Source organism: Mesoplodon densirostris, chromosome 18 (genome assembly GCF_025265405.1).
Source record: "Mesoplodon densirostris isolate mMesDen1 chromosome 18, mMesDen1 primary haplotype, whole genome shotgun sequence".
Classification (NCBI taxonomy): Eukaryota; Metazoa; Chordata; class Mammalia; order Artiodactyla; family Ziphiidae; genus Mesoplodon; species Mesoplodon densirostris.
In genome coordinates, this window is record NC_082678.1 from 3,642,232 (window position 1) to 3,757,065 (window position 114,834).

General features: G+C 52.7%; 4 protein-coding genes across 5 annotated transcripts; 1 reads left to right on the forward strand and 3 right to left on the reverse strand.

The window, feature by feature from the left end:
• Positions 1-10,781: 10,781 nt before the first annotated feature.
• On the reverse strand, positions 10,782-20,391 carry CDK5RAP3 (CDK5 regulatory subunit associated protein 3). The gene is made up of 15 exons (XM_060081107.1): positions 20,283-20,391; positions 20,013-20,094; positions 18,105-18,236; positions 17,722-17,822; positions 17,310-17,358; positions 16,477-16,655; positions 15,857-15,993; positions 15,547-15,691; positions 15,055-15,165; positions 14,286-14,364; positions 13,627-13,715; positions 12,103-12,308; positions 11,206-11,377; positions 11,093-11,115; positions 10,782-11,016 (listed from the first exon to the last, which is right to left on the reverse strand). Exons 1-15 carry the CDS (start codon positions 20,286-20,288, stop codon positions 10,875-10,877), a joined length of 1,653 nt encoding a protein of 550 aa, XP_059937090.1. The 5' UTR covers positions 20,289-20,391; the 3' UTR covers positions 10,782-10,874.
• Positions 20,392-33,609: 13,218 nt separating this feature from the next.
• Positions 33,610-33,912, forward strand: PRR15L (proline rich 15 like). Its single transcript, XM_060080424.1, has one exon. It carries the CDS (start codon positions 33,610-33,612, stop codon positions 33,910-33,912), a length of 303 nt encoding a protein of 100 aa, XP_059936407.1.
• Positions 33,913-36,837: 2,925 nt separating this feature from the next.
• On the reverse strand, positions 36,838-43,553 carry PNPO (pyridoxamine 5'-phosphate oxidase). Of its 2 annotated transcripts, none has more exons than XM_060082282.1 (7): positions 43,276-43,553; positions 42,267-42,391; positions 40,848-40,947; positions 39,968-40,021; positions 39,620-39,712; positions 39,190-39,260; positions 36,838-38,968 (listed from the first exon to the last, which is right to left on the reverse strand). In XM_060082282.1, the coding sequence occupies exons 1-7, from the start codon at positions 43,411-43,413 to the stop codon at positions 38,800-38,802; spliced, it is 750 nt and encodes a 249-aa protein (XP_059938265.1). In that variant the 5' UTR covers positions 43,414-43,553; the 3' UTR covers positions 36,838-38,799. The 2 variants fall into 2 exon arrangements, with proteins under 2 accessions (XP_059938265.1, XP_059938264.1); XM_060082281.1 differs by having other exon boundaries at positions 39,584-39,712.
• Positions 43,554-50,142: 6,589 nt separating this feature from the next.
• Positions 50,143-77,171, reverse strand: SP2 (Sp2 transcription factor). The gene is made up of 7 exons (XM_060082178.1): positions 77,108-77,171; positions 63,019-63,095; positions 61,265-62,239; positions 54,109-54,421; positions 53,081-53,255; positions 52,674-52,867; positions 50,143-51,394 (listed from the first exon to the last, which is right to left on the reverse strand). Exons 1-7 carry the CDS (start codon positions 77,112-77,114, stop codon positions 51,294-51,296), a joined length of 1,842 nt encoding a protein of 613 aa, XP_059938161.1. The 5' UTR covers positions 77,115-77,171; the 3' UTR covers positions 50,143-51,293.
• Positions 77,172-114,834: the final 37,663 nt, after the last annotated feature.

The window sequence follows — 114,834 nt, forward strand, 5'->3', positions numbered from 1 at the left end:
GGAACTGTTTGCAGTAATGGGAGCTGCAATCAGAATTCAAGGCCCATAATTCACCAGTGATCGGATGGAGGAGAGGTGCCAGGACAGTTATATTAATAACGGTGTCATTAAAAACTAGCAAGTGGGGCTTCCCTGGTGGTGCAGTGGTTGAGAGTCCGCCTGCCGATGCAGGGGACACGGGTTCGTGACCCGGTCCGGGAAGATCCCACATGCCGTGGAGTGGCTGGGCCCGTGAGCCATGGCCGCTGAGCCTGCGCGTCCGGAGCCTGTGCTCCGCCACGGGAGAGGCCACAACAGTGAGAGGCCCGCGTACCGCAAAAAAAAAAAAAAACAACAACAAACAACTAGTAAGTGAAGTTCTCCTAAAGCAGGTGCTGGTCGGGATGGCTGGGTTTGTTTATTTATTTATTTTTCCCTGCAGGAGCAAACAGGGCCACTGAGGGAGAACATTTAATTATCTCTTGAAATGATTCTAGTAATAAGTTGGGCGGGTTAGGAGAGCTGTCAACAGCTCCCACCAGACCTCCTTCGACCTTTCTGAACTCCTATCTTTTACTTGGCCTTGTTTTAGAAGGGGCCAATGACTCCCTTCTGGCTTAGCGGTGTCCCTTGTTTAGAGCTGCTATCCATATAGACAAAATGTGCCTTTTTTCCATCAGCCAAGCAAGTGAGAGTGACCGTATATTATTCCTTGCCAGAAATCAGAATGTGCTGTGTGACATGGAAAAGAGAGGGGACTTCTAGGGACAAAGCCTTTGAATATTTGAAATAAGCATTGTTCTGGAAAATCAGGTCCACAGAGATCCAATAATAATAACATAAATAACCCTCATAACGAACATTTATGAAGCATGGACAACGAGCTAGCTTCCCTCTGGGCACTTTGCATGTGTTAAACCGTTTGATTTTCATAATAACCCTGGGCAGTGGGTACTATTATTATCCCATTCTGTGAGTGAGCAAAGTGAGGTCTTATAACTGGTAGGTGGTGGATCTGGGATTGAGTCCCAGCCATTCTGACTTCCCAGTCTGTGTTTTCACCAGCTACACTGCCTCGAATATTCTTCTTCTCCGGGTATGGGAATTCCTGGCCTGAGCTAAGTAGATCATTCCTGAAGTCGGAGAACTCCTTCCTGACGAATCCAGTCACACCTCTGGTACCCTGAGTACCTCCTCTGAGCCAGGCACTAAGCTAAGAAACATGCTATGTGCATGATCTCACTTAGTATGTTACCCACGAGGTTGGTGGTTCCCACTCTGCCACTAAGTACGTCAAGGCCCAGAGGGGTCTAAAGGCAGACGGTAGCTAGCAAGTACCTCAGTCAAAACCAGGGCTGGCTCTGCACGCCCAGCCGCCCCATACAGGCAGCTTTTCCCACTTCCCATGCCAAGATTTTTATGATTCTGATACTCCGGGATCAGGTTTGACCAAGCCCCATTGCCAGGAGTTTAACTCATTTCTAAAATGCCCAGATTCCCAAGGGTGGGGTCCTAAGCCAGGCGACCCAGCCAGAGACAGGCACAGACGAGAAGGCACAGGGAGTCTTTTAATTTTACATTAAAAGAGAAGGTTCCCTCCCCCATGCTCCTCCCCCTCCCCCTGCCTCAGCTCCCTTCCAATCACGTTAGAGACCCCAGAGGGGGCTTGACCTCTGTCCTCGGGGGAGGTCAGCCGGGGTGACCCTGCCTGTGTGCAGGCTCCCGTGAGAGAGGCCCAGCTGCAGGCCCCGGAGGGCTGGAAGCGCACCCGGAAACGAGCTCGGGGTCACTGGGGGCGGCCCGGCTGAGGGAGGGGCTTCCCTGGCCCTTTGTGAGCTGATGCGCAGGGGGAGATTAGTTCCACAGGCAGCCCCTGTGTCTCCAGAGAAAGGAGCTATTATGGAGCGACTCAAAATACGGGGCACAGCTCACCCCACCTCCCCTTTTATCGCCATGGAGATGAGGGAGGCGGTGGGGGGAGGGGAGGGGGTTAGGCGAGCAAAGAAGGGAGGGAGAAGGCAAGGCAGGTGAAAACGGGAGGAGATGGCGGGAGGTGGGAGTAGAAGGCAGCACGAGGAAGAGGGGAGCTGGCCGGGGGAAGGGCGCTGAGCCTTCCTCTACCCAAGTGGCTGGAGGGATCTCTCTCTCATGGCAGCCTCTCTGCATCCTGCCCACCGGGTCACAGACACTGCCTGGGGGCTACCAGGGCAAAGAAGGGCTTGCCCACTACCCTGCAGCTGGCCCTGTGACCTCTGCGGGTGAGGGGTCCGACCATGTGGGATTACCTTTCAACATGGCCACGTGGAAGGCAGCTGGTGAACAGCTGCTAGGTCATGTCAGCTTCTGGCCATACCAAGTGCCCCCAGTCACTGACTCTCAGAGTCATCTTACCCAGTCTCCCATCCTCTGCAGCATCCCCACCAGGTATTGACCCCGCGTCAGCCTAAGGTCCTCAGGATGGTGACCGTCTCTCCTGTGTATGCTCTGAGGCGCACCTTTGGTTGTCATGAGGGGCTTCCTTATATTAGGTGGAAACCTGCCTTCCTCTTACCTCCACACACAAGCCTGGTTCTGCCCTCTGGGGCTGCACAACCGAATAAGGTAGCATGTAATACATCTTGTAGAAAGAAAGGATAAAAGTCTGACACTCCTTGACATGAACTATTTGGAAAAAGCTGCTGAGAAGGTAATTTTGTTGGGGAAAAAAAAGAGTCCATAATTGACAAAAATATCCAAAGCTAACTGGAAGTACTGGGATGGGATGTGATTCCAGCCATCGAACACAACACTGGGTGGGCAGAAGACAGGACATTTCAAGATGCCAGTGTCCTGGGTGCTGCCCTGATGTCAACGCAGGGCCTTGTGTTTCCGTAAACTAGGCATTTGGTGAATACCTAGCCCAACGGACAGAGATAGAGCCCAGAGTCGGAATTTGCCAGGGGACTGTGGCTGGTCTTTGGCTCTATGCCTTGGTATCCCTGCAGCAACCTGTAGAAATGTCCTCCATTGCAGATAGGATGTTCTTGAAAAGAGGGGCTAGCTCCTAGCAAGAAGCCAGAGGCCATGTGTTCTTATCAGAGATGTAGAAAGGAAAGGAATGCCCTCTTTGAGAGCCAGAAGTTTCCAGGCAGAAAGATTTGTGATTCCATAGTTTGGAGAGACTCAAGGATTCCGGGCCATGGAATTCCCTGGCGGTCCAGTGGCTAGGACCACTTGGCAATCTCAACCACTGCTGAGATTGATCCCTGGTCAGCAAACTAAGATTCCGCCCTCCCCCGCCGCCTCCACAAAAAAGGATTCAGGGCTGACTGGGGTCCTCCAATGGGGCAAAATTACAAGTTCCAGCCTGTACTCTGGGAAGCCTCTGGCCTAAGGCTCTCCTTCCAAGGTTGGTCAGTCATGAGGCTGCATGGGGCAGGGAGGCTAGAAGAGGGACCGAAGGCGAATCCCATCATGGAAGAAGAAGAACTTGGGGCTCTCTCGTTACCTTTTGGTTCCTCCCTGCACTGCCCCGCATCGGGAGGCCTAGGAAGCAGCTGCACAGGCAAACATGTGCAGTTTGGGTGCGCCGGGCAGCAGAGATAAGCTGAGGCTTGTGGTCATGCTAACAAAGGCAACATCCTATGCTCGAGAGCAGTTGTTTCAAAATGCCAGGCTTCAGCAGATGTTGGAGACGGCCCTGATTCTTGCATTTGAGAGAAAAAGGAGAGGAGTCCAGGGCTCCTTGTTTGAGCCTTGGCTGTCAAGACAGGCAGGCATCGCTGCTGCCGTCCCTTCCCATTCAGCACTGGGGCTCCTGCCCAAATGCTCGTGTCCAGATTGTATTTATGACTGTTTTAAGAAGGAGTGACAGAGCCTTTTAATATCCCTGACAGCCCGGGATGTTTTAATAGATGGTGGAGCCGGGATGCGGGAGTTAAGAGAAGAGAGCTGAGTTGCTGAGAGAGCTGTCAGGCCTGGTTTCTATGACAGACCTACTGATCCACTCGACGACGACAAAATAAATACGGGGCCATGTCTCTCCTCGGCCCCGTCAGGCTGACAGACAGTCCGTCACCACTGTATGTCATCTTTCACCTCCTAATCACTCGGGCTTAGGGGACCTGCCTTTAACGGGGAGTCCCTACAGGATTTCCACCCAGTCTGCCTCCTGAGCACGAGGCCTCCCTTTCAACCACCGGTGCTCCAGCTGGCGTTCCCCAATTTTCTCCATTTCAAACAGAACTCTTCTACCTACAGAGTTCGGCCTCACTTGTTGCTTTTTGTTAGAGGTGATTATAGGTCTGATGGGACAGCTAGATAATCTGCAAAATCAGATGGAATGAGTGGTGGGAATGGTTGCACAATGATGTGAATGCACTTAATGCCACTGAATGGTACCTGCACAAAGGGGTTTTTTGGGGGTTTTTTTTTGGCCGCTCCACGTGGCATGTGGGATCCTAGTTCCTGACCAGGGGTCGAACCCGTGCTGCCTGCAGTGGAAGCGCAGAGTCTTAACCACTGGACCGCCAGGGGAGTCCCTGCACAAAGGGTTAAAGTGGTAAGTTTTATGTTCTGAGCTGGGTCAGGTATTTTAACACACACACACACACACACACACACACACACACACTGGGATGGAGTAAGAAACAGAGAGAGATGCCTTGGACCTTTGATCCCTTCTAACATGGGTGTTCGACCGTGTAAACTTATGACCTGTAGAACCTGTAGCGAGACTATTCCCAGGGTCTCTACTCCCATAAAAACAGTCCTCTGCCCTCCTCCCTGGGCCCAAGGTCATTGTTGGAGTTGAATTTCTGGATGTTCCTTAGACACGTTTCCAGCCCCAGGTTTGGGGCTAAAGCCGCATTGGTTACACCATCAGCAGGTCCTGGCAGGTGAGGCCTAAGGGGCTTTCTCACTTTTTTTGTTGTTGTTGTTCAGGGAAAAGAAAGGCAGCACATCCAGGGCCACGACCTTGTTCTTTCTCGAGTGGCTGAAAGAAACCCAAAAGATGGCACGGAGTCCCCCCTTCCCCACGTGTGAAGTGCTGGATCTGCTCCCCGCCACTCGGGGCTCCCCTCTCTCCTACCCCACGACGACGACGATGGTTAAGGGGCAGCCCTCGTGCTCCTCGATCCTGGTCTCCTGGTCTCCGGGCCGCAGCTACAGACAAGCGCCTCCCTCCACCCACACCGGCCCAGGGCTCTGCGTTCGAGTCCTCTGCCAGGAGAGAGTTAAGGGCTTGCGTTTAATTTGCCCGTTAATCACAGTTAAAAGAAGTAATGAGCGTCTCCCCAAAGCCTGGGTGTTTCTCTGCAGATTAAGCAGCAATTTGCATAGCCCCTTTATTCATCCCCCGCCTCCCCCTGTGGGGCGCTTGTCCTTTCAGACACAGCCAAGCGCAGCCTGCGGCAGGGCTTTGACAAATGGCTTTGCTGCGCGAGGTTTGGGCGAGAGGGAGGGGTGGGGGGAGGGCTGGAAGGGAGAGAGCAGCTCCCGACACTTATGGAGAGCTGGGGCGTTAAAGAGTGCAGAACTTTTTATTAGACACGCAGGAGAAGTTTAAATAATCAAACTGGTTTTCTTTGTAGCCTGGGGAACCAGAGGAGGGTGGCAGGCGGGATAAGGAAGAGTTTACTCAGGGCCGACGTGCCCACCACCTGAGAGGAAGGGCATCTGGAGGACACGGAGATCTGCAGTCAGCTGGCACCCTGGGCTTCTTAGCCCTGGAGCAGGCTTGACACCCTCCTCCTGGGCCCTGGGATCTGCTAGGCAGCCTGGGAGCAGCTCCTGGGGCCTGATTACTCGGCGTGCAGAACAGCTTGTTCAGAGCCCAGCATGTGGGCAGCACTCAGTAAGCGGCTGCGGTGGGCTGGGGCGGGGGGGTGACCCCAGCTTCAGCAGCAGACCTGGGTCTGTGAAGCAGTGAGGTCTGCAAGAGGATGGGACGGCAGCTCTCCTCTCTAGAAGAGCCCTCAGCCCAACAGGGAGAGAAGAGAGGCAGGCCCAGGAGAGCCTCAGGTCAGGCACACTCACAAGACAGCTGTGGATCAGAGTTTAGTCTGACCGTTGGTTCATTTTAAAAGTCTGCTTAGGGCTTCCCTGGTGGTGCAGTGGTTGAGAGTCCGCCTGCCGATGCAGGGGACACGGGTTCGTGCCCCGGTCCGGGAAGATCCCACATGCCGCGGGGCGGCTGGGCCCGTGAGCCATGGCCGCTGAGCCTGCGCGTCCGGAGCCTGTGCTCCGCCACGGGAGAGGCCACAACAGTGAGAGGCCCGCGTACCGCAAAAAAACAAACAAAAAAAAGCCTGCTTAAACCCAATTTTCTTCCCAAACTTCTTTATGGGACTTTTCTTTTTTGGCTTAGTTGTGAGCCACGTGAGCATAACATTTTAGAAGGCAAAGTCAACTGAGAGATCGTTAAGTCAACTGAAGTTCGGAGAAGTTAAGTTTGAGACTCCAGAGGGGACACAAAAATGAGCAAGAGCCAGTCCCTGCTCTTACGCAGTTCAGTTTGGGGCGCACTCCATACGAAGGCACCGTCATATAGTTGATAGGTGCTCCCCGAAGGGCATGTACACACAGCTTCAGGGATGCTGCCAAGGAGGGAGGGACTCATTCTGCCTGGGAACTGGCAATGTCCACAGAGATGCGTTTGGGCCTCAACTGAGCCGGGTCAGGAAGGCTAGGAGGGGCCAAGAAGAGGTTTGGGGACACACGTGGGTTTGCTGTTTGGGGTGGATACCCAGGCCGGAAAGTTAGGGGGAGGTCCGAATATCAAGGGCTGGCCTGCTACACTAGGAATTTGGGGAGCTGGGGAGGCATCAGAGTTTCTAAGTAGGGAAATGATTAGGGTGACAAAGCACATGGAAAAGGTGGATTAGAGGTGAGCCAGCAGAGACTGGGAGCCTGTTGATAGACTAGAAACAGCAGATATCAGGGAGGGACGCAGGGTGGGATGGGGATGATAATGGGGTTGGTTGGGGACATGTCAGGATATCTGGGACATACGGAACCAGGACCCGAACACAAGTTTCTAACCTCAGTCTGGGCTATTTGCAGTCCACCACCCCTCACAAGCTGACAGGTGAGTCTTCCTGTACCAGGCACCATCTGGGTGCTGCACTCGTTCACCACAGCTACCCACCCTGAGGTTGGTAGTATTGTTGTCCTCATTTCACTGGTGAAGGAAATGAGGTGCAGAGAGGTCCAGGGACTCACCCAAGATCACACTGGTAGCAAGAGCAGAGCCAGGATTTGACCCAGGCAGTCTAGATCTAGAGAAGATGCTAATCACTACTGCATTGCTTTGCCTGCTGTCTTCCTGTTACTGTTATTAGATTGTGTGTATGTATGTGTGTGTGGGGGGCATGGGGAGGAGAGGAAAATAAACAAGTGGCAATTAAAAGACCAGGGGCTACCCTGGTGGCGCAGTGGTTGAGAGTCCGCCTGCCAATGCAGGGGGCAAGGGTTTGTGCCCTGGTCCGGGAGGATCCCACATGCCGTGGAGCGGCTGGGCCCGTGAGCCATGGCTGCTGAGCCTGCGCGTCCGGAGCCTGTGCTCCACAACGGGAGAGGCCACAACAGTGAGAGGCCCGCGTACCGCAAAAAAAAAAAAAAAAAAAAAAAGATGAAATAGGGGATGGGAATCCCCTAGTGGTCCAATGGTTAGGACTCAGGGCTCTCACTGCCAAGGGCCCGGCTTCAATCCCTGGTCAGGGAACTAAAATCCCACAAGCTGCAACGGCACAGCCAAAAAAATTTTTTTAATTAAAAAAAAAAAAAAAAAAAAAAAAAGATGAAATAGGGGAATTCCCTGGCGGTCCAGTGGTTAGGACTCTGTGCTTTCACTGCCGAGGGCCCGGGCCCTGGTTGGGGAACCAAGATCCCACAAGCTGCGTGGTGCAGCTGAAAAAAGAAAAAAGGTGAAATAGAATTGTAGTAACAGGACAGGCAGGTGTGGATGAAAAGGCAGGAAGAGCCACAGGATCTGTTTCTAGGGGAGAAACTGTGTAAGCAACACCTGTAGAATTAACGAGGGAGACAGAGACACGAGCGAGCAGGATTAGCTCCTGTTCCCCAAGGCCTGGCGTCTGGTTTTTTTTTTTTTTTTTTTGGTTCTCAGCTCCAGGCCAGTTCTCTGGAGCAGATCAGACGAGTGAGATTTTTGGCCTGAAGGATGCAGATCATCCCCTGCCCTGCGCTGGCTTTGGGAAACTAGTTCTAGATGTGTAAGACCCCACATCTCCCTGGCAAGCCCTTAGTGGGCAGCCAGAACCCAGATGAGTAATCATTAGCACTCTACTTGGCCCACATTCATGGTCAGCCATCGTGGGCTGCAGTGCAGATGGATCCTACGCTTTGAGAACCAGACTTTGAAAGGACACAGTAGAGTCTATGCAGGAAGAAAGGCTTCATTTGAGCAGAGAGATGGTGAGTAGGCTTGGGCAGTGGCTGGATTTGGCTGGGTGAGAGGATTTTGGAAAGGTGACTCTTTCCTTATCTGAAGCAGGTAATGACTGGACTTAGCTTAAGTAGTGAGAGCCTTAAATCTGCTCTGGGAAGAGGCGGCACTGAAGTAACCATAAAAGTAGAATGTGTTCTTGGCAATACAATTCTTGGCATCAAACTAAGGATTCCAAGGGTGTAATCTGGGCCCATCTCCTCTTTCTCTCTCCCTGAATGTTTTCTGTTTTATAATTTTTATTTATTAATTTTTGTGGCCATGCCACGTGGCTTGTGGGATCTTAGTTCCCCGACCAGGGATGGAACCCCAGGCCCCCGGTTGTGGAAGCGTGGAGTCCTAACCACTAGAGCACCAAGGAATTCCCTGTTGTTTGTTTTGGCAATTCCAGAAACCTGACTGCTCAGAACTTGGTCTTCAAACTCTACAAGGAAACTCTCACCTCCCCCTTCCAAGAAGGAAACAGAATGAAGAGTCCTTAGCATTGTTTCACAAACCCAAAATAAGAGCTCACATTTGTCCAGCGAGCACTTAACTCTGTGCCAGGCACTGTTCTAACAGCTCTGTGCACATCAACTCATTTAATCCTCACAACTTCTGAGTGAGACGAACAAGCAGGAACCTAAATGCAATCAGAGTGATGCTCAGGGAAATATGGGAGCAGGTCGGAAAGACACAGAGCTGCCCTCCTGAGGGGTCAAACAGCCAGGTGGGATCTTCAGTGCCATAGGGTGGTCGGGGAAGTGGGACCCAGGAAGCAAAGCACAGGGTCAAAGCCAAATGGTGCTAAAGATTCTGGAGAATAAATCCAATGTTATGGAGTCAAAGGCTTTTAAGAAACTCGTTATATGAACCTAGGGGTTGAGTGGGCCTTCGTTTCACCAGATAAGCAGTGAAACGAGCCCAATTCCTCTGAGAGAACAGTCCCCTAGCCCCACTGCTTACCAAGGTGGCCAAAATCTGCTGAGAAAACCTTCTATTAAACCCACTTCCTGTCCTGCAAAGATGGCCAAATTTCAGCACCTCCGATGTCTCCCGTCGGCCCCAGGCAGGGCAGAGAAGGCAAGCGAGGCACTCCTCTGCGCGGGCAGAAGCAAGAGCTCTGGAGGCCTGAAGCCAGCCTGCCACGGTCACATGACCACAAGGCCTCTCCCCAAAGCCGGGTGCCAGCGAGCGAAGAGCCCATGTAAGAGCTGGTGACTGGATGAGGGACATCCAAGTGGGCTGGCGTAGCATGCCTCGGTGAGCTGGTGGCAGCTGCCAGGAGCAGGCCAGAAGGCCAGTGGAGCCAGCCGCCAAACAGGTGGGCCAGAAGGTAGTGGACATTCTCTGAGAGAAAGCGACTGAGAGGTGCAGACAGCGCCCCCCGCCGAGAGCCTTCACAGCAGCTGAGGGCAGGATGCAGCCCGCTCAGGCCCCTCGATGTCCTTCTATTCCAAGGACAGTTTTACCTCGACATTCCACACCAATATTTTTCCATCTTCAATTCCTAGACTTTCAATCCCCCCAAAAGGAGGGAGGTGAACGGGCAAACACTGGGGGGAAGTGATGGACTGACATTAATTGATACGAGCGGCTTCGAGCAGTTCACGCCGCCTTATCTCTCTCTCCTCTGGACAGCGTGTGTCCGCTGGAGTCCGTGGGGTCGGTGATTAATAGGGCCCATCACTCACTGTCCAGGACGGCTGAAAGGCAGCAGGGAGGGGGCGGCCCTCCCCAGAACTGAGATAACAAGCAGCAGGAATAATGAGTGGTGTCACTCCACTTTTCATTTTGATGGAAAGTCATTACGGGAGTCAACGCCAGCGACAAAGAGCCATGAATCAACTGCTCTGCTATGAAATTAAAATCGAATTGCTGGCCACCCCCAACCCCTACCTTCCTGGGAAATGGGGATGGGTAGGTGGCCGGGGAGAAGGCTGCTAGCCTGGGGTGGGCTCTATCCAATCACAGAGCAGCCAGTTATGGGTAGGAAGTGGACAGGCAGCTTGTGAAGGTGACAACTCCTGTCCCCACCTTGTTTATCAGACCCTTCCTCCGCAAACCGCATTTTCCCTCTGCCTAGAGGTAAGCTGTGATTAAAAGGAAAATACAGCTTTGCTGGCTCCAACCAGGCTGCCGCTTGACTGCTCCCCTTGCGCTTCTGGCCTGAGTGGGGCAGTCTGGGCCTGGCTATGGAGTGAAAGGGGCCCAGCTGACTCAGCTACCCCAGAGCCCCTTGCTGCACCATTTGTAGATACTAATCGGGGCCCAGCCCCATCACCGGAGCAAAGAGAAGTCCCCAACCTGGCACTCCACAGGATCAAGAACCCCATGCAGCCTCAACCCCAGGCCCAGAAAACGGCACTATCAGTAGTGAAACAAGAGTCCCTTCCTCTTTTATTAAGTCCAACTAGATAATGAGAAAGAGCAGAAGCTGTGGTTTGAGGCTGATGGGTCACAGGACCAATTAAAACAGCTTCGTGCAGAGAGTACAGTGAGTGCCAAGGCAACCATCTGGGTGATGGTTCCGTCTTGGGGCTTTCCGTCCTCCAGTCAGCCTGGTCTCTTGCTGGGAAGGGCCCCTGGCTGTCCCTCCTCCATCCTGAAGGCTGAGAAGACAGGCAGGAAGAATGGGGAGCGTGTCACAGAGAGGTTCCCATCAGGTTCACGGGGCGCCCATTGTACCTTTTGGAAACGTCAGCTTCAATCTGAAAGACAGTGATACGGAGTGGGCAGGAAGCAGAGACAAAGGGACCTCATTCTGCAGCAACTGGGCGGGCTTGCCTTTCCTGTCTCACCAGCTTCTGCAGCTCCCTGGTCTTCTCCAGCAGCAGGTCCAGCTTGGGCTCCAGAGCCGCCTGCTCCCGAAGGGCTTCCTGCTGCTTCTGCAGCATCAGCTCTTTCTTCAAAGCCAGCAGCTGGGACTGCTTCAGCTTCTGCTGGAGGAGCTCAGTCACTCGGTCCACATACCTGGGCCGGGCACTCAGGTAAGTGTTTGGTGTCGCTGGGCAACCTGGGTGTCCCCATCCGACTGCTGAGGCTCAGGAAACCAAGTCTCTAATTGACCTCTCAGCCTCCACATCCTTCAATCCTTTCTTGCAAGGAATACCACTCCCACTTCCCCATCCTACAGGGGAGGCAGATTCTGTCTGCATACCTCAAACCACCCCACCTTGCCCCAAAGAGAACCGCCATCCCTAGTTGGGATGGTGCAGTTATGGGAGGCAGGGATGAGGTCTAAGGGGTCATGGAGACGAGGAAACAAGGAGTCAGGGCTGGGGCTTCCCTGGTGGTGCAGTGGTTAAGAATCTGCCTGCCAATGCAGGAGACACGAGTTCGAGCCCTGGTCCGGGAAGATCCCACATGCCGTGGAGCAACTAAGCCCATGCGCCACAACTACTGAGCCTGCGCTCTAGAGCCCGCGAGCCACAACTACTGAAGCCCACGTGCCTAGAGCCCGTGCTCTGGAACAAGAGAAGCCACCGCAATGAGAAGCCCCCGCTCGCCGCAACTAGAGAAAGCCCACGTGCGGCAATGAAGACCTAACACAGCCATAAATAGATAAATACATACATACATACATACATACATACATAAAATACATTTATAAAAAAAAAAAAGAGTCAGGGCTGCCCGAGATGGCAGGGCCCTGCAGCACGCCCTTGAACAGCCCAACATCAAGGGGAAAGCCAGACCTTGGTGAGGCCAGGATCATAAACAGGTGTTGCATTCGAAGACTGGTGAGCCGGCCAATCAGATCCTGCAGTGTCGACACCATGGTGACCATCTTTGCTTTGGTCTGGCCCTGCAGGATGGCTGGAGCCAGCTGGAACTGGCTCACGGACAGGATGTCTGCCTCCTCACTCATCTCCACTGCTCTCTGGGACAAGAAGATCTCAAGCTGTGGACAGAAGAGGATTTGGTTCAAACCGAGAAAAGAACTCAGAAGCTAGGCCCTCCGGCTGGTCAAAATGAAGAATAAGGTGAGGGTTAGATGCGGGTTGAGGAGCAGTTATTTCCTCTGAACATTTTTATTGCTAGAAACTCACCAACTATAACGTGGGAGTTCGGGGCAGCCTCCACCATCACCCTTCAGTCCCTCATTGCTGTCTCAGGCCTTACCTGGCCCTGGAGCCCTCTCCTTCCTCCCAGGCTATGGGGCACATAACTACGATGCAGAGATTCAAAGGGTTCTCTCTGCCCAGTGAAGGTATTTTCTCTCCATGGGAAGAATGAGATTCAGGGAATAGGAATCCATGTTTGAGAAGCCCTGGATTACGAAAAGGCTAGGAAGAATCTGAGAACCAGCCGCATATCTTGTCACTTTTATTGGACCATGGAAACTTGAACTAGACTGGGGAGGACAAGGCCTTCCATGAGGCCCTCCCCAGCCAGCAGGCCACCGAGAAGTGGACAGACCCAGAGATTAACAAAGACAAGCCCCCTGCTTCCCAGTCCCAGAAAGAAGATCCAAGAACACTGGCTCCTTACTCTAGGCAGCTGGATACTTTAGCCACAGTGATGATACTAAAACGCAAATGAGAACATGTCGCTCCAAACCTCCAACAGCTTCCCAGTTCCCTCAGAGAAAAGCCAGATTTCCGACTCCCTTCGGCTCTCTGGGCTCTTCCACTTCCCCCAGCTCCCCTGCTCAGCCACAGTGGCCTCCTTGTGCATCACACGTGCAGGACACCTCCCCCCTCAAAACTTCTGCATTGCTCCCCCTGCCTGGAAAGCTCTTCTGCCAGATATCAGCATGGCTCTCTCTGCACCCACTGCTGGTCTTGACTTACTGGTCACCTTGGCAACAAGGCCTTCCCTGACCACCAACATAAAACTGCAGCCCTTCCCAGTAACCCCATCTCCCTCCCCAGCTCCCTTTCTCCATGGCACTTATGTTAACACCTGACATACTACATATTTTACTTGTTTGTCTTGTTTCTTGTCTGCCTTCCCCACTAGGATATAAGATCCATGAGGTCAAAGACTTTGATTTGTTCGCTGCTCAGCACCTCAAGACAGTGCCAGGGGCTTAGGAAGTACATGATAAACACAGTTGAATGAATGGGGGAGCATCCTAATATGTGCGTCCCTGCTCCAGAACAAGGAAAGTGCTCAGCATCCTTAAACAAAAAGGAAGGGTCAGGTAAGGCATCTGGAGCGATGCCCCCTATGCTGGTGCCAGGCCGCCCCCTGCCTCACCCAGAGGACAAAGGTACCTCCATGAGCTCATCGATGAACTGATTCCGGGTCTCAGGGTATTCAAGAAGTGTCAGAGCATCTGGGCCCCTAGCAACACCTTTGGGAGCTGCCGGGAAGAGAGAGAAGTGATAAAGTTGCTGAGGACTGGAGAAGGCTCTCAGTTTGAGAAGTCCTGGTGGGTTAATATGGACACAGACACTGCACTAAGGCCACTTCCTGTTCCAACCCAAGTGGGAAGGGTTACCCTTTCCCATTTGTCTCAGCCCTAATCAGGGACTAGTGCCAACCCAAGTCTGTGAGGAGGACCACAGAGCTGAGTTCCGAACAATGGTAAGTTCCTTCACGCTAGTGGGCATGAAGTCTCATCCTGCACTGCCCTCTAGTGGCTCAGATCCCTACTCTCAGCTTGTGGGGAGGGGGGACCAGGTCAGGCCTCAGAGCCTATCAGCCCTCTCGGAACCTCCCAGAGAACAGCTGACCCACATTCAGTATCCAAAAAGTTGAGTTTCTAGATTTAATTTTAAGAACTTCTCTCTATCTGCCTGAACTCACATCATCATGATTTTGAAAAACCAGGTAAATGTCTGAGAAGCCCAATCTTGGTAGTGTACTTTTTCTTTGCTTCTAGAGACACGGGGGCAGGCTCTGCCAGGGCTGCAGGGAGGGGTGCACTCACCCTGGGTCCCGGCTTCCAGCACGGTGATCTGCAGAGCAGCAGCAGCATCTCCCCAGTCTATCTCATCACCCCCAGCTTCCTGGGTGGAGAGTAAAGAACCCCAGCAGTGTTGGGAGAACTTTTTCCAGCAAAGGGAGCCAGAATAAACCAAAGCCCTCAAAAGTTCAATGACGGGGCTTCTCCGGTGGCGCAGTGGTTAAGAATCCACCTGCCAACCCAGGGGACACGGGTTTGAGCCCTGGTCCAGGAAGATCCCATGTGTCACAGAGCAACTAAGGCCGTGCGCCACAACTACTGAGCCTGCGCTCTAGAGCCCGTGCTCCGCAACAAGAGAAGCCACCACAATGAGAAGCCCGCGCATTGCAACGAAGAGTAGCCCCCGCTCGCCGCCAACTAGAGAAAGCCCACGTGCAGCAACGAAGAACCAACGCAGCCAAAAGTAAATAAAATTTTTAAAAAATCGCTCTAAAAAAAAAAAATTCAATGACAGCACATTGCAGCCCTGATGGAGGGGTCAAAGGTGGCACTATGGGCCCATGCATATAGGCACCAGCTGCCTATATCCCCACACCTGCCCCGAACACCCTAAGAAAGAGGTCAAAACTCTGACACGTCACTCTGGAAACTCTGCCCCACACTGGGCTACACCTGGTCCAAGAACTATGAACTTCATGTGATGTCTTTAAAGACAGAGGCAACACTTTCCTTATCACCAAAGCAGCAAATCACACGAAGTCCTCAGAGAGGTGGACCGAGAGGGCATCCTAACCTTTGAGTCCGATTCCAGGGAGATGCCCCAGTCAATTCCAGCAGCCTGGCCAGAGAGGCCAGAGCCAGCTCCTTCAGATGCCACCTCCACCCCGAAGTCACCCCAGTCAACCTGGAAGGGGGAAGAAAGTGTTAGCCCGCAGAAGATGGGTGAATAAAGGGGCCTGCCTTGCCCCGGGCCTCGGCTGCTTCAGTAGGGAGTGCCCTGTTTAAGCGTAATGGCCTCCAAGTTCCCAAAGGAGAGCCCATCTTCAGAGAGCTCAGGGGACTGAAGGGGTCCCAGTTCAAAGTCGACCGGCTTGCTGGGCCTCTTCAGAGCTCATCTATTCTCTGGTCAAGAAAGCCAGAAAAATAAAGGGGTAGGGCCTTCTGGGCCCTTCCACTTACAGTCTCTCTCACAGGAATACCCCTTTCTTCCCTCTGGACTCTGAATTCAAGTGGGGTGTGCACAGCGTATGAGGGGAGGAAGCGGCTCTTCCTAGGCCTGTCTTACCGCGTCTTCTTCCACCTGCTCAGGGGGCTCCTCGAGGTGTGGCCGCTCCACCACCGAGGGCTCCGTGCCCGTCCTCCACTCGTACACCGTGGAGTTCCCCCGCGTCTGCACAAACCGTAGCATCGGCAGCACCTGCTCTGTGGGGCTGCAACGGAGCAGGCAGCTGACCCTCCTGCTGCCCACTCACGAGGCCAGCACGGGCCCGGCCTCTCAAATGTCACGTGGGGAAAATACAAGTGGAGAAGAGAGCACAGCTGGGGAAGTAGCTCAACTGTCCCCCCCGCGCTGGGGAGAAACAGGCCCTCGGTACCTTTCGCACACAAACCCCACACAGGCCTGGTACAGGTCGATGGCTTCCCCCAGGGACTGGGCCGCCGCCCCAATCTCGGCCAACTGACTCGGCAGGTCCTTCACCAGGGCCAGCAGTTCCCTTTGGACGTTGTCCCCCTAGAGAGGATCCACGAGGTGGGCTCAGAGAGAAGTGGTGGGAAGCAGAACACAACAGACTAAAGAACACGCCTGGGGCTTCCCTGGTGGCGCAGTGGTTGAGAGTCCGCCTGCCGATGCAGGGGACATGGGTTCTTGCCCAGGTCTGGGAGGATCCTACATGCCGTGGAGCGGCCGGGCCCGTGAGCCATGGCCGCTGAGCCTGCGCATCTGGAGCCTGTGCTCCGCAACAGGAGAGGCCACAACAGTGAGAGGCCCGCGTACCGCAAAAAAAAAATATAATAATAAAAAATAATAATAATAAAATAAAGAACATGCCTGAAGATTAGAGACAGGCAAGAAAATGGCCTGAGAAGGGCCCCACCAGGCTGAGAGGGAAGCCCTTCCCAGAAGCAAAGGCGTCGGGCCCAGGAAGACAGACAGAGGCCCCAGGTGTCCGTCCTCCTGCCATGGCAAGAACCCGCTGCCCACTGTCGCGCTCACCGTGATGCCATACTGCTTGCACGAGTGGTAGAACTGCTCCCGCATCTCGGCAGCCCCCGCTTGGCCCTCCTCCTCCTTGCGGCTGTATTCTTGCTGCAGCTGCTGGCACTTGGCGATCTGCTTCTTCAGGGAGGGGATCTCGTAGGTGACGTTCCGAACCAGGAGGCTGGAGAGTTCCACTGAGAAAGGAGGGCCCAGGAAGTTCACCCTGGATCTGCACACCCTAAGGCAGGCGTGCCCCAAGGACACGCACAAACATACCCTAGTCGGGTGGCGAAGAGCCCGGGGGTGGCCTCCCAGCCCTTCCCCTTCCTGGCTGTGGAATCTAAGACAGTCATTTAACCTCTCTAATCCAATCCTCAGCTATCAAACAGGAGCAATAGTAGTTATCGTGAAGATCAAGAGAGAGAATCCACATAAAACACAAGTACAATTCCTTGCATGTAGTAGGTGTTCGGTCAATATTAGCTATTATAACTATTTATACTATTAGAAAACACAACCCGAACTACAGTCGGCCCTTTAGTTACTCCCTCAGGCCCCCGATACAGCTCCCAGGACAACCCGTGTCTCTTGTGCTCAGTGGACAAGTCAGCCACCAGGAGGTGACTGGTGGAAGACCTGCACACACCTGCTTGGCAAATGCCCACGACCTGCCTGGTGGTCGTCCTCCCCCCAACACTCTTCGTGGAATTTATTTTCCCACCTCACAAACATCTACACCCCAGCCTCTTCCCCCACATGAACTGTGCCTCCTAGAAGCCCACTGTCTCAGAACGTGGGGAGTGGGCCTCCCCCATGGACATGGGGACTCCTGGGCTGGGCCACCTTACCTAGGTAGGTGTTGTCCTTCTCATATAGGGCTACAATCTCCTGCCAATCCTAAGAAAAGAAACAGGAAGTGGGCCTGAACAGCACTCAGCAGCCGCTGAGTGCATCCCAGCTCAGTCCCCCAGCCGGGGAGGCTCTCCCAGTCTCTGCATCACATCCAACTCCCCGTCCTCCTCCATAATGCTGGCTGGACCACCCACTTTATTTTAAGAGTGTGGTGCCAACAAGCGATCCCCAGAGCAAATGTAAACCCAGGGGTAGGATCTACTTTTGGCATAAACTGTGGGGACGGAGAGAAAGTGGGGGAGATATTCCAGGTAGGCGTCTCCACGGGATCCTCAGTGAGACCAGACAGGCTCTGCCCGCCTGGACTGGACCCTCCAGCTGCGTGTTACCACCGTCGCCCACACTTACCTTCATTCGCTGTGAAGAGTACTGGCCAAAAATATTTTTTGTGGAGGCTTCAGTGCCTTTGAGAAGCTCCACAATTCTTAGGCAGTGGAAGTAGTGAATGTCTGGAAAGCAAGGAAGAACAAAGACTTTGAGAATTACAGTGTCTTCACCACCCACTGTGGCCACCACGCATGGCTGACTCACGTATATGCTGGTAACTTTAGCAGGCATAGCTCTCCCCTTCATCCTTTTGTGTTGAAAGAAACAAGCATCTATACCCCCAAATAAAAACCTCTCTTTCTTTAGGAGTCAGCTCTATGGCTAAAGAAAAGGGAGCAGCTCAGCTGATATGTACCACCCCAGGAAAGGGGTGGGGTCCAGTAATGTAGCCCCAGAGCACTCACAGGATCCAGAGAGCAGCTGGGCGATCTCTTGGCTCTCTGGCATGTCCTGGATGGCGGCATTGATCTTCTCTCGGATGGTCAACACCAGACTCTGCCATTTCAGGTTGCAGTGCCTTCTGTCCACCAGCCAGTCTACAGGAGAAACACCCAAATCACAGCATTTCCATTCCCATGGCCAAAATTCCATCACTGATTCAAGTGAAATATGCTAAGGCATTGGCTAAAAGTTGTATTCATATTGGTTAAGGTGTGGGGGTCACGGGAAGATGGGAATGAAGACAGGCCCGAAGGGATGCTTGGGGCTAAAAAGACTCCAGCAACCTGACTTCATCCACAGTGTGACTTTTATAAAGCAACTACCTCAACACAGGGATAAAGTAAAACTCTAAATTGGTCCTGACATCAAAGTGCCAATTTGGACCATATTCTCCATGATATTTTTGCTTCCACGGATAATTGTGTCTTTCTTACTGACAGCAGATGCTATTCAACTTCCACTTCCTCAGGGCTGGGATTAACCACGACAATGGAAAATACAAGATGGTTATGCCAAATACCAGATGAATGAACAACTGCAAAGCCCCTACTACCTACAGCGCCCTAAGGACTAGATAAGACGGGTCTCTTCTTACCAGTGAAGTACCATCCTGCACACATGAATACCCATGTGACTGACCTCCTGGATTCTGGGCCCAGATCTGTGTTTTTAGTAGAGGGTATAGGTGGATAAGAGCCATGTACATTTCCTCAGTAGGAGAGAGCTAAGAGCTAGACTTTGTGGTCAGATGGTCCTGGCTTCTAATTACTAACTTTCTTGGGCAAGTCTCTCAACCTCTCTGTGCCTCAGTTTCCCTACATGTAAAATGGGGATGATAAAGATACTGAGTACAAGGGGGAATGAAGGTAAAACACTGAGTGCTGTGTCTGACACATGGCAAGGGCTCAATGAATTGTAGTGATCTTCATTTTCATCATGTCAAGCACATAAAACAGCACCTTGTATAGAATAAACCCTCAATAAATGGTTGTTGCTTCATTGGTCCTTTTCATGACATCAAGAGTGTACGTGTGCTGAAGAGCTGGGACAAATCTTCAACGAAACTAAAGAAGCTCCACTAAGTGGCCACCTTGCCCTTGTTAATAAATCTGTCAGCTGGTCAAACACTGAGGGCCCACACTAGTTATCAGTTATATTCCCTCCACTGTATTCCTCTAAAATCTTCAGAAAGAAAAATTCTGTAGATGTCACAGAAGTAGAAGCAAAGGGATGAGGCAAACAGGATGTCATCTTAATGACAAACCAGCATCAAAACAATTAATCCAGGGCTTCCCTGGTGGCGCAGTGGTTAAGAATCCGCCTGCCAATGCAGGGGACACGGGTTCGTGCCCCGGTCCGGGAAGATCCCACATATACCGCGGAGCGGCTAGGCCCGTGAGCCATGGCCGCTGAGCCTGCGCGTCCGGAGCCTGTGCCCCGCAGCGGGAGAGGCCACAACAGTGAGAGGCCCGCGTACCGGAAAAAAAAAAAAAAAAGGTTTTTTCGGCATAATACGAAAAAGCATAGATACTGGAACCTGACAGACTCAGGTTCTAACTTCAGATCTGCCATTCAGTAGCTGACCATCTTTAAGGTAAGCCCTCACCCTCTCTGTGCCTGAAAGATATGATTGACAACACATGTTATAAATGTTAAAGTAGAAAACACAGGTCAAGTACAGACTCTATGTCTGTTTCCTTCCCGCTCCTCTTAGCGGGGCAATCCGGCCACAGATGGGGGCATAGAACAGGGCGAGTGGTCAACGCCTCAACAGGGGCCTTGGGATGTCGGGACTCCAGCTGTTGGTGACAGGGGGCAAAGGGGCCAAGCCTCCCCCTGACAGCTGGCTGAGCGGGGGTGCCCCCTCCTACCGAGCAGTTTGCTGGTCTGGATGTCGATGGGCACGTGCTGATGGTCCTGGAGGGAAACACGGCGGGGAACGGGTCGTGAGTCCTGGAAGCGAACAAGCCACTCGCGCGCTCATTTCACCGACCCAACCGCCACCCTGCGGGGCCAGCACGACAGGCCGGGGAGGGCCGCGCCCCGGAGGGAGCCCGGGAAGCAGGTCAGGGACGGGCGGGCTGAACTCAGTTCAGGGGTCCCAACCCAGCTCCCCACCTCCCCAGCTACTGTCCCCCAACCTGCATCTTTCCACCACTTCCGCTTCTTGCCGCCGACCCGGGCCCGCCCCGCCTACCACTAATCCAGTGGTAGTGTGGCGGAGCCTCAGTTTAGGTCTCCTCCGGTCACGTCACCGCCTTCCTCAGAGCCAATCGGGGCGCGCGCTCCACCCGGGCTTCAAGCCCCACCCACCCCGGGGCTCCGAGTGGCTGAGCCCGGGAAGGGCGGGAGAAGAGGAGACAGCCAATGGGAGGCGTGAGGCGGGCTCACGGCCGTGGAGGGGCGGGGGCTCCCGGAAAGGGCTGCAGTGGCGACGCGATTGCGGCAGGCGGCGCCCAAGAGTCGATCCCGGCCGCTTCCGGCCAGGCAGAAGTAGAGCCCTCTGCTCAAGGATTAACGCGTCTGCGGACAAGGTCCTAGCGCCCCCCTGAGGAACCTGGAGGTGGTTAGAAATGCCTTCTCTCTCCTTGCCTTGCTTTACCGTCGATCGATCGATCGTAGTTTGAAGGTCTCTTGTGGCACTTGTCACACATTGCCTTCTCAGTTTATGTAATAGACAAGTGTTGAACACCTGCTATGTGTTGTGTGATTAGGGCAGGGATCGGGAGGGATGAGGGTCAAGGGAGGCGTCCCAAAGATAACACCTAAAGTGAGTGTTAAAAGAAGGGCGGCAGAAAGAGGGTGATGTGGGAGGGGTGTTCTGGGTGGAGGAAACTGTACAAAGTTTTGCAGGCCACAAACTGCAAGGGGGTGCAGGGAAAAACAGGCAGGCAGGACTAGCCAAATAATTGGCGGGGTCCAGTGCAAAACTAAAATGCCCTTGTTAAAAAATATGAACTGCAGAGGTCTCCCACGCATGAAGCCGGCCCTGCAGGCAGGCCAGCCTCTGTGCCGTGAAAGGTTTGAGGCACAAGAGACTGTAGAGGCGGAAGGGTAGTATTGTATCATATCATCTCACGAAGGAACTTGGACTTCACCCCTGCAGACAGAGGGGAACTATTGGAGGGTTTTAAGGGTTTGAGCCTTGAGACAGGGAGGGACCTGTACGGATTGACTGCAAAGAAGATGGATTCGTGGGAGATAAGACTGTCAGGAGGTTATCATGCAGGAGTTAGAGCCTGACCTGGGACAGAGGCATGAGGAGGAAGAGAAGGACTGGATTTCAGAGATGTTTTGGAGGAAAATGGACAGGACTTGGCAATTGATTGGCTGTGTGGTTGGGGGACAGCAGGATGACACCTAGGTGGTTGGATGTGCGTGCCTCCACCTAAGACAGCGTTGCAGGATGCTGAGCAGGGGTTGAGGAGGAGAGCATATCAGCTTTGAATTTGTGGGGTTGGTGGCCCTGGGAGACCCCCAGGTGGCAAGTGTGCAGGAGGCACTTGGGTCTGTAGCTCTGGAGTTCAGGGGACTGGGGACGCAGCTTTGGAGAGCCGTAGGCTGACTGATCTGTGGTCCAGGTGGTGGCTGAAGCTGAGAGAGGGCATGAGATTGGGCAAGAAGTGGGAAGCGTGAGGAGAGAGGAGAGAGGGGGTGCCGGGGAATCTCACAGGGCTGGGTGTGCCATTTTGCATCCCTCCCCTTCCAGGTTGTTAGCTCCTCAAGGGGGCTCTGCCTGGGTGTTTCTAAATGACCCCCCACCCCCCTCCCCAACTCTGACCCGTCTCATCACTTGGGGCTTAGTAAATTTTTTATTGAACTGTGTGATGTGATAGGGCAGTGAGAAGGCCTAGATTCCTGCCCAGTGAGATCTTGGACCGTTTCCATAAGCTCTCTGCCAGCCATGGTTTCCTCAACATGGAGATAACACCTATCCTGACCACCTCAGAGTGTTTCTATTTACAAGCCTAAACAAATAAACATACTAGATGTAGGTAAATCTTTATAGCTTACAACATGCTTTCATAGATTTTTCTCATCATTTGCCAACTGTGTGGGTGTATGTGTGTATGAAACGTTAATCATTATTGTTATAGAATGGGTTGAAAGACTTCCATAAAAATGGTTCATAGGGCAGAACTAAGGGCCTCTTCAGGGCTGTCTCGTGGGAACTTGGCTCCCATCTTCGAGTCCTGACTCAGGCTATAGGAATTGCCGGGACTCCCCCATGATTATACAAACACCTACCGGGCTCCAACCATGTGTTCCTGGCTCCCTGGGACATCCCAAGAAGCATGGCCCTGCCCTACCCTCCAGGTGCATCTCTCCTCCTTGAACCAACAGGCAGGGCAGGACAGGAGGAGTCTAGAAGGCGCAGCGCTGGTGGGTTGGTGGAGGCAGAGACCACCAGCACTTCACCTCCCCACACCCCCGCAGCACCCCGGGTGGCTCATGTGGAACAGAAGGATGTTTGAGAACAGCTCTGCCTGGCTGCTGGCCTCAGGGTGGTGGCCCCGGAGAGCGTAGGAGTGTGGATTGTGCACAGTATCTGCACAGCCTGTCCTTTTCTGAGGCCATAGAGAACCTCAGGGCCGATGGGCAGATAAGCACACAAGTGGTCTGGCATCCAGGGCATCGAGGTCTTCGGGACTCCCATCATCTGGAAAGTGGCAGGGAGAGGCTGTGAAAGGCTTCTGGCTGTGAATCTCTCAATTCTCTGCTGATTTAGCAGGTGGGAGAGGGGCAGCACATAGGAAGGTGAGGAAGGATGAGAGCAGGCCTGTGGGGCTTTGGACAGGAATGCACTGAGCCCCAGGGTGGTACGTATGCAGACCGCCTTGTCATGCCTTGTTGTTGTTGTTTGTTTGCTTATGAAGTGATAGTCATGTGCCCTGTGCCAGTGTAGATCTAAATGTTTTACAAGCCTTATCTAATTTGATCCTTCCAAAAAAACCTTATAATGTGGGTACGGTTATTAGGCAGATTTTAAAGGCAAGGGAGCCAAAGCTTAGGGAATTAAGTAACTTGTCCAAGATCATAGAGCTGGAGTTGGTGAGGCTGGGATCCGAACCCAGGCCTGTCTGGCTCCCCAGCCCTCATATGGAATGTGGCTTCTCTGGCAGCCCTGCCTGCTCCATTCAAGCACCACAGCTCGGCCACCACAGGCGCAGGCCTCTTCCTCCCTCTTCTTCGGCCTGAGTCCCACTTTCTCCCCTGTTGTTGTGTCAGACGCTTAGCACCCTCACGCTGGCAGTCCCTGCCCTTTTCCAGAGTTCTTTCTTACCATGCCCCATTCTGGGCAAGAAGGCCCATTACTCATGTGCCTGCAATATCCATAAAAAGAGGGCTTACCCTTGACATTCAGACATTTATCTACCATAGGTTTGTGACTTTATGGTCCATGTCTTACGTGTGTTTGCTCACAGCCACACTGACTGTGCTGTGTGTGTGTGTGTGTGCACGCGTGTGTGTGGTGTATCTGCCTGCTGGGCTGAAAGCTCTGGAAACTCAGCCTCCTCAGCTGGGCCTCTTGCTGCTTCAGTGTAATCTCTCGGGGTTGGTTTTTTCAGTCTGTCTCCGCAACTAGTCAGTGAGCACCGTGTGGGCAGGGAGTACAGGCCTGTTCACCTCTGTAACCCTAGCGCCTGGCATGACACCCCATGTTGAGTGTCAGGTGCTTGATGGATGCTTGTGAAGGAAGGAATGAGAGACGGTGCCGCTGGTGCAGGAAGGTCTTCAGTGATGAGTGGGGACCATGATCACTTGGTCTGGGGGGCGGGCTGTGCATTCCCCAGCTCTATTCCTCACTTCCCCCCTACAGCTCAGGACTTGGAGTCACCTGGAGTTAGAGGGAGGAATGTGAGGCGAAGATGTCAGGGCTGGTTGGCTTCACGAGTTAACACAGGCCAGAAGGCCTATGAGGGCCCAGTCAGCTGGGTCGGGGTCAATAATTGCCCGATAAACCCTGGCCACTGTGCCCTCCTCATCCTTTCACCTTTGTTAGTCATCCGGGGAAAACAACTCACTAGGTGGCTTCATGAATTGGGCCCAAGGTGTCATCTTCTAAGGATGCCACTGCATTTCATTGTTTCATCATCCCCATCATGGCAGGTAGAGGGAATCTGCTCTTCCAAGGGAAGGAAAACCAAGTCCACTGCCACACCACTCATCTATCAGCCTCCTTTCCCATGCAGTTCAGTGGTAGTTACCCTCTATTTGTCAAGCACTGTTTGCCAAGGTGCTGGGGACCTTAACATGAAGACATGGTCCCAGCCCTCAAGGAAAGTGATGGTATGATGTGTGAGGGGCCCACCACATTCTAAGTCCCGTGACAGCACCCCCGGAGCCTAGCCCTGTGTTCATATATAGTAAGAGCTTAAAACATCCATACAAACAAACTAAGAGGGATGCTCAGAGTGCTAAGGCAACAGAAAGGGCGAGTATCCAACTCAACTGGGGGGTAAAGGCATGGGATGGGGATGGAAAACTATCAGAGCAGGGCTCCTGGGAGAAGTAACACTTGAACTGAGTCTGGTAGGATGGGAATGAACTGTGGTAGAAGGCAGAGGACAGAGGAGAGGGGTATAAGTGATGGGTGTCCTTCTAGGAAGGGGGAGTAAATAGCATGGATAAAGCACCGAGGTAAGAGAGAGCATGACTGTTCCAGAACTTTACTGTGGGAACATGGGGTGTTTATGGAGAGAGAAATTAGGTTGAAGAGATTGGCAAGGTGAGAACATGAAGAATACTCAGGTCCATGACAAAGGGTTGAAATTTAATCCTGTAGGTCAGGGTTCCCAACCAATAGGCAGCAGATCCCTGGAAAGCTATAGAATTGTGCAAAGAGTCCAGGAATCCATAAAGGCAGTTGTATTATTTTAGTGCATGCTAGAGGGACAACAATCATATGTGGAGGTGGAGAAGTTTTTCTATGTTGAGAAAGGATGCTTTCAGAGAACAGGATACCCAAATGACCAATACATGTATGAAAAGATGCTCAATCTGGGCTTCCCTGGTGGCGCAATGGTTGGGAGTCCGCCTGCCGATGCAGGGGACGCGGGTTCGTGCCCCAGTCTGGGAAGATCCCACGTGCCGTGGAGCGGCTGGGCCCGTGAGCCATGGCCGCTAAGCCTGCACGTCCGGAGCCTGTGCTCCGCAGCGGGAGAAGCCACAGCAGTGAGAGGCCCGCGTACCACAAAAAAAAAAAAAAAGAGGCAGAGAGAGATTGGACACATGGAAGAGGAGAAGGTGATGTGAGGATGGAGGAGGAGGAGACGGGAGTGATGTGGCCACAAGCCAAGGAATGCCTACCGCCACCAGAAGCAGGAGGAGGAACATCTTGGTCTTGGCCAGTGAAGCTGATTTTGGAATTCTGACCTCCAGAACTTGTGAGAGAATACATTTCTGTTGTTTAAATCCATCAAGTTTGTGGTAATTTGTTACATGAGCCACAGGGAACCAAAACAAAGAGTAACGGGAAAATTGCTGGTGGGGATGCAAGTTGGTGAACCCCCTCAGAGGTTCTCCCTTGGGGTGGCAGTGAGGATCCCGAGTTCCCACACGTAGAGCATTTGGAGCGGCCCCTGGAACACAGTCCCTGTGAACCCTGGATGCTCATATTCTCACTCCCCACTGAGGCCTCCCTGAAGGGGACAACAGTAACCCCTCCAATGGCAACCTCGACACGCACCTCAGACCTGCCCCTGCCCACCTCCCAGCTGCGCCTGGTGCAGCTTCCAGAGGCCAGTCTCTGGCCTGGCCCCACTTATCCCCTCAGCCAAGCTGCCCCACCCCCACCCCAGGATCTTCCTTCTTCTGGCCTTCCAGAGGAGGGGGCGTGCTGAGGAGAATGGCAGCCCCTCTCTTCTCCCTGCTTTGGGAAATCAATATCCCTGGAGCCTAGATCTACTCCCTGGGCAGAGGTCAGTAAGAGAGGAATGAGGTGTTGGGCCAGGTTAGAGATCTATAATCCCGTGGGGCCCGGTGGCTGCATGTCCCAACAGGCACCAAGGTCCTGGAGGCTCCCTTAGGCGTATTTTACTTGCTTTACTCAACAAGGACACATGTCTGAAAACGTGCACATTGCATGTTTGTATTTGGAAGATCGTACGTGAACCTAGTTTTAGGGAGGTGCATTAAAAGGTAGAAAATGCTAGAAAGCAATAAAGCGGCCTTGTGGGAGTGATCTCTTTAAGGGATATTCATAGTTTATAGCCTTATCTCAAACTCCCCTCCCAACCCTGCTCCTCCCAGAAACAAACCTACCAAAGGTCAGGGGTTGGGCCTGACTTCCCAGGCTGGTCCCTCCCAGGAAGGGGACCTGAGGCAGGCCTCTACCCCTGCACCTGGTCCTGCTGGCATTCTTCGAAGGGCAGGCTACGTGGGTATCCACTGGATCCCACCCACTGGGGCGCATCCTCCAGACTGGAGCTGAGAGAACAGAATTCTGCCCTCCTGGGTCCCACACATCAGAAAGCTCTGAATTTTGGAGCGGGGGCAGTGAGCACTTCCAGCACAAGCCCCTTCCTCCTACAGATGGAAATGCTGTCCTGGCCCTTGGTTACAGTCCTCCAGCCTAGGGCTCATCCCATCATCCTTCCAGTATCTTCCCAACACCTGAGTTAAGTTTTTAGCCTCTTCTGGTGTCTTCTGGGACTGGACATCCATTCTGAAATAGACTAGGCTTTCAGAGAAAGTGACAGATCTAGAAACCTTCTTGGGACAACTGTGTGTACCTCTCATGAGAGGCAGGAGAACCTTACAAAGTAATATCCTCAATTCACATAGGCCCCAGGGGAATTGATAACGTATCAGCAAGCCTGATACGTGGTGTAGCTGAAAGCACAAGAAGTGAAATAAATGTGTTTTCTCTCACATTTACCTGCCCCAGGGAGAGTAGGACAAAGGCAAGTGGCTACATTAAGAATTTCTTAAAGGCAATACTTCTGTATCTCATTTGTATTTTCTTAAATTAAGTAATTAATTAATTTATTTTTGTCTGCGTTGGGTTTTCATTGCTGCGCGCGGGCTTCTTCTAGTTGCGGCGAGAGGGGCTACTCTTTGTTGCGGTCCACGGGCTTCTCACTGCGGTGGCTTCTCTTGTTGCGAAACGTGGGCTCTAGGCGCGTAGGCTTCAGTAGTTGTGGCGTGCAGGCTTATTTGCTCCACAGCATGTGGGATCTTCCCAGACCAGGGCTCAAACCCGTGTCCTCTGCATTGGCAGGCGGATTCTTAACCACTGTGCCACCAGGGAAGTCCCTCTTATTTGTATTTTAAAGTTTGCATTAAGTACCTGCTATATATCAGGTCAGTATCAGTGATAGATAACTCTGGGCTCAAAGAGCTAACATTCTATAAGGGAGGCAAATACATGACTAGATCATTACAATACTATATATGTGGACTTCCCTGGTGGCTCAGTGGTTAAGAATCCACCTGCCAATGTAGGGGACATGGGATCGAGCCCTGGTCCGGGAAGATCCCACATGCCGCGGAGCAACTCAGCCCGTGCGCCACAACTACTGAGCCTGCGCTCCAGAACCCGCGAGCCACAACTACTGAGCCCGCATGCTGCAACTACTGAAGCCCGCACGCCTAGAGTCTGTGCTCCACAGCAAGAGAAGCCACCGCAGTGAGGGGTCCTCGCACCTCAATGAAGATTAGCCCCAGCTCGCCATAACTAGTAAAAGCCCGCAAGCAGCATCGAAGACCCAAAGCAGCCCAAAATAAATAAATGAATAAATAAATTAAAAAATAATACTATATATGTATATATGTGTGTGTATACATATTTAATCAATCATGGTATATAGCATGTTAACTAGAAGCATGTGAGTAAGCCCTGTAGGAACAAGAAAATTCCTGGTAGAGCAGGGGGCATAATAATTAATTTAGGCTTGAGGGATGGATAGGAGTTTGTCTTGGTTTACTCAGGGGGTGGAGAGGCCATTCCTAATCGCATCCTGTTAGGCAGCTTCTGCACCCAGGAAGGTAGGCAGACAAAGACCTCATGCGCACATTCAGGGAGGGTTGGGAGAGGAGCCTGCAGAGGCCCCTTCCTAGGAGGGCCAGGCCAAGCCTGTTCCACTATGGGCCGTGGGGAGCCTTTGAAGGACTGTCCGCCTGAGGCCTAGGGGCACAAGGGGACATTTAGGATGGAGGCAAACACGAATTCAAGAGGCCATGAGAAGCTGAACCAAGTAGATGCAGGGTTGGAGATGGTAGGGCAGGTCTGAGAGTTGGTTAATTAGAATTTAGAACGTAACTTGGAGGGAGAGCCAGGGATAGGGGGAATCGTATGCCTTTTCTCTACCCAGTGCCTCGCTCTGAGCCTGGAACAGGACACAGTGCATGGAGGAAGGTAGGATTTCAAGGTCTTTGAAGCCTACTTCTAAGCGAGGGAGCAGGGGATGAGGATGCTTGAGGCTGTGGTGGGTCTGGAGAACCTGGCCTGAGGAGGGGCTGGTACTGCTCAACCCCACCTCCAGGGAGATCTTGAGGAAAGCCCTTCAGGTCAGGAGGCAGCCACAGCCCCCGACCTAGCACCCGCCCGAGGCTTGGGGTGGGAGCGGACAGCCTGGGAGCAGAGCCTGGGAACCGGTCTGCCAACCAGTTTAACCAGGGACTAGTTTCGACTCCGGAGTTCAAAGGAGCCGGGTGCACCTCTTCTCTCCCAGCCAATGGGAGCAGCGGCCCTTAACCCTTCCCTGACTGTGCCCGGGGGCAACGTCCAGGCGGCAGTTCATTCCGGGAAAGGGTCTGGTCTCTTTGGGGCATGAAATGGGTGGGGGTGACCTTGGTTATGGTTGGGGGGTGCCACCAGGCACCTGAGAGTGGGGAAACTGAGGAGAGAGGCTCCCGTGTCCTCCCCACCTCAGACTTCTCTCAGGATTGCCTCCTCTTGGCTGGGCGGTCCCTGGAGGACCCTGGCTTCTGGGTGGGTGCGGGGTGGGGGGGCGGTGCGGGGGTTGGATTTCTGGGGTGATGAATATTCATCAGCCAAGCCAGCCTCTGCTTCTGTTTACTTAGCCGGGAAGGGCTGGGTTTCAGGTTCACCTTGACTCCTGGAGCTGCAGAGCCGCTGAGCAGGTACCCGCTCCTGCACCTGTTTCTCTCTCACCTGCCGCACAGCTTCTCCTACTCAGCTCTCCTGGCCTGAGCCTTGCCTGGCGTGGCACCCCAGAGGCACCCCTACCTCCCTCAGCCTCCCTCGGGGCAGCTCCTCCACTCAGCTCCTTCTCTAGGGAAGCTCTCGCCTGCAGCCCGGAGCGGTCGGGATCACAGGTACAGGCAGACGGTGGGCAGGAGGGGAAACCGAGGCACAGACCTCTGTCAGGGGACCCAGTTCTGCCTCCACAGCTGACAAGCCCAGCTGGGAGGGGGAACCAGGCACGCAGGCTCCCATCTCTCGCTAGGTGGGCAGGCAGAGCTCCACTCATCCCACTGGCTTCTTGGAGTCAATCCAGGCCTCCAACAGAGCTCCTTCTGGGAAAGTTTAACTCCAGAGCAGCGCTCTGTTAACTCCTGCTGAGCTGGAGCCTACCACCTCCTACCCCCCAGCCTGGACGATGTTTCTGGCTGGCCGGTAGGAACACCTCCCTGTCCTATCCAGGGTACCCCAGTCTCATGCAGAGTGAAGTACCACAGGGGCCCTGCAGAGAGATGGGGGATGGGGGTTCTGAGTTTTGTCTTGCAACATGGACGCTGACTTGCTCCCTCAATCCCCCTCCATCCTTCCACCTCCACCCTTGTCAATGGTTAACCTGTCCCAGCTCAGAAGGAGCCTAGCCCAGTCTGGGCAAGGCCCTTAGGAGAGCTCACAGAACCCAGCTGGCATGGTGGGGGCTATCCTGGGGTGCCTACCTGCATGCCAGGGTGCTGACCACCATAGGCAGGGGGTGGCAGGCTGTCCCGTGAGGCCCTTTGTGGGTTCCCAAGCTGTGCAAACAGCAGAGGTGTAGCTTACACCTTCAGGGCTGATTTCTATCATCCCATGGATGGCAAGGCCCCAGGGCAAGGGCCCTGCCCTCAGCACGGCCTGGCCTGCTCAGCGTCCTGCACAAGCAGACGTGTCACCAAATGCCCAGTCTGTTCAAAATCCCAGGTACTCTCCCTTCCCCCAGGCCTCCCTAGCCTCCTGTGACCAGGCATGGACATGTGGCTGTAGGCATCTGGCTCTTTGCAACTTTGGATACCTGGGAAGTTTGGCTATTGTGTCACTTTTTTTTTTTTTCTAAAGCAAATCAGATTTTACACTACTTTGGGGTAGCTCACTATTTAAAAGAATCTTATAGCCAGGTTATCTTGTAAAACAAAGAATAGTCCACTAATTTACCTGTTCTGCAAGTTCAGATTTCCATAGGTCAGGCTTGCCTAGAGGGCCAAACACCTGCTTACTGGTGCGCCCATGTCCTCCTGGACAGAAGGGATAGCAAGCCGTGGCAAAGAGCATCTTGGAGAGACCAGAGTTCAAGGCCAGGAGACAAGGGCACCAATGCCTTGGTGCCATGGTAGAGGCTCCAGGGCAGGGTCCGGGGCTATTCCAACCTCCCTCTGTGGTTTTCTGACAAGTTCCTTGTGATCTGTCGCTCCCTTTACGCCAAGGAGAGTTAAGCCCTGTGGAGGCGAAGTTCAAATACCTGTTAAAGTGGGTATATATATATATATATATATATATATATATATATTTTTTTTTTTTTTTTTTCTTTTTGTGGTACGCGGGCCTCTCACTGTTGTGGCCTCTCCCGTGGCGGAGCACAGGCTCCGGACGCGCAGGCTCAGCGGCCATGGCTCACGGGCCCAGCTGCTCCGCGGCATGTGGGATCTTCCCGGACCGGGGCACAAACCCGTGTCCCCTGCATCGGCAGGCGGACTCTCAACCACTGCGCCACCAGGGAAGCCCTAAAGTGGGTATATTTTAACTGGCACAAGCAGAGGCCACTTGCTCTCATGGAGCTAGGCAGTGTGGTGGTTACTGTCGGTTCAGGAGCTGGATCCTCCACTCCCTAAGTTCCTTGGCAGTGGGAGGGTGGTGGGGCTGTGGACTTTGCCCCAGACCAGGTGGTGACTGGGGCACCCACAGGCCAAGCAAGCGCCCTGTCCCTCCTTCCCAGCCCTCCCCACAACTCCTTCCAGAAACCCATTCTGGCACACCAAGTTCTGTGCAAGGCTGTGCTCAGCCCAGGTGGGGCAGGCTGCCAAAGCAAAGCTCTCAGGCTGTCCCCTTGGTGCGCTCACCTCTCCAGGGTGCCCTGAAGGTATTTATCTGACTACTCACCCCTCCTTCACTTTCTATGTGGGAGCTGCACTAGATCTCCCTGGGATTCTTTTGCTACTGGAGCTCAACTCGAGGGACAGAGCTGGCAAAGTGGGATCTGCTTCCTGGACGGAGAGGTGGGAAGCAATCCACTGGGCATCTGCTTTGGGCAAGGGGATGGGTATACGGAGGGCCAGGGGATGACCGCAACAAGGGGGCCATGGAGGCAGGCACTCAATTCATTCCAAGCCTAGGTCAGTATCCTGCTTTCATTTTTTTCTGAATTTGATATGCTCCCCCTCTAAAAGAAATCCAGACTCTTTATGGAAAATCTGGGAATCAAAAAATAGAGAGGAGAAAACATCCCCTATTCCTTCTACATAAAGAAAACCATTATTAATCATTTGTCATCTTTCTTTCTGGTCTTTCTAGAAAATGTAAATGTAGTTAAGACCATCAGGGTTTTTTTGTTTGTTTGGTTTTTGGTTTTTTTGGTCAGGCCGCATGGCTTGTGGGATCTTAGTTCCCCAACCAGGGACTGAACCCAGGCCCTTGGGCCCTCAGCAGTGAAACCATGGAGTCCTAACCACTGGACCGCCAGGCAATTCCCAAGACCATCAGTTTTTAAAAGTAGGTGACACGTTTGCCTGGGCTTAGGCCGGCCGCCCATCTAGCTTTCTGTACTGTGTACTGTGGCTATCGCACCCTCCTCCTCAGGACTTTCACAGCCCACGCCACAGAGTCCTGAGAACCAGACCACCAGTCCCTCCAGGCCCAGAGATGTCTCCATGTCTCATTGCTCTGCCTTTTTCATTGATCTTAATTCCTCCAGTCTATGCTCTCTTCTTCTTGTGGTGTCCAGGCAACTTCATCTGCCAGAACTTCGACTAGCTCAGGCGGCAACTTTGTGGAAATTAGTAAAAGGCTAGGCCACTTCTGGGTCACGACACATTATGTTGTCAGGGAAGAAGCCTGGATTTCAGCCCCCTTGCCCCACTTCTTGTGGGGTATCCTTATGGAGGGTCCAGCCTGTGATAACCAGATCCCACATGTACCTCTTGGCCGCGCCAAACTTCCTTCCAAATATTCAGGTCCCCTTCAAACCCCTGTCCTTGTGGAAGCCGTATTGGGAAGCGGAGCCACCCCTCAACAATTACATTAGCATAAATGTAGTATTCAATAAAATTTATGCTAATTCCATTAGCATAAATTTATTTATTTATTTATTTATTTTGCGGTACGCGGGCCTCTCACTGTTGTGGCCTCTCCCGTTGCGGAGCACAGGCTCCGGACGCGCAGGCTCAGCAGCCATGGCTCACGGGCCCAGCCGCTCTGTGGCATGCGGGATCCTCCCGGACCGGGGCACGAACCCGTGTCCTCTGCATTGGCAGGCGGACCCGCAACCACTGCGCCACCAGGGAAGCCCAGCATAAATTTTATTGAATACTTTGCAAAGCACGTCTACCTCATGGGCAGGGATTAACGTTAGAGCTAAATGTTAGGGCTGAAAGGGATGGGTGAGGACACTGAGGTCCAGAGAAGTAACTTGCCAGAGGTCCCGAGGCTGGAACAGTCGTCGGGACTTCCCGCTCCCAGCCTGACATTTCTCCCCCTTAGAAAAACCCCGGCTGCTCATTTAGTCGTGGTGGTGACCACTGGGAAGTCCAAATTACTCTGAACATCACAAATCCTAGTTCATTTCGTAATGAATTCCAAGTAACATGCACGGGGCGTTTCTGTCCGTCTGATACCAGCTGACCATCTGTCCACTCCCGGCAGCAGGGCCTGGAGGTATAGCAGGAACAGCAATGGGGAGGTGGCCAAGGCCTGGCTGCTGTGTGACCGGGACGAGCCGTTCCCCTTCCTGCAGCCCCAAGGGGCCTGGAGTGTCAAAGCTGCGTGGCAGTGGTGTTTGGTTGTCCCATTGTCCCCTCCGCATGGCTCAGATGGCTTCCGCATGGATGTCTTCTTGGCCACCCCTTCCCCAGACCCCTCCCTCTCCTGATATACCCCAAAAGTATTGCATCACCTACCTGAATCCTGGGTTCATTTGGCCCCAGGCTTCAATTCTTTCAAGCCCAGGCTATGAAAATCGCCCACGTTTGGGAGACTAGCAAGGGCTGCTCCGAGGCCCCCGCCCCTTCTCCCCACTGACCCCTTTCTCTACACCCCCTGCTCCTGCAGAAAGCCCCACCCTCGGGTCTGAGAGCACCATGACCGAAGTTGGTTGGTGGAAGCTGACTTTCCTCCGGAAAAAGAAATCCACTCCCAAGGTGCTGTATGAGATCCCTGACACCTACACCCAAACGGAGAGCGGCGCAGAGCCCCCAGGGCCTGACGGCGGGGGCCCCAACGGCCACTTCAACGCCCGCTTGGAGAAGATTGTGGACAAGAGCACAAAGGGGAAGCACGTCAATGTCTCCAATTCGGGCCGCTTCAAAGAGAAGAAGAAAGTCCGAGCCACGCTGGCGGAGAACCCCAACCTCTTTGATGACAGGGAGGGCAAAGGACAGTGAAGGGGGCCAGGGAGGATGCGAGCACCTCCCCACTGCCTGCCGTCAGCCGGATCTGAGACGGGAGCTCACCACGCTGGCCTCTTTGGCCACAGCTGAAGCCTCGGCGGCAGTTGATGCCTGCTGGCAGGAAACGTCTGGTTTTAGGTTTGTATTTATGTTCTCCAGCTTTCTGAAAGGCCTGAGAGATCCCAGGTCCTCCCGCCTTCCCCCACCACACACAAAGGCACTCCAGTTCAAGGATGAAAAGTCCCACTCAGGAAGGACAGCCCTCCTCGAGGAGGTGGAAGCTCCAGCAGGGAGGTGGGCGTGGAAGTAACGGAACAGGGAGCTGGACAGACCCCACCCCCTCCTGGGGCACAGGGTCAAGGGTGAGTTTGAATTGCTGCTCCCTCTACTTTCTCTACCTGTGATTCTTCTCTGGATCGATTCTGAGAGTGCGTTTTCCAGAAGCCACGTGATGCGGGGTGGCTTCCTGGAGCTGAGGCGGAGATGCTGAACTTGAGCTCACCTCCTAACTCAGGTGGGAAACTTCCTGGAACTTTGCCCCCAGGTGTGCAGGGGGAGGGCAACCCTGGCACTCCCTAGGGGGTGCTGCAGAGGCCAGATTAGGGACCCCATGGGTTCCTGCACATACCCTCAAAGGAAAGCTACACTGCCCCGTGGGTCCAAACTCAGAAAGGGGGTGGGAGGCTCTGACAGGAGCCCTCCTCCCCCTACTAGTATTTAAGATGGATCGGCCTCAGAGATGAGTCCTGCAGCCTTGAATTTTGTTTAAAAAAATCATCGTAGGTTTCTCTCTTTTGTAATAAACAATGCTGCAAAAGCAGAGAACCTATTTATGCTCTTGTCTTGCATTTATTGAGAGGCTGTTTTTCATGCCTTTACTCTTTTTTACTTTGTGTTCAAACGATTCCTTTCAAGCACCAGGAAGGCTCCCCAGGTGTAAATATGTAATACCTGGGTCACTAACGTCACCACCAAGCCATCTTTAGCATCTGGAGATGAAGAGAGTAAAGGAGGGAGCTAGCTACACCTCAGCAAGAGAGGCTGTCAGGGGCTCCGAGAGGATGGAGTAGACCTTTGGTGACCAATCCCCAAATCTCAGTGGTTTGGTTTGGGATCTAGATTCAAATTCTGGTTCCCCCCTTAGTAGCTGTGTGATTTGGGGGAACATAACAAAAAACACCTCCTCTGAGCCTCAGTTTCCTCTTCTGTAAAAGGGGCTGTAATAATACCTATTTCACAGGGTGTGGTCCGTATTAAGTGGCCCGTAAGTAGTCCTATAGTAGGCGCCCGGTGAATATCGGATTCCTTCCCCTTCCTTTATGAAGCAACTCCATCATAGCCCACAGCTACCGTTTAAGGACAAGGAGAGAGCTTACTCCCTATGCTGTTAGGTCCAGACCCAGGAGCTGAGAACTGGGGAAAATGGGCCAAATCTCTGGAGCTCATGGTGGGAACAGAGAGAGACCAAGGTGGCAACTAAACAATGTGATTCTGTGGCTTCCAGGTCAGCTCCTCACAGGCTACTGGGCCACCCCAGGGAGGTACTCAGGAAATTTACCAAAACAAACAGACCTGTACAAGGGTGCCTTTGTTAGGTGGCCTCACCCAGGCCAGAGGGAGCTCTGAGGATGAGTGTGGGAGACCAGGGGCCGGAGGGAGGGAAGGCGGGCTCAGGTGTGCTGCTTTCCCCAAAGCCTCTTCCCTTATCCCTCCCCACCCCATGGAACTTTCTAGGGTCCCATCGATCACTCAGTCCATAAAGCCTCCCATGGAGGAGCTGACTTTCCCAGGGCTGCAGCTCTGCCTAGGGTTAGCAGCTGACACTCACAGCGGGCTTCTAACAGGCCAGGCGCTGTGACAAGTCCTCCACGAGGGTCCTCCTTTAACTCTCTCATCACAGGTGCTGTCATTATCGCTGTTTTCCAGTTTTCCAGGTGCATTAGCTGAGGCTTACAGAGGTCAAGTCACTAGCCCTAGGTCAGGGCTTGCAGTGGCCTAGCTGGGACGGAGGCCAGAGCTGTACACATGACTGCTGCACCACACAGGCCCTTCCACACTTGATTTTTATCTGCTTAGGGAAGGGAAACTGAGGCTCAGAACAAGGAAAGGAGCACAGTCACCCTCTGCAGAAGGGGAGGTGGGGTTATGTCTGGGCCTCGGGATCCTGGAAGGTGAGCACCATCCAATGGGGCTGCCCAGACTCTGGAACCAGGGAGGGAAAGTCAACCAGCTTCAAAGGTGAGTGTCCCCTGTGACCCCAGACCATAGGGACCTGCCACTTCAGCCATCCTAAGGTTCCCTGAGGCAAGGCCGGGGGGTGAGGTTGGGCCCTGGGCCACTGACCTGTGGTTCTATCTCACGCTGGCGACGCATGCACCACCACCCCTCTTAGGTGAGAGAGTCTGCGGGCCCCCCTGCCCCATGCTTACCACCCCACTCCACGGCCCAAGGTGATGTCTGCGGAATCTTCCAAGGGAACTCCACATATATCCCTAAGCTGGGGGATGGATGCATGGGGGTGGGGGGGAGGTACTAAAAGCCAAAGGGAGATCTGGCTGCCCAGGGAGTCAGAGCCAAGGCGGCTGCAAGTTTTCACGAGGCCGGGGCAGGAGGAGGAGGAAGCAAGGATGCAAATATGTGCGGGAGGCGGGAGAGGCTACGGGTTATCGACCACAGTTTCACTGGGACAAGACCCAGGGGTGGAAAGGGGGAAAGGGGGAGGCAGGGAGGGCCGACCAGAACTGGCCTGCGCCGCCCAGGAGGGGCCAACCCCGGGCTTCGGGCTCCCCCTGCTGGACGCCCAACCTCCCAGAGGGGAGAAGCCAGTTGGGAGGAGTTGCTTAATTCCCCAACTCCCCTCAATCCTGGGGGGCGCGGATGAGACCGGGCTAGATTGAACATTAATATCACGCGTGGCTGACGAGCTTTTATTATAGACTTGGCACAGTGACTGTCAGACAGAGGAGAGGAAAGGAACAGCTGAGACCAGGCCCAAAGCAGGGGGGACACAGCCCCCAACAATGCAAACAGGACACAGTAGGGAAGGGCACCCCAGCACCCTCTCCTGCAGGTGGCCACAGGATTACTGTGTGCCTTCCTGCACCCAGGCTTAACGGGGGCCAACACCCAGAGGGCCAACACCCAGAGGGCCACCCTTGGAGGAGGCAGTCAGTAACAGACACGGAAGCACACGCCCATGCAATGGAATGAAGCAGCTTACAGAGTAGCAAGCTCAAGGCCAATGTGTACAAATAGTCAGTTCTCTGATCCTGGCTTAGTCACAGCAAACATTTGCCCAGCCTGGCTCCTCTCCGCAGCCTGTAGGCCACTCATCCAGGTTGTCCCTGGTCACCAGACTTGGGCTCGAGGAAAGCAAATACTACAGCTCAGCACAGGCCTCGGCCAAGGGTGACTGAAGAATCCAATTGTGAGTGTGGGAGGCGGTTGGTTTAGAAGTGGAGGCTAGTGCATTGGGTTGCCTGGGAGTGGGGGTGGTCTTGTTGAAAGCTGAGTGAGATTCAGTGGGTCTGGGCTGGGCTCCCAAGTGATGCTGATGCTGCTGGCCTGTGGACCACACTGCAAGTAGCAAGCATCTACTACTGGGGGGGTCTCAACCTCGGCTGCACAGAATTCCCCGAGGACCTTTTAAACTTCCCCAAGTCCGGGCTGCACTCATACTGGTCAAATCATCTCTGAGGGTGGGACCGGGCACCAGGGTTTTTAAAGCTCCTCGGTAACTCCAGTGAGGATGAAAACCAGTGATCTAGGAGTCATCATCAGTTGGGGGTGGGGGGTGGGGGTAAAAGGATGTGTGAGTGTCAGAAAAGTATAATCTCTATTATTTAATTTTATACCTGGAAAGTAAAATACATATAAATGTATACATGTATTTCACATACATATAGTTTTTATAACCAAATATGGAAAGTAAAGCTTGATGAAAAGCTTCCTGATACATAGGTACCAGCACAAGTCCCTTCTACAAAACTGTCTGACAGTGACGGAACACTCATTACCTAACCTACACCCTCCTAGGCAGCCCCAGTTGTTTGAAATCTCTTCCCATATTGAGATGAAATCTACTTCCGTGCAGCTTCCACCTATGGGTCCTTTGGAGCTACAGAGAATAAATTTAGTCTCTTTTCCACATTGCTGTGCTTCGGATAATGGAAGGCAGCTATCAGTTGGGTAAGTGGTATAAAAATATCCTATTAGTAAATGAGATAGTTAAGGTTCTTTTCGTTGCAAGCAACACAAATAGATAATGGCTAGTTTAAGCAGAAAAAAAAAATTTTTTTTTTAAAGAGATAATGGGTTTTCTGAGGTAGGAGGAGGAATTGCACAACCCAGACACGGGAAAAGGATCCAGGGACTGCCGAGGGGGTTGCAAGAGCAGCACCAGAGGCTGTTGCTTCTAGGCGGCCATTATTGACTTGGCTACAAACACTCCTATGCTCCGAGTCCCTCCGTTTCAAATTTCAAATTGGTGACAAGAAAAACCAATTGGCTAGATTGGCTCAGGTGCTTCTGCTGGGACCAATGGGCTTTGGCCGGTATGCCTGTCACGTGATAACAGACAAGGCTGCTGTGGGCCCACCCCGTCACCAGAAAAGGGAATCACACCAGAGGCTACCCCTAGAGGGAGCTATTCCAATAAATCATAGTTAAGGTCAAGAATAATTATGGGATTATTTTACATTTGTGATTGTCCATGCCACTGTTGGACTCCACTAGACCAGCTGACTACAGAGAACTCTCTGAAGGGCCCTGAATATAAGAGGTGGGAAGGGAAATGCGTTGAGTTTAGAAGGGCCTGGCTCCTGATCCCATACCCTCTCTTAGCACGGATCCCAGCTCTAGTCAGCGCCAGCAGATTGGGAGTCAGGGTGCAAGTCTCTCATAGAGCCAGTCTTCCTCCCCTCGGTGGGTCATGGGCCCCAAGGGGGAGTCTCCTGTCGGTAGGCCCCGTCGAAAAGCGATCCGGTCATGCAGGCGGTTGGTTTGGCCTTGCCAGAACTCCATTACTTGGGGGTACAGGGTGTAGCCACCCCTACAAGGAGAAGCAGAGGCTTCGGTGCTGTGCGTGTTTTTCCAGCCAGGCAACCCCACCACCCTCCGCGCCATCCCAGAGCCCCGTGAAGGGAGTTGCTGGCGTGCATCAAACAAGGGTTTCCAGGAAGGAGTGGATCTGTAATTCCATGGACAGGGCAGCTTTAAGTAAGCACGAGGGTCCCAGTGTCCCTTTCTAGGCGACCACCAGGTATCACTCACCAGTATTTTGGCTTCGGCACCTCTTGTTCCTGGTAGAGTTGCTCCAGTTCCTCATTTTTCTTTCTCAGATACTGTCCAGGGGAAGGAGATGGAGGAAGGGTCAGACCCAGTCAGTGATTCATTTAATCACCACTTACTGAGCATGTGCTCTGTGCCAGGTGCTGAGGACACTGGTGAGCAAGGCCGGCTGGCCTCTGTCCTCTAGGGGCGCAGTCCAACGGGAGGGTCAGACAAATACAGGAGGCCTGTTCCCTGCTCTCCAAATCCATGTCCCCCAGGGAGACCATCCATTTCATTTTGCTGGAGAGAGAGGGCCCTGGCATCCCCTGGGGACAGCCTCTGGGGCTGAGTCAAAGCACTACCACCCAGAGGACTAAGGAGAAGCCCCATTCACCTCCCGATCAGGGATCACGGAACTCTGGTGACTGACCACAGCCCCAATCTGGCTGCTCTTGGGGCGGGAGTGGAAGTAGCACTCGGCCTCCTCCTCGGGCAGCTTCTTCACGGGACCCTCCACTCGCACCTGCACAGGGATGGTCCTGGTTAGACGGCGGCATTCAATGCCACCTGCCCCCCCAACCAGTGCAGGCCCCAGTCCTCTCTGTTCTTCTCTTTATCCACTGCCCCGTCACGCCTGACTCCAGCTAGCCCAGCTAAGTGAGAGCCGTTTGAAAGGCAGGATGCTTGCCCAGCCTGGGGACCCTCACCAGGTTCATTCATAAACTCAGGCCCTTCCCACCCCTGCCCACCCCAGTCTGTCCCAGGAATGCACACTCACCTGACGGTTTAGGGGCTCCCAGTAGAAGACAAGGGAAGCAAAGGGATTAGAGTCCTGGAAATAGAATCCACAGACAGTCATCAGGACAGGAGTGAGGATGCCTCCAGCATGGGGGGAAGGCAGGGAGTCTGCATCGCGCAGGCCCACTGCAGATGCATTCACTGTAACGTCTCATTTTTAAATCCTCAAAGGTAGGCCTACTTTTACCGGTGTGGAGACAGGCTCAGGGAGGTTAAGTAACGTGCCCAGGTTCACACGGTAAATGGGCCAGATGGACTCCCAAGTGAGGCTTGCCATTTCTCTCACCCACAGATTTGCAAATCCTCAGGCATGTACGTGTGGCTGCACTGGACTCAGGGCAGGGTACTCATTTTGGATTCACGAACTGAATGCATACGAAGTGCCAGCTCTGTGCTCAGCACCAGGAGAGGTGCTGGGGGTATAAAAGAGATACCACAGATGCAGCCTGTGACCCCAAGGAGCTTACAGTTTAGCAGAGGACCCAAACGTTCATCACATAATCCCATAAATACATGCATGGCTAGAAACTACAAAAACGGCAGAAAGGAAAGTTGCCAGTTATAATGACTGCAAACAGTGCGAGGGGCCGACTCAGCCTGGGAGTCCAGAAGGCTTTCCTGAGGAGGTAAGGTGGGGGCTGGACCCAAAGGAACGGGAGCTACTCAGGTAAACATGGGGAGGTAGGGGTGCCTAGAGGGCACTCATCCACGGCAGAGAAGGGCAAGTGCCAAGGCCCGCAGGCGGGATGGTGCCTGAGCGCAGCCGGCAAGTGGGCTGGCGCAGCTATGGCATGAGAAGGTGACCGATGAGCCAGGGCTGGACCCTGCAGGCCCCGGGAGGGTTTACCGTGAACCCTCACCAGCTCTTGTCCCTTTCGACTCTCGAAGTTAGTGAAGAAGCGGAAGCCGTCTTTGCCAAAGCCCTTCAGCAGCACCATGCGGGCGGACGGTTTCCCATCTCTGCGGCAAAGAGCAAAGCACCGGGGTCAGAGCCCCTCCCCACAGGATGTCTGAGCACCCCTACACCTGAACCCCCGGATTCTGCACTGTCTGTGCACTCAGGCTGCCCATTCCCACTTGCCCACGGGAATCCGTCCTGGAGGTGCAGTATGACATCACTGCCTACGGTTCTGTAATGGACTGAACTGGGTTCCCCTAAAATTCAGCTTTGAAGCCCTAACCCGCAATGTGACTATATTTGCAGGTAGGACCTTTAGGGACATAAGTAAGGTTAAATGAGGTCATAAGAGTGGGACTCTAACCTAGCAGGCCTGGTGTCCTTATTAAGAAGAGGAAGAGACACCAGAGACCTCGCTCCCTGCACACACAAAGGGAAGGCCACGTGAGGACACAGCAAAAAAGGTGTCCATCTGTAAGCCAGGAAGAGAAGCCTCACTAGAAACCAACTCTGACAGCACCTTGACCTTGGACTTCTAGCCTCTGGAACTGTGAGAAAATAAATCTCTGTTGTTTAAGCCCTCCCAGTCTGTGGTACTTTGTTATGGTGGCCCAAGCAAACTAGCTCTGGGGGATATCTGGGGGCACAGTACAAGAGCCCTGCCTTCAAGGCCTTGTGCTTTAGTGAGTGGGGGACAAGCAGAGTTGAATAAGAGGCTAATATAAGAGATGTCTCAAGGGGTTTATGATTGACTGTCAAATGAATGACACAAACAAGCACTGTGCTGGATTTCAAGAGAGGAAGAGGGCTTTATGGAGAGGTTCCAGGAGATCTGCCTCTCAAAGAGCAGATGGGGGGCTTCCCTGGTGGCGCAAGTGGTTGAGAGTCCGCCTGCTGATGCAGGGGACACGGGTTCGTGCCCAGGTCCGGGAAGATCCCACATGTCCCAGAGCGGCTGGGCCCGTGAGCCATGGCTGCTGAGCCTGCGCGTCCGGAGCCTGTGCTCCACAATGGGAGAGGCCACTACGGTGAGAGGCCCGTGTACCGCAAAAAAAAAAAAAAAAAAAAAAAAGGCAGATGGGAACTGGGGAGGCCAGGAGATGCGGGAGACAAAGGTGTGTGTATTGGGGAGATGGGTACATCAAGGGCAGAGATGAATGAGGCACTACATTTATCACTGAAATGGAATTGAGTAAAGTCTAATCTCTGGTTTACAGGTAAGGACACTGAGGCCCAGAGAGGACAAGGTACTTGCCTGAGGCCACACAGCATGTTAATAACACAACTAGAATCATACAGTGGTCATCCATCAAACTGAGAGCTTCTTAAGTTTCCTACTTCATCTGTACCCACCTTCAGAAGGGCCCACAGCTATGCCTACCTGGTACAGGTAGCAAGACACATGGCATTGGCTTCCCCTATGTCAGGACACTGAACAGCCTCCTCAAACCAGGCAGCAAACTGCTTCATGGGGTTCAGGGAGGTCAGCTGAGTCTCCTCAAACGCCTGGGAAGGGAGAGTTGTATTTCACTTAACAAACACATGTAGTGCCTACTGTGCACACGGCTCTGTTCCAGGCACTTTTCAAATATTAATTCATTGAGTCCTCATAACAACTATCTCATAACAAAAAACACGAAAAGGTGAAGAGGTCCCACACCTACGGATGGACAAATCAGGGTTTCATGTCATGGGCGTCAAACCTATCACCTGCGGAGCCTAAAAAAAAGACAGATTCCTGGGCTCCACCCTGTAAATTCTCATTCAGTAGGTCTGAGGTTTCATGAAAACTTGCATGTTTAACATGCATTTCTGGAAATGATCACAGGCAACCAGATTTGGTAACCAGGCCCTGGGCCCCAATTCCAAAATAATTCTTTTGGTTTCTCTCCTGAGGAGGGAAAAGGCAGTTAAGAGCCAGGAGCTTTTTCCTCCCCTCCTGCGTAAAATAGTCCACCTGCCCCACGTGTTACTTATTTATCAAACATGCATAAACTAATATCACTGTTTAGGCATTTTTCAAATATCCAAGTCCATAATATCCCCGTGAGGTCAGTACTATCACTTCACAGGTGAGGAAACAGGCCCAGGGAGGTGAGTAAACCGCCCAAGGGGTGCGCGGAGCGACCTGCAGGATATCCAGGCAGACCCCCGAGTGCGCGCCCTGAGCCCCTAAGACACGCTGCCTCTGGAGTCCACCTTCATCCTCGTTTCCCCGGAACACCTTCCCCCTTGATTGTCTTTGAATCCCCTTCTCCCACGGAGGTGACCCCGAGCCCCAAGGGGTGGACCAGAAACCCCAGGTTATCCCTCCCATTCCCCTCCGCTCCGGAGATGACTCGGATTCCCTGTGCCCCCGCCCCTGCGGAGGCCCTGCGGGGCGGCGGCACCTCCCGGTCCCCGCGGTAACTCTTGCGCATCGGTCCCAGGTCCATGACAGCACCGCGACTGCACAGGTGGCGGAGGCAGCGGGGCCACTCGGCGGGTCGCCCGAACGTCCCGATGACGCTCCGCAGCCGGAACGTCATGGGGCCGCAGGTCACGTGACCCGGCGTCGCTCCGCGCTGGGTTCCGTTGGGTTCGGAACCAGTTTCTTAGGCCGGGAATCTACGCCGGCATGGAAGAATTTGCCAGTTGCCGAGCCAGGCCCACAGGCCCACAGGTCCCAAGTCCTCCGAGCCAATGGGAGCCAATAGGAAGACAGGGTTGGTGGAGGGAGCCGGGCGCGGAGATGCCATTGGTCAGAGTTTTCCAAGAGCGAGGCCAATTAGAGCAAGAACGGAGGAACCTTGCAGCCAATGGACGGCGCCTCCGGGGGCGGGATCAGAGAGACAAGGAAATGCTGTCACCGCCGTTAACACGCACGTGGAGTTTGTTAAAGGTATAGGACATGAAGCGGCCCTGGCCCGGGACGGGGAATGAGCCGCTGGGGGCTTGAGGGGAGTAGTCAGTATCAAGGGGCCGGCCCCTAGCAGGTGCCTGAAGCCCAGCTTGGTGCAGAAAGTACCCCTCGGAGGAGGCTGGTGCCAGGAAAGGACAAATGGAAAATGGAATTAGGGGCCAGAGTCTGAGGCAAGGTGATGTGGAGACATAGAAAGGGGCGATCTGGTGGGGGGAGAAATTGGCGTTCAAGAGTGGGACAGGTTGCAAATGACTTGTGGATCTCACGGGATAGGTGCTGTATAGTGTGTGAGTATGGGGAGGTACTCTGGGGTCTGGGGAGGAGCAGTGGGGTCAAGACTATGGTAAGAAAGCAGATGGCTGAATGGGAAAGGGGAAGAGGGAAATTTGGGATCAAGCCACCTAGACCAGAACCATCTTCCAGCTCTGAATCCCCTCTCTCCAGCCTCATTGCTATAACCTGGGTCAGAGCATGCTGCTCCCTTTCCTCATGGTTTCCCCTTTTGTGGTTGCAGCAGAGTTCACACTAGCCAGTGTTCTGGTAGATGGAAAGATTGGCCCACCTCTCCCGGGCCACCTCCATCTTTGTTGTTTCTCCTTTTTCACGTTTTGCCCTTTCTAGGTAGCTGGAGTCTAGCTTCCAGGTCAGTGCCAGCCGTAAAGGAGGGCACAGGGGAGCAGGTGGCTATGCAAAAGTCACTTCCAGGCTGTGGACTCAGGGCTGAGAAATAGGACACCTGCCAGCGCCCATTCCAGCTTTGACCTGGCTGGGGCAGCCTTGGGTCGAGGCCTCTGTGTAGTCCTGGTTTCCACCCACATCAGGAAGTGGAGCTGCAGGAGCCACCTAGGCAGGCACCCCAGGACTGTGCCAGGTAAGGGAAACTTCCTGCCCTGCCCAGGTGTCTGCCTTACAGCCAAGCTTCATTAAGCCCAACATTAGATACCTATCATCCTTTATTATGTGCACATAGCTTGAGCCAAATAGAATCTGGAAAAACAAATTTGCTGCAAAGAAATAATACATGTCTCAAGGCTTAACGATGTTGATCTATGGATCCTCCGCTGGTACCAAGTTTTTGTGTTGCCATCATTTTTCTCTGTCAACACAGTCGAGAGAGAGTTGACTGGGCTTTCTTTCTTGTTGAAGTTGTCTTTCCACATATGAACATTGCTCCCCTCCTCCCAAGGCCCTGCACTTGAACCTGGGTAAGCAGTGATTAGTACCCTTCAGCTCAGATGATTTTGTTCATGCAGCTACACTCTTAGCCCTGCTGGGCTGTGCTACCCTGCACCCAAGATGCTGGGGCACCAAGGCTAGGATCATTTGAATGGTTTGCTTAAAAATTAAAAGCCAAGGGCTCGGTATAGTGGGGTAGACATGTGTTAAAGACTTCTTTTGGACCAGGCCCTGAGCTAGGTCTGAAAATATGAAGATGAAGATGCATGGTTCCTGCCCACGAGGAGCTTATAGTCTACAGCGGGAGGCAGATCTGTAAGCTAAGGAGTTACAGGAATTTTAACAGATGTTTCTGCAAGGTAAGGGGGAGCAAAAAGGAGGCAGTGGTCTCCAGAGGTCACACAGTCAGTAAAGGCTTCATAAAGGGAGCAGACATTTGATTTGTCTTAATGAGTAAGGGTTCTCCAGATGGACAACGGAACAGGCATGCCAGGAAGAGGGAACAAGTCGAGTGTGATGCTGCTGTAGCTATAGGTGGTGAGAAAACAGACCAGGCAAGTCGTCGGGGGCTCGGTGCCTGCTGAAGATCAGGTAGGTAGCAAGGGCTAGGCTTTAGACAACGATTCTAAGTTTTTATCCTGTACTGCTGTCAAACCAGGGTGTCTAATTCCTGGTTTTTTGAGGCCAGGTAGAGAGAAAAAGCTCTAGATTCTGACAGCCTCTTCCATCCTTGGCTGTTAGTGAGGAAGTTTGCAACTGGTTGCCTTTTTGTATTTGCTCCTTCATCTTGAAGATAGTAAGTAGGCTTGTATTGTGCTTTTCTGCCTAGTGGGATTTGGTGTCTAGATCACAAAGCAGCCCCGCAGTGCAAACCAGAGGGGGGACATGCCCGCTGGCTGTGTTGCTACTGCTGCAACCCCAGCAAGGGGTTCGTCTGCTTGGGAGAAATGAATTTTTTTTTTTTTTCGGTACGCGGGCCTCTCACTGTTGTGGCCTCTCCCGTTGCAGAGCACAGGCTCCGGACGCGCAGGCTCAGCGGCCACGGCTCACGGGCCCAGCCGCTCCGCGGCATGTGGGATCTTCCCGGACCGGGGCACGAACCCGTGTCCCCTGCATCGGCAGGCGGACTCTCAACCACTGCGCCACCAGGGAAGCCCCTGGTGATTGGATTTTTGTTTTGGGATGTGGTTCTGGTGACTGTGGGTGATAGGCGAAGGAGGGCAAGACGCTGCCGTGTTCTCTCTAAGCGTCAGAGCCTGTTGCCTGAGTTTGGGGGGTGTGGGGTGGAGAAGAGGGACTTGACTCAGCAGGATGGCTTTAGGTGACATGGGCAGTGCCGTTCATTGAAGTGGGGGAATGTTGGAGGAGAGGCTTAGGGGAAAGATGAAGTCGCCATCAGACCTGTGGAGTGTGAGGACTTATGGGACAACCACATTCGGTTGGGTTGGAAGATCAATTCTGGAGCTGGGGGAGAGGTCTGGGCTGATGGGATGGTTTAGGTGTCATGAGCCTCCACGGTGGCACTTGAAGCCATGGGGGAGGATGACAATGTCTGGGAAGGGAAGGGGGCCTGGAAGAGTGGTAAAGATGCTCCTGAAGTATAGCACCCAGCTTTCCAGGGGACCAACAGCAGGCCAGAAGGGGTGTGCTGGGGGCCCAGATCTCAGGAATTCTCCAGCCCAGCTTTGGGTGAACTCAGTGTGGAGCCTCAGGACACACAGACGAGTGGGTGCTTGGTGCCCTGCCAGCAGATGCCTGAGCCCTGAGTATGGTTATCAGGTGACCCAGAGGGGGATGCAGGGAGGCTGACCCTTACCCGACTGTCCTGCTTGCGGTTATGGAGTTAACCCCTCACACAGTCCTGTGCATGTGCTCACGGATTGCTCCCCGAATCTGTCCCATTGTTTTCATATGTGTTCCCCCTGAGAAGCTCTTTCATGGGAGGCACTGCTTAATTTCCCTGGCTCCTTCTCAAAATCCCAGCCAGGAAATGCTCATCTGTAATGTTTATGCATAATCTGCTTTTCTTAAACTTCTCTGAACTTGGTGAGTGGGGCTTGGGGTTTTTTGGCACCTGGTAGGAGCAGGGCCACCAAGAGGGTCTTTGTTGGCTGGAGGGATGTTAAGGTTTCCAGGGTGAGTTGGCTGGGTCATCTCTCTTAGCCCGGGCACTGGCTAATCAGAGAGTGGGCCACAGGCAGGGGGAGGAGGCCTGATGAGTTCTCAGCAGGCCCAAAGGATATGTATGACCTGGCGGTTCCTTAGTTTCATTTGAGAAATCCTGGTCAATGCTCTTGGCCTGACCTGTGGTCGTTTCTTATTTCCTCTCGGCCACAATCCCGATGAGCAGGTATTTGACGCTCCTCTCCAAGCCCTGACTCTCTGCCTCTCCCTCCGTGGTTGCTTTCTTTTCACCCACACCCCTCTTCTTTACTCCATCCTCCCCGAGGACCTCTTCACTAGGAAACCCAACTGCCACCTGTCCTGAGATTATTGCAGTTCCCTTAGTGGCTTCATCCCAGCCCCAGAGACCTTGGTCAGGTGACAGGAGGTCTCTGTCCCAAGGCAGTGTCTGACCCCCAAGTTAGGTTCCCTGGAATCCACCACCATCTAGACCTCAGCCACGAGCCCCTGATGGGTGCAGGGACCTGAGATGCTGCAGGCGACTCCCATCATTAAACTCAAGTGTGGGGCCTCAAAGGTGATTGTCAAGATGGACTGAGTCGTTGGAAGGAAGCCTGAGATCTATTTGCTGGTTTAGTTAAGAAAACAAAGAAGTACTTTGCCCGATGTGCCTTCAGGAGGGGAGGGTCTTCCCCAGCCCCCTTTTATTTCGGGCTCATAATCCTAGTATCTGGATGAGCCGCAGCATTGAGCATCACTGAGCAGACAGGAGGGGGTGGTGAGGGGTGGCCTTCGTGCACTGGACCCTGGGGAGGGAACTCGGGCTGTGTGATCCCCACTCTCAAGCTGCTGGGAGTAGCCTGCCCCCAGATTTTCAACCAGGGCCAATCAGGTGTCCTGGGGAGGCCTCTGGCGAGGGCGAACTTGGGCCACATCAGTGTCAACAGTCCCCACCCCCTGCAACTCTCCAGTAAATAAGGGATGGATTAAAGCAGATGAGGGCTAATTTGCCACCAGGTCCCTCTGTTCTCTCCCCAGGCCAACAGCTGGTGCTAGGCAGAATACACTTTCCAGCTCCCTTTTTTTAAAAAAATTAATTAATTTATTTATTTGTTTTGGCTGTGTTGGGTCTTCGTTGCTGTGCACAGGCTTTCTCCAGTTGCGGTGAGCGGGGGGCTACTCTTCTTGCAGTGCGCAGACTTCTCACTGTCGTGGCTTCTCTTGTTGCAGAGCATGGGCTCTAGGCGCGCACAGGCCTCAGCAGTTGTGGCACGTGGGCTCAGTAGCTGTGGCTCGCAGGCTCTAGAGCACAGGCTCAGTAGTTGTGGCGCACAGGCTCAGCCGCTCCGTGGCATGTGGGATCTTCCCGGGCCAGGGCTCGAACCCGTGTCCCCTGCATTGGCAGGCAGACTATCAACCGCTGTGCCACCAGGGAAGCCCTCCTGCTCCCTTTCTAACTCAGGCATCCCATGGCGGGCAGAGATGATCAGGCCTAACTTTTGAACCCATGTGTCTCACTGGAGAAGGGATATCCCGAGTGCCAGCACACTGTTCTGCCCGCTGAGGGCTGACACCTCATTTCCAAAGGATGCCAAGGAGTCAGGTCAGTTTCCACACTTGAAGCATAAAGCACATGACTTGGAATCAGTTCCCAGGAAAGGACAGTTCTTTGTGCCCAAGAGCAAAGCCGGTGGGGAACACGTGGCAGAAAGAGGTCAGCTGTTAACATTCCCCTTCTCTCGCCAATCCCCATCAAGAACACAGTACGGCAGTTTTCTAGTCACACAATCCGCACGTGAGAGTAGATAAATATACCTCATGTCTTCCTCCTCCTGCCAGTGCAGCAATGAGAAGTGGGGCTGCTGGGCTGGTTAGGAGGCTTCCATGGCAGGGTGGAGACAGTGGTTGGTCTGGTATCACCCAAAGGGCTTAAGTATGCTTGGGACGGGACTCCCTGCCTGTTAATAAAGAAGTGATGGGGGCACAGGACCTGTGATCGATCTGAGATCCATCTCCTTTTTATTTCTTCAGCTGATGTGAGGGTGGACTGGCTCTAAGGACAAGCTGTTTGCTTGCAAAAATGCAGGCGCTGGTGACAAAGGAAACACAGTAAGGAGACGGATAGCTCTAAAGGAGCCTTGCCACTCTTGCACAGAACAGCCACCCTGGCTGTGTCCTTTCGAGGCTGATTAAGAGGCATTGTTGTTACAAGAAAAGCACATACTGTTCTCTATATGCTTGAGAACAACTTGCCTCTTCCTTCAGCTCAGATGCTCTTCAGGCCCCTGCTAGGTTTAAACACAGGTACTGAGCTGGGTCCAATCGCAGTCTGCCTCCCATCCCAACCCCTGATCTCCTAATGAGCCCTATCCCACCCCCAAAAATCCCCACCAAGATTTCAGATCTGCAGCCCTTGCTAAAACCAAACTCGGCCTGCTGCCTTCCCTGTGGTGCTGGGGTGAGGGAGAGTAGAAAAACAGAAACTGTGGCCAGCGTTCTCTCTTGGGTAGAGCTGGGTTCTGGCCTGGCCTTCCACCCTGGGAAGGGACCTTGGGGAACTGTGTTTTCTCCAGACTCTTTAGCCTTCTGGAAGCGACTGAGGCAAGGTCCCTTTGGATTTCTCTCCTAAGCTTCTTACTAACGGGCTCCGAGGCCAAAGCCCTGCTCCAGGGGTCGGAGAGTTGAGTGGAGGAATTCACTTGCTGGTAAGGAAGGCACTGCTGTTCACTTGAGTCTATGGGCAGAGTATGCCTGCTTTGATCTGGGCAAAACTGGCTTAGGGAAGAACACAGCAGGAACACCTGCACCAGGCCCTGCCCTCTGGAGTCCCCCCGCCCAGGTGCTCTGGGGGCTTGTGCCAATGCCAGGAGGTCCTTGTGGCTGAAGCCCTTTTCGGGCTGTGGCCTAGATCTGCCAAGGTCAGGAGGACAGGGTCCTGCCCTGGTCCCAGTGCGGATAGGTCCGAGAGACCAGGGCTCCCTCCTCAGGATTCCCCTCTCGGAGCTCTCCGAGCCGGGAGACAAAGGAAGCTGCACTGCCAAGTTGCAGATTTTGCCTCAGGCAACTAAATTTATTAGCAAGAAAAGATTTCTGTCAGCCCAGCGCTGACCAACAAAGTACATCATTAATAAAGGATGACAAATCTGTCACTTAATTCAGGAAACACACCTCAAGCAGTTACAACTGAAAATAAAGCTGGATTTTTGTTTAATTTAAAAGCCTCAAAAATAACAAGCAATATGTTTTTAAACATGTAGTAGACACAATTGTCTATTATACAATATACACTGTACACAAGTAGGGCTTGGGCTGGTTGGGGTGGGTGAGATGACGGGGAGGGATGAGGTTCAGGATGGGAAGGTGTTTTACCTGAATCCAGATTCGAGTTGAAATGCTGTGTCATTTAGAAAAGAGAATTACTAGAGTGAGAAAAAAAATGCATATGCTCATCATTGCCCCCCAAAAACCCTAAACTAAAAGCAGGCATGGGGGAGGTGAGTAACAAGAACAGGAAGAAGGGAGCAATTAAATAAAACTTCTTTAAAGCACACACAATACACAGTGTTCATCATCGGAAGTAGAGTATAAGGCAACGTTCTCCATAGAAAAAGAGGGGAATCAGGGAGTCCGTGGGTAGCTTTACTTTTTAAATAGAAAGTTGGAATGTGCTGGAGGAGAGCGGGGCTGGGGCAGGGGCATGTGGAGTGGAGGCGGCCTCTGGAGCCTCTCCGGAGGTGGAGCTGGATGCCAGCGGTACCCTGCGTGCAGGGCCCCGGGGCACCCGCGGTGGCTGAGGGGGCCAGGGAGGTGCAGGAGAGGGAGGGGCATGGCACGATGAGACTCCGGCAGTGTTTGGGGGAGGGGGGGCTCACTTTGCTCCTCGATGGAGTGAAATTCATGTTTTTCCTTTGGAAATAAGGGTTCCCACTCGTCCTGGTTTAGAACGTCTCATTGGGCACGGCCACTGTCCACGGTCTGGGCAGGCCGGGAGCTTGTGGTGAGAGGGGAGGGCCGGGGCGGAGCCAAGGGGCTTCAGAAGGAGGTGAGTATGGGGGCAGTAGAGTCCCTTCCTGCGGGGACAGTCGCAGAACCGGAGGGAGGGGCGAGGGCGGGCCCAGGGCAGCCGTGGGCCTTCTTTCCTCCAGGGGCCCAGGCAGGACACGGGCAGGGGTCTGCAATCCGCGAGGCCTCCCGCCTCCGTTGGCCTTACAAGTTCTTCGTGACCAGGTGGGTCTTGTAATGCTTGGTGAGGTGGTCACTCCTCATGAAGCGCTTCTGACACTGGGCGCACTCGAAGCGTTTGTCCCCTGGGAAGAGGAGATGCCCGTCACTCACGGCGCCATGCCCCGGAAAAGGAGGCGCACACGTGAGGGGTGAGGGGCACCTGTGAAGCCGTGTCACCGGCCTGCCTGCTGCTCACACAGTGCTCCCCATGATCCACTGATGGGAACCTCTGTCAGCCCTCCCCCCCTCCCCCCATCACCCTCCAGGCTACTTTGTTTCCATTCCTTGTGCCGTGCCAAACGCTATACTTGTGCGCCTGCACCCAGGACGCTTCCCGTGTAGCCTGTCACCTACTTTCTTCTGACCTTTGTCCCTCTGACTAACCCCGGCTCAAAGTCCTCCCCCTCACAGGGAAACCCCACTCCCCTCTGACCTGCCAGACTGAGCCACACACCCGGGCTGGGTCTGCTGCTGTTCTGAGTATTTACTCTGCAGCCTGCAGAGGGTGGGCGTGACCTGCCCCGCCACGCTGGCCAGGAGCCAGAGCTTTGGGCCTCGTGTCCCCAGGCCCAGGACAGGCGTCTGCTCACTGGGGGCATCTGCCAGAACGGCAGTTCTCAAAGCATGTGCCGTGGACCACTGGAGACACCCAGGACAACCTTGGGTGGCAGATGCATGAACGATTTTCCCCTTTATGGTTCTGTATTTGTTTGCCAGTACGTTAAAACACTTAGCTATGATCCCAAGCCTGTGATGTGAAAAATAATACTGCACTGGACATAAAAGAGTAAAAATAGTGAAAAAAATAGTAAGTAAAAATGGTGAAGTGATTTAAGGAAAATCATTCGGTAAATAACAGTAGGAAAGGCAACGCGGGATAGTGACTAAGAGCGTGCACTTGGGAGCCAGAGGGCCTGGGTTGAACCGGCTCCACTAGTCACTGGCTGTGTGACCCGGCCCCCTCTCCATGCCTCAGTAAAATGGGCACAATCAAAGTACCGTCCCCATAGAGTCGTTATGAGGATTAAATTAGTTAATGGGTAGAATGCGTAGCATACTGCCTGGCACAAGATGGCACTGATCGTTAAGCAAATATGCAGCTTATGGCGGAAGTCATCAAGGCTGTGCCACGCAACCGACCTCACTTTGGGAAACACTGCAATAAAGGAGAGGCTTGCGGGACTTTCCGGCTAGTCCTGCACCCCGAGGAGACAGTCTGTAGCTCTCGCTCAGTGCTGCAGTTCCTTGGCCAGGCCAGGAGTCTCCATGTCGCTGAGGACAATGGAGTGGGGGCGGGGAGAGAGGCAGCGAGCAGAAGTGCGGAGTGGGGGGCGGGGGGCGCTGCAGGGGCGGGGGGCAGACCTGTGTGGGTGCGGGCGTGCCGCTGCAGCTCGTCACTCCGTGTGAACCTCTTCCCACAGAAGAACCAGTTGCAGACAAAGGGCCGCTCGCCCGTGTGCAAGCGCACGTGAGCCCGCAGCAGGGACGTCTTACGGAAAGTCTTGCCGCAGTCAGGAATGTGGCACACGTGCTTCTTCTTGCCCTGCTCTCCAGACCTGGGAATGGGGTTGGGGGTGGGGTGGGGGGATGGGAAGCAGAGAGAGTGGGGAGGTCGAGAGGTGGGGGTGGGACAGGATGGAGAGAGGATGTGGGGTCAGGTCGGAGAGCACGGAGCCGCTACCTGGTCCCCTGTCTGTCTGTGACCCAGGGAGGGCTTGGGGAACAGGACACACGCCACGCTGGCCGCCTGGCCCGTCTCCTCAAATCACCTCTTGTCCCCGTCCTTGCAGTTGGGACACGTGCAGGCCATGCGGCGCCGCTTCTCCCCGGGCTGGGCCTCTCCAGCCAGGGCCTGTTCCATCTGCAGCTGGATCTGGGTGGGGCTCAGTCCACTGATGGTCAGGTTATTCCCAGAAACATTCTGCACTGTCAGCTGCTGCTGCCCTGTGGGGAGGAGAGGAGCAGGGTTCAGGGTGAGGAAGCCCAAAGGGGCAGAAGAGGGAGCCTGACCCCCTTCCTTCCTGCACATAGTAAGGCGGACAGTCACAGCAGCTAATATTTTTGAGAGCCTGCTACGTGCCAGATACCATTTTAGAGATCTTAAATGTATTCACGCACTTAAGTTTCATAACCCCATGAAAGAGGTACTATCATCCCCCTTTTACAGGTGAAGAAACGGAGGCTCAAGATCACACATGCAGAACTTGTAGAATCTGGATGGGAACCCAGTCAACTTCAGAGTCAATGCCCAGAACCACTATACTACACAGGCCACATTCACTTCCAGACGGTGCCCACGTGGGTCTTGGAGTGTTTCTCCAGAGTCTCCTCCAGCCTCAGGCCCTTGTGAGACACCAACTCTGCTCCCAGGAGTCTCCAGGGATGTTTGTTAACAGAGGGAGAGAGAGTTCTATGGGCTTTGGAACCAATCAAGCCCTCTAGGACTTGCATAAAGCCATCAAAGCAGGGGGAGTGCCTGTGGGTGGACTCCTCCCAGGCCACTAAACCAAATGCATAAAGTGCTGGAAATTCACTTAAGGACAAAGGGAGGAGATTCAGAGAGCTCCCACTACCTTGAAAATTGCCCTTCATCCAGCTAAAGAATGCAACGAACCATTTGTGCTAGGTACCTACAGTGTTCCTTTGATTATGTGCAAGGCCGCTTTCATACCGTAAATATCACCAAATGTTACCACTGAACTGAGAAGTGCAGCACAAGCCAGTCCAAAGGCTCCCTCCTTTCCCTCCAACCTTAACTCAAGGCTGCCCATGCCTGGGGCCGGGGGCCTTCCCTCACCGCCAGTATTGGTGATGGTGACGGGCACACCCTGGACCTGGACACCGTTGATGTTGATGGTCTGCATGGCCTGGGCTGCCGCTGCCAGCTGGGCTGCGTTCAGGCTGATGATGCTCCCGGCAGGGGCGATCTTTGGCAGGGGACGCTCTTTCCGGAGAATTGCAGCCGAGTGCTTTTTGCTGGTCCCGCTCAGATGGGCAGCACGGGACGGAGGGCTGCTACAAGTGGTGGTGGAGGTGGTCGCAGCTGTTGCTGGGGGGCCATCCTGGACAAGGACCGTCTGTACCTCACCAGAAGGTGTACGGATGTAGACCTGGGAGGGGCCAGAAAGAAAAAGTCAATGCCCCCTGAGAGTCCTGGCTCCTGCCCCCCCACTTTTTTTTGCATTAAAGAATGTTTATATCATCCATTCCCTGGTATAACACTCTTGTTGTGTCCCCGGCATTGGCAGGTGGACTCCCAACCACTGCACCACCAGGGAAGCCCTCCTGCCCCCTTTCAATGCAGCATCATCTCCCTGCCCAAGGGAGAAGCGGGTGCCTTTTTGTCCACCCAAGTCTTCTCCAACTAGCCCAGGCCTACATTCGCCCACTGTTGATGTTCAACAGAAAGCGCTGATGGCATCCCTGTACTAAGCTGACAGATGCTGTTGATTTGAAACAAAACTTTTAATTTACTTAGCATGGAAAACTATAATTCCAAATCTCCGAATTGAAGACTTAGAAGGCAGCTAAATGATGACCTCACAAAAGATGCGCTGTGAATGCTCATCAAAGAAATGAAAACAGCCTTTAGGAGGCACAGTTAGTGGAGAGACTACTGTCTTTCTCCGATTTATACTAACACAGATGGAACAATAAAGCACAAAGCTCACTGTTGCTGAGACAGTGGGGAAATAGGCACGTGCTCTTACGTCAGGGGGTGTGCAGTGGTCCAGGCTTGCTGGAGGGAAATCCGGGAATATGTGTCCGAAGCCTTTAAACATATGCATATTAGAGCCTGAGAACGAGAAGGAACCGTGTGGTGCTGGCTGGGGATTAGAGGTATTGATGGAAGCTCTTAGGTTTCAATATAAATAGAGAAATATAGATATAAATGTATGTATATATGTGTGTGCATGTCTGTATCTATCTTGGTATTACATATATATGTATAGGTATATTTATATATGCTTCTTAACTGTGTCCACTGAGAAAGGCTGAAAGCAGCAAAACTCCAGGAGCAATGAGCTCACCTAGCACCCAGCTCTTAGCTTCTAAATCCCATGCTCCACTAAAAGAAACCAGGGCTCCTTGGAGAAATAGCTGATTCGAGGACTGTGGTCAGGGGAAGTACAAGAAGACCTTGGAACACCTCTTATACCAGAAAGTAAGGAAATGCTCAAAGAATGGTGGTGACATGTGAAAAGAACACAAGAGCCAGCTTGGAGGGGCTCCCACTGGCTAAACATAGGATAATTTGAACATCAAAATAACGATACTAATGGATTATAACTCAGTGAATAAAACAGGAACCTATGAATCCATATTGACATAAATAAACAAATGGAGAAGAAAATGATAGAATTTAAAAAACTCTTATCACATCCTCCAATAAAAGGAACTAGGATTCCTAGGACAAATGGTTGATCCCAGGACTGGGGCTGGGAAAATACAAGGAATGAAGTACTGACACCTGCTACAGCTTGGATGAACTCAGAAGACGGTGTACTAAGTGAAAGAAGCTAGCTGCAAGAGATCACCTATGGTAAGATTCCATTTACATGAAATGTCCAGAATAGGCAAATCTATAGAGACAGAAAATGGATTAGGGCTTCCCTGGTGGCGCACTGGTTAAGAATCCGCCTGCCAGTGCAGGGGACACGGGTTCGAGCCGTGGTCCAGGAAGATCCCACATGCCGTGGAGCAACTAAGCCCGTGTGCCACCACTGCTGAGCCTGCGCTTTAGAGCCTGTGAGCCACAACTACGGAGTCCATGTGCCTAGAGCCCATGCTCCGCAACAAGAGAAGCCATCACAGTGAGAAGCCTGTGCACCACAACAAAGAGTAGCCCCCGCTCGCTGCAACTAGAGAAAGCCCATGTGCAGCAATGAAGACCCAACGCAGCCAAAAATGAAAAAAAAAAATAAATTTATTTAAAAAAAAAAAAAGAAAAGAAAATGGATTAGTGGTTGCCAGGGCTTGGGGCAAGGGGGAAATGAGAAGTGACCACTAAAGAGGTCTTTCTGAGGTGATGAAAATGTTCTAAAACTAGATAGTGGTGATGACTGCATAACTCCATGAGTATACTAAAACCCACCCACTGCGTTGTACACTTTAAAAGGGTAAATTTCACGGTATGCGCATACCTCAATAAAGCTGAAAAGGGGACTTCTCTGGTGACGCAGTGGTTAAGAATCCCCTGCCAATGCAGGGGACATGGGTTAGACCCCTGGTCCGGGAAGATCCCACAACCCGTGGAGCAACTAAGCCTGTGCACCACAACTACTGAGCCCGTGTGCCACAACTACTGAAGCCCACACACCTAGAGCCCGTGCTCCAAAACAAGAGAAGCCACCGCAATGAGAAGCACGTGCACTGCAACAAAGAGTAGCCTCTGCTCTCATCAACTAGAGAAAGCCCGTGCGCAGCAACGAAGACCCAATGCAGCCAAAAATAAATAAATAAAATTTAAATAAATTTATTTTTTAAAAAAGCTGATAAGAAAAAAAAAAAAAGAGACTGGGAGTATGTCACACAGATGCAAGAGCCAACCAGAAAGAGCTCCAAATGGCCAGAGTTGAAACAATGTGAGCAACAAAATAAATAACGCAGTATTGGATTGTAACCCAAAGTATAAAATATACATGAGTCTCTACTGACATAAATACATGATCGAATAAAAAAATAAATGGTGGGACCTCCCTGGTGGCGCAGTGGTTAAGAATCTGCCTGCCAAGGCAGGGGACACAGGTTCGAGCCCTGGTCCGGGAAGATCCCATGTGCCACGGAGCAACTAAGCCCGTGCGCCACAACTCCTGAGCCTGCCTCTAGAGCCCATGAGCAACAACTACTGAGCCCACGTGCTGCAACTACTAAAGCCCGCATGCCTAGAGCCCGTGCTCTGCAACGGAAGAAGCCACCGCAATGAGAAGCTCGCATACCGCAATGAAGAGCCCCCGCTCGCCGCAACCAGAGAAAGCCTGCGCATAGCAACGAAGACCCAACACAGCCAAAAATAAATAAATAAATTTATATAAATAAATGAATAAATGGAAAAGAGACAAATCTTCCTTATAGAAGAATTCCAAATAATATTATATAGATACTTTCCCTTCCAGTATGTAGAGCTTAATTCTCACCCCCACTCCCACCCCTGACGATGGGAGACTTAGCAACTTACTTCCAAAGAATTGAGAAAGGGAAAAGTAGCAGCTTTGATGAATGAAGAAACCTGGCAGACACCACCTTAACCAAGTGATAACGGTTAACATCAGGGACGTTACATCATCAGAGATGTTGTGTGGACATCATGTACCCCTCATATAATGTGATGAAAAGAGGCGTTTCGCCTCCGTGGTATTCTTTCCAAAAACCTGTAATCCAGCCTGGGGGATATTCTATAGGATACCTGACCAATGTGCCTCTGGTCTGTCAAGATCATGGAAAACAAAGACTAAGAAGCTATCCAACCAGAGGGGCCTGGGGAGACATTCCCACAAGTGCAATGTGGTATTTGGATGGGATCCTGGAGCAGAAAGAGGACATTAATTGATTGTGAAAGTGCAAGTGCAATGTGGTATTTGGAGACATCCAATCAAGTCTGGAGTTTAGTGAACAGTAACATGCCAATGTCAGTTTCTTAGTTTTGACACGTGTACCCTGGTATGTAAGATGTTTAACAAGGTGGTGGTGGGGGACCAGGTGAGAGGTATAAGACACTCTGTACTACCTTTGCAACCTTTCTGTAAATGTAACTTTTTTTTTGGCCGCACAGCAAGGCATGTTGGATCTTAGTTCGCTAACCAGGGATCGAAACCAGGCCCCCTGTGCTGGAAGCGCAGCGTCTTAACCACAGGACCGCCAGGGAAGTCCCATGATAAGAGATTTTTTTTAATTAACTTTTTATTTTAGAATAAGTTACAGGAATTCCCTGGCGGTCCAGTGGTTAAGACTCTGTGCTTCCACTGCAAGGGGCCAGGGTTCGATCCCTGGTCGGGGAACTAAGATCCAACATGCCTTGCAGTCTGGCCAAAAAAAAAAAAAATCTCTATCACAGTAAAAGCTACTAAAATAAGCAGGCGAAAGTCTGATAAGGAATGAGATATTTACACAGAAACTATCTCCTAACAAAATACTAATCCATTACAAAGAGAAAAAAAGTAACTTTAAGGTGCAGAAACCTGCTAAATATCACTTTAATCATCACCAGTACTGAGACAAATCGAAACCATGCACCTCCTTTTGGGATGCAGTAAGAACACAGCATCACTTTTGATATTTCTGCAAAAAAAAGTGTACAACTTGCATCTATCCATGAGGGAACATCACACAAACCTAAATTGAGGAACACTCTACAAAGTAACTGGCCTTTTAAAGTGTCATGGTCATGAACATCAAGTAAAGACTGAGGAACTATTCCAGGTCAAAACAGACTAAGAAGACATGACAATTAAATGGAATGTGTGATACTGGATGAGATCCTTTTGCCACAAAGGAATCATTGCGGCAAGTGATGAGCAACCTGAATGGGGTCTCTGAATTAGACGTCAGTGTGTTTCCTTGCTAATTGCCTATGTCTGAAGGTTGTGCTGTTGTCCTCCTTGCGTGTAAGAATTACACACTTTCTATAAAACATTTGGAAGTAACAGAGGCACGGTGGCAACTTACACTCAAAATGATACAGGGGGAAAAGTCACTTCTTTAAAAAAAAATCCTAGGGCTTCCGTGGTGGCGCAGTGGTTGAGAGTCCGCCTGCCGATGCAGGGGACACGGGTTCGTGCCCCGGTCCGGGAAGATCCCACATGCCGCGGAGCGGCTGGGCCCGTGAGCCATGGCCACTGTGCCTGCGCGTGCGGAGCCTGTGCTCCGCAACGGGAGAGGCCACAACAGTGAGAGGCCCACGTACCACACACACACACACACACAATTCTACTGTGATTTTGATTGGGTTTTTTTTGTTTGTTTGTTTGTTTGTTTTTGCGGTATGTGGGCCTCTCACTGTTGTGGCCTCTCCCATTGCGGAGCACAGGCTCCGGACGCGCAGGCTCAACGGCCATGGCTCACGGGCCCAGCCGCTCCGCGGCATGTGGGATCTTCCCGGACCGGGGCACGAACCCATGTCCCCTGCATCGGCAGGCGGACTCTCAACCACTGCGCCACCAGGGAAGCCCGATTGGGGTTATTTTTGATCCTTGGATTATTTAGGACTGTGGTTCTCAGTTAAAAGCAAACAAACAAACCTCATGTTATCTCTTAATAAATACACATCTCATCCTCAATTTTCTGGTATGTGCCCCTTTTGCAAATCATTGCTATTTTCTGCATATCTGAAGTTACCGTTACTAGAACATTTTCTTTCCCACAATGTAGAGCAGGGGTCAACACACTATCTGTAAAGGGCAGAGAGTAAATATTTTAGGCTATGCAGGTCATGAGGTCTCTGCCTTGTGGTGCAAAAGCCGCACAAATGGGCATGCCTGTGTTCCAATTACACTTGATTTACAAAAACAGATAGATGGGCCAGATTTGACCTCAGGGCTGAGGATTGCCAATTTCTCTGATACAGAGTATAATACATTTTTTAAAACGTGCATATCCTTTGACCCACTTTTAGGAATTTATTTAGTGATAAGATTAGAAACAGCCTAAATCTACAGTTGGGTAACAGACAGCACCTCCGGATACCGGAAAACTATGTCATCATTACAAAGTAATGCAGTAGCTAAACGTTTCTGCCTACGTATGCTTATTTCCTTAGGAAGACCTGGTTTTAAGCCCTGCCAGACATAGGACCTCAGGAAAGGGAGGGGAGGCACTGCGAGAGGAGCCTCAGTTCTTCACCTTTAAGGTAGGTCTGATAAGGGAGCCTCACACGTGTTGTAACAAATTACACGATTCATAGAAAACCCCTTGGCAGTATGCAATATGCCAGAAAGGAGGAGGCACTTGAGGGCGGGCCTCAGATTTCCTGTGCATCCGTTATGTCCACAGCTCAAACTCAAGGGCACTTCTCCACCTGGGAGACTACACGACTCCCTACGGCCGGCACTCACTCTGACGCCTCGGTTCTCTCTACAGACAGCTGGATTATAAATTCCTCCATGGCAGGAGCTGGTTTTTATATTTAAAAAAATCCTTGTACAATTTTAAGTGTAGCCCCTGCCACACACAAGAGCCAGGGTGGGCCAGGGTGGAGTAGGGACAAAAGTGTAGGTCAGAAATCTGAGTTGAATCCTGGCTCTTTTGTCATTTGTCATCTGGGCTCCGTGACAGCTGGATACCGGGTAACTTCTCTGAGTTCCAGGTTCTCCATCTTCCACATGGGCCTAATCTCTGGCATTTATTAGGCTTACACAAAGCATAAAACCTGCCCTGCAAAGCCAAATAAATTTTAGTATTGCAGCACCTTAATGAATGCCAAAAATAAGTTCCTGTTGAAGTCAGCATCCCAGAAGAATCTATCCTAAATGTCCCTGCTATGAAGCTAGGGTGCTTCTTCCTAATTTTTTTTTTTTTTTTGTCATTAACAATGATCAGCATTTTTCTCATTGGTTTTCCTACTTTACATCAAATTCTATGGTTCTGACTAGAATTTTTTCATTCTTGCTATCATTCGGAGTATGTAATTCTAGAATAAAAAAATAAACTTTATTATTAAAAAGTATGTATCTGCCTGCTACTCATCCCCCTGCCAAAAGACTCCCATAAAGAAAGTTTCCAAAATATAGGTACGTAGGCATGTCGCGTCTGATTTCTAAAGATAAGCAGTACGTGGCCCTATGAACTGGCAGAAATGGCCACTTATTACCCACCCCAAACAGTTCTGACTCCCAACACTCAGGTCAGATCGGGAGATGCATCAGCAGCATCTAGGAAAGCAAGCCCATGGGGCTGGAGCATCAGCCGTTTAGAGCTGAGGAGGAGAGGAAGGCGCGTGCAGAGGGTGTGCGTGGTACCTGAGTAGGCGACGGCTCAGCAGCCTGGATCTGAAAGTTCTGGGAGGGCTTCTGGGGAACGGTGGGGAGTGTGGCGGATGCCGCCTGCACCACCCGCAGGGCCTGCTGGGGGATCTGCACTACCTGCTGCTGCTCTGCCTTGGGGGGCACCACCTGGACCTGCTGGACCACAGCGGGCTGGCCCCCACCAGGGCTCTGAACGATGAGCAGGTTGTTTCCTGCCTGGATGATGTTGTCCGCCGTGGTCTCGATCAGCACCGTCTCCACCTGTTCGGTCACGGCCACGGGGGGCTGGGAGGCAGGAAGACTCTTCTTCCTGGCTTTCTTGTTAGTCTTAGACAGCGGGGCCGGGGGGCTCTCCGTGAGGAGCGGAGCGGGGGCCCCGGCGTCGCTGGTGTTCACGAGGTTGCTGACAGGCAGAGTGAGTGTCACGTTGCTCCCGCCACCTGTCAGCTTCACCACACTGGCCGCGCTCTGCACCGGGGTGGTGGTCGTACTCGACTTCTGGACAGGGGCCGGCTTGATGGGGACAGGCTTGTGACTGGACGGTGGGGGGGTGATGATGGCTTGGTTGGTGCCAGGGATGATCTGGATCTGGTTGGTGAGATTGGGCTGTACCGGGATGGTCTGAGAATTGCTCGCCTGAATCTGAGGGACCGCCTGGTACTGGATACTGGTATTCGATCGCGTCCCTTTGTTGATCATGGTTGGGTTCTGGATAGCGAACACCAGCTGCCCACCAGGATAGGACGCGCTCAGCTGTGACCCCTGAATCTGAAGTATGTTTCCTTTGGAGGACAAGATGCCAAAGCTATTCTTGCCGGGACTGAGAGGGAGAGGGGCAGGTTTGATAGGGACGAGTTTCCGTGGTGCGGGCTGCGGGGGAGCAGGAGGCGTCACTGCAGCTTCAACAGCCGGAGGGCCGATTTTGCTGCATGTTGCAGCAAGCAGGGCTAAGGGAGAAGGCTGGGAGTCCTGCAAAACACCACGTGGAGAAAAGGAGTGAGACAGGAGGCCTGCTGCCCAGCCGCCCCGCCCTTTAAGATCCTGTCCTCTTCGCAGGCTCCTCCCCACCGGCGGTCAGGGAGCCAGCATCCCCTCCGGGCAGTGGCCCCTGTGTCCCCTTCCCCGCTGGTTTCTCCACTGAGAAATTAAGGGAGGAAGGGTGAGAAATGTCATTCTCAGGAAGGAGCTCCCCAGAAGCACCCCTTGACAGGGTGAACGAACTCCATGGGCTGACCGCTTACTCCCCACTGGCCTATTAGTGTCTAATGGGGACACGGAATCAACCTCAGCTTAGAGATGCAGCTCCGTTAGCCCACCTTCCTGAGTCATCAAGTGAGGAAGGACTGAGGAAGGGAGGGGGACAGGAGGAACAAACCCTTTGGAAGAGTGTTTTCCAGTGCTTGGGACATGACGTTTTCGATCAAGGAGGGCTGTTCTTTGGAAGCTACAAGGAAAGAGCCTCCAGGGTGCGGGGACACAGTCTCTGCTTTCCTTTTATGGCCAGTAGGGTCTGGAGGAAAGGACTTGAGTTTCATCCTGCTTTTCCCCCTGACTCAACTGTGGCACCTTAGATGAGTGGCCCTAGTTTCTTAGTTCAGAAAAAGTGGAAAACTGAACCCTCCCTGGTCTCATTGCCTCGGGGAGTTACAGTTAGCCAGGGCAGAGCTCAGTTGCGGTCTCATGTCAGCTTCAGTGAGTCCTTCCAGGCTGATGCAGCCCCCCACCCTCAGAGCCCACTGCCCACTCGCCTGGGTGGTGGCGGCGGCAGGCTGCAGGTAGTCACTGGGACTGACAGCGGCAGTGGCAGCCATGCTGGTCTGTGGATCTGTTGGAAGAAAAGAGATGGAGTGATACCCGTGATGCCCGAAAAGAACCCAAGTCCCCTTGCCTCAGATTTTCTTTTTGCCTCTATTTGGGCTGCTTCCCCATGAGAGGTCAATGACCTTTCCCCACACTTCCCCACTCAAGGTTAGCAGCCCTACAACTCTTTCAGTAGATGTCCTTCTCCCGTTCTCAGACTCAGCCACCTGAGGCTGTGAGGATAGCTGGTCCTGCCTCTATCGGACCGTCTCCTCCAACCATCATAAGGTCTAGGATAACGTGAAGATGCCGAGATTCTAATAACACTGGCTTCAGTAACTACGCTGTGCCACCTAATGGAGCCCTCTCTGCCGCATAGTGCTGACTCTCCCCAGCTAGACTGGAACCCCTATACGGTGGGCGGGGGAAGCCCCCAGCTAATCCTGTGGCTCTGACCCAGGCTTCCTGCTCACTCCTGCTGTAGCCAGATGCCAAGCCAGCCTGGGAAAGAAGCATCTCGGGGCCAGGATCCCTGTCAAGGAGGACACACCCACTCCATGCAAAGGTCTTGAGCGCTTTATGCTCAGCCTTCACCACATAAGCACAATGGCCCAGGTATAGATTATATATAGCACACAGGGAATTACTTTAAATGAATTTACAGTTTTACATAGGACAATAGGCATGGCCCCATAGGTATCCCTGAGATTAGGAGAGCTAATAACTGAATATAATGAGAATGAAAATAAATCCTATTTTTCCTTAAATGTGTATATATTTCTACATATGAATATAGCAGGAAAAAGTCTAAAAAAAGGGGGGGGGGCTAAAATGTTAAAAGCCATTATCTCCTGGTGGTAGATTTTTTCTTCACTTAAAGAATTTTTCCCTCTGTTTTTCTGTATTTTCTCATTTTCCCCACAACGAATACACTCTACTAAAGTTGTTTTAAATAAAGGAAAATAAAGAACGTTGAGGAAGTAATGAAAGGAATCTCTACTCTGAACTTAAGTCTGATCTAAGAGAAATACAAGTAAAATGGAAATCAGGAGAATTTGGGGGGAAAGGATCTAAGCCATCTTATAATTTATAAATCACTAAGGAAAAGAACACCAGGCAGAGAGTCAGACTTGTATCTTAGACCTTTGGAAAGTAGGTTTCAGGAGGTACGGAGACAAGAAGGGTATTACTCAGAGACTGGAAGAGGCAGGATGACTCAGGCATGGAGCCCCTGCTGGGCATCTGGCAGGAGGAAGACAGAGGTCAGGAAGAAGGCGGAACCACTCACATTTCAGCTGCCTCTGGCTTCTCTCTTTGGGGGAATGATTCTTAAATGGGAAAGGTAAAGAAAAGGTAAAGCGGGAACTGCAGCCCAGGACAGGTGAGTACAGTAGGTTCAACAAAGCCTTAAATGGCTTCCAGGCCCTAAGGCCCCATGAACTGCACTCCAGAGTAGGGAGACACTTTGCAGGCACACTTGCAAACTGTTTGAGGAGCCAGAGGGGAGCTCTGGGCAAAATCATATATGTGGATCCTGAAATATTACAGACACTGATCCTTAGCAAAATCCTAGAACAAATGACTGAACAACAACTACAATTACTGAGGTAAAGGAAGCAGTGATCACAAAGAATAAACGTGGGGTTGCCAAAAACAAGTCATGCTGAACAAACCTGTTTCTTTTTTGGGGGTTTTGGTTGGCTACATCAAGAGAATGGTATACACTGTGTACTTCATAACAACAAGGCATCTGACTGGAATTTTCATAGTATTCTTAGGAACGAGAAGGAAAAGAGCTGCAGGCAGGAATGATAGTCTGGTTTGGGGGCTAAGCTGAACGTGCCTCCACCTAAGTGCTGAGACCCAGGCCATCCTGAGCAGTTTGCTGCTACGACATCAACCAGGGTCTCAAACTACGGGTGCCTTCCAGGACCAGGATATGCAGGCTTCTCCTCGGAGGTTCGTGCTTTCTCTACCAGAATGTTTTATTCTTGTGTTTTCACTGTGATGATCATCTTTTAAAAATGAACATATACTACAGAGCGCTGGGTGACTGCTGCTTAACCAAGATTTGCACATTTCTGGGCCCGTGTGTGTGTTTACAACTGTACTGGTACCAAGTGGCACCACTCTAACTACATGAGCTAATTAAGACAGTTCAATTCTGCACATGTAATTCATGATACCTCTGTGCGAAGTGAGCAGTGACGGCTCTTCAGAAGCCTGGAAAGACCATGCTGCTGGGCACCAGACACTGCAGGGTAGGCATGCGGAACTCAAGGAGCCCGGATGTCAAGTCTGTGCTGCGCTTACACTGACAGCAGCAATTTGGGTTCAGTCAACTGTTTTCCTCCCAAAATGATGTTGTTGATTTGAGTTTTATTGGCTTTTCTGTAGTTATTTAATTAAATTTTACAGGAACTAGATCTGAGTTGATAAACAGATTTATGTGCATACATAATTAAGGCTGCAGCTTTATAATGAAAACAATCTAAGTTGACTGAAAAACATTTTCCCTTCAGAGCAGTGTTCAAACTATTGAGACCATGAACCACAGTCATAAAAACAGTTTACATCAAGACCCAGTGTACGCATATGCACCCCCCCACACACACTTCCCTGTCCTGTGCTGATATAATAAGAATTTCCTGAAACAAAATTTGCCCTTGCTACATGTCATGGGCTTTGGTATTTTTCTACTCTATTTCATTTTTTAAAATGCCGGTTGTGACTCACTAAATTGGTTTTGTGCCCTACAGGCTGGAAAACGCGGCTTCAAAGCAGTCTCTCCACCACCCAAGTTTGGGAAACCATGCAAAAGACCTAGAAGGCAAATTAACTTTATGGATGTCACAAAGCTGAGGACTGTAAACACAATGGGTGTCTGTATTAGGGCTCAAAGAGATCTTAAAAAACTGGTATGTGCAGTGCTTAAGAGCGTGAGGCTCCAGACTCCAGACCGAAGTGAGAATGCAGACTGTGGGATGGCTGGGGCATTCCTCTCCCAGCCTCAGTGCACCGTCTGTAAAACAGAGGTAATGTCACCCTTACAGGATTCTAGGAGGCGTCAGCAATATGAAAAACACTGAGCACACAGGGGGTTGTCAATAAATGGTGGTTTAAACTTTGAAGCTGAGTAAACACTGCACTTGGGTTAAGCAAAAAAAAAAAAAAAATCACATGCATATAGGACAGGAAGACAGAGCTTAACAGCGATTCTCATGAGAAAAAGCCCCAGTGGTTTTGACTCAAAGTTAAATGGGAAGCAGTTAGAATCTAGATGTGATGGCCGAAAAAGCTCCTGCAATCTTGGACTGAATTTCCAAAAGTTCAATTATAGAAGAAAATAATAGTCCTCATCTGCTCTGCACTCGGGCCCCATCTGGAGTGTCAGGTTCCGTCCTGAGGGACATTTTGAAAGGGGGATTTTCAAATGGAGCTCGTTCAGAGGAGGGCAGCCGTGGTGGTGACCAGGACACCAGAGGAGCGATACCCACCAGGGTGTTTATTCCATACATGTGTTCAATGGGTAGACTTTGTGGTGGAAATTTCGGTTTATTAGAGGGGACAACTTTCAAAAGATGGAGTCAGTTGCCTCCTGAGGTAACGTTCTCCCTTCTCTGGAATCATTTAGCCAGAGGCAGGATGTGTGTCTCTGTCAGAGATGGGATGTCTAGATGTGGGGGGGGAAGTTGGACTAAATGATCTTGTTTGAGAATTTAAACTTGTTTATAATCCTCCAACCATGTTGCCGATAAAAATACAGGATGAGTTAGCTGCTGGCAGGGCTGGAAAGGGAAGGCAGGGGCTCTCCCAGGAGGCTCCCCTGGGCTTAGGTTCACTTAGCTAAAAATGGTGAATGACTCTCCCTCTGACATCCCCTGTTATGAAACTGAAGGACACTAGAACAGGACAGAGTGCAAACAAAATGAAAACTGGCCCAGTGCTTATTCACCTCCCTTTCCCATCTCCCTCTCTCCCCCTGCAGTCATTATCACCCTGGACTCAAACTGTCTGGAGACTGGGCTGGGCTAAGAGGCTCTTCACTTAATAAGTTACAGCAGAGTCTTGACGCCCTTGCAGACTGTGGGCGCTCCACCCACACCGTCTTGGTTGGTTTCATTTGCCTTCCCCGCTGGCCCCTGAAATACTCCTCCAGATCTCAAACCAGTGGTTTTAAGTATCTCTCCTAGAGTCACTCAGAGTTTTGTGGCCCCTGGGCTGTGGACCTGGGCAACCAAAACAGCGACTAATCTCCCTGCCACTGCAGAATTATATCCTGGGATTACCCATGAAAGGGAAAAGCAGCATTTCCAGTTGGTGTTTGGAAATGAACAGTGGTTAAGAAGTAGCACAGATGCCTAACTGCAGGACTATATTCAAAGATACTTTAGAACCTCGTTAATTTGGAGCCTTATATTTAAAATGTATAATTTGGACATAAACTGTGCTTAGTTTTTCCTTCATACTATTCAAAGTGAGGTTAAATAGTGTATGAAGCCTGCAAAGGGACTCTAAGGCATAGTTAGGGAACTGTTTTATACCACTGCCACTGTTTCAATCATACCATTTGCTTTTAACAGCAGTTTATATCTGCTCACTGAAACCTACATTTAGCAAGGTTGGTGAGTGGGGTTATTGCATATTCTTGGAAGAAAAGGCTGCACTTCCTTCAGAGTGCTATCATTCAGACTTTCATTAATTTGGGTTGGCTAAAACTTTCTCAACAGTCCCCTGGCTCGTGAAGTTTTACGGTCATTTACTACATAAGCCATAGTAGCTCTCTTAGGCTGCAAGGAAAATTTCCAAGGCTATCAAACAAGGCTTCCAGACAGGGGTTGTGGGGTGTCCAGTGCCTGAAAGGACCACACCTGACTTTCCTTTTCCCCATGCTGGAAGCCAACTTAATTCCAAAACCAGGGGAGAAGCATCCCCGAGTGTCCCGGCTCTTGCTGTACATACAGATCGTTCATCTCCACCTCCGTCCCTCCAGCTACAGCTTCCTCCCTTCTGCTGCCAGCACTTTGCTGCCCCCTCCCCTCTCACCTGGACTTTCACCCCAGCTCTCTACTGACACTGCACTTGCCCAGGTCACGAGGGACCTCCTCATTGTTAAATCCAACTGACCCCCTTCAGCAGTTTCTGACCCATGGACGATTCCCTCCTCTTTGAAATCCTCATGGATTTTTGCCTACCTCTCCGGCCACCTCTTCCCTTTGTGGGCTCCTCTTCCTTTTGCCACCCCTGCAATACGGATGCTCCTCAACATCATCTTTCTCACCCAACACCCATTCCATGAGTGACTGTGCCCACTCACGTGGCTTCAGGTACCTTCCACAGGCTGACGACTCCCAGGTCTATGAATTGCCTACATCTGCCCTCTGAGTGGCGGACCAGTACATCCAGCCCTCTGTGGGCCTTCCACTTGGGCTGGCCACAGAACTTCCAACACTGAGCTGTTACCTTTGCCCATCCTCTCCCCAGCTTTCTCACCCCCAGCCCCCACGGGCCTCCTTCCAGATCCTTGAAGAGCCTCCATCTCTGCCGCTGCCCTTTCCTTGCTTTAGAGCTCTCTTCTCTCTTCACTAGCTAACACCTACTCACCCTTCAGGTCTCAGGCAGGTCCCCCCCCAACCAGAGCCCACTATGTAACGTAACAGGTATGTCATTTCCTCAGAGAGGCCTTCCAGGACCCCTGCGAGGAGGTTAACTCCTCTGCTAACTCACCACCCATTAAATAATCCTGGGCTGGGACTTCCCTGGTGGCGCAGTGGTTAAGAATCTGCCTGCCAATGCAGGGGACACGGGTTCAAGCCCTGGTCCGGGAAGATCCCACATGCCGCGGAGCAACTAAGCCCGTACACCACAACTACTGAGCCTGCGCTCTAGAGCCCGTGAGCCACAACTACTGAGCCTGTGTGCCACAACTACTGAAGCCCGTGTGCCTAGAGCCCGTGCTCTGCAACAAGAGAAGCCACTGCAATGAGAGGCCCGCGCACCGCAACCAAGGGTAGCCCCTGCTCGCCGCAACTAGAAAAAGCCCGCGCGCAGCAACGAAGACCCAAAGCAGCCCCCCAAAATAAATAATTAAATTTAAAAAAATAATAACAATCATGGGCTTCATGTCTCTCTTCCACACTCATGGAAGGGTGGCCCAGGTCTGTCTTCGCCGCTGAACTGCTACATCAAGCCTAACACAGCACAGCGACACTTCAGTGCCTGCAGGCTGAACGAATGATGAACATTTTTGGTGAAACCAGCCTCTCAATCACAAGGAAACCTGAACGCCATCCTCATCACCGTTCAGTCGTCAAGTCCTCCTGGGTCTACCTCCTAAATACAAACCTCTCTCCATCTGCATTATGCTGGCCTTAACCACCTTCGGCCCAAAGCCTTCAAAATGGCTTCCCAGCCTCTGGCCTAGCCACCTCCAATCCAGCCTCCACCGTCTGGTCTGAAGACTCTTTTAAAATGTAAATCCCACACAGTTACTCCCCAGATTAAATCCTTCGGTAGCTTCCAAAGGATTTTAAGATAAGCTTATAAAGGCCAAAACAAGCCGCCCCCTCCCTCCCTGCACCTCCCCCTCTCCTACTTTATCTCTCGCCCTTCCAACTCTCCGGACAAACACTTCAGGTTTTTCCATTTCTGGAACTACAGCCTCTCTCACTCGGAGCCTAAGCACACTTGCTCCCATTTGTCTGGCCAACTCTGGTCCCTCTTCAGAGCTCATTTATAACTCTCCTCACATCTTCCCTCCTGCTCCCCAAGTCTGGGGCAAGTGCCCCTGCTCTGTGCCAGTGTATATGCCCCACGGCACCCCTCACAGAACTCCCCCCACCCCCCATCACGGAGCAGGGAGTGCAGCTCTGTTCTAGGGCTCTTTCCATAGGCTGACTCGGGGAGCAAGCGTAACAGGAAGAGGCCTCAGGTGGGACCCCGGAGCCCTGGCCATCAGACTAGGGGCTGTTCCACTGGTCTTTCACCTGAGAATACTACTCTTGAGACAGGGGCTGAGAGAGAAGGGATCCAAAGAAATACCACAACAGCAGGCTCTGGGAAAGAACTTGGCTCAAACTCCACAGCCAGGCCTGGGGGTACTAGGTAGGTTTTTATTGCCTCGTGGGGTCCTACCACCCTGGCTATAGCCATCTTGGCTGTCTGCTACGGTATTTCCCCTGGAGGAATTTCACTCTGTGTAGACAGTTCTCCTGCTGGCTATTTTGGTCAGCTCAGTTGGGCCTGAAGCCAACAAAACCGTTCCTAAGCCCAGTCTTTTCCAGTTGCCTAGCCTGGAAGAATTCAGAGCTGGTGAGGGAAAAGCAAGCCACAGCTGGTTTTAGAGAACAAAGTTGGACCTCAAAGGGAGCTGACAAATGGGCTTAGAGAATCAGCTTAGCTGGAGAAAGGATCAAGAAAGACTCCAAACTGCTCTGAGCCTTTCTGAGAAGCAAATCTCCAACAACTATAATAACCATATAAATAGCTCCTAACAGTAAAAGGAATTTCATTGACTTTTCATGAAATGAGAACAGTTCTGGGTGTGGCTAATGCCACAGGCTAAAGAATGGAGATCTTGTCTCCACCCAGTTATTGAGCCATCCTGTCTTCCCTGTTCCCACCTTTGACCCCAGCCTCAGCCCATGACCCTGATGGGAGTCCACAATTTCATCAGGAAGTTAAAATTCCCTTTATAAGCCAAGATCCATTATTTCTCTCCTTTTCAAGCAAAACTCCTTGCAAGAGTCACCCATACTTGCTGTCCCTCATTTCTCTCCTGCTAGTCTTTCTTGAACCTGTTCCAGCCAGCTGGCCCCCTCCCATCCACACCACAAACACTGCTCCTACGACCAGTGACCTCCACGTTGCCAAGTTCGATGGTTAATTCTTAGACCTCAGCTGGTGTTGATCTGACAGCTGGCCCCTATTTTTTTTTTTTTTTTTTATTTTGCTGTACGCGGGCCTCTCACTGTTGTGGCCTCTCCCATCGCGGAGCACAGGCTCCGGACGCGCAGGCTCAGCGGCCATGGCTCACGGGCCCAGCCGCTCCGCCGCAGCATGTGGGATCTTCCCGGACCGGGGCACGAACCCGTGTCCCCTGCATTGGCAGGCGGACTCTCAACCACTGTGCCACCAGGGAAGCCCCGGCGCCTCTTATCTTGAAACACTTTCTTCACTTGGCTTGTAGGGTGGCCTCCTACCTCTCCAGCTGCTTCTTCTAAGACTCCTTTGCTGGGTCCTTGTCTCAAACTCTAAATGGTTGGGCTGCTCCAGGGCTCAGTCTTGGGACCTATTTTTCTTCTGTCTACACCTGTTTGCTGGGGGATTTCATCTAGTCTCAGAGCTTTAGAAACCAATAATATATATAGGTTCTATATAATGACGACTCACAAACTTGTATCTTCAGACTTGTATATCTCACTGCCTACTGACATCTCCACTTGGATGTACTAATAAGCAACTCAAATGTACCTAGCCCCGAACAGAGCTCCTGTTATCTCCCTAATTCTGTGCCTTCTTCTGACTTCCCCACGGCAGTGAACAGAACTCCATCCTTTCAGCTGTTCGGCCCTAAAACCTCGGGAGCCGTCCTCGACCCTTCTTTTTTCCACTCTACGCTTGTCAGTCAACACTTTCGGCACTACGTTCAAAATATGTTCAGAATCCGATTGCTTTCACAACCGCTTCTTGTTAACACCCAGGTTCACGTCCCCATCATCTCTCACTTGGGTAACTGCGGAAGCCTCCTAGCTGGGCGTCTGACCGTGTCCCTGCTGGTTTATTCTCAACAGCATCCAGAGATCCATCAAACGTAAATGAAATCATGTTACTCCTCTGCTCAGAGCCCCCAGTACATTCCGTCTCCCAAAGTCCACACCATGACACACAAGGGGCCCATGTGACCTCTCTGACTTCTCCCCGTCACTCTGTCACTCTCCCTCATTCACCGCTTCAGCCACGCTGGCCTCCCTGCTGTTCCTGAACAGGCCAGGTACGGCCCCTCTTCGGGGACTTTGTACTTGCTGTTCTCTCTGCTTGAGTTCTCACCAGCCCCTCCCCAGACTGAGCCTGACTCAATCCCTCCTTTCCCTCAGGGTTTCACTCAGACTCCCCTCCCGGACCACCCTATGTAAACTCACGCTCCTCTCACTTCTCCCGTCCTCTATTTGGTTTTTCCCCTTAGCACTTCTCATTGTCTAGTATCTACTAGTTAGCCTTATTGTCTCCCACTAAGATGTAAGCTTCCTAAAGGCAGGGACTTCTCTCTGCCTTACTTAGTGATGCACCCCCCCCCACCCGCCCACCCCACAACCTGGTACACAGCAAGTGCCTGATATATGCTTGTTGAGTGCATAAATGAATGAATCCTGGAGGCTGCAGAGCGGGAGAGCCTGAGTAGAATTTAAGAACCAAAGGAGAAAACCTGCAGACTTGCATATCCTGGCACTAGGCTGGGATCCACTCACCAGGTCAGCTCTGCCGATCCAGTCCCAGAAGGAACTCAACCTTGTTAGTCACCTCACACGAGGACAAGAGCCTGTGCGTGGACCAGCACGGTCCGGTCTTTCTCCTGGACAGAACTCTCAAAGCACATACCTCATCACCACACACCGGGCACTACATCTCAATGCTTCTTTCAATTAACAAGTACTGGGAAGAAGTTCTTTTCCGAGTGAGTTAAGACAACGTGCATGCCTGCTGTCTGAATACCTCTTACGTGTCTCCACCCTGAATCTCTCTCCTGAAAACGCGACCGTGTCGTTGCTAGTTTGCATCCTATCAGACTGGAAGGGACCCTGGAGAAGTGAGTGGGGACTCGGGGCAGCCAGCAGGGGATGGTGAGAACTCTTCACTCTGACAGAAGCAGTCCCAGGAAATGGTACAAAAATACTGGGCCTCAGAAACAGGAGAAAAAAAAAACCAAGACATACTTTTCCCCCCTAAAGAATATCATTAGGTACAAACGCGTGCTCTCTGCTTTATTTGTGAGTCACTTCACACATTCATCCGGGGCTACGATCGGTTCTGAAATGAGTAGTGACTTCATTTCCCCTGGGACGAGAGGGCTGGCTCACCATTTACTTTTCTGATGGCTGGGAAATGTTTTGGTCTGTTCTGAGGCTAGTCTGAGAAGACTCCCAGTTAGACACTGGCCAGGGGCAGAAATAGTCCACATCCAATCACGTGGCCCTGCCTGCTGTCTTTCACTGCCTATTTACACCCTCTGAAAGGCAGCTTTGTGATTCCACCAAGTCCCCTAGGAGAGGTAACAAACACCCCAAAGAGGAAGCTCTGGAGAGAGGACATTTGGGAGTGTGGAGGCCAGTGCCTGCTGGTTCCTGAGACATTTTCACTGCATGGCTGAGACGAAGAGACCACCTAACAGCCTAAATCACAGCATGGGGACAAACACTTCTCAGTGTGGTGGCGCTTCTGGCTAGGGACAGCATGCAGTTCCGATGCTGAAACAAACTATAGCTCGGGGAAATGGCCAACGGAAGGATTCAAACAGCTGGGTCTGCAAGCACGTTCTTCCTGGGACCCAAACAGCCCTGACGTCTCAACATAGCTCGGAGCTGCTCACAGAGGGTAAACTGAGGAGCAGCAAAACAGGGCACTTAGCCCTTTAGACTCCGCTGCTCCTGAGTGGAGCTCATCTCCCAGGAGCACGCCCGCTCGAAGCCCATCCTGATGAGAAGCAATCCGCGATGCTAGTGGCGGCCTCAGCATCCGCAAAGAGTGCGACCTAGGCGTGCAGTGGAAGCGGTAGCGTCCCTCGGGCTGCCGGCGCTGACTCAGCTTGCTCCTGGGCTCTCCTCTCAGCCTCGAGCGAGGCAGTGGAAATCTCAGTCGTCCGTTCTGGAATCCCGTCCACTGGAACAAATCAACCAGTACTACCTGGGAACACCTCCACAAGGGCAATCTCGGATCTCCTTCCTACTCAAGCTGACAGTGCCCTTGAGTTAGGAATGCCCCATGTTTTTACCCACTTCATTCATCTTTCCACCCAGCTCCAACAGATAACTGACAGCAAAGTGAGACCTCCCCACCCTGAGGTCTCCTAAGAGGATGCTGCTAGCCAAAAAAAGATCTGATAACCGAGGAGGTAGTTCTTCAGAGAGAAAGAGACCTTCAACTATGTTCAGAAATATAAAGATCTAAGTGCTGGCGCTATGAAGGAAGAAATAAAGAGCAAAGCTTTTTCCCCTTCCTTCAACAGAAGGAAGTCACAAGAGGAGGTGCATGTGGATCCAAACAAAAGCAAAGCAAAAACATCAACACATGTACTCCATAATGGTGTCCATTTCTCAGCCCACCTTGGCTTCCAGCCCACCATGGAAGCCAAGTGTCCTGGCTTAGAACTTGCTGGGAAGATGTTCACAAATCCAGTTAAGCTGCTCAAAGGGACACTCCAGATGTATCACCCAATACACTAATAAGAAAATACTGGAGGTTCTCCGAATAGATTTTGCTCTAAGTCTGCAGCCCACGAGGTTTCAGATTGGACAACGTAATCATTTAAACTCGGAAGTGTTCCCATCTCTACACTTGCTGATACTCTACACGCCCAGTGTTTCTCTGCATCTTTAATTCTGTGGCTATTGTTCCATCTCCCCCAAAATAATTCCTAAGTTTTTCAATCTTTGGAAGTAAGGCTTCCAATTTGTGTGTCTACAGATAAGGGGTAAAGGTAAATCTTAGAAGAACATGCTACATTTCCATCATATAGATGGGAGTGGGCAAGGTCTAGAAGACTGCTAAACCCAAGCCAATACCAGGGTCTACTGGTTAGCTGCAACAAGCTTAAATGTTTTCAGAAAGGCCTTGGTTGGGCAATACTGGCATAAAGCAAGCTTGGGAACGATCACATACCTACAGCAAAACTGTTTAGGGTACAAGAGACTATGCAACTTCTCTGAAAGGCTGCTATTCATCAACAGAAGAACGAGAAATTTCAAGGCCGAAGATATCAAAATGAACTGTCCTCCCTGCTGTTATGCCATGAGGCTCCTTCCCCCAGGCATTTGCCACCATCTTCTTAAAGCTTCTTCTCTCCTCTGACGAACCTCCAGAGGCCCAAACTTAATAGAATCTGAGAGAAAAGAGCCTGCCAGTCTATGTGCTGTCAACAGTGAGGCCAAACTCTTCCTCCTGGAGTCAGTTCTCCCTGCTGAGCAGTCAGGTGACGCTCCAATTATGAACTAACTCTACTTGGGTCTCCTTGGCAAAGAGACTGTGTCTTTAGCAGCCTAGCTCAGGGGGCTCATAATTATGTCAGACCAGCTTTTTTTTTTTTTTCTTCTATTTTTTTTGTTGTTGTTGCTGCTGCTTTTAAACAAAGAGGTTAAGCCTCTGTACAACCAAGTGGAAGAACCAGAATTAGAAAACTTACCAATCGCCCCAGCCAATGAGAATCCATTTCCAACAGGTATTAATGCCTGTTAGAAGCCACTGGAACAATGACATCATCAGCCCAATTGATAGGTTGTCTGACAGATTCGCCCCCTTCATCGCACACAAGAATTTAAAACAAGACACTGCAGTTATATTCATTATTGCAGACACCGGGTTTGTGTTATCAAATCAAAATTACTCCTGTGGTGTGGACTCCACCATCATTCCCTTCAAAGCCTAACTGTGAGCTGGCCAACACCCTAAACTTTCTAGCCCAAAAACTCTTATCCAAAATACCAACTCAACACTTAGCCCTCCACTGTGATACTTAATGCCTTCTGGGGTACAGCATGCAAGTTTTAGACAGTGCATGCCAGTGTACCTTGCAACAATCATCACCCTTCTATCTGCAACGAAACCCATGTAATGGGGGACCATGGGCCAATTGTTTAAAGCAGAACTACCGGCTCCTCCCTCCCTCTCTCTAAGAAAACAAATAAGTGAGCAAGAAGTAGCCTCAGAAGAAACAAACTTCGGGAGAATGTGCACTGAGAAAAGCCAGACTGAGTCCCTCTGGATCAAGTTAATTAAGAAACAATTAGACATGACAGTATATTGGAATCAAAACCAAGGAATGAAGTGAGGACAAGTTTCTCAATTGCCCAGAGGAGAAGACGCAGTTCCTTTTCATCTAAAATTAGAAAGCCACCAGGAACATAAGCCAAGAAGCATGGGTAGGAGGCTGAGAACCGTAATGGGGACGAAGGTGGGGTGGAGGAAGAAAGTAAGTATCCATTTTGTTTTATTTCTTCTGTCATCCCTTAGGTTTGCTCCTGGCCTTTGGGATTCAGCAGTCCCCTCCCTCCCCCGCCCGGGATGTCTGGTAACAGGCTGAGAACTCCGTCAACAAGTTCTTAAACGTTTCACAATTCTGCAAAGAGCTGGCAGATAATCTAGTTGGAGGTTCAAGGATGCAAGTGAAAATATTAAGAGGAGGTTTCTGCCCACTCCGCAGTCTCAGGCGAGAGGCCATCTGCCTAGGGAGTGCCCCCGTGTCCTGACACCATCTCTCGACTGGGATACATCGCTAACTAGGTTGGCTTCCACACCCAGCAGTGCCCATGTGGTTGGCGCCGTCGTAATTTCAAGCATTCCCCCGCCCCTCTCTGCACACGGGAGAACCTTGAATTGCGGATGGGCACCTAGAGTTAGAATGCAAGAGGGTCCCCGAACACAGAACAAGCGCACAGGACGTCGACCGCCTCCTCAGAGCAGACCCAGGCAACGTCCCCGGGCCTGGTAGCGCTCACGCGGGTCGGCCACCGGGCGGAGGGGGTGCCAGGCCCGCCCCGGGTGCCCGCTCCTCTCGCCAGCCCCCGGAAGCGCCGCCCTCCAGCCCAGCGGGCTCGGAGGGGGCGGGGAGTCGAACGCCCCCTTCCGGGTGCCTCCGCCTGGCTGGCCAGCCCCGCTCCTCCTCCGGGCGGGAATCCTCCCTCCCCGCCCCTCCCGGAGCCGGGCCCCGGCGCCAGGCCCGGCCCCAGGGGGGAACCCCCAGCCCCGGCTCCTCCTCCCTGCGGCTTCTGCCCGTCTTCCCGACCCTTGAGAGCCGGGAAGACCCCGCCGGCAGCGGCCAGGACCCACCGCTCATTACGACATCTTCCTCACTGGCCTCCGCCGCCTCCGCCGCCACCGAGAGCCTGACACCGCCCGCTTAGCACCCGCCAATCCCGGAGCCCGCCACCGCCCGAGCGACGGCAGCGTTCACCAATAAGAGTTCGGTACATTGGGGACCGACAGCACCACCAACCAATCAAAGAGAGGCACCTAGAGCGACGTTGGTTTGGCCAATAGAACTGTGAAATGTCACTGATGGACGGTAGAGGGCACCAACCGGAAGCCTACTGAAGAGTGAACGACATGTTCGCCAGCCAACTGGCTGGAGGCAAAGTCCCGCCTACAAGGTAGTTGATGGACAGCAACAGGAAGCTGGATGGGGAGGGGCTTAGCTGAGGACTGGTTTTGTATTGGTCGTGGTTGACCTTCCACCCACCTCTAACCCAGAAGATGAGTGATAGATCTGCCCTAAAGCCAATCAGAAGTCATCAGGGTGAGGCCGAAAAATGCCCCATAAATAGCATCTACTTTGCGCCTCAATCCAGTGTCGTCCTGGTGTGGCAGCGGCCTTTTGAACCCTGTACCTGTTGAGTGGAAAACCACCAGTCTTTAATTTAGTCTCTCGCCCTTCATCGCTTCTGGAGAGGGAGGTGAAACTCCGGGCGACTTTGTACAGCGAGGCATTGGAGTCAGACACAATAGCGGGAGTTGGGGCTAAGTGACACCTCTCAGAGGGGAGTATTTTCACCGTCTCAGTTCAAACCCCTCTTAATCCTCAACTGGTTATTGCATCGACCCGCTAACGTGGGCATCAAAATCACCTGAAGCTCTCTAAAAGTAGATTCCCGGGGCTGCCTCCCGTGTGTGGGGCACTCCTGGAATATGCATTCTAACCAGCGCCTCGGGTGGACAGAATTGGCTTGTCCCACTTACCTCCTTCACCGAGGTGCTGTGAGTTCAGCACTTGGCCAAGGCGCTCCCCGGGTAGGTTTATCTTCCCAATGGCTGTGTAACTTTGGAAGGCGTTAGTGAGAAGGAATCCATTCTGGTTTCAGACCAGCCTGGGCTCGAAACTCGCACAGCCTACTTACAGAGAGGCAGGGTACCGAAACTCCGTGCGCCTTATGTCCTCATCTGTAAAATGAGGCTAATCACACCTACATCTTAGAGCAGTGGCTTTCCTTTTTTAAAAAAAATCGTAACCCGGGCTTCCCTGGTGGCACAGTGGTTGAGGGTCCGCCTGCCGATGCAGGGGACATGGGTTCGTGCCCTGGTCCGGGAGGATCCCACATGCCGCGGAGCAACTGGGCCCGTGAGCCATGGCCGCTGAGCCTGCGCGTCCGGAGCCTGTGCTCCGCAACGGGAGAGGCCACAACAGTGAGAGGCCCGCGTACCACAAAAAAAAAAAAAAAAAAAAACATAACCCCACAGTGAGAAATATATTTGCATCGTGACCCAGTACACTTATACTCCTGTGAGTGTATGATAAAACTTTCCAAAAACAATACTTACCCTTCCTCCCCGTGATGGATGGATGTTTTCTATCCTGTCCTATCTTATTCTTTCTTCCCTCCCGCCCTCTTTCCTCCTTTCCTTCCTTCCTTTTTTTTTTCAATTGAAGTCTAGCTGATTTAGAATATCGAGTTAGTTTCAGGTGTACATCACAGTGTCCAGATAGATAGATAGATAGATAGTTAGATATTCCTTTTCAGATTTTTTTCCCTTATAGGTTATTACAAAATATTGAGTATAGCTCCCCATGCTATACAGTAGGTCCTTGTTGGTTATCTATTTTATATATAGTAGCATGTATATGTTAATCCCAACCTCCTAATTTATCCCTCCCACCACTTCCTTTTCTTGATCATGACTGACAGTTTGAAGAACACTATCATAAAGGGTTGGTGTGATAAAATACAGAGCAGAATGCCCAGTATATTGTAATTGTTGAATAAATGTTACTAGTCTCTTCCAGTCTACCCTTCTCAGATTTAGCCTTTGAAAAAACAAGACTTCAAAAGATATCACTCCTCTAGTTAAATCCTTCATTGGCTCCCTGCACCCTTCTGGATAAAAAGTCCATACTCCTTTCTAGGCAAACAATGTCCTTCACACTCTTTGTGTACCTTTCATGCTTTATCTCCCTCTGCCACCCTATTCTCCTTCCACAAATCCTACCTTATTGCCTCAAAAAAAGATTCCACAGTTCCTAAACACTTACGCATCTCTCTATTTCTCTTCCTACATTTTCCCTTCCTTTTTCCTGGTAAACTCCTATGCATCCTTCACGAACCTGCTCAAAGTCTGAACTCCTGCTGAGCCAGAGCTTTTTACTTCTCTGGGCTGCTCTTGGCACATGCAAAGGGCTTCACTCACTCACACTGCATTGCACACTTTTATTCTTACTTCTTACTTCCCTACTAGACTGTGAGCTGCAGTGGAAGGTTTGAGGCCCATACTAGAGGACCAGCAGGAAATGTATGCCGAGTTAAAGAATGAATATTTGCATACAATTACATCTACATAGGACTTGTTTATATAGACCGTGCATTCTGTTCCCAGGCCATTTTTCAAGTTAAGATTGCTTCACTGTCAAGCCAAGGACTACACCCGGGTTCAGGGACTCGGCTATTTTAGGGTGCAGGGATTTGGGGGCTGGGAGGTGGGGTTGAATATCCTGCCAGGCGGCTGCCAAACCTCTTATGGGATGAAAGCTGGGGCAGCTGTGCTTCTCCTACCCCAGAGGCCCCATCAGGAAGACAGCAGAAGTGGCGGGGGGGGGGGTGGTGGTTTGCATGTGTGTGGGTGGAGACGCAGGGTGCAAAAACGTAGAAGAATTTGCCAGCAGTTCTTAGTGATTTAAATTGCTCTTCCCTGCCATCTTTCTTGTTCTTACCAGAGGCACAGCCGAGGAAGGGAGCACCTTCTAAGGAGAGGACCCCATTATACTTTTGTCAGGACCTTTGGTGTCTTTGAGCCTCAGTTACAACACCCTAAAACCACCACACAGTTTTGCTTCCCACAGATGCCCCCATACTACACAGAGAGAAAAGAGGCCAGGCAGCCATCCCCTAATACCTGCTTTGTCCTGGTTGCGCTTTAGACTCACTCGAGAGCGTTTAATAAATTTTAAAGCCTGGGTCCCATCCCAGGCCAGGGAAATCAGAATCTCTGGGGGTGCAACCCTGGTGACGGTCTTAAGAAGTTCCTCAGGTGATTCCAACAGGCAGCCAAATTAGAGAACCACTCGTCAGCCCAAAGATATCTTCTGACGGCGGTGCTCAAGTAAACCACTGTGAACAGACTGTACCCTCCACCTCTACCCACTCCTGTCCCTCCCCGTCCTGAATTTCTCCCCTGCCCATCCTACCTGCTTCGATCTCCGTGGCCCCAGGGCCAACAGGCGGTTCCAGCTGTGGGTCTCAGCACCAACCAGGAGAAACGTCTCTTTCCTGGGTGCATCTGGAGACAGTTTCTCCCTCGGTGATATTTCCCTTGTTTCCAGTGCTTTCAGCCTCTTCCTGTTCTAAGTTGTCACTTTCTCCCCATTTCTAATTTATAAAGCTACCCATTCTCCACCCCTAAAATCCCCGTATTTGTCTTGTCCACCATAGCACCTTCCACTCCCAGCACATTGCTTGATATATAATAGGTGCACAGTAAATGTTTGTTGACTGACTGAATGACTGCATCTTTTTAACCTTTTTCCTGTACTTATTCCCTTCTCTTCCAAGCCCAGCTTCCTCCACCTCCACTTCACTTCTCCTTCCCTGTCTGCCTCTTAACCCCCTTCCCTCTTCATTTTCCCATGCTTTTCCTGCTTCCTGACATTTTCCTTGTCCTTCTTTTCTGCATGTGGCTGCCCCCATCTGATTCATCAGTACCAGAGAGTGAGCATCTATCCCTGAGGATGCCGAGGGCACCACAAGGAGGGAGGGATGGCTGCAGAACCACAGTCTGCCCTTAAGAGGCTCCACATTCCTTCTGGGGCCTCCTATGAAAGGAACCACATGGTGCAGCTGGTGTTGGATGTCCAGAAACTAGAAGAATATCAATGTCCCAGCCCTTGACTATCTGTTAATCCTCACTCATCCCTACAACCCATCCCTACAACCCAAGCTTTACTGTTACTTTTGAGGAAGCCAACTCAGTCTTCTAAAGGCTGCACGTTCTGCCTTAAGGATTTTCCCAGTAGCCTCTGCGTCTCCCCTTTTCTTCCTTTGGTTTTCTACATTCTCATCTCTCCTCTTTCCACCTGCAGAAAAATCAAAGTTACAGACTTTTCAAACCATCCCTGACACACTTACATGCCCAGAGAAAGATTTGATGGGACATACACCTAGTTTAAATGAACCGTTTTTTTTTTTCTCTCCCAGGTCCATCTTTGATTTCAATTATCCAGGTTTCCTTACTCTTTTTCTGAGCATGAAAAATTAACAGAGGCTGTGAAATGTATCTCCCTATTATACTTTGGCAGCTACCCCACTCCACACCGCAGGTGCACACACACAGCCACCCCTCCTTCTCCACTGCTCAGGGATGCCAGTCCTACACAGACTCATGAGCTCCCTCTGCACCCTGGTTCCCCTGCCCAGACGGATGGCTGTCCTCTCCCAACTGCCATGGAATCTTCCATCAAGGACATTCCACTCATCCTTCCCCCACAGGGTTCTTCCTTTTTCCCTGGTTCTTCCTACTCCCAGTCCCCTTGGGATGAGGTCTGTGGAGACTCAGGAGGAAAGGGCAGCCCCCCCGCCCAGGAACCTATTAGGATGGAAGGCACTGGTGCCCCCTCAGCCTTTGTGTGTCGCCACCAGGGGGCGCCCAAGGCATTTCCAAAAGCGAATGCGGGGTTTTTAATGTTACTGGAGTAGAAAGGCAAGCACGGAAATTCAGTTTAACAAGAATTCATCGAGTGCCCACTGCCTGCCAGGCTTGTGCCCTGATTCACCTGAAAACCGAGTACGTTCTAGCCTCTACAAAGACTCCTTGAAAAGAACCATTTGCCTCTCCAAGGAATCATTTCCTACCAACCAGCTCCTCTTACTGCCTGGGTAACAGCATCCTCTCTCTACCTTGGCCTCTCCCCTGCACTCAGCCCCTCTCCACCCTTCCTGACCTCGGGACCACAGCTCCATGTCTGCTTCTCTGAGCCCAGGCTTCCCACAGCAGACTGGAAACATCCCTAGGGACACAGAGGGGTTGTGAATTTTCCTGGGCGGGCACTTTCTCTTCTGGGTCCCCGACCCCCTTCTGTCAAGGCCTCATCTCAGTCACCATCACTAGCTTCCTGAGAGTCCCCCAGGCACCCTGAGTGTGGAGGGTGGGGATTCAATGAGGTCATTATCTGGGATGCTGGGCTCAGGAGCATGACCTTCACCTGGAAGGTCCAACCCAGCTAGCAGAGACTCGGGAAGTGGTGACGATAACAATAACAATAATAATATTAATAAAACGTGGGGGCCCACAAAAATGGCTGTGAAATACTCTCTAATGATCGCTTATATTTATAGCTCTCCTTCTCCTCCTAGACACTTCAGAGCCATTGCCCAGTGAATCCTCCTAGCTTCCCTAGGAGGGACAGTTAACCCCATATTTTATGGCCAGAGAAACCGAAGCCCTGAAGAGGTGAGGCAGTTGGTTACAGTTAGACAGTGCATTGATGGTGGCAGAATTTGTAAAGTAGCACTCTCTTCTTCCTTTCCTCTATATCCAGACCCACCTAAGTGTGTGTGCCCAGGTACACACACACACACACACACATGCACATTCTCACTGTCCATCCCAATCATCCTTGCCAGGAACCTCCACATCTGGGAGAAGCTGGACCCGGGGCAATAAGAAGTGCCATCCCAGTCATGATTGAGGAGGGCTTCTCAGGGCCAGCCAGAGCTCTGGGGAAATCTTTCACTGTTCTGTTGGACGAGCCTCGTGTCTGGCAGCGTGCCAGTCAGGACCAAGCCTCTCCAGGCTTCAGGACTCATGAGGAAAGAAGTGTGGGATGTCTGGGGCCCCCACACAACATGTCCCCTGCTGATAGTGCCAGAGACGTGTTCACCCTGAAAACCAGTATGGATGAAGAATCCCACTGACCCCGTCCAGCCACAATATTAGGGATGGCCATGTGATTCCAGGAAGGAGAAGAGATGTGGTAGTCCTAGGGAGGAAGGAGAAGGTCTCCCAAACAAGAATGGCAACTATTTGGCCTACAAAGGAAGACAGTGTGGACGGGAGCAAGGGTAGGAGGGGAAGGATGCTGCTGGCACACGTGACTGAATCTCAGCTTCACCAGGAAAACTATAAAGAAAGAGGAGACGCTTTTTTCTAGTCTGAGCTCGGAATGGAAAGGGGGAATGTGCTTTTTTTTTGCAGGAGGGAGTAAGTTTATCTAATCTAAGAGCTTCCTGGTTTACAAAGTAATGCCCTGGAGCAGGTGACGAGGATGAGGGCAGTGAGGTCAAAGTGGGATGACCTGTGGCCAATGTGAACACAGGTTCCAATTGGCTTGGATGCTGGGACTGGAAGAGTTATACGTGGGTGGGTCCCTACTTGGAGAGAAGAGCAGTGGAAACCAAGGTGACCACAGCCTGGCCCGGATCCTTCAGGTCACAGACCCTTCTTGACGGGTCCCCACCCACCAGCTCCACTCCGGACTCTTGTCTCACCCCTGAGCCCGCAGGCAGGGCCTGGGACACTGCCCCTCCCCCCAGCTCCTGGTTTCCCCGACTGAAACTGCAAGGCTCCACATTGCTGAGATTTTACTAGAGCTCCCAGCTGGCTCCCACCTTTGATCTGGCTTCAAAAAATAAAGAGCAGTACCAGGAGAGTAATTTTGCCGACCTCCTGGGAAGGAAGGCAGGCTGGAGGCAGGTCCTGACCAGCCCGGTCCCACTCCTTCTTTTTTTTTTTTTTTTTTTTTTTGCGGTACGCGGGCCTCTCACTGTTGTGGCCTCTCCCGTTGCGGAGCACAGGCTCCGGACGCGCAGGCTCAGCAGCCACGGCTCACGGGCCCAGCCACTCCGCGGCATGTGGGATCTTCCCTTTCCCAGACCGGGGTGCGAACCCGTGTCTCCTATATCGGCAGGCGGACTCTCAACCACTGCGCCACCAGGGAAGCCCCACACTCCTCCTTGAGCCTGCAGTCTGAAGGGGGTTGGGGGCCAAGGGAGCACAGCCATCTTTCCTCTTTGACTCCCCCTCTCCCTGCTGGAACGCTGACCCAGAGTTAGTCTTCCTTCCCTGCTCTGCTGCCAGCCAGCAAGAGAAAGGACAAGAGGGCAGTACAGCTGCGTCCCCACCTTCTGCCCAGTACGGGGGCTCCCCACTCCAACCTCTTGCCTGTCGGGCTGGGCTCAAGCAGTGCCCTGTGTGGATGGGCAGTGCCTCTGTCTCCTCCCCACCATGCCCCTGGCCTGGGGAGTGCTGACCGACCACTCAGGGTGGGGCCTGGCAGTGGGCGAGTCTCTGTCCACCTGGCGGGGCACCCGAGACATTACTCAGTTGGCTGTCTCGGTGCCATCTCTGGTCTTGGGAGGCTGGACTAAGGGGTGGGGAGCGGAAGCCTAGGCTGTACAGAGGGTGGGGTCGGCCTTTTATGGCGCTTCCTCCCCGTCCCTCTCCCGCTGGCGCTGCAAGCCTGGCCCAGGATTTCCGTCTTCTGGCAGCAGCCCCGCCCCCTCCCAGTTCAAAGGCTCTGGCTCCTCACCTGTCCCGGGATGCCTACCTGGCCCTTTCAAGTGGTTAGCCGTGTACCCCTCCCCCACCCAGCTGAGGTTTAGGGCTTCTCCGTGCAGGTGAAGGGGACGTGGGGGACCAGGGTGGTGGGGTGCAGAGTCCAGAGTCAGGGAGGAGGCAGAAACGCACCCTCGAACCAACTGAGCTGTCCCCAGTTGGGTAGAGCCTAGATACATGTAATCCTTCCACGGGTGAGGGAGAAGCCAGAGGTCTGGCCCAAGGGATAACTGGCAGCTGAGTTTGGTGGCAAGAGCTGAGGGTGTAGGGCTGGGGTCAGGCACCTTCCGCTCCTGAGTCCCAGCTCAGCCTTTGGGCTCATCGGCTGAAATGAGAGACGGCCCCTGAGCACAGGGCTTTCTGTGTTTGTGTCCTTATTGGGCCAACCTTGTCTCCCTTCAGATAAGACTCCTACCCCATATCCACGCTCTGAAAGTACTCCCGAAATGTTGAGACTCTTCCAGAATTGGCCAGAATCCACCCACACTCCTGCTCCCACTTCCAGGCCACTGTTGCCCTTTCCTCGTCTGGGAAAAGGGACCTAGGAGCACGAGCCCCCCTGTCCCCAGAGGGAGGCCCTCCTGGACGTTGTCCCCCTGCCCTCCCCCACATGGCTCCAGGCATCTCTCCCCGACCTGGGGGCAGAGAAGAGTTCAGCGTGGGGGAGGAAGTTGGGAGCCACCTGGGCGGTTCCCGCAGTGCTCACCATGTTTCTGGCAGCTCCAACCTGTTCTCTCGGTGAGTAAATTTTTTTCCTAGAGGAGAAAGGTGAAGGCCTTGGTGGGGAGTTATTCTGGCTCTGAAGTGTCCTTGCAACTTCCCCAGGCTCCCTCCAGGCCTTGTGCAAGAGCTGTAAATCTCTCACCACCCACAGGCCGTGGGGGGCGGACCTGCTGCTGAGACTTTCATGTTGGGAAGTTTTATGCATGTGCTTCTCCATCGGGCTCCACAGCTCCCACCTGGGGCCTCTCCCCAGCCTGTAAAAATCCAGTCCCATAAATCTCAGCTGCCCCTCTAGGGGCCGAGCAGCGTTCCTCCCACTCCACCCCCTACCCATAAGCATCCCCCCAGCCAAGAGACAGCAGACACAGAGCAGTGGCAGGGAAAGGGTGGGGGGTTTTCTGGGGCCTCCCTCTCCCTTGCTGCTCTGGTATCAGCAGCTGCCTAGCTGGGTTCTGACCCTGTCACCGGATGATCTCTTGTGGCAGCTTCCAGCACTGGAGGGGCTTCTGGGGGCGGGGGTCCTTGGTGGGGAGGTTCTTGGCCTCCACTGCCTGCCAGCATCCACCTGAGCCTCCTGAGACAGGTGGCTGTCTGTCTGCCAAGCCCCCGGGGGCAGTCAGAGGTGGCAGGCAGCCCAGTGACTATGCCACTCTCCTGGATCAAAAATGGGGAGCCTGGGACTTCCCTGGTGGCGCAGTGGTTAAGAATCCGCCTGCCAATGCAGGGGACATGGGTTCAAGTCCTGGTCTGGGAAGATCCCACAGGCCATGAAGCAACTAAGCCCGTGCGCCACAACTACAGAGCCTGCGCTCTAGAGCCCGCGAGCCACAACTACCAAAGCCCGCACGCCTAGAGCCCGTGCTCCACAACAAGAGAAGCCACTGTAATGAGTAGCCCCCGCTCTCTGCAACTAGAGAAAGCCCCGCGCAGCAACGAAGACCCAATGCAGACAAAAATAAATAAATAAATTTATTTATTAAAAAAAAAAAAATTGGGAAGCCTGAAGAATGGGAAAAGGGGTAATCCTGGCTGAGACCTGGAGGGGTCATGGGTGACCTGCATGGTCCAGTGGGTTCAGTAGTAAAACACAATTCGCATCTTCCCAGTCTGATGGGGGAGGCTGGACACTCATCCAGGACTGAGGCAGAGAGGAGGAGGGTCACGTTGCCGGCCTTGGGGTGAGTCTCAGGGCAGGGGCAGGCAGGGAAGGGAAGGGCACAGGAGGGGCTCAGGAAGGACAAGGTGAGAGCGGCAGAGGGAGCAGGGTGTTTCCCAGCAGAGGAAACAGCCTGTTCGAAGACTCGCAGGGGGAGAGGATGCAGCCTGGGCGGGGGACTTGAGCAGGTTTGCCAGAAATGTAAGGAGCCTGTGCTTGGCTCTGGGCTTTCTGGAATCAGGGGCAGGAAGAGAAGAGCAGCCTTCCTGCTGGAGGTCGGGAGAGGCAAGGTGGGTGGTGGGAGAGAGGGCACCGGGAGAGTCGGACGCAGCCTCTAGGGTAGAGAATTTCCCACTCTGGGGTCTCACTCACCCTCCTGGCTTTCGGGGCTCTCCAGCAGCCCAGGCTTAGAAGGGTTGCCCCCAAAATGGGAGGGGAAGAAGCCTGCTGGCCTGGTGGCTCTGTGCCATCTCTGGCTGAGACCCAAGTAGACAGGTCTAGTCCATTATCTCCAGGAGGAAACAAGGAGAGCTGTGTTCAGCATGGCAACCTCAGAGAAGACCTTGGGAAACCCAGGTTCTCTGCCCCAGAGGGCATCTCACCCACCCCTCCCCCATCCCACCGTGTCCAAATTCAGCCTGACTTACATCCCATCTCCTCACTCCCACTGCCAAGCTATGACTAATGGCTACAATTATTCAACACTTACTACAGGCCAGGCACTGCTCCAAGCACTTTACATATACTTAGCCCCACTTTACAGATGAGAAAGATGAGGCATGGTGAGCTTAAATAATCACCCAGCTGGATAATGGCACAGTCAGGCGCAGCCTGGCTCCGGAGCCCGTGTTCTCCTCCTCTGCTGTCTACCGCAGAAGTAAGGGGTGCTATCACCGAGGCCAAAGCAGAGGGTATCCCCTGCCTTCCTCCTGACTCCCACAGAGGCCAGCAGGGGTGGTGTCCTCTTTCCTCAGATTAGGAACAGAATGGCCTAATGTTCTGGTCCTCTCTGGTGGCCCTCTGCCTCCCAGGGGATGCCCACCTCAGAAGCAGCATCAGGCACCAGCTGCTGACTCCCACTGGGTGCCCTGCTTCCGCTAGGGCCCAGCAACCATGGGAAAGCTGTAATAACAAAAGTGAAACTGACTCAGCCGGTTTCCTACCCCCACGAGGGAAACAGGGAGCAGCCTTGGCTGGACAACAACCAATTAGGCACTTTTTATTGCCCACACTGAGGGCTGTCATAATCCTCAGAGTTTGGCCAGGACGAAGAAGAAGAAATGGGATTGGATGGAAGTCCCAGATGCCCTCAGCGTTCATTCCAGCCACCCCCCTGCTTCCGGGTGGGAGAAGTTTCCTTCAAGGGAGGCCTGCCCCATGGAAGTCAGAAGGTCTTTGTGTCTCACAAGAGTCCTTCAGCATCAGAAAGGGATTTTCACTTGTCCTCAGGGAAGAGGAATCCCAGGTCTGTTTATTCCTAGGGCAAGGTCGGCAGGGAGCCAGGTTCATACCTGGGACCCAGACACAGTCGTGGAAGCCTCTGACTGGTGCCACCTTGGATGTTGGCATCAAGGGTCAGGAAATCACTGGTTTTTCAAGCACAGTCTGACTCCTCTCTCAGACCACCCATCCCCTCCACTAGACTGAGCACTGCCCAAGAAGGTGTCCTCCCAAGAGAGGGCCAGGCCTCGTTTGTTCTGTGCCCCTTCCCTCAAGTGGGCCTCTGCTGCTGTCCATCAAACAATGGTTCAGTCTTTGGCCCAAAACGGGGAGCTGCATGCTGGCTAGGAAGGGCAACCATAACCTGTCAGAGCCTTCATTTCCTCATCTGTAAAATGGGGTAATAGTAAGACTCACCTCGGGGGCTGTTGTGAAGAGTCAACAGGAAACTTTGTGTGATTGGCCCACGATGAAGGCTCAGTAAATGCAAGCTCTTATTAGCTCTTCGGGCAGCTGGCAAAAGGGAAGAGACTCCTTCCTGGGCAGCAGCAGAAACCAGATGAGAGGGACTTCCTTGGTGGTCCAGTAGTTAAGAATCTGCCTTCCAATGCAGGGGATGTGGATTCCATAAGGGGAACTAAGATCCCGCTTGCTGCAGGGGAACTAAGCCCATGCGCTGCAAGGAAGATCCCTCATGCCTCAACTAATATCTGACACAGCCATAAACAAACAAACAAACAAACAAACAAATAAATAAATAGATGTTTTAAAAACATATAGAAACCAGATGGGACCCCAGCCTCCTAGGTTTAGAGGGGTAGCCCTCAAAATGGGAATGGCTCTGTGTGGGTCTCTGCATTTCATTGCTTCAGAAGACTGGGGAGGGGTATGGTGGTTTCTTTCTTTTTAAATTATTATTATTATTTTTTTTTGGCCAAGCCATGTAGCTTGCAGGATCTTAGTTCCCCGACCAGGGATTGAACCCGGGCCACGGCAGTGAAAACATCAAGTCCTAACCACTGGACTTCCGGGGAATTCCCAGGGGTATGGTGGTTTCTTTGCTAGGGTGGTCGTAGTCTCAAACCCAACAGAGATGCTCATCCAGCATGGTAGAGGGTTGGGCGTGGGCAGGGGAAGGGACACAATGACCTCTCCCAGACCATGGATTCTAAACTCACCTGAAGGAGGTGGAAATGCACCCAAGCTGAGCACACACACATCCACCTGCTCTGTCATGGATCGAGAAATGCCCCGGAGCTCAGAGAAGTCCACAAGCTGCTTCACACATTGATTCTGCCTCTCATCACGCGGAAGGGGGCCTTCGTGTTGACAGATGTTGGGAGGAAAAGGAGGCACTGCCTCCGCAGCTGGTTCTGCCCTGAATAAGGGCCCTGGGTGAGCCTGAGCAGGTTGACACTTGGCTTGGAGCCAGGGCCCTCAGGCGGGCAGGGCAGGCCAGTGGGAGGAGGAGGGAGCACCATGACATTACAGAAGAGATGGGACAGACCCTCTGCCCTCTGTCTTGGGCTTCCAAGGAAGGAGCAAGTGGGAAGGGGAAGGCAGGGTGGGAGGAGGTGCTCTGAAGTTCTTGGGGGAAAATGCCCTCTCTTCTTTTTAGTTTCAAATTAAAAGTCACCCCCACTGGGAAAGAAGCCTTTCTTGTAAGTTCCCATTGCTCCCTGGGCTTACCTTTGGGGTGATCTGTTTACAGGAGTAGAGAAATGAATGTGCCTGTCTTCCTCCACCCTCCTCCATCCCCAGGGCTGTTGGCTACGCCTGCCAGTGGGCAGGGTTCTGTGCTCCGTGCTGGGAGTAGGTCCAGAAGGAGATCATTTCAGGGAGCTCTTGGTTAGACAGGGGAGACATGGCTCTAGACTACAAAGATTTCCCAGTCTGAGGGGAAAGACAGAACACGTCCCTGATTCATCATCAGAGTCCAGAAACAAGGGCAGACAGCAAATGAATGGAATTCTTGAGGTGGTGCTGGGAGAATAGGAAGAAAATCTAGGGAGGGGGCTTCCCGGAGGAGAATGTGAAGTAGATTTAGGGGGAGAGGCCAGTGAATGCCATTTATCCTTAAGCTATGCCCATTTATCCGAAGAAGAACCTGCCTGAGACTTCATGGTAAATCTAGGCTAGGACTCCAAATCGCCCCTTTTTCCCGGGCTAGGGGGAGGGAACAAAGATAGGTGTGGAGGAAGGGAAGAGGCAGGCGGGCGGGGCAGGGCACTCCCAGGGAGGGGGAGGGAGCATGTCATTTGGTGAAGTTCCTCCCTGGCTCACTGGATGAGCCAAAGTCACTGAAACGAAAGAGAGGGACTTCCCTGGTGGCGCAGTGGTTAAGAATCCACCTGCCGGGCTTCCCTGGTGGCGCAGTGGTTGGGAGTCCGCCTGCCGATGCAGGGGACAAGAGTTCGTGCCCTAGTCCGGGAAGATCCCACATGCCGTGGAGCGGCTAGGCCCATGAGCCATGGCTGCTGAGCCTGCACGTCCGGAGCCTGTGCTCCGCAACGGGAGAGGCCGCAACAGTGAGAGGCCCGCGTACTGCAAAAAAAAAAAAAAAAAAAAAAAAAAAAAAAAAAAAAAGAATCCACCTGCCAACGCAGGGGACACGGGTTCAAGCCCTGGTCTGGGAAGATCCCACATGCTGTGTAGCGACTGAGCCTGTGCACCACAACTACTGAGCCTGCGCTCTAGAGCCCACGAGCCACAACTACTGAGCCCGTGTGCCACAACTACTGAAGCCCGAGCGCCTAGAGCCCGTGCTCTGCAACAAGAGACGCCACCACAATGAGAAGCCCACAAACCGCAATGAAGAGTAGCCCCTGCTCTCTGCAACTAGAGAGAAAGCCCGCGCGCAGCAACGAAGACCCAACACAGCCAAAAATAAATTACGTTAAAAAAAAAGAGAGAGAGAGAGAGCGAGAGAGGCAAGTTGAACAGGTACCCGTCTGGTGAGTCAGGGAGCCGGCTGGCCATCTGATCCTCTGAGCCAAATCCCCGAACTTCTGGAGCTTTAAAGGCTCCCTGTGTCCAGCTCTGACCACCAGGTAGGGATCTGCCCCTCCCTGACCTCCTCCTCTTCCTGCCCTTTTGCTGCACTCTGACCTCCAGAATGGGCCTGAGGGACCCATTCTGGAAGGATGAGTTACTCCTCCTCCTACCCAGATTTGGGGTAGACCTGGATAAAAATGACAGGATGAAGAGGCTGTGCAGATGGGCACAGGGCAGGGGTGCCAGAGAAATCCATGTTGTTCAGTCTGGCCACTGCTGGATCCCACTGCAGTACCGCAGTGGAATTTAACCCTATGTAAGAGGGTGCCAGGAGCAGGAATATGTTGTGTGGGAGAGAAGGAAGAATTCACCTGGGTCCCCAGACCCCCTTTATGTGGGTGCTAACTGCCATTAGAGGGAGTTTGTTAGAAGGAAACACTGCAGGGAATCCCCTGGTGGTCCAGTGGTGGTTAGGACTCCACGCTTCCACTGCAGGGGACCTGGGTTCGATCTCTGGTTGGGAAACTAAGATCTGGCAAGCTGCACGGTGTGGCACACACACACACACACACACACACACACACACACACACACACAGAAGGAAACTCTGCAGGGAACTGGATCCTGTGGCTCTGGGTCTGACCCTTTAGGGACATCAGAGAATCCCTTATCAGCCCCTGCTTTAGGGAGGCCCAAGCAGGGCCAGCCCAGGGGGTCTCCTGAGACACTTCCTAATCAACACACTTGAACTGTATGCCCTCTCAGGGGGAAGGACCCCCTGAGGTGGCACCTGGGTCATCCCCCTGTCCCCAGGCACATTCACAGGAGTGGGTCTCCTTGGCAGAGCCAAAGGCTCTCTATGTCCCACTCACAACAGGGTGGGACATGGGGGAGAGGGGCAAGAAGTGGGATGTGTGCTCCCCACTTCGTTGGAGGAGAGGAAGGGAGAGGGTATCCCCTGAGCCCCTGGACCCTCTCCCCAGCCCACAGGCGCTAGCACCACAGGCCTGCGCCTGACTGGTGGGGGGCAGGTTCGGAGCCTGGCTGAGCCCCAGTCTTAGGAGGGAGGGAAGACAGTGCGAGGGGGTGGGATGTCTCTTCCGCCTGGTAGATTAGTGACTCTGAGACAGGAGAGGGCCTGTCACCGGGCCCATAAATAAAGCAGCTGAGTCTCTCCCTCCATCTGTGTTTATCTGTCTGGCCTCGGAGTTTCCGGGAGAGGAGATGTCTCAGCACCCCCAGCATCAAACGCCAGGCGCAGAGGGGAGGGGGCAGCCTCTGGCCTCTGCTCTCTACCTCGGTTTCTGCTTCCTCAGTCCCTTCCTCCCAGCCCCTCTCTCTTTAGCCTGGTCACTGACTCTAGGAGGCCCTCTGAGACCAGGGGGAAGGAGCAGGTAGGGTGGGGGGAATGGTCTGGGTCTCTGCCAGACAGCTCTGCCATCCATCCCCACTGGTGCTGACCCTTCATGGACTCCAGAGACGGTGCCCTGAGGCCCTGAGGGAGGTGAAGGGCAAGACTCAACAGGCTGCTGAGAGACCTGAATGTGCAAGGCCCTCCCCAGGAGAGGGAGGCAGCCCGGCTCCTTAGGATGGCGAGGGACCAGGAGGGGACCAGCAAGCAGAGAGCGGCCCTGAGGAGAAGACCCTGCATCTCCCCTCCAGCTCCAGCTGACTCTTCCTCTCAACACCCTCCTCCCCTCTTTCTGCCTCCCTGGGGCCTCGAAACTCCAGGCTGTTCATAGAATCCAAAACATACCACCAGGGCTTTTTAAATTGTAGTCCCCAGACCACTTGCATGAACATCACTGGGAAAGGGAAGGAGAGATGGTTGTCTAAACGCACAGTCCTGGGACCTCATAGACTTACTAAATCCAGAGGGGCGTGGGACCTTTTGTTTTAATGAGCATCCCAGGAGATGCTGGTGTAATTCAAGCTTGAGAACACCCGCCTGTGCTATATGAGGGCAGGTTCTCTTCTCCACCACACCCTCAGGGCCCAGCTCAGTGCCTGGGACATAGTAAGTGTTCAATAAACACCCGTTGAGTGAATGCATCTCTAGACAGTGACTACTCTTTCTTTCACTCCAGTTTTCTTCCCTGGCCTCTCCAACAATCCCCAATCCACAGGGAGGGGGAGTTCCAAGTTCCTGCTTTCTGCTGAGGTGGGAACACATCAGCCAGACCCTCCCCCCACCCCACCCCAGTGTCACAGGTCTTTAAATAGAATACGTCTGCGTTCACCACTGGCATCCACAGAAACACTCTAATGGCAGGGATTTTAGGCTCATGGGCAGGTTGGTGGGGAGCACCCACTGGGGCGGGTGAGGCCCCTCAGAATCAACATGGGGAACCACCTCTGTCACCCAACGACAGGGAGTGATGGTGGGGTTTGGGGCTCCTGTGCCGACGGCAAGGAGTGGCAGGAGGCAGAGAAGGGGAAACTCACAGAGATGGAAAAGTATAGAAACTGTGTGAAAGAAGAGCCACAGCCGGATGAGGTCTAAGGCAGAGGAGAGCACACCTGTCGCACAACTCAGGTCAGTGGCCCCTGGAACTTTCCAAAGGCCCAGGCATCCCAGCCAGGAACACATGAGTAAGTCACTTCTCTCTAAGGCTCAGTTCCTCTGAATTCCAGATTACCATCTCTGGACAGAAAGGAGAGGCTCTTTCACACGTGGAGTCCTCTCCTAGGCCATCCAGTGTTGCTGCCTCTTTGTATTTGTTTGCATTGTGTTTGCATTGTGTTTGCATTAATTTCATTGGGCTGGACCAATACATGCAGTATGCAAATGAATATCAAGTGGCGGGGTTCCAAGGTAAGGAGTCTCTCTGAGGTGAAGACAGAGAAGATGTGGATGAGAGACACTCAGGAAGATCCCCGCAGCTCCAGTGGCACCCCCAGGCTTACTCTGACAGCCTTTCCAGCTCTGGAGTAGAGAAAGCAGCCTAGGACTTTAGGAGCCTTGGCACTGCAGGCCCCAGGAAGCCTAGGAGGGGAGTGAACAAGGGATCCAAGCATTCTGGGGGTGGGGAGGGCAGCTCTGATGAGCAGGGTTCTCAGGGCCCCCAGGGCAGCAGAGAGCCTGGGAGCCAGCCCTAGGAATGTACTAACATGGCAGATGGCAAATACTTGCCCTGAGGCCCTAGAGAGGGATGAGGGAGACAGGAGGCTGGAAGAGGGGGAGGGAGGCGGGTGCCAGGCCAGAGTTTCTTGAGGAAGGAAGAAGCAGAATGACTCCCGGGCAGGAGAGGCAGATGGCAAATGAGCCACCCTGACCATGGCAGAGGGTTGAAGGAGAAGCTGAGAAATCAGCCAGTGAAGACCTGGGAGAGGCAGGCTGTCGGGGTCCCTCCTCCCCTGAGAACGGCTCCTCCGGAAACAGGCTTGGGGCAAGTCGGGGAGGCGGAGTCCTCAACCCCAGGGGAAAGTCCTAATCTGATGGTAGAGACACAGTTCCACCCTGATGGGGGCCTGTGTCCCCAGGACACCGCCCAGGTCCTTGGGAAGGCCCTAGTCCAGTGGAAGAGACACAGTCCTTGCCTGCAGCCTGCGGTGGAGGGTGGAGGCACAAGGGGATATTACACACATCCTCAAAATTGCTTAAGAGTTCTTTCAGCAACAATAACAACAAAGCCAAACTTAGGGGACAAGCAGAGCCTTTCACAGATGGTGGGAACCCCAACATAAGGGAGCAATCGGCTCAGCAGGGTTGATCAGAGCAGGCTCCCTGAAGTGGATTTTAAGTGAGATTTTGACGACAGAGAAAGACAGGGGTTAGGGGTTCACTCTCCCTTGACCTGGAGTAGGGAAGGGTGAGAGCTGGTGGGGATGAAGAGGGGGACAGTGCTCTCAAAGGCCCCGGAGCAGCAGCACTGGATGGCCCTGGTACAAGAAGAGGACTCCACATCTGGAAGAGCATTTTGCCAGAGCTGGTCATTTGACATTCATGGGAACCGAGCCTTAAGGAGGAGAAGTGACTTGAACAAGGTGACCCAGCAAGATAGGGGCAGCGCTGAGACCAAGACCAGATCTTAGGGCTCCTCGTCCGCACTCTTTCCCCTCCCCCAGTAAGCACGCTGATAACCTAGGGCTATTGTCAGAAGGTTCCAGGAGGCCTGCCATCCTCCAGGGGGGCTCTTAGTACAGGGGAGAGGACCCAAATCTCTTAAGGCCTCTTTTTCCCCATCTGTACTTTGGGTTTTTCATCTGGAGAGGGGAAAGTCCTTTGCAGGAAGGCCCTAAATGAATCCAAGGTAGTAACAGGATTTCTAACAGTTTTCCTGTAGCTAACATGGGTGGATGGAAAGAGAGAGGGAGGCCAGCAGACACCGGGGCGCCTCTCCCACCCCCCACCCCCCAACCCCCAACCCCCGGCCCGCTGATCAGGCATACTGCACTTCTTCCAAAAGGGCCTGATCCGAAGATTTTTGAGGGGAAAAAGAAGACAAATTTGCATTTGATTTGCATATCGATCGTGTGAATTCCAGGCCTGGCCACGTGCTCTGCAGTCTCCCTGGCTCCAGCTCCCTCCTCTGTGGTTTCCCCACCTGCCTGAGAGCCTCCCGGTTGCCAGTTGTGTGGCCACAACTGGAGAACAGGGGTGGAGGGTGGGGTTCAGGTGGTGGCCACTGGCTTCCTCAGGACCGACAAAGAACCTCTCGTGCCCCAGCCCTGCCCCGGGTCCTCCTGCCTCGCTCCCTGGGTGCCCAGGAGGCCTCCTGGAGGCCTTGTGGGAGGCTCCGGGCTGATGGATGGCTATAATCATGCTGAGGGCCTCCTACAGCTCTGCCTTTCCGAACGGGGACCCCCACTGAGGGTAACCCAGCGGGAGTTCCTCGGGTCCCCCTGCCCGCGGGGGCCGGTGAGAGCAGAGTCTGCACCCTTAGCCTCCGCGCCCTCGGCGAGGCCCGGTGCTCAGCAGCAGTGGGCCGGCGAAGGGCTGTCCCCTCCCACTGGAGCCAAATAATTGCCTCCTGCTTTGTTGTGTGGTGTCTGGGGCCCGGGGCCTCTCATTTGTGGGGACGTGCTGTGGCGAGAGCCTCCCAGCGTAATTACCCTCCTCCCCATCGCCGCCGCCGCCACTGAGCCTCCTGCGTCCGCTGGGCCTTACTCACCCCCGCTGGCCTGCAGCTCCCCCCGCGGCCCAGACGCAGGGAACTCCCCTCGCCGGTCCCCAGCTGTCCTTTCCCGGCAAACAACCTCTCGGCCTCCCCCCTTCCTCACCCCCGGCCGCCCCCAAGCCGGGTGGGGAGGAGAAGTCCCAGCCGGCCGGGGTCTGTCTCCAGGACAGGGACCTGAAAGGATATTTCTGGTCTGAACAAATCCTCCACCACTGTCCCTGCCCGGGAAACTGACCCAGACCCGGGCCCTGGGCACGCGCCTCCCCTTGCGCAACATCTGGACAGGAGTTGCACCTGTCCGGACTCGCTCCCAGGTAGGGTTGGAGCTACCTGCGACCCTGATACCTGGGAGAAAACACTCCACTCTAGCTTCTTCTTTCCCCCACCCCACCCTTTTTCCATTTCTCAACCACCTGTTTACCTACTTGCTGTAAGGAAAAGGAAGAAAACAGAGAGAGAGATGGAGGGAGAGAGGGCCTGAGACACACCCACAGACAAAGAAAGAAACAGGTTCCAGCAAAGAAACAGAGACACAGAGGGGCCACAGAGAAGGATACACAGAGAGCCAGAGGCCCACAGACAGAAGGATGGAGAAATGGAGAGGCCTTCACTTAAATGGTGACAAAAGAAGCAACAGGAAGAACAAGTATAATTAGAAAAAGCAAGCCTCTTGTTTCTTGTATTTTTTCTAACATCTTTATTGGAGTATAATTGCTTTACAATGGCGTGTTAGTTTCTGCTTTATAACAAAATGAATCAGTTATACGTATACATATGTTCCCATATCTCTTCCCTCTTGCGTCTCCCTCCCTCCCACCCTCCACTGTATTTTATTAAATCTTGGGTAACTCTTGGAGAATAGACCATTGAAGTTGAATGAAGGCTGGACGTGGAGGATGGAGGGAGGCAGTGAGAGGCACTGGGATGAGCCGACTCTTTTTTTTTTTAATTGAAGTATTTTGACTTACAACATCATATTAGTTTCAGGTGTACAACATAGCAACTCAACATTTTTATAGATTATACTCCAGTTAAAGTCACCAGAAAATAATGTCTATACTTCCCCATGCTGTACAAAGACTCTTAATTATGAAGAGACAGTCGGATATCACAAAGGTTTGCACACAGGAGGTGTGCCATCAATCAAAACTGATGGCAGATGACCCCTCTCTTCTGAGACCCAGACAACTGAAAATTTAAATGGCAGCAAGAGGGACCTAGGATGGACTTCTGGAGGAGGGACTTTCCAAGCATAAGAACCATTCGTCATCCAACAAATATTTACAGAGCTCCTACTATGTGCCAGACACTGTTCTGGGTGTTTCTGATACAATTAGTGAATAAAATGAAGATCCTTGGGAAGACTTGAGAGGGTCATGGACTCAGCCTGCTGGAAGGAAGTTCAGAAAGTACAAATCCCTCTTCTCAGTGTGTTTTAGGGGAGCTACTTAGAGAGGATGAGTTCAGGGAGTGCTGGGATTTGCCAGAAAACTAGGGAAGGTGAGCTTGAGGCTCCAGGTTATGGAGACCATCGAACCAGTGTAGACCAGGTCTCCCCACTGAGTTCGGAGCAGGAAAGAGTGGGTCCCTCCTGAGGTCACTCAGCGCAGGCAGAGTTTCAGTATCTGGTATGGCTGTGGGTTCCGGGGTACCAGCTGAGAAACCAAAAACATTTATTCGAACCAGATAGGCAGTATTAGGAGGAAGAACGTCCTTGTGTTCACGCATTTCCCTCCCGGTCCCTCCAAGCACTTCTTACCACCTCAGTTATCAGGAAGTTGTCTGGAAGGTCCAACTCAAAACCCTCTCCCTCAGTGGCAGTGGAAGAAAGCAATGCCTCCTACCCTTTTCCAGGGGGCAGGAAGGACAAAGAAGCAAGGATGTCATTTGATGAGGTAGAGACCAAAGGCTCCTTCACAAACACCCCTCCACCTCTCCCCACCTGCCTCTTTTAGGCCCTGAAGCTGACTTGGGGTGGTAGGCAGAAGGTGGGAGCTGACTGAGCATGGATTTCAGGAGCAGAGAGAGGGGGTGGGGCAGAGGAGAGTAGAGATTCTGGCGATCTCATTGGTTCCTTGGGCATCAAAGCACCCATTGGCTTCCAGCAAAGTAGAACTGATTAGTGTGTTAGTGTGAGTATTGGCGGTGGCGGTGGCAGGAAAGGGGTGCAGGATCCTCCACCGACGTGCTCAGTCTGTAGAGCTTCATATCCATCCCCCTGCTTATCCACACACACAAATACAGTCAAGAAATTCTCCAGGAATCTGGCCCCACTAGGTCTTCATTCTGGAGTGACCCCTGTGATCTTCCAGCTGAGGAAAGAGACAGATACGAGAGCCCCTTCAAGGAATCATAAAGCAAAGGTTTGGCTTGACATGTAAAAATATTTTAATGTAAACATTTATTGAACCATGAGATGCATATAGAAAGGTGCCGTAAGTATATGACATAAGTAAATCACAAGTTAAAAAATGAAGTGAGAGCTTCCCTGGCGGCGCAGTGGTTGAGAGTCCGCCTGCCGATGCAGGGGACACGGGTTCGTGCCCCGGTCCGGGAAGATCCCACATGCCGCGGAGTGTCTGGGCCCGTGAGCCATGGCCGCTGAGCCTGCGCGTCCGGAGCCTGTGCTCCGCCACGGGAGAGGCCACATCAGTGAGAGGCCCGCGTACTGCAAAAAAAAAAAAAAAAAAAAAATGAAGTGAAAGTTCACAAAGTGAACACACTTGGGTAACCAGCACGCAGCTCAAGGAACAGAACATGACCACCACCCCAAAGCCCTCGCTGTGTCCCCTCCAGTTACTACCCCACCCAAGAGTAACAGAATATTCTGACCTCAAAGAGCATATACTGTTTTTTTTTGTCTATTTTCCACCTTCATATAAATGCAGCTGTGTACTGTGTACTCTTTTGTATCTGGCCTGTTTCACCCCACATGTTTGTGAGATTCATCCTTTGCTTGAGTGTGAACCTGTCTGTGAGGGGTGGGATGGGATGTATCAGAGATTATCCCCTTTGGGTCTCAAACTCAGGTTCCCCTGAGATCCCTTTCAGCTCCTCCAGGTCCCAAACAGGATGAACACTCTGGGAGACCTTGTCCTCTCGGGGCTTCTATCCAGGATGGGATCTGGGAACTGCTGGTCCCCCACCACTCCCCTCCAAAGGAACTCAGAGGAAGTCCCTGACCTGGGTGGGGTTAATTAGGCAGCGCTTTGAGATCTCAGGATGGAAGGACTGCCTAGAGCCATTGTCCTTGGCCTGCTGTCCAGCGTGGTGGGGGAGGGGAAGAAGTACTCCATCCCCTCAGGCCCCAGGGATGGGGCATCAGCCTATTGGGATTGGCATCGCCAGGTTCTGGAGGATACTTGGTTCTGAGAAGCTCCTGCCCAAAGAGGCAGGGAGCCCAGGGCCGAGAGACTGGGGAGTGGGGAGTCAAGGGCCTACGCCCCTGGGGTCTGCCTCCCTGCCTCCTGGGTAGCGCCCAGACAGCCCGACTCTGGTGCCGTGTGTGGTTTCAGGATAAGCTGCCGATGCCACCCAGAGCGCCCTGCTGACAGACAAGGATCTCGCCCGCTTTCAAAGACGCCCTTTCATCTGCCAGGGCTAATTACACCTGCAGAGCGGAGAGGGTAGTGGAGCCAGCCCCCTCCCTCCTCCCCTGTGCCAGCGCCCAAGCCCCCTGCCTCAGGAGCCCTTCTCCTCCCTCCCTTCTGCCTGCTCTAAAGCTCCAGCAGCAGCCTCAGCACCTGCCTATTATGGCTCCTCTAGTGACAAGTGGCCCTGTCTCCTGGGAGGGAAGACCCGTGAGAGCAGCCGGCTGGAGGGTGGGCCTGTGTGTGTACACCAAGGTTGGGGCTTGAGGGGTCTGGGTGGCATTAGGAGGGTTGCTGAATGGCTCTAGAGAGTAGGTGAGGGCCTGAGAGCATGAAAGTTCAAGTTCCCAATGGAGGCAGTTTAATGGTGACCATGAGCACCTAGGCTCTGATTCAGGCAGCTCTGGGTTCGAGTCTGTGTTCCATTACTTTACCAGCTGCATGACTGTGCTCTGACTTATTTGAACCTCAGTTTTCTCTCCTGTGAAATTGGGGATATTAATACCTACCTCATGATGGTTGTGAAGCCCTAAGCCTTTAGCAGGGGTCCATCTGAGCATGGGGAAGATGTCACTTTATGTGGGAAGGCTCTTTGGACTCCCCAGACTGGGTAAAAGTCCCCATAGTACTTGGCGCTTACTCCCCTGCCGCTCTTAACACACTGCTTTGCAACAATCTGTTTATGGGTCCGAGTCTCCTATTGCCTTGTGAACAAATTCCTCGGGGTGCCATATTGGATCTGCCTCCAGCCCAGTGCCCAGAACAGAGCAGGTGCTCACTATCGGATCTGCCAGTGTGGGATGGAGGCACATGAGTGCAGGGCTCCTCTGGAGTGAGGATCGCTGGGTCAGCAAGAGAGTGTATCTGACTGCTGCAGGTAACAGTCACATAGTGAGGGGGATCCGTGTGTGGGCTCGTGCACGAGCGGTCGCTGTGGGCAGATGGGGAGTGGAGTGACTCCACAGCTTCTTTCTGCGTTTGGGTCTGAATGAGCCTCTCAGAGGTGATGACCTATGAGGGTGCGTGGATGAGTGAAGGGGTGTGTGCATGTGTGTGTCATGGCAGAGGATCTATGTGATTGCATGTGAAAGTGTGCAAGAGGAGATGTGTCCATCTATGTCTGGGCGCGTGGGGATGGCAGGGGTCACGTGCAAGTCTGGCTGCACCTGAGGGTCTGTGAGGGCTTCCAGTGGTGGGGAGGTCTTTAGAGAAGCAGATAAGTCCCCAACTAGGGGGGCTGCTGGGTAAGAGCCCACTCCTTCCCCAGAGTGGGGTAAATGGGAGGCTGCCACTACCCTAACACCACAGTCCTCCCCGTCCTGGGCCATGGGAACTGGTGAGGTGCTAGAGGTGGGTTTCCTTGGGAGGCCCAGGGAGCTAAGGTAGGTCCAGGGGAGCTGGGGGCAGGAGGGTCAGAGTCCCCTCCTGACTGGCTGTGGAGCCAAGCAGCAATCGGCCCTTGCACAGGAGACCTGATTCCACACTTTCAATATTGGCTGTGGGGTTCTACATTCAGACCCTTAATGGTCCTACCAACCAAAAGCAAGGAAGTTTTTGGTGTCTAACCCAAATCTCCTGTATCCCAGGCCAACCTGGGCCCTGCCCTGTCCTTGTCAGAGTGCTTACATAGACATGAATAATTGATCGTGCGTACGCTGGATCCTCAATCAGAGGGTGCCGATATCACAGTTTCCCCACTTTCCTTCTAAGCCTCATCATTTCTCTTCACCTTCCCACATCCCCTCCTCTGATCCTATCCATCTCTGGAAAGTCAGTTCCCCAAGCTCATTCTGATAGCAGGTCCTTCCAGGAGTCAAACTGAGTTCATGCTCTCAGGCCCTGTTTGGGGGCTGGGTGCAGGGGGACCCCACTGGAGCAGCGTGATGAGACGGGGTCTGACTGGCCGGCTGAGGTCACCGGCCGCTGAAGCGCGTCAGCAGAGGGTGTGTGCGTCCCCGCCGGCCACACAGCCTCCCTTTCATCCTTTGTTCTGCCTGCCCGGCCCATTCCCACCGTGGATTCTCAGATCCCCAGCGTGGCATGTCCGATGAGCCAGAGTCTTTGCCCAGACACGATCCTTTCCCAGCCCTGGCCTCTGCTCACCTCCTCCTCCTTGTCTCCCTCGCAGCCACGGGGAAGCCACTTTTGGGGTGTGGGAGTGTAGGGGGTGGGGTGAGCAGGGGGCAGCGGCTTGCCATCTCCCTCCTGCCCCTCTCCTGGCCGAGCCCCCACTGGCCGCCAGGGGAAGTGCGGTCGGACCCAAGGAAGAAGTTTTAGGGGTATCATCGAGTGGGGGACTCGGGCAGGTGGCAGGCCCCACGTCTCCTGGGAGCAGGGGAGTGCCGGCCAGGAGCATGTGCCTGGGCAGAGAGTGGACAGGGGGACTTCTCCTGTCTCCCTTCTGTCCTTAATGCTGTCCCCAACCCTTTGTTCTCCACCGATGTCTGGCTGCTCCGGTCTGGCAGCCAATCCCCAGATTTCTCCATTCACCCTGGCGTAAAACTGGGTTTCCAGCCTGGAAATGGCTGCTCATATTGGACCCTCCCAGCTGCCTGGTGACCCCATGTCCTGCCTCCTAGCCCCTTCCCAGGCATCATGATACCTCCCCAACCTGGGCCCAGCTTCCTCCTCGTCTCCAAGAATTCTGTGGCTTGGATTTTCTACTCCAGACATCTCCTCACATACTCCTTCCCCTTGGTCTTCACCTGGCCACGCGTCCTCCTTTCTGCCTTGCCCCGTCTCCCTAGTCCTGGGGTCCCCTGTTTTTTCAGCCAGAGTGTGCCAGCGTCTCTCCTGGTGTGTGCGTTGGGTCTTACATAAGTAAGCCAGGAGTTCCCTGAGGACGGGGCCTGGATCTCCCCCCACCCCTATTAGAAACACCCCAGAGATAGGAACCTTGATATTTTCCCAATTCTCAGAAAAGTCCATGAGAGCAGGGCTGGAAGATGTGAGGGAGGGCAATTATCAGGGAGGTGATGGGGAAAAACTGGCAGGAGCTAAAGCATAGATAAGGATCGTGTGTCCCTGAGCTCTGGCCCAGGGAGCAGGGCAGAGAAGAGGAAGGAAGAGTCATGAAAGTTTAGTGGGGAGCGGCGGGGTGGAAAGAATGTCTTGATGGCTTCTCTGGTGAGTCTGACAGGAGGTTCCCTGGAAGAGTTTATCAAAGCAAAGGCTGAGAGAGGTGAGGTTTCCTCCCTACCCAGGCATGGAGGAGGCCAGCTTTGGGGGTCAGTTGTTGAGATGGAGGGAATCTGCTCCACTGGTCCCTCTTTCTTGAGCCCTACTTGCCTGGCAGTAGTATTGGGGTGCCATGGGCTCACTGGAGCCATTCCAAGTCATAAAGTGCTAACAAAAGTCCCCAGGCATCCTCCAATCTTGGCCTGAAAGAGAACCCACTGGGTTCTAATCCTGGATCTGCCATTAATTAATTTGCTGAGTGATCTCTGGCAAGTTCCTCAACTTCTCTGGGCCTCCCTTTCCTGTCCCCACCCCTCCACCCCATGAACAGGTGCCTGAGGGAGGAAGTGGAGCTTCTCCAGCCTGGCTCTGAGGCAGGAGGATGTGTGAGATGACCTCCCCAGAGTCCCGTTTGATGCCGGTGGTCAGAGCCTTGCCGTGGTCGGCGGAGGAGGTTGACAAGGAGGACGTAGTGCTATCTCAGTCCTGATGGGGACATCCGTGTCGCCACGTGTCCTTCCCTGCCCCTCCTCAGGTGCCTCCTGTTCCCTGGGCCCCCTCCCCTGACACTCCCATCTTCCTGCCCACCTGGGGCCCTGCGCGGGAGCAGGAGAAAACCCTCGGGAGGGAGAGAGACTAGCCCAGCACTTCTGATGAGCAATAATTTGTTTTATGACAGAAAAGGAAATTGTCTTCAGTTTCACAAGAGCGAAACGAATCCGTTTGAAGTAGTTTGCCCCGCGGCGGGCAGGAGAAGCTTTCTCCTGAGCTTCCCTGAGTGCTCCTTCTCTCCCCCTCTCTCCCTCTTCCCATCTAATTACTGCAGCTTCCAAGCCGTTGGCATGAGTCAGTGCCAGGCTGTCAGATGCGAACTGCCCCAGGATCTCACCTCTTGGGTGTGGATGGGGGATGGAGCCACGGGAACAAGTTGGGGTGGCTCTCAGTTCAGCTTCTGCCATGCCCCAAGCCTTACCTGGTACCACCACGGAGGGAGAGGGGAGTCGGGGCAGAGGGCGGCTCGCCAGGGCCCTGGAGGGCCAACAGCTCCGGGCTTAGGAGACCACTAGCAACTTGGTGCCCAGGGAGGGGACTGTTGTGGCCTGGTGGGCTTTACCCCCTGGACCACCCATGTTTCCTGATCAGCCCTCCTTCCTCATCCTCTCTGATTGCAACCTAGAAGTTGAACTCCCAGGTGGCATCTGGGCAAGAGAATGGACAATGGCCACCTACTGGCGTCAAGACTCAAAGATTCATTTGGGGACTTCCCTGGTGGCGCAGTGGTTGAGTGTCCGCCTGCTGATTCAGGGGACGCGGGTTCGTGCTCCGGTCCGGGAAGATCCCACATGCCACGGAGCGGCTGGGCCCCCGTGAGCCATGGACGCTGAGCCTGCGCGTCCGGAGCCTGTGCTCCGCAATGGGAGAGGCCACAACAGTGAGAGGCCTGTGTACCGAGAAAAAAAAAAAAAAAAAAAAAGATTCATCTGGGGCAGCCAGGATGGGGAGGAGAACACCTGTGGATCACCGGTGCTCCCACTAAGCAGTCCAGGAGACTGAAAAATCACGGACCCTCCTAGACTCATTCTAAGGGCCCCTCCTTCCTTCCTTCCACCTATCCATCCTTCCGTTAGTCCATTCAGCAAACTCATAAAGCCTCCATAGAGTGCCAGGCACCTACCTTTCCAAGCACTGGGAGTGTGGAGCGATGAAGAAACACCCCTGCCTCCAGCAAGGAGTATGTTAGCTACAAGGGGAAGGGGCTGTGCTCAGCAGGTTCCTAGGACAAAGCAAGCACTTCCAAACGTCTGCCGAATGAGTGACTAGATGTCCAATATGAATCAGAGGTAACACTGCAAAAAGTCAGCTGGTGAAGGAAAAAAGAATCCCTTGTTTAACCCCTTCCCTGCCATGCCCCATCTCCCCACTCCCTTCCTCGCCAGGGAGTCCTCCTGCCGAGGTCCTGAGCGAGGGTGGGAAGGGGCAGCTGCTGCCTGGAGAGCAGGCAGACGCCAGGGTCCCAGCTGCCAACCTGGCACCGCTGCTTGGCGCTGGGCGCCCTCTAAAACAACAAACTTCATGTCTCTAATTCAGCACTTCCTGTTTGTCTTGATATTATCTCCTGTCCTTGAAGCCCACAGGCCCAGTCAGGGATGGGGCAAAGGGCTGGAGCTTTGGGGGACTCAGAGAGAGGGAGAGGCCAGGGTGCCCTCCCCTGTAGGTTTCTAGGCTGTGTTCAGGGACACTGGGCAGAGGTCAGAGGTGTCATATTCTGGGGTGTTCCGTGAGGAGCCTGAGCCCCCTGCGCCCACACTATAGAGAGTTTCTAGATTCTGGGTTCTGGTCGTCACAGGTTCTCGGATCAATGATATTCCTTCCCCTCTGTGACTCTTGGTTTTCTGAATGCTGCAGAACAGGGGGAATTCAGGGTGGGAATCACCAAGCTTCACTGCCCTCTGTTTCTCATTCTCAATATGGCTGGGAAGTTCTTTTTTTTTTTTTTTTTTTTTTGCAGTACGCGGGCCTCTCACTCTTGTGGCCTCGCCCGTTGCGGAGCACAGGCTCCGGACGCGCAGGCTCAGCGGCCATGGCTCACGGGCCCAGCCGCTCCGCGGCATGTGGGATCTTCCCGGACCGGGGCGCGAACCCGTGTCCCCTGCCTTGGCAGGCGGACTCTCAACCACTGCGCCACCAGGGAAGCCCAGAAGTTCTTCTTGATGTCTAACTTCAGTACCCTTCACTAGCCTTTGGGGAATAACTCCGACTTTGGGTGCTTTAGCACCCACGTCTTATGTGTCTCAGGTTCCCCAAATCAATATTGTAGGGACTTTACAGATGAAGCTTATTCTAGACTTTAAAGTCCCCATGGGACCAGCTGTCTCCCATAAAAGCAGCCCATCCCCCTGCTGTGCAAGCATGTCCACTATGATAGGCGTCAAGAGGGCTGCCCTGTGGGTGGTAGGATCAGGGCAAATTCCAGACAGGCCCCCACCCTGGCCAGAGGGGCAGCCCTCTGCCCCCCCAGAGCTCCAGGTACTAACCTAGGGGCCACGCCAGGCTCGCCAGCACCTGAGCCACCGGCGGCAGATAATGACTGGGGAGCTGGGCAGGCAGAGCCAACCCTCAATCAGGAAGCAAATTAAAAAGGGGAGGGATCTCTCAGACAGACCACAGCAATGAGACTGGCCCCCTTTCCAGGGCACTGCCTGCCTTCCCCCTTCCCTGTCAGATTTCGCCTGCCAGCTCCTGAATCCCAGCCCTCCCCTCTAATTCCCCTCTCGTGGGATCCAGCTGGAGGTTGTCTGGGTGACCCTGGCTGCAGGTTGGTGGCAGTGCCCGGCTGGTCATGACACAGGATGCTGGGCCTCTCAGTGAGCCCCGTCCACCAGCCGGATCTTGGATTCCTGACAGGGCCCTGGGCACAGTGAGGGGTGAAAGACAAAGGGTCAAGGCATGCTTTTGTGCTTTGGTGCTACATCTTGATGCCCATGAGGCAAACTCTGGATGGCTGCGACCATGGGATTTATAGAGAACCCAGCAACCCCCGGCCTGGCAGCCCGTTCTCTGCAAAGGGTGCAATTTACTTCAGCACAACACATATTTATTGCACACTCAGCACTAGTCATTGTGCGAGATGCTGGGGGGATACAAAGATGAACAGAGAAAACTCCAGTCTCTCAAGGGGCTCATGAGCTGACACACACACACAACTAATCGTATCACCCATCAGGCAGTGTTAAGGCCTCTATATTTTAGAACTCTAAGAACACAGAAAAGGGTAACTTGGAGAACTGGGAAGTCTTCGTAGATGAGGGGGACATATGAGTTGGGCTTCGAAGGATCAATAGGAAGGAGCTCACAGGCAGAGAAATGGGGAAGAACATTTCAGACAAAGAAGACTATAGGGTGGGCTTCCCTGGTGGCGCAGTGGTTGAGAGTCCGCCTGCCTATGCAGGGGACACGGGTTCGTGCCCCGGTCCGGGAAGATCCCACATGCCGCGGAGCCGCTGGGCCCGTGAGCCACGGCCACTGAGCCTGCGCGTCTGGAGCCTGTGCTCCGCAACGGGAGAGGCCACAACAGTGAGAGGCCCGCGTACCGCAAAAAAAAAAAAAAAAAAAAAAAAAAGAACAAGAAGACTATAGGTTGTAAAAATGTATGAACAATAGGATGGAGTAGCAGCCCCCTGTGGCTGGAGCCTGGGGAGTGAGAGGGCTGAGGTTGGAAAGGTAGCTGAGACCAGATGGGGAAACCGGGCTTAAATTCCAGGCCAAAGGGTATAGACCTTCTCTTGCAAGGCATGGGGAGCTATTGCATGTTTTTGAGCTGAGGCATGACATGATCAGGATCCTGCCACCCTGGTGAGAAGAATTTTAACTGCCCACAGAGGGACAAAGAGGATTCTGCTTTTTCTGCCTCTTCTTTTCCCCAGGGCTGCTGTCTAGCCAGCCCTTTCTCCCAGCTCCCACTCATTATCCTTGCTGCTTTTGTCCCAAACCTCCAACTCTTTGTTCCAAGCAGGCTGACAGGGCAGAGCGCTTCACTCTCTCCCAGCTCTCACCCCAACCCTTCATGTCTCAGACATCTTGCTAGGTCCTTCAACCTCCATCACACAAGTGAGGGAGGGGCTGAGTGACAGGACAGCTGGTGGGGAAGCTGGGCTCACTTCCTTCATGGATCTTTGGGTGTCAAGGCTTCTGTTGTGTCTTCCCTCCCTACCCAGGTTTCTGCCTTCACCATTACCCTCCCGGACTGAGGAGCTTCTGGAAGCTTTGATTCCAGGGAAGCACTTTTCCAATTCACTCATCTGTGGCCTATCTGCTCCTTCTCAAAGAAAGGACTGTGTGGCATGAAAAGGACATGGTTCCTGCCCTTCAGGAGCCTACCGAGCAGTAGGGAAGATAAGACAACTCCGTGGAAACAGGGCATGTGGCAATCAGTGCTAGGGAAGTTCACAGGAGCAAGCCAGTGACATGCTAGTAAGAGAAGACTTCATAGAGAAAGCATGAGGCTGGAGCTTGGAGGATGAGAGGCTTTCTTGAGGGCAGATGGGGTGACAGGGGTGGAAATAGTTGGAGCAAACTAGGAAGGCTAGACATGTTTAGTGAAGATTAAGTCCAGTGGGCTGGGCTGGAGGGTCTGTACAAAGACCATTGCAAGTGAAGACTGGGAAGGTGACGGAGGCCCAGTAGGAGGGTCTTAAATGTCATGGCTAGCATTGGGGAGCCATTGGACGTGTTTGAGATGAAGTGTGCCAAGGTGGAGGGACGTTTCAAGATGATTAATGTGGTATTGGTCTGCGGGACACCTTGGGTAGGTGGGCAGAGAAGTGGGAGAAAACCCATAGGAGACCTAAAAAATAATCCAAATGAGAAGCAATTCCTGGCAGCCACTCACCCAGGTGGGCCCGCTGTCCCCCTCAGAGTGTAGCACCTACCACTTAATAAATCCTCGCTGTGCTCTGTCAGAAAAAAAAAAAAAAAAAAGTAATTCCTGTCACCAAGTTGGCACCTCTCTAGAACTTTCACAGATCAGTGCCCATTTCCAACTCATCCATTTGCTCATTCATTCAACAAATATTTAAGCCACACTTACCAAGTACCAAAAACCATTTTAGGCTATTTCTTCATTCCTTTCTCTCTCTCTCTCTCTCTCTCTCTCTCACTTTCGGATTGGAAGACTAAGGTAAACTCTCACCTGCACACATCTGGGGGCCTTAGCCCAGCCTCCTCCTCCCCACCACCCCCAAGCTAATCCAGTAACTTCTGCCTTTGGAGCAGGTATATGGAAAAAATTAGAGAACTACACACAGTTAGGATTTGGGGGATGGCACGAGGTAGGAAAATCTGAGGGCAGGAGGGTAAGCAGCTCGGGCAGCAGAAAGCTCTTGATGGGAGGGAAAAAGCAAAGTTGACAGCTGAGTGTAGCGGGGGACCCAGGATCTCTGGGGGAGGGAGGCTGGGGGAGGAGGAGAGAGGTGGAGAGAAGAGTGGGGGACAGGCCTCTGGGTGAGAACGGGGGCCAGGAGGGAGGGAGGGACAAATTAAGAGAGCTGGAGAAGGAAGTAGAGTCTTAGCAGCTAGAGGTGGGTGAGGGAGGAGGTGGGCCTGGGAGGCGAGGGCAGAGGAAATGGGCCCAGGCACTGGAGACAAAAGTCTGGGCGTCTGAGCCTCTGAGGAGCCGCCTGGAAGGTGCAGGCAGCGGCAACATCAAACCTGGGATTGGAGGGTTGGCTCTGGGAGTGAGCTGGAGCTGGGTGGGGGTGGCTGCAGGGGGAGCTGAGAGCAAGAGAGAGGGGCTTGCATCCACCCCGAACCCTGCTGGCTCTTCAGCTTCATGCAACACCCCCTCTTTCCTCTGAACGCCTGGGCTCCAGAGTCCCACCCCTGTCATGTAGGTTGAGGCCCCATTGGGCACACCCCCCCACCACTTGCCTACCTCATGACTGGTGGTGGGAAAGCACTTTGTTCCAAGGTGCGAATAGAGAGGAGGTAAGGGGGTCTCCTGCCAGACAGGGTCCAGGTGAACCAGGGTCCGGGTAAAGCCCCTCCCCGCAAACCAGGCAGGGTCTCCACGCACTCTTTACTGATCAGAGAGCTGGGGAGGGGTGTGGGCCAGCAGGTCCAGGCCAAGGACTTCATCCTTTTCCTCTGCCCAACCCCCCACCCCACAACCTTCTCCCATTTTGGACTGGACCTGCTACCTAAGCATATGGAACCGATTGAAAGAATTTGTATGCTCACCTTATAATTTATGCAAATCAACTCTGTAATTAACTATAATTTGGAGGCATCCTTTGGTATTTGAGACATTTATCCATGAGGAAATGCCCTAGTGATAATGCTCCCGTATTAACATTATTTACTCCACCTGTGTGGTCTCCTCGCCTTGTTTCCCCCCTCACTCTGATTTTCTGGGCTGGAAGGTGGGGAGGGCCAGGGAAGCCCCTCCCTGGAGCCTGCCTCGGTCCTGACGCCTGGGTTCCCCCAGGGAGTTGTACTCGTGCCCTGTCCTCTTACTTTTCCCTGGGATTAAAGGAAAGGGTGCAGTTCTGCCTCCTAAGCCCCCGACCACTCTACTTTCTCCTGCCTGATGAGTCGCTTTCTGCTGAGCTTTTTTGCGCTTTTAAGGGCCTCAATGTTCTCACCTCTGAAATGGGTAGAGGAAGGACCTGTTGGGGCCTTTACAGGATAATTACTGAAAAGCTAAAGAGAGGACTGGGAATCTTCAGTCTAGAGATTTCTAGGGGTGTCGGGGGAGGAGCAGGACAAGAGTTCAGGGCGAAGATGCCCTGACTGAATGGGATGTGGTCACGAGAAAAGTCTCCAGGCCACTCTCCTATGTGGGTCATAATTCCTAGTTTCAGAGTGCTTTGGGAAACCAGTCTTATCCTGTTTCATCTGCTTTCCCCTTCCTGGTCTTCTGTCCTTCCCTGCTCCAGGACATGCTCCTATTAGCCAGCATGCCTAAACTCACAACCACCCTAAAATTCAGTTCATGTAACTAGTTGGGGACGATGGGGGTCCACCTAAATTCACCTCCAGGCCCCTTCTCCCTTTCCAGGCCATGTTCCCAGCCTCTTCACTCTCTTGGAGTTCTGGGATTCCTGAATTATCCGTGAAAGTTCTTGGCTGGGCCCTGCCTCTGGTTCTAGGTGAATTCTTGTCCCTTCCAAGCTGCCCCATGCTATCCTAAGTCAGGGCGAGGGTCTTCCCTCCCTATTGGACAATGAGAGATCCCAGATCCAAAATGTGAATTATATTGGACCCTCCTGGTGGTTCCAAGTTGAGAAGTAACTGAAAAGGAGACAAAGGAAAGGGAGGAGGAACAAGACTCCAGCAGAGGAGAGACCGGCTTCCGCTGCCAGAGGAGCCAGGAACACTGCTGGGGAGCTCTGCAGGGAGGGACCATGTGAAGGGGAGTGTGTGTGTGTGTGTGTGTGTGTGAGGTCTTAAAAGTGGTACTTCTTTCTCTCCCACCATGTCCATGGAGGAAACAAAAGGAGGGGGTTGGAATTTGGAGAGTTCCAGCCATCCCAGCTCTCTCCCCTGGCGATGCTCTCATTTCCTCCATCCTGAAAGAACCACTTTTGTCCCTCTCCCACCACCTGCCCAACCTCTGGGGAGGGAAGGATGTCCTGCTCCCCCCCACCCCGATCCCCACCCCCACCCTCAGCTGCCTCTTCCAGCTGAAATCCTCCTTTCCTGGCAGACCTCAGAGACTCAGATCTCAGCCCCACCGCTCCCCCAGGAGAGCCGGGGGCCACCGTTTCCTGGATTATCCTAAAAGCTTCCGAGGCCGTGAGGACTTGGCAGCACCCCTGCCCGAGTCTCTCACCTCCCACTCTGGCTCTGACTGTTACCTCCTTTATAAAGCCTGGCTCTTCCATCACCCCCACTTGCCCCTCACTGCCGCTGCCAACTCTGGGCTCCATGGACGGGTAAGAGGGGCTGTTCCCTGTCCAGTTCAGGGGACAAGAGGATCAGGTCTTCACTCTAAAGTGGGGATCATTGAGAAGGGGTTAAATGGCTTGATTCTCTCTGTACTGGGGAGGGGGACCTAAGAGGGAGATAGTGGATGCATGGAGAAAGAAAGAGGGTTCCTTGAGGTCTCTGGACTGGGCTGAGATCTGAGGGAGAAGTAGAGTGGTGATTCACCAGTTTCACCGGTTAATAGATGACTGGGGGCTTCATTCTGAGGACAAAGATGGGCTAATATAACAGACATACAGGGCACACACTCACCACATGGAAGTTCATGCATGAGAGCGTATCTGCAGAAGTCATAAGGGAGAAACCACTGTGCATGGCCTGTGGGGTACACCCTTTATGATGGAGGAGAGAGGACAGACACCCCACATTCAAGCCCCAAAGGTACACACTGGTGGGTAGGTACACACTGGTGTGGTGGTTACACACAGGCATGGTGGGTACACACACATCTGTAGATACACACACACACACACACACACAGAGACACACACACACACACATAAATGCACTAGCCTCAGCTGGGCTCATCTTTCAGACCAAGAGCGGTTGAGATGCTAGGGCCATTTGGGTTTATCATAGAATTAGCGCTCAGAGCAGTGCTTGGCCCTGGGTAGACCCTCAGTAAGTGTTAGTTCAGTGAATAAAGGATGAATGAAAGAAAACCATTTGGCTCCAGCTGTGGACCTTGTCCAGTTTCCCAGGAGCCTTGAAGAGGGTGGGGGAGAGGAGGAGATATGAGGAAGGTGTTCCTGTCCGTGATCACCAGCTTGCAGTTGGCCGAGTGCGGCCTGGAAGTGGGGAATGGGAGAAGAGGAGAGTGAGCACCTAGGAGACCAGGAGTCAGGAGACTGGGGCTCTGGTCCCTGCTCTGCTTCTAACTTGTGTGACTTTGAGCTACCTGCCTCCTTGTTCTGGGGTTTAATTTCCCCTACTAGCAAAATGAGGGTTTGCACTGGACAATTTTTATGGGCAGAACAGTTTATAGTGTTCGTTCTGCGCTATAAGAATATAGATATTCTTTTTTTCTTTTTTCTTTTTTTTTTTTGCGGTACACGGGCCTCTCACTGCTGTGGCCTCTCCCGTTGCGGAGCACAGGCTCCGGACGCGCAGGCTCAGCGGCCATGGCTCACGGGCCCAGCCGCTCTGCGGCATGTGGGATCCTCCCGGACTGGGGCATGAACCCGCGTCCCCTGCAACGGCAGGCGGACTCTCAACCACTGCGCCACCAGGGAAGCCCTGAATATAGATATTCTTATAGTGCAATCTCCATGGAGGGACAGTTGAAGTTTGGAAGAGACCTCAGCAATCCAATCCAAGATGGGACCAGTTTGTCCTATCTTAGTAACAGGATCTTGATGGCTTTGATCTGGGGAATAGTTTAAAAATGTCGTCCTCTCCACCTTCAGGACATAGGGGAGCCGGACTGCCAGGGCCATCACTGCTGCCATAGTGGGGCTGGATGGAACAGCAGGCAGAACGTGTGCTTTAGAGCCTGACAGATCCGGACTCAGTTTCCTTCTGTCTCTTAACAGCTCTGTAATCTTGGGCAGGTCATTTAACTTCTTTAATCCTCGGCCTCCTCATCTGTACAATGGGAGGATAATAACAACTACTTTGCTGCATGCTCATGAAAATTAAAGATATTTGTGTGAAGCACCTGGAACGTAGTAGGTGCCCAATAAATAAATGCTGGTTACTATGAGCATGGAGACCAATAAGGCTGCTCCAGGTACAAAGTGGACTGCTGACTAAAATGAGGCATGAGAAGCAGAGGGGCGGCAAGAACGGGAGACAGACACTTGTGGCAAAATCTGTCTGTTTACCCCTTTAGTGGAATGAGGGAAAGGAGTAGAAAGGGCCCAAGTCCTGGGCAGATCTCAGTGGGCTGCATGGTTCAACTTTGAGGTGCGATAAGAACATGGCAGTGGGCAGTGGTGATCTTGGCAGTCACGTCAACAGATCATGAGCACCATTAAGTAAGGAAACATCTAGAAAGTGGGAAATTGAAAGGGCTGGAATCAAAGGAACAAAAGCAGAGGGGTATCTGGAAGAAAAGAAAATGCCCTGAGTCAGAGGCAGAAACCCAGGCAGTGCAGGAAGTCAGAACAGCTGAGTTTTCTGAGACAACTGCATTGCGGTTGAATTTCAGGCTGATGAGTGCCAGGCAGATGGAGGGTCTTTGCTTCTGGGAAACCCGGGTGGCTGCGGGTCAGGACCAGGTGGGGTGAAAGGGGGCCTGGGGTGAAAGTGGAGTGAGATGTCTACTGTCCAGGGGCTGGATCCCTTTCCCTCTTCTTTCCAGGAAAAGATGGAAGGATCTAGGAAGACAAGACAATCTGGTGCCTATAAATAAATGGGAGAGGGGGCTCAGGTTTCCCATTGAGAGTCAGATCCTTGCTCAGGGGTTAGCACCTTAAGAGCTGCAGCTTTGGGGAACAGCCAGAGGCCAGCGGGCTGCAGGGAGGAGGAGGAGGAAGAGAATGCCTAGAGGTCGAATCAGACTTAACCCAGGAATTCGAGTAGCAGGCTCTGCAATGTGAGCCCGTAACTCTGTTCCGGACATGGCTGTGAACTGAGGTGCAAAACCAACTAAGTCAAGATTGGCAGGCTGAGTGCACAGAGATAAAACGATATGGACGGAGAGGGCTGTCGATTTAGCCGTGGACACAAAGACCCAGAGCACTTCTTGAGATTCTGCCTCTCAGGGGTCCAAGAGTCGGGAATGAAATCTGACTGATCTGAAAGTACAATCCCTGACATCTGGGAGGCACCTCGCGTGTTCCCAAGTGCCTGTCCTCTACCCCGCAGGGCGGCTGCTCTAACCGGATTTCACCCACGAGGAAACTGAGGCTCAGAGCAACCTCATCTGCCAGATCAGCTTATGATCAAATGCAGGGCTGGAGCTAGAATTTTGGTCTGTCAACGTCTAGCCCAAAGATCTTTGTGAATATACTTTTATCCAACAAACATTTGCTGGGAACTGACTTATTTAATAATTATAACGCTACCAACGATATCTTCCCTTTACTATGAGCTTACCAGGGGCCCCACAGGCTAAGTGTTTTAAGAACATCAATTCCTTTAAGCCCCAGGAAACCCTCCCAACTTGTAGTCAGGTTGTCCAGATGAGGAAACCGAGTCTTACAAAAGAGGGATTCGCACAGATGAATCAGACCCTGATTCTGGATATGAGAATGTGTATGTTTGGTGGGGGGAACCACACACAAAAAGATCGATTTTCAAGTGGCTTGTAGATCAGTTTAGCCGTTTAATAGTCGCACTTCATATTCAGGACAGGTCAACCAACGGTGGTGGAATCGGGGCCGTACCTGCGAAAAT

Coding starts and splice junctions, on each gene's coding strand:
- PRR15L (XM_060080424.1), top strand. CDS start 33,610: ATGACCGAAGTTGGTTGGTGGAAGCTGACTTTCCTCCGGAAAAAGAAA.
- PNPO (XM_060082281.1), bottom strand. CDS start 43,413: ATGACGTTCCGGCTGCGGAGCGTCATCGGGACGTTCGGGCGACCCGCC. Junction 42,392..43,275: donor GTTACCGCGGGGACCGGGAG/GTGCCGCCGCCC, acceptor CTCCCTTCCCAG/GCGTTTGAGGAGACTCAGCT. Junction 39,713..39,967: donor GGGAGCCCCTAAACCGTCAG/GTGAGTGTGCAT, acceptor ATCCCTGTGCAG/GTGCGAGTGGAGGGTCCCGT.
- SP2 (XM_060082178.1), bottom strand. Junction 53,256..54,108: donor CACCATCACCAATACTGGCG/GTGAGGGAAGGC, acceptor TCCTCCCCACAG/GGCAGCAGCAGCTGACAGTG. Junction 51,395..52,673: donor GCACGCCCGCACCCACACAG/GTCTGCCCCCCG, acceptor TCCTCTTCCCAG/GGGACAAACGCTTCGAGTGC.
- CDK5RAP3 (XM_060081107.1), bottom strand. Junction 16,656..17,309: donor GAAGGACAACACCTACCTAG/GTAAGGTGGCCC, acceptor CTCCTTTCTCAG/TGGAACTCTCCAGCCTCCTG. Junction 14,365..15,054: donor CCCTGGAATCGGACTCAAAG/GTTAGGATGCCC, acceptor CTCTCCACCCAG/GAAGCTGGGGGTGATGAGAT.